The sequence below is a fragment of the Lepus europaeus genome, chromosome 4, assembly GCF_033115175.1.
Source record: "Lepus europaeus isolate LE1 chromosome 4, mLepTim1.pri, whole genome shotgun sequence".
Classification (NCBI taxonomy): Eukaryota; Metazoa; Chordata; class Mammalia; order Lagomorpha; family Leporidae; genus Lepus; species Lepus europaeus.
The window spans coordinates 161,765,846-161,894,294 of record NC_084830.1 but is presented as its reverse complement, the minus strand read 5'-3'; the positions used below and the strand labels follow the sequence as shown (position 1 = coordinate 161,894,294).

General features: G+C 49.0%; 3 protein-coding genes across 3 annotated transcripts; all 3 read right to left on the bottom strand.

Annotated features, from left to right (window-relative positions):
- Positions 1–22,803: 22,803 nt before the first annotated feature.
- Positions 22,804–72,252, bottom strand: PGGT1B (protein geranylgeranyltransferase type I subunit beta). The gene is made up of 9 exons (XM_062189301.1): positions 72,111–72,252; positions 61,468–61,586; positions 52,319–52,386; positions 51,310–51,461; positions 49,568–49,700; positions 41,530–41,575; positions 32,026–32,210; positions 27,889–27,997; positions 22,804–24,853 (listed from the first exon to the last, which is right to left on the bottom strand). Exons 1-9 carry the CDS (start codon positions 72,248–72,250, stop codon positions 24,672–24,674), a joined length of 1,134 nt encoding a protein of 377 aa, XP_062045285.1. The 5' UTR covers positions 72,251–72,252; the 3' UTR covers positions 22,804–24,671.
- A 4,093-nt stretch (positions 72,253–76,345) lies between these two features.
- Positions 76,346–102,558, bottom strand: CCDC112 (coiled-coil domain containing 112). The gene is made up of 10 exons (XM_062189824.1): positions 102,442–102,558; positions 96,232–96,353; positions 91,685–91,806; positions 88,473–88,562; positions 84,077–84,152; positions 83,369–83,759; positions 80,319–80,732; positions 78,295–78,390; positions 77,220–77,338; positions 76,346–77,037 (listed from the first exon to the last, which is right to left on the bottom strand). The coding sequence occupies exons 1-10, from the start codon at positions 102,556–102,558 to the stop codon at positions 77,007–77,009; spliced, it is 1,578 nt and encodes a 525-aa protein (XP_062045808.1). The 3' UTR covers positions 76,346–77,006.
- LOC133758620 (ADP-ribosylation factor 4-like) lies at positions 85,251–85,907 on the bottom strand. The gene has a single exon (XM_062189823.1). The coding sequence runs from the start codon at positions 85,770–85,772 to the stop codon at positions 85,263–85,265; it is 510 nt and encodes a 169-aa protein (XP_062045807.1). The 5' UTR covers positions 85,773–85,907; the 3' UTR covers positions 85,251–85,262.
- Positions 102,559–128,449: the final 25,891 nt, after the last annotated feature.

Genomic DNA, 128,449 nt, shown 5'->3' with positions numbered 1-128,449 from the left:
CCAGGCTCTGAGCAGAGAGCCGGATCAGAAAAGGGGCAGCTAAGACACAAACTGGCGCCCATATGGGATGCCGGCGCCGCAAGCGGAGGCTTAACCTGCTGCACCACAGTGGTGGCTCCCTATTGGTAGTTTTTAAAGAAATCTTGGTGCTGTTTTCCACAGTGGCTGAACTAATTTACATGTCCACCAACAGAGTGTTAGTGTCCCACTTCCTCCACATTCTCACCAGCACTTGTTACTCCCTGTGTTGGGATGTTTGCCATTCTGACAGGGGTGAGGGGATTTCTGATCACGGTTTAGATGTTCGTTTCCCTGATGGCAGTGATACTGAGCACTTTCTCATATATCTGTTGGCCATGTATATTTTGCTTTTGAGAAGTGTTGAAGTCCTGTGCCCATTTCTCAGTTGGTTTGGTTGTGTTTTGTTGCTGTTGAGCTTTTTAAGCTGCTGATTCATTTGATACATTAACCCTTTGTCAGATAGGTGGTTTGCAAATATTTTCCCAGCGTATTGCATGTCTCTTCACTCTATTGTTACTTTTGTTGTACAAAAGCTTCTTTTTTTAGAAAGCTTTTATTTAATAAGTACAAATTTCATAGGTACAACTTAAGGAATATAGAAGTTCTTCCCCCCGATACCCTCCCACCCTGACTCCCATCCCACCTCCTATTCCCTCTCCCATCCCATTCTTCATTAAGATTCATTTTTAATTATTTTTATATACAGAAGATCAACTCTACTAAGTAAATATTTCAACAGTTTTCACCCACACAGACACACAAAGTATAAAGTACTGTTTGAAGACTACTTTTGCTGTTAATTCTTGTAGTATAACTCATTAAGGACAGAGTTCCTAGATGGGGAGTAAGTGCACAGTGACTCCTGTTGTTGATTTAACAATTGACACCCTTACTTTTGATTTCAGTGATCACCCAAGGCTCATGTCACGAGCTGCCAAGGCTATGGAAGCCTTTTGTGACCACAGATTCCATCAGTATTTAGACAGGGCCATAAGCAAAGTGGAAGTTCTCTCCTCCCTTCAGAGAAAGGTACCTCCTTCATAGATAGTCCCTTTTTTCCATTGAGAACTCGGAGTTCTTTGATGTAGGCCAATTTTTGACACAGGCTTTCCATGCCCGAAATGCTCTCAGGGGCTTTTTAGCCAGATTTGAATGCCTTAAGGGCTGATTCTGAGGCCAGAGTGCTGTTAATGGCATTTGTCATTCTATGAGTCTGTTGTGTGTCCCATTTCCCATGTAGGATTGTTTTCTTCTTTTTAATGCTATCAATTATTATTAGCAGACACTTGGTCTTATGTGACCCCTTTAACACTTAATCCCATCTTTATGATTAGTTATGAACTAAACTGATCACTTTACTAAGATGGCATTGGTACCTGCCAACTTAATGGGATTGGAACCCCATGGAAAGTTTTTAGACTCACCCTCAGGGGTAAGATCGAGAGAACATGTGCCAAACTGTACATCTCCTCCTTCTCTTATTCCCACTCTTATTTTTAACAGGGATCAATTTTCACTTGGATTTAAACACCTAAGAGCAATTCTATGTTAAGTAAAGAGTTCAACCAATGGTATTAAGTAGAAAAAGAAAATACTAAAAAGAGTTAAAATATTAAGCTATTCCTTGACAGGACAAAGGCTGATCAAGTCATTGCTTCTCATAGTGTCAGTTTCACTTCTACAGGCCTCATTTTAGGTGCTGAGTTAGTTGTCACAGATCAGGGAGAACATATGATATTTGTCCCTTAGGGACTGGCTTATTTCACTCAGCATGATGTTTTCCAGATTTCTCCATTTTGGTGTATATGATCAGATTTCGTTTTTTTTTTTTTTTGCCCCTGTGTAGGATGCCATAGAGTACATATCCCATAATTTCTTTATCCAGTCTTCTGTTAATGGGCATTTAGGTTGATTCTATGTCTTGGCTATTGTGAACTGAGCTGCAATAAACATGGAGGTGCAGATAGCTCTTTTATTTGCCGATTTAATTTCCCTTGGATAAATTAAAAGGAGTGGGATGGCTGGGTCATAAGGCTATATTCAGATTTCTGAGGTATCTCCAAACTGTCTTCCATAGTGGCTTGACCTGATTGCATTCCCACCAACAGTGGATTAGGGTGCCTTTTTCCACACAACCTCGCCAGCATTTGTTGTTTGTTGATTTCTGTATGAAAGCCATTCTAACCAGGGTGAAGTAAAACCTCACTATGGTTTTGATTTGCATTTCCCTGACGGCTGTGATCCTGAACATTTTTTTAAAAAATGTTTATTTGAAAGTCAGAGTTAGACAGAGAGAGGAGAAGCAGAGGAGAGAGAAAGGTCTTTCATCTGCTGGTTCACTCCCCAGCTGGCCACAACAGCTGGAGCTGCGCTGATCCAGAGTCAGGAGCCAGGAGATTCTTCAAAGCCTCCCTCGCTTTGAAAATCCAGTGCTGTTATAACAACCTACTTAGTGCATTCTTGCAGTGGATGCCCTTGGGAGCTGCCTGCCTTCACTGCCTAGAGACTTCCAGAGGAGCTGCCAGGCTCCCTGACTTGCACAGGTGGGGTTACGTCAGACACAGACTGGCTTTGCCCCTAACTGGGACACGTTGACCCCCACCTCACACTTGACCAGAGAGCGCTCCCTGTTTCTCTTGTTTCGCATAGACTGAGCCATCAGCAGCTGCCTCCCCAAGTGCACGTTAGCAGCTAGTCGGACTGGAGAGTAGGACCAGTACTCGATACGGGATGGAGTGTCCCGAGTGGTGGTTCAGCTGTCACGCCAGATGCCCACTCCACACTCTGCTAGGAAACCTCTGATCTTGAAGAATTTAGAGATGCACACAGTTGCGGATACGCCGGGGAGGGGTCTCGTCCCAGCACCGGCTTTTCCATGAGGATGTCTCAGTGCAGCTTAGCACGTCAGTCAGTGAGGAAATCCCAGTGCACTCCAAGCTAGCTTGCTTGCTTGCTTGCTTGATTTATAAAGTGACTGGTTGACTTCCCAAATGCCTGCAGAGGCTGAGGGTGAAGCAGGAGCTGGGCACTCAGTCCAGGTCTCTGGGTGGGGAGCAGGAAGGTGGTCAGTTGAGCCCTCACCAGGCACCCTCGGAGCCTGTGTTAGCTGGAGCCGGGCAACGCACCCAGGCCTCTGAGGTCGGGTGCAGGTGTCTGAGCTGCTCCACTGAAAGTCTGCCCCCCCCCCCAGCAGCCTGCAGCTGGACTCTTAGTAACATTTTTGGACAGAACCTTTGGGAAGAGGTGAAAAGAGGCAAGAAGAGGAAGGGCCGGAAGGAACCGGATCCTGGAGCTGGAAGCGTGTGCCCAGCTGCAGTGTCCCTTCTGGCTGAGATGCCCAGCCCTGCGGCAGCCGCTGTGTGTGGGCCAAATGTGGAACCTGCACAGTGAGGTACGGCGTGAAGCCCTGGGGCCCTCCTCAGCACTGCAGCTCTGAGGTCCCCGCAGCTAGGCTGTTCTCCCTCCTCAGCCCCACGCAGGGCAAACGAGCGCACACTATGTTTTTTGGAAGCAGTCTGGTAAAAGCTGTCAAACTTAAACAAGTACGTACTCCTTGCCCAAGAAGTTCACTATATATATATTTAGCTTAGACAAATGGTAACAAATTTTCAAGGATCTTAAACATCTGTGATTGTGAAAAACAAAGACACTTATCTGATAATGATGAATTTATCCAACATGAACTATGCAACTACTAAGTCTGAATATTGAAAGATATCCATGAGTAGTAAAAAACTGTATAGAACATACAGTATCTCTGATCTGTAAACGTGCATTTGTTAAGTACGTACGCTTGTGGTATGGGGATGCGCCCTGCATAGACACGATGAAACAAGGTTGTTTAAAGAGTCATTTAGGGGCTGGTGCTGTGGTGCAGATTAAACCCCTGGCCTGCAGCGCTGGCATCCCATATGGGCACCAGTTTGAGTCCCGGCTGTTCCACTTCCCACCCAGCTTTTTGCTATAGCCTGGGAAAGCAGCAGAAGATGGCCCAAGTCCTTGGACCTCTGCACTCACATGGGAGACCAGGAAGAAGCTCCTGGCTTCAGATCCACCAAGTTCTGGCAATTGTGACCATTTGGGGAGTGAAACGGGGGATGAAGACCTCTCTCTGTCTCTATCTCTGTGACTCTTTCAAATAAATGAATTGTTTTTAAAAGATTAATTAAGTCAGAGTGAGAGAGGGAGAGACCCTCCATCTGATGGTTCAATCCCAAAATGCCTACAACAGTTCAGGCTGGGCCAGGCTAAAGCCAGCAGCCAGGAAGTGCATCCTGGTCTCCCACATGGGTGTCAGGGGCCCGAATATCAGGGCTGTTCGCTGCTGCCTTGGCAGGTGCCTTAGCAGAAGGCTGGATCAGAAGAGTAGCCACCACGGTAGCTGACTCTCCAGTATGGGTTGCCAGGGTCAAGCTTGGCAGCTTAACCTGCTGCACTGCAATGCCAGCGCCAAGAACATGCTATCTGGAGAGTATATATACGCACACACAGTGTGACTGACAAAAGACCTTACACACTTAAGCGACAGTGGTAGCTACCTCTGGGAAGGGGGGTGCTAAGGGTAGAAGATGATCCTGTTGCCCTTGTTTAAATTACAGAAGTGTCCCTTGTCAGCAGGTTCAAAGTCAAAGAAGCTGTGTATTCTCCAACGCGTGTAAATGCCTGGCCGATGAAGCACCAGTCGTTCCAGCCTTCTAACGTTCGTGCTTCTGCGTTAGTCCATTTTCTCACTGACGTGGGGCTGCTCATGTTGCGTTCCTGTATGGCCCTGGGTCTATTTCTGGAATCTCTTCTGTTCTCTCAGGCTGCCTATTTCCGTCAGTAACAAGCCTGCCATTCTTTGAGCCATATAGCCTGAGCACGCCACCAGCTGCAGGGTGTAGCATTACATGCACCTGTCACAGTCAGTGCAGTATTTGTCACAACGGCAACACGACTGGAAGATCCTGGGAGGGCGTCCTGCCTGTTGTCTGGGGCAGCTAAGTTTGCAGGCAGGGAGCTGCTGGAGCAGAAAGCATGTGCCGTGAGGTCCTGACAGCTTTCCCCACGGAGGCATCAGGATGATGTCCGATCCCTTCATATTCTCCTTCTTCATTTCTCACCATTATTTAATGATGTTCTCCCAAATGAAACCAAATATAACTTCTTCGGGTAGGCTTAAATTTATAAAATAACCTAGGGAGACAAATATTTTTATGTTGAGTCTACCATTTAAGTCTCTTCTGTCTTCCAAGATCTGCTTTTTTTAATTAATTAATTTGAACTTTTATTTAATAAATATAATTTATTTTTTAAATTTTTTTATAGGCAGAGTGGGCAGTGAGAGAGAGACAGAGAGAAAGGTCTTCCTTTGCCGTTGGTTCACCCTCCAATGGCCGCCGTGGCCGGCGCGCTACGGCCGGCGCACCGCGCTGATCCGATGGCAGGAGCCACGTGCTTATCCTGGTCTCCCATGAGGTGCAGGGCCCAAACACTTGCGCCATCCTCCACTGCACTCCCTGGCCACAGCAGAGAGCTGGCCTGGAAGAGGGGCAACCAGGAATAAATATAAATTTTGAAAGTACAATTTTTGGATTATAGTGGTTTTTCCCTCCATAACCACCCTCCCACCTGCAACCATCCCCTCTCCCACTCCCTCTCTCATCCCATTCACATCATGATTCATTTTCAAACAGAAGATCAATTTAGTATATACTAAGTAAAGATTTCAACAGTTTGCACCCACACAGACACAAAGTATAAAGTACTGTTTGAACACAAGGTTTACCGTTAATTCGCATAGTACAACACATTAACGGCAGAGGTCCTACATGGGGAACAGGTGCATAGTGACTCCTGTTGTTGATTTAACAATTGACACTCTTACTTATGATGTCGGTGATCACCCGAGGCTCTTGTCATGAGCTGCCAAGGCTATGGAAGTCCCTTGAGTTCGCCAACTCTGATCTTATTTAGACAAGACCATAGTCAAAGTGGAAGTTCTCTCCTCCCTTCAGAGAAAGGTACCACGGCCGGCGCCGCGGCTCAATAGGCTAATCCTCCGCCTAGCGGCGCCGGCACACCGGGTTCTAGTCCCAGTCGGGGCACCGGATTCTGTCCTGGTTGCCCCTCTTCCAGGCCAGCTCTCTGCTATGGCCCGGGAGTGCAGTGGAGGATGGCCCAAGTACTTGGGTCCTGCACCCCGTGGGAGACCAGGATAAGCACCTGGCTCCTGCCTACGGCCATTGGAGGGTGAACCAACGGCAAAGGAAGACCTTTCTCTCTGTCTCTCTCTCACTGTCCACTCTGCCTGTCAAAAAAAAAAAAAAAAGGTACCTCTTTGATGGCCCATTCTTTGCACTAGGATCTCACAGTTTCGTGCCTGAGAAACTCTCAGGGGCTTTTTAGCCAGATCAAAATGCCTTAAGGGCTGATTCTGAGGCCAGGGTGCTGTTTAGGGCATCTGCCATTCTATCAGTCTGCTGTGTATCCCGCTTCCCATGTTGGATCATTCTCTCCTTTCTAGTTCTGTCAGTTAGTATTAGCAGACACAGGCAAGATCTGCTTTTTAAAGAAGTCTTCCTTGTAAAGGTTTTGGATGTCTTACCAAGGTCACAAGTAATATTTTTGCTTTTAGTTTGGTCATCATAAAGAGGGTCTTCAAGTAAAGACTATCTTAAATCTCACCAGCTGGGATCTGTGTATATCTGAAGTCTTTGAAAATAAACTTTAATTTTTAATTGACTTAATGGATTCAGTGTGGGGTTGTAGATAGAATTCTAAGAACATGATACTTCCTTCCTCTGCCCCTCCCTCTCTCCCTGACACTCTACTTCCTTTCCCTTTCTTTAGTTTTCAAGATAACATTTTAAATTTACATGACAGTGAAAAGGCTAGTATTTCACCAAATAAGAAGTTTAACAAGTGAAAAGAAAAAGACTCTGGTTTATTGGGAATATAGGTGACGGCCATAAATAGTAACTGAATGGAAAAATGATCATTTTACAAATCTGCAGTAAATTTTACAGAAATCATCATAGTATAACATTATTAACCAACAGTTTGGCAAAGGGATAAAACAAAGTTTTACAAAACTTCATTTACACCAATTCTGGAACACACAGTTTTTTAATTTTTTTTTTTTTTAATTTTAGCTCCCACATAGAAAGGGAGAAAATATGGAGCTCGCTTATTTCACCCAACAGGTCTTCCAGCTACATCCATTTTGTTGCAAATGGTAGAATTTCATTAGATTCTTCTAGCTGAATACTATTCCACTGTGTATATATACCACATTTTCTTCATTCATCTGATGATGGATACCTTAATTGATTTCAAATTTTGGCTATTGTGAACAGTGCTGCTATAAATAAGGTGGTACAGTTACCTCTTTGATATGGTGTGTTCATGTCTTTGGATATATATCCAGAGGTAGGATTAATGGATCATATGGCACATTTGTTTCTGGTTTTTAAAGAAATCCACACATTGTTTTCCACAGTAGACACTCATTTGCATTCCCACCAACAGTATTTAAGTGTTCCCCTTTCTCCACATCCATGGCAGCATTTGTTACTGTTTCAGATTTTAGCCATTCTGACATGAGTCATGTGGTACCTTATTGAAGTTCGATTTGTATTTCGCTGACGGCTAGTGATGTCGAGCCATTTCTATTTGTTTTGAGGACTGTCGATTGAAGTGGTTTGCCCATTTCTCAATTTGATTGGTTGTTTTTTGGTTGTTGAATTTTTTAAGTTGCTTATACATTTGGGACAATAATCCTTTATCAGGTAGTTTGCAACTACTTTTTCCCATTTGGTTGGATTTTCTTCATTCTATTGATCATTTCTTTTGCTGTACTAAAGCTTCTGAGTTTGATGTAGTCCATTTGCTTAGCTTTTGTTTCCTGTGCTTTTGGGGTCTTGTCCAAGAAGTCGCCCCCATACCAGTGTCTTGGAGTGTTTCCTCTACGTTTTCTTCCAGCAACTTCATAGCCTTGGGTCTTAAATAGATCTGATCCACCTTAAGGTGACTTCTCTATAGGGAGGGAGGTGTGTATCTGGTTCCATTCATATGTGTGTGTGCATATATATCGGTTTTGTCAGCACCATTTGTTAAGGAGATTACCCTTACTCCATTGTATGGTCTGAGCACTTGCGTCATGTATCAGTTGACTATATGTATGCGGGTTAACTTCTGGGCTCTCAATTCTGTTCCGTTGCTCTGTGTATCAGTTTTTATGCCAATACTACACTGTTAATTCCTACAGCTTTGTAGTATGCTTAGAAGTCAGGTATTGTGATGCCTCTACCTTGATTTTTCCATTTCGGGATCACTTTGGCCATTCTGGGAATCCATGATTCCATATTAATTTTAGGACCCCTTTATCTAATTCTGCAAAGAATGTCATTGGTATTTTGATAGGGATTTCATTGGATCTGTAGATTGCTTTAGGTAGACAGTTAATGATAATGCTTATTCCAGTCCACGAGCAAGGAACACCTTTCCATTCTGAACGTGTGTGTCCTTGAGGATTTGTTCCATCAGTGTTTGAAATTTTCATTGTGGACTTTTTACTTCTTTGGTTAAATTTTTTGCAGACTCATTCTGTGAGGCTGCTACTGTCAGGATGGTGGGGTGACAGTGTTCTCTGACATGTTTTCAGTGAACATGTCCGTTTATTAACAATCAACCTCAAGTGTTTAAAGGGCAGGCAGAGGGGGCCTACCTAATTCAGGGCAACACTAATTCCACAGGATAAAGCCAATACTGGCGCCACTATGCTTCTCCAATCTGCTTGAAGGTCACGTAGCCTCCCAAGCAGTCTTTATGGGCCTGGGCCACTCCCAGGAGCTGTGTACCTGAATGGCAATTACAGGGCCCTTCAACAGGAAGCAGGGGTGGGGGACATGTGCCTGTGGCACCTGCCGCCTGCCAGCAGTCAGGTCACAGGGCCCTTCCCAGGAGGTACGGTGTGCCACGCCTCTTAACCTCCTGCATGGGCTAGGCAGGCAGACTCCCAGCCAGGCACAGGATCACCCACACCTACACCCATGCCCCTGTTTTAGGGTGGACTAGCTCTGTGGCCAAAATCTCAGCCAGTAGAGTAGCCTTTCCCTCGGTGGATGTGACCTGCTTAGTGCGACACAGAAAAAAACAGATCAATAAGCCACAACCCACAATGACTACTATTGGAATAATCAATGCGTAGGGATGGAACCAAATTTCACAAGTCCCCACCAGTCCCTGACCAGTCCCCAACCAGTTCCTGTGTAAATGTGGTAACAGCCAGGATAGAAATGCAGGTGGCATGGCATTAAGCTTTGGGTTAAATTGAGGAGCAAATGAGTAAACTCCCCTTCCCTAGGGCTCTGATACAGGCTGACAAGTTACGATGTCGAGTTACCCAGTCCAAGACAGGCACCTTGGTGACACAAACAGCTGTGAAGTGACCATCAGACTAAGGGCACATGGTTGGATGAGAGAGACTGTGGGCCGGTGCCACGGCTCACTAGGCTAATCCTCTGCCTGTGGCACCAGCACCCCGGGTTCTAGTCCCGGTCGGGGTGCCAGATTCTGTCCCAGTTGCCCCTCTTCCAGTCCAGCTCTCTGCTATGGCTCGGGAGTGCAGTTGAGGATGGCCCAAGTGCTTGGGCCCTGCACCCGCATGGGAGACCAGGAGAAGCACCTGGCTCCTGGCTTCAGATCAGTGCGGTGCGCTGGTCGCAGTGTGCTGGCTGCAGCAGCTGTTGGAGGGTCAACCAACGGCAAAAGGAAGACCTTTCTCTCTGTCTCTCTCACTGTTCACTCTGCCTGTCAAAAAAAAAAAAATGTGGCAACAGCTTTACCAGCTACCGTGGTGACCAGTCCAAGGGCCCTCTTAGTCCACTCTACCAGATGCCTGACCACGTCCTCGAGGGGCTGGTTCCAGGGTCCGGTCCAGTTACTGTGCACTTGGACAGGAAGTCCAATCGCCAGTGCTGTCCTGGTGTTGGGAGGGGGCAGGCCTCCTTCCTTCCCTGTGTCTCTTCATTGGTGGCTCGTTTGGGGAAAGGCGCTGAAGTCAGCTTCTCAGAGGGTCGGCTTTCAGACTGGGGTCTGGGGACTGACATTTCTGGCCGGCATCCACACAGGCTGTGGAGCAATCTCTGGAAAGACAGAAGCAAAACCTCTCCCCATTGTTAGGAGGGGATCGGGCCCCTCCTACTGGACGGTCGGGTCCCTCCATCGAAGGTAACTGGGTTGGGCCCGTGTGGGGTCTCCAGAGGGTGAGACTTGTAAGAAATTTAAGGTGAAAACGCACTTGTGGAGGGCACCATAGTCCCCCCTCTGTTCTTCAAGCATAGTCTTAAGGTCCTGATGTTTTGTTTCTATGCTGCCTTGGCCTGGAAGTTATAGGGTGTGCCTGTGATGTGACGAATGGCATACTTAACAGAGAAAGAGGCGAATGCTTTATTCCCTGCATAAGCAGGGCTGTTACGAGTTTCTAGGGGACGTGGGAGTCCCAAGACAAGGAAGCAGGACAGGAGGTGGGCTGTCGCCTTACAGGCGTTTTCACCTGCGGAAGGAATTACTGTTATAAACCCCAAATCTGTGTCCACCGTGACATGGAGGGAGTTCTGTTTGCCAAAGGAAGGGACATGGGTAATGTCCATTTGCCACAGAGCATTGGCCTTAAGGCCATGGGGATTAATCCCCATAGGTTGTAGCAGTCCCAAAGGCAAAAACGGGGCACACCTAGCGCATTGACGGACTGTGTGTGTGCACTCTTGGATGGGTAGGTCAGGGAACAAAGCAGCGAGGCAGCGGGCTGATTGATGAAACTGAGAGTGAGGATCTCTGGCAGTGCACTCAACGGTGAGTACGTTGGGGTGGGCCAGTGTATCAACCTGTAGATCAAGGGAGGATAAAGGACTGGGCAGACCAGCCTGTGCTCTGATATACTGAACAGAGAGTGGAGCCGTGCGGGCTTCCAGTATGTGTTGCAGGAGGCAAGCAAGGTGTCTAAAGGGAAGAGAGATCCAATTTACAGTAGGCACGGGGGAGCTGGGGCAGGAGTGAGCGCAATATATGCTGTCAGTAAAGAGGTTGCAGGGCTCAGGAGTCGGGTGTAGAGCATGATAGCAAGGAGTTCTAGGAACTGAGGATCCTGCAAGGTGGGGGTGGTCGAACTGAGTTGATCATTGGTTTGAGGTCAATTTGACAGTGGCAATGGTCCCAAAAACAACAGCGTCTCTAAACACAAGGGGGGCTTGAGGGATGGGTTTAGAGGAGGTAACGTTAGGGACAGAAGGGGGCAGCAAGTGCATCACTTGGAGAAGTTTGCTCAGGGCATGTGACTACCTGTCTGGCCAGTAGAGCCAGCCAAGGCAGTCATGAGGGAATCACCATTGAGGAGAGCGGTATCCAGCGACAACTTCGGAAGCAGGATAACCGGGCGATCTGGCTTGCAGCCAAACTGTCCAATGGAGGACAAATGTAATTTCCTAATAAGAGAGCATTTAAAGAGGAGACTGGATCTTTGCCATGGCTGTGGAGGACAGATGGACCCATTCCCCAAACACTGTCGGGAGGCTGCCGCAACATGCCTGTAGGTGGCCTCCAGAGCCCAGACTGATGGCCCAGAGTTCCTTTTGTGGATCCCTCTATGCAGCTGTGAGGAGGCAGGGGCTCAGGCCACTAGGGCAAGGGCACGTTCAGCTTCCTCGGGTCACTAGGGTGAGGGCACGCTCGGCTTCCTCGGGTCACTAGGGCGAGGGCACGCTCGGCTTCCTCGGGTCACTAGGGCGAGGGCACGCTCGGCTTCCTCGGGTCACTAGGGTGAGGGCACGCTCGGCTTCCTCGGTAAGCTCTCTAGGGGTGCTGGGATCAGGGTCCCCACGTAGACATGTAAAAAGGGAGGTAAGTTGGTGAGTAGCTAACTTCAGCCAAGGACAAATCCAATTTATATGTCCCAACTGGACCTGCAATTCGTTTAAGGTAATTTCCTTTGGGATAGAAATGCGGGGTGGAACAGGCTGAATGGTGTAGGGAAGGATCTCAGTGCCCAGGAAGTGAAAAGCAGGAGACTGTTGAGCTTCTTCAGGGACTACAACAAGGCCTATGGCCCGGAGGTTTTGTACAGCTTGAGTGAAAGCATCTTTAAGGATCACAGGGTCTTGGTGAGCCAGCAAAACCTCACCCATGGAGTGGATGACATTTAAGCCAGTAATGGCAAACAAAGGCATCAGAGCCTTAAAAGCATACATTTGACAAATGGCTATGCTATTTTTCATGCCTTGTGGCAAGACTGTCCCCTGAAACCTTTGTGCTGGGACTGTGTTGTGGGGCACAGGCACTGTGGAGGCAGAATGCTCCCCACGCCCAGGGTGAAGTGGATAGTAAAAACACAGTCCTTTATACCCAGAACGTGAGTGGCAGGACCAGCGGGAAGTGCAGCAGCTCTCACGAGTCCTGGTGGGGTGGTACCCATTTTTTTCACGTGGGTATTGACAGCCCTCAAATTGTGGCGCCAGAAGGAGGATGTGGATTTTTTGTGGATGACAAAAATAGTATTATAAGGGCTAATTGAGGGTTCTGTATGACCCAAGTCTGTTGTTGAACCAAAGTGGTTAGATGGCTTAGCTTGTGTCAAGGCAGAGGCCGCTGTTCTACCCACGGGGGTATCATCAGTCCATTGTAATTTGATGGGGAAAATAGCGCAAACAATGACCCCTAGAATTGGAGGGGTGCTTGTCAAATCTGGGGTACTCATGGCCTGTTTGTGGCAGGTCTTCTGGACAAAACTTACCAGTATTATCATAGCTCCCATGCTACCGAGCAGGTCACGCCCAATTACTACCCAAGCCTACAGCTATCAGCAGCACATGGCTCTTGTGTCCCTCTGAGTCTAAGCAGCAGGGTGTCTTAGCTGACGACTGGGAGAAAGTCCTCCCCGCCTCGTATCTCAGGGCCCTGGGGATTTCCCCACTCCAAGGAACTTCCTCCTCTCTCAATATGGTGACATGTGCCCCTGAGAGAGCTATGCCCTTGAAGACCTGACCATTAATCCAAACATGTATGCGAGGCTTGATCTCTGACTCCAGTCAGCCCCAGGGGGCATCTACTCCCATTTGATTGGATCGTCCAGCAGTGGGGCAGCGGACGGTCCCCTTGGGGTGATGGGGCTGCGGGCTGCCCTGATGCCCATTTAAAGGTTTGCCTTCTTTGTCATACTGGGACCTACAATCCCTAGCCCAGCAGTAGCCCTTTCTATAGCTGGGGTACACTGAGCGAGGAGAACAGGCTGTGGGGTGCGACTCAGAAACCACGGCAGTTACACCGCACATGGCCCAGTGCTCCACAGCCACAGCACGCTGGGGGCCCACCTGCTCCCACAGGGTCCCTAACCTGCGCCACAGCAGTCAGAGCCTGGGAAAGTGTCTCTGGGCACTAAGCAGCTGGGTGAGCTTCTCGGTTCGGGCAGAGTGCACCCCAGCATCCTGATGTGCTAGAATCCACTCGTCTGATGACTTCATACACACCGGGGCAGTCACAGCATGGTGCTCTTTGTCTAAGCCTTCCCATACCAGGTCACAGATCAGGGCCCTCTTGGTCCCCTCCTGAGCGACCTTGCCCTCTACAGCCTGCTCCACTCTAGTAAATTAGTCAGTAAATCCTCAGAGGGCTTGGGACGTAGCCCTTGGAGATGGACCGGACACCCTCCCACCCGCAGTTTACGCCAAGCTCAGAGGACGCAAAGCTTTACCTGTTCCAGGAACTGGGGGGAGAGGGCCTGCAGCCTGGGTGACGGGGTCTGCCCAGGGGTCTCCTCAAAGACTCTGAGCGACCTGGCAGGGGTCCCCAGCTCCAAATTGCGGGCCGCCTGCTGTTCCCACTCATTGTAATAAAAGGCTCTTCATTTTATAAAGTCTCCGGGCTCCAAAGAGGCCTGCACGAGGTCCTTCCAGTCCTGGGGGCAGCTAAGGCCAATGGGTATGGTCTCCAGTAGTTGCTCAGCATAGGGCGCACTAGGACTGCTTTGCACAAATCCTTAAGAGTGGAATGATGGTGGGGACACCACTGACTGGGGCGTCGAGGGGTTGGCAGAGTAGTGACGGGGGAGGTCTCAGGTGAACTGACCTGAGGGGGACGTTGCAGATCCCCAGGGTGGGGTGGGAGGGGCCGGTGGGCCAGAGTGGCCCACAGCGGGGATGCAGCAGAAGTGCCCCAGGAGGAAAGCAGCCCCATGGAACCTGAGCGGCAGGGGCACAACAGGAGTGTGGCGAGGAAGAGGCGGTGCTCTGGGCTGGCCTGGCTACATCTAAACTCCTTTATCCACGGGCAGAGGAGCCTGGAGGTGAGCTGGAGATAAGAAGGGAGGGGGCCATAGCAGGGGTCAAGGATGCGGGGAAGGGGAGGCTCGGGGGAGCAGAAGCCAAGGTCGCCCTCCTGTTCGGTCCCCCATCAGGCCTGTGGCCTCCGAGTTTTTAATCTCTGGTTTGGTGGGGAGGCTCTGAGTCAGGAGATGCGGAGCCCACAGATCAAACTCCGCGGACGTCTGCAGCATCTGAGGTGGAACACAGGGATCTGGCTGGCCGCATGATGTCAGGAAAATGGCAGAAACTATGAGCTAAAATGGGAGGGGAGCAGGTATGTTGGCGTCCACCTCCTGCTTCGGGAGGCTTGTAAAACCTTCTCCCACACAGATCATAAATGGCTACTGCCTCAAGCCACACGCCCACAGCGGTTTCCCAAAACTTTTTAGTTTCCTCTCGTTTTAGCTTAAGACCATGAGTTTCCAACAAAGACCTTAGGCCTGGGGTCCTTACTCAGAGTTACAAAAGCAAGCAACCAACCAGGACAGCGAAAGAGCGAGCTAGGAAGAGACAATCACAGACCAATTCAATGGGGCAGTTGCAGGGGAGCAAGAGAAAACCCACGTGACAACCCCAGCAGGGGTCCCCAGAACGGGCTGGAGATGTCCTCTCACCCAGCAGGGAGGGACTGGGGGCCCAACCAATGGGCGATGCCTCCTCACCTAGCAGGGACGGCCCCACCCTTGCCTACCTTACACATCCGGGTCCCTGTTAGGGCACCAGTTGTGGACTCAACCTGCGAGGCCCACACTGTCAGGATGGTGGGGTGACAGTGTTCTTTGACAAGTTTCAGTGAACATGTCCAGTTAGTAACAATCAACCTCAAGCTTTTAAAGGGCAGGCAGAGGGGGCCTAGCTAATTCAGAGCAACACTAATTCCACAGGATAAAGCCAATAGTGGTGCTGCTATGCTTCTCCAATCAGCTCGAAGATCACATAGCCTCCAAGTGGTCCTTATGGGTCTGGGCCTGGGCCCCACCCAGGAGCTGTGCACCTGAATGGCACTTACAGTGCCCTTCAACAGGAAGCAGGGGTGCGGGACATGTGCCTGGGGCACCTGCCGCCTACCAGCAGTCAGGTCACAGGGCCCTTCCCAGGAGGCACAGTGTGCCATGCCTCTTAACTTCCTGCACGGGCTAGGCAGGCAGACTCCCAGCCAGGCATAGGATCACCCACAATTTTTTCTAAGTATTTTGATGCCTTTGTGGCTGTTACAAATGAGATTTCTCTGAGTTCATCATTGGCATATAAAATAGCTATTTATTTTATAACCTGCAACATTACTGAATTGATTCTATTTAAAGATTTTATTTATTTGAGAGGTAGAGTTCAGATAGTGAGAGGGAGGGGTCTTCCAACTGCTGGTTCACTCCTCAAATGGCCGCAACAGCAGGAGCTGAGCCAGTTTGAAGCCAGGAGCTTCTTCCAGGTATCCCACACCGGTGCAGGGGCCCAAGCAGTTGGGCATTTTCTACTGCTTTATCCAGTCTATGGCAGAGAGCTGGATCAGAAGAGAAGCAGGCAGGGCTAGAACCGGCATCATATGGGATGCTGGCATCGCAGGCAGAAGACCTACTGCACCACAGCATCAGCCTTTCTAATAGCTTTTTGGTGGAGCGTTTAGGTTTTCCCATGTACATCATCAGGTCATCTGCAAACACAATTCTGACTGGAAAACTGCCAGTACTATACCAAGTAAGAGTGGCAAAAGTAGACATCCTTGCCCAGTTCCAGATCTGACGGGAAATGCTTTATTTTCCCACCATTCAGTATGATACTGGACGTTGGTGTGACATATATAGCCTTCCTAATTCTGAGGAATGTCCCTTCTCTACTTAACTTGTGGAGGATCTTCACCATGAAGTGGAGCCGAAGCTTAACTGCTTTCTCTTCACCTATTGTGATGACCGTATGGTTTTTGCACTTCATACTGCTGATTCTGTATTATGATACTTACTGGTTTGTGAATGTTGAACCACCCTTCCATGTCTGGGATAAATCCCACTGGAGTGTGATGTGTGATCTTTTTGATGTGGTTTTGGATTTGCTAGTATTGTTGAGAATCTTCATCTGTGTTAATTAAGGCTATAGGTCCGTAGTTTTCATGTCATGTCTTTGGTTTTTCTATCAATGTTGAGTTTGGCAGAGTTCCATCCTATTCAACATTTTGGAGGTGTTTGAAGATTACTGTGGAGTTACTTCCTCTCTGAATGTTTTGTAGAATTCAGTAGTAAAGCCATCAAGTCCCAGACTTTACCTTTATGGAAGACTTTTGATTACTGTTTCAATCTCATTGCTTGTGATGGGAATGTTTAAGCTGTCTATATCCTCTTGATCTAATCTTAGTAGCTGATGCTTGGTAGGTATGCAGGAACGTATTCATTTCCTCAAGGTTTTTCAGTTTATTAGGATAGAGTTCTTCATAAGTTTCTTACAATCCTTTGTATTTCAGTGGTATCAGCTATAATATCCACTTTTGATTCCATAAATTAATTTTTAGTCTGGTTAGCAGTTTCTCTATATTCCCCAAAAAACAAGGTTTTGTCTTGTTGACTTGTTGTATTTTCAGTTTCATTTATTTCTGCTCTGATCCTTAGATTTTTCTCACCTCCTGCTACCCTGCTGTGGATTTAGGGTTTGGTTTGTTCTTGTTTATTTCCTAATCTTCAAGATGTGTCATTAGATCATCGACACACCACTTAATGTAAGCACTCAGGTCCATTTACCCAACAGTATGTGTGAACTTTGGTGTAGCTTTGGGTGATCTATTTATGAGTAGGGCGTTGAAGTCGCTTACTGTTATCGTACTGGAGTCTCTCCCTTTAGGTCTAACAGTATTCTCTGTATATATCTGGGTGGTCTTGTGTTGGATGCATATGGTAAGTCTTTTTGCAGAACTGAAGCTCTTATCAAAACAGTATATCCTTTATCTCATTTTGTAGTTTTAATTTTAAGTCTGTTTTATCTGATATCAGGATGGCTGCACTATGCCTGCTTGCTTTTGGTTTCCATTTGCTTGGTGTATCTTTTCCCAGCCTTTCACTCTTAGTCTGTGTGTACTTTTGTGAAGTGAGTAATTTGTGTAGGCAGCGTATCATTGGGTCATGGTTTTGTATCCATCCAGCCAACTGAAGCCGTTTGGTTGGTGAATACCATCTACATTCAGTGTGAGTATTGATAAATGAGAAGTCATTTTGTTGACTCGGCAATAACTCTAACTGCTCTGTTAGTGAATTCAGTGTTATCAAGTGTTTGGATACTTTTTTAGAGACAGAAAGGTCTTCCCTCTGCTGGTTCACCCCCCAAATGGCTGCTACAGCCGGAGCTGCACCGATCTGAAGCCAGAAGCCAGGTGCTTCCTCCCGGTCTCCCATGCGGGTGCAGGGCCCAAGGACTTGGGCCATCCTCCACTGCCCTCCCGGGCCACAGCAGAGAGCTGGACTGGAAGAGGAGCAACTGGGACTAGAACCCAGTGCCCATACGGGATTCCGGCGTTGCAGGCAGAGGATTAACCAAGTGAGCCACGGTGCCAGCCCCTGGATACTTCTAGTGCAGGACCCCTTTCAGAATTTCTTGTAGGGTGGGTCTGGTGGTGTTGAATTTTCTGTTTTGCTTATCCAGAAGATACTTCATTTCTCCACTTTTACAGGGTAACTTTACTGGATATAATATTCTTGGAAGATACGTTTCTCTTAATACCTTGAATATATTACCCTACTCTGCCTGTAGGATTTCCATTGAGAAGTCTGATGTCAACGTAATTGGTTTCCTTTTATATCTAACTTGATGGTTTTCTCTTCCTATCTTGACAATTCTTTGTCTTCTGACAATCTGACTACAATTTGCCTTGGTGAAGACCTTTTTTGGTTGAGTCTGCTTGGGATCCTTTGAGTTAAAAATAACTTTTATCAGGGGCCAGCGCTGTGGCACAGTGGATTAATGTCCTGGCCTGGCTGCCGGTTTGAGACCTGGCTGCTCCACTTCCAATCCAGCTCTCTGCTATGGCCTGGGAAAGCAGTGGAAGATGGCCCAAGTCCTTGGGCCCCTGCAGCCACGTGGGAGACCTGGAAGAAGCTCCTGGCTTTGGATCAGCACAGCTCTGGCCGTTGCGGCCAACTGGGGAGTGAACCATCAGATGGAAGACCCCCCATGCCTCTCCTCTCTCTAACTCTTTCAAATAAATAAGTTATTTTTTAAAGATTTATTTATCTTTGAGCTTGTTCTGTCTAGATGCCCATATCTCTTTCCAAACCTGGGAAACCTTCAACTATTACTTCAGTTAGCAGGTTCTGAATCCTTCAGGAATACCTATAATACAAATATCTGGTCATTTAATGGTATCCCATATTTTGTATAGACTTTCTTCATTCCTTTTATCTCAAAATTCTTGTCCTAGAAGTCATTCCTCCACTTATTCTGCTGTTAAAGTTCTCCATCGTGTTATTTCACTGATTGAAGGTTTAATCTCCAAAGGTTCTATCTGGTTCTTCTTAATGGGTTCTCTTTTATAATATCTGCATTCATGTCATTCATTGATGCGCTTTCTTCTTTCCCTACACTGACGTCTGCCCATCTGGAGTAGGTGTTATTGGAAAAGCGTTGATGGTTTAGCTGGAATGCAGGGTATTACTTGGCTTTGTTGCTTTAGCTCTAAGTGAGCCCAGGAGTGTAGTGATGTCTTTTGTAGGAGTCAATGTCAGCTTTGTCAGTGAGTGATACAGTGGTTTAGTCTGCTGTACTTTGTAGGGAGAGAATTGTGGCTTTGAGATAAACAAGGGTTTCCTTGGTGTGGAACTGTGGTTCAGAGAGTTCAGTGTCAGTCTCCCTGGTTAACGTGATAGCCAATGTCTTGTTCCTGGTGCTGAGGGAAACAATGCTGGCTGCTCCCTTGTCCAGCTGGCAAGCCTGAGTGATGCTGCGGCTTTTGGCACCAACGTCTGTGGTTCTAGGACTGTGTGATATGGATGGACCCTTCTTCAGGTTCTGTTAGGCGAGTCCAACTGGTGCTGTGCCTTGTAACACCAACAGCCCTAGTCCTAGGACTAGGAGATATGAACTGGACCCTGCGTAGCCCTGCAGGGTGACTACAAAGCATACAGATTTTACTGAATGGTATGAGCAGAGAAGCAGAATACAGGTAGATTTTTCCCTATGTCCACTGGGTGGATTCCAGTGGCAAAGAGAAACTTAAAACACACTGTTGGCCGGCGCCGTGGCTTAACAGGCTAATCCTCTGCCTTGTGGCGCCGGCACACTGGGTTCTAGTCCCGGTTGGGGCGCCAGATTCTATCCTGGTTGCCCCTCTTCCAGGCCAGCTCTCTGCTGTGGCCAGGGAGTGCAGTGGAGGATGGCCCAAGTCCTTGGGCCCTGCACCCGCATGGGAGACCAGGAGAAGCACCTGGCTCCTGGCTTTGGATCAGCGTGATGCGCCAGCTGCAGCGGCCATTGGAGGGTGAACCAACGGCAAAAAGGAAGACCTTTCTCTCTGTCTCTCTCACTATCCACTATGCCTGTCCAAAAAAAAAAAAAAAAAAAAAAAAAACCCAAACAAAAAAACCACACACTCTGTTACAGTCCTGGTGTTACAGGGTATAGTGGGGTCATTACCCAGATCTCCTGGGATGGGAGTGAATTTGTTGCTTGTGGTGGTAGCCCCCAGAAACTAAATTGTATCCCCCTTGCTCACTTAAGAGTGAGCAGCACTCTGGGGCTAAAGCCCAAAAAACTCCAACAGGTGCAGGATGCAGGCACCTGTCCCTGGCCCCACATGTTGCCCTGACTGTACGATGCTGGTAGGAGCAGAACAGGCATGCTGCACAACTTTTCACTGCTGGGGCGGGGAGGGGGGACAGGGCTTGTGAGGTCCTTGCTCCAGGCCCCACAGTTGCTCAGACCCCATCAGCTCTCCAGTCTGAAGCAAAAAGGCAGGAGGCAGCTGCCTGCCCTCTGACCCCTCCATGGCCAACAGTGTGTCCTACCTGCCTGGGTGACTAAAATTCCCTCTCGGCTAAAACTGCAGGCAACGGGGTACACAGCAACTTCCTACCTCAGCGTGGTACGATGGCAGCTCAGGCAGCAGCTGGCCATGCCATACTGCATCGGTCCTCTTGTCCCACGGAGCCTGCACTGTTTGTCACTTACTCGCTGAACGTTTCCATCCAGTCGCTGGAAATGCAGTCTTGTCTTTGTTCACATTTAAGTTAGTGTGGCTATGCCTATTCAGCCATCTTACGTCTCTCTCTATTCCAATTTTTAAGATGTGGTGGTTTAATTTTCATCTACTCCATTTTTACTGATACAGGACTAAATGTGGGCTCACATTCAAGGAAGTTCAAGAAATGGAATAAAAGAGAATGTGATTTTCCTATGAACTTTTAAAAGCCCCTTGTACTATAAACTTCCTATCACAAAGTATTGTTTTTAAATTAATAATAGGTGTTCCTGCACTGTGGCCATGTCTGTCTCCTGGGCTTTCACTGCCAGTGGAGGTGCTATTTGAAAGAGTTACAGGGGCCGGGGAGGTGGGGGAGACAGAGAGCTGAGGGGATGGGAAGAGGAGAGATGCCTTCTATCCACTGCTTCACTCCCCAGGTGGCTGCAATGGCCAAGGCTGGGGAAAACTGTATCTGGGTCTCCCGTGAGGGTGACAGGGGCCCAAGTACTTGGGCCCATTTTCAGCTGCCTGTCGGCAAAGTCAGCCCCACTTACTCTTTTCTTATGCTAACTCTGAATGGGACTTGACTGTGATTTTATCCAGAAGCTCTTTTAAAAAAAAAAAAAAATTCAGCCGGCGCCGCAGCTCACTAGGCTAATCCTCTGCCTTTCAGCGCCGGCACCCCGGGTTCTAGTCCCGGTTGGGGCGCCAGATTCTGTCCCGGTTGCCCCTCTTCCAGGCCAGTTCTCTGCTGTGGCCCGGGAGTGCAGTGGAGGATGGCCCAAGTCCTTGGGCCCTGCACCCCATGGGAGACCAGGAGAAGCACCTGGCTCCTGGCTTCGGATAAGCGCAGTGCACCAGCCGCAGTGCGCTGGCCATTGGAGGGTGAACCAACGGCAAAAAGGAAGAACTTTCTCTCTCTCTCTCTCTCACTATCCACTCTGCCTGTCCAAAAAAAAAAAAAAAAATTCCTGTACTTTTTACAAGGAGAGGTATTCTATGATAGTTTTCATGGCCTCAATCTCCCTTTTCCTAGTTATTTAAAGGTCATGAGAATACTTCCTAAAGTTTTTTGGAAAATGGAATGAAAAGATTAATTTTCTACAAAAGCTTTGAAACCCTTGCACACTTTTTTTTTTTTTTTTCATGGATCTTGTAACAGCTGCCTCAAACACATGGATCTGAACACATCTGGTGCCAAAAAAATTTAACTTTGAATTCTACTTTCCATGAATCTTCTGGCTATACTGCCTTCCTGCCCAACACTGAGAACTCCCTTTCTTTTGTGCACCAGGTTGGTCCTGCTCCCTGGGGAGCCCAAGTAAATAGAGCAGGTTCTCCCAGGGCTGGGCTTTGCTTCAGTCATACAACTGTGCAGACCACACCCACCTGCAAATGGATTTGGCTGAACCCTTCTTCTCAGGTTCAGCTTCCATGGCTCACACTGGCCCAATGCACCCTGCAGTGACAAACCACGGGTGCTGTCACATTCTCTCATTTGGTAGAATCTTAGAAACCAGCTGCCTGCCTTCTGCTTCCTCTCCTGCCTGGGATGGTGGAGTTAGTGGAGATACCTGCTGTCTAGTTTTGTAGGTATATCTCTGGCTACATCATCCTTCCTGAGCTGAAACTGTGAAGCCTCTCTGTTTCAGTATTAGTGATGTGATGCATCTGACAGGCTCTGCATCTCGGAATCTGATATGTCAGGTACCAGGGGAAGGGCTATACATGTCTATCTCACTTAATCTTCAACACAAAGACAGGTTTCCATTTTCCTCATTTTATAAATGGGGAAATCAGGGTCCAAGATCATGCTATTGACCTGGTAGACCCAGAATTTAGACTTGATCGGAGTGAAGAGCACCCCCAAGCCCACCTCCACCACTGACTACCTCTCTAACATCACCAGGTGCATGCTGCATCACGACATGCCCGTCACAAGGGAGGGACCCCTGTGCTCCCAGGACAGAAGCCCTGTAGGAGTCCGTCGCCCAGGAACACTGCTGCCACCTGCAGGTGAGTGCACTCTGTGCCAGTCCCACGACCTCAGAGGCAGGGCTGTAGGTACCACTGTCAGCAAGACTTCTACTTAGACAAATTTATAAAGAAACATGCACACACAGGTCAAGTCTACACTGTATGGCTTAATTCACCCTGCATTTGTGTGCAGATGCTCACCACAAAGCTTTCCTACTATCTCCTAAAAACATATGGAGGCGGAGCAGATAGCAGTTACCTGCAATTGTGGGTTTCATTCTCCTTCTCATGTCACTACTGCTGGAGAACAAGGTGTAGATGTGAAAAATTGCTTTTATTAAGTATTTTTCTTACAAATAATTGATAACTCACATTGGTCCAATATTTTTGGTCAATATGCAAAGTGGAACATTCAGTAGTCCATAAGTTTCCTACAGATATATTAGACACATAATTTATAACCTGATTATTCAACAAATTAGAAAATATTCAATAGTTTGATTAGACACCTTTATATTGGAACTCCTCTATAGGTTTCATACAGGAAAACCATTACTGTTTCTACCTTTCTTTCTAAACACTGATGGGAATGCAAAGGCAACAATTAAGGCTTCTTCCACTGTTCTAAAATCATTATGTATGTTATTTGTTATTTTAACTCCCACTGTCCAAGAGATAAATTAGTTTAAGATATGGATGTCTTAATTTCCCAGGATTTAAACAGAACAAAGTGGAAAAAGAGGGAAAGATCACATTTGATGCTAAGCACATTTTTCCTTTATCACGATATAGACTTTATTTCTAATTTAAAAAATACCACTGAATCTGGCAAACTGAGATTTTAAAACAGTTTTAAAACAAAAAGTACTAATTAATGAACCCTTTCTCCAAGTAGTCACCAGATTTCACTTGGGAAGGATCACAATTTACTTTGGAAAATAAATCTAAAATATTACAGTCCCTGACCAGCAATACTCACAGTAATGCTTACAGAGCTGGATTTCAACATTGCTATCTCCGGGACACTAACTCGGCTCCTGCAGTGAGCTGTGTGCCTGGAGGTCATTGCACAAGTGATGGCACTGACTTACTAACACAGGTTACCAACGCAGACACTGTCTCCTGGACAAGCAGTTCTCAGAGTTAAGAAAACAATAAATACAAGCAACACCAGCGTTTTTACCTTTAAATGATTACAATTAACTCCCACTTACCTGAAAATACAAAAACATAAAAGATGACATGTGGGGTTGTGTCAATGAATTTACTTGTGTGGTTCTGTCTTTATACTTTTTTTTAGTTGAAAAAATTATTAGTTTGTAATTGGAGCAGTAAACTAAAAAATAACTCAGTTAAAAAAGCATAATCTACAACATCATGTAAGAAAAAATAAGCAAAACAATAAGTATCCTGCCTTTTGGATATGATTTTTTGTACTCCCTGGAGAGGAAAAAAAGACAGTTAATGACTGGAGATTAAAATGAAACAGACCTGGTATTTACCCCAACAACTTCCAAATGAGTCACAAAGCATAAAACTTTCTCATTCATGATCATACATAGATGACTTTGTCCTCAGCTCCATAATATTCTTCAAACACTTTCCTTTCCAAAACTATTAGTTAAGCTTGTTTATTTTAGTTTTACTATGAAGTTATTTATTTATATAGGCCACACGAGTTAATTGGCACACTTAAGGATAAGACATTCATTACCCAAAAAGGGGGGGAATCATGTTTCCAAATATAATCCCAGATAGTTAACGCATTAAAGCAGAATTTCTACCATCCATTGTCCAGCTTTTAAAATGATCACTGACTGTTCACCCGAAGATAGATTATCAATGCTGGGTAAAGTGTAAACTTATTTTGCAGATACAATGTATACTCAAGAGTTCTTACAAAGATAATCTACATACATACAGGTAATCTGCCTCAAAGAACGTCTTAGAAATACAGTATAAACATTTAAGAACCATGACGCAGTCCACAGTGGGTCAACCTTCAACAAGAACTTTCTTGAAACCTAGTACAAGGTTACTGGCTCAAGACCACATCCCAGAGTGACAGCAGTGTGGGCTTTGAATGTAGGACTCTACTTCTTAAAAAAAGCACACTTGGTTACATGGCTTTAACCTTGAGCTACAGTTAGGCTACAAACCCTGCCCTCCCAGTGGAGAGCGAGTCATGTGGAGAGGGGTGTGCTCTCTGAGCAGTGGTTGGAGTCCTGGCTTTTCCAGCTTTGATGGAGAGCCTGCAGGCGCTGAGAAGTCCGTGTGCTTACGTTCAGGGCAGGGTGGACCTTACAAATCCCACTCTCCTCCATGAGTGACAGGCCGCAGATCCCAAAGTAGGCATGCAAGGCATCTGCGAAACAAGCCAGCAAACGCTCACAGCAGGCATTCAGCCACCTACCTACCAGCCCATCACTACGCTAGGAAACCAGATGCTGTTACTCAAGAACCTATCACCAACAGAGCAAAGCTGCCACTGTGCCCTTTCTCGGAGACTGGAGGCCAGCGTGCAGCCTGCCTCACCTCCACAGGCTTCCCTGCCACTGACAAATATGGAAGTAAGTGGCTTGAACACTGCACCTCCAAAGGACAGTTTTCTTAAAAAGAAACCTCTGAAGCTAAGTAGCGATACCCCCATGCCCACATCTTAGCCTGACAGTTCCTAAAGCATATACTATCCTAATACTGTGTTCAGCTAATACAAAAAACAACCCATTCAGCAATGCTGTCCCCTATTTAATTCTGCTACCCAGGGTTCTCTGAGCTGACAACAAAAACCAGCTCACGCGGTTGGCGCCGGCACTGCCCCAAGGCTGCGGCCTGCTGCAAGCCCTAGACTGGCCAGGCGCTTGGCTCTCCAGCCTCGGGACACCGCCAGAGTGCTCGCAGGCAGTCAGGTGCTCCTGCTTTTTGAGCTGGCCAGCATTTCTGGCCTCAGAGCTGTTCAACTCCAAAGCCTCTTACCAAGTCAATTTTGTTAAAAGAGTTCAAGTTTACTATACATGAACATGGTTTACTGTTCAAAGCAGTCCTGACAAACAGCTGTTTCCATCTCCTGTGGCACTGTGGTTTCACAGATGCAGCCTACATTCCTCACCGTGGGACTCGGTGGGCAATGCCCCAGAGCCTTCTGTCTCAGGCCTCTATAATGTAGCACTGTCCCAGATGGCTATTCTAAAATCCCTAAGGGCACAAAACAACATGCAGCTTTTCCTTCTAGAAACCAGGGAAAAAATGCAACAGAAAAGGATATAATATAATCCAGGGTTAACAGAAACCAGAATCTGTAAAATTAAAATTTCTCCAGGTAAAGTAAAAATTAAGCATTTTTTCCTTCAAAAGCCAGTCAGACCAGAACTATTTCAAATAGTTTTTATAAAAATCTCTTTGTTTGGCTGGCGCCGTGGCTCATTCGGCTAATCCTCCACCTGCGGTGCCAGCACCCCAGGTTCTAGTCCTGGTTGCTCCTCTTCCAGTCCAGCTCTCTGCTGTGGCCCGGGAGTGCAGTGGAGGATGGCCCAGGTCCTTGGGCCCTGCACCCGCATGGGAGACCAGGAGGAAGTACCTGGCTCCTGGCTTTGGATCGGCACAGCACCAGCCGTAGCAGCCATTTGGGGAGTGAATCAGTGGAAGGAAGACCTTTCTCTGTCTGTCTCTCTCTGTCTAGCTCTGCCTGTCAAAAACAAAACAAAAAACTCCCCATTTGTAGGCAGTGATGTATTTCAGTACTTGAGATGCTAAAATAGATATATTTACTTAAAAATAAAACATTCTTTTCAGGTTTCTTCCACAAATATGTAAAAATCTCTGGGTCAATTCTGCTATGACGTTTACTAGGACCAAGAATATTCTCATTTTACAGGATCTTGTTAAAATGATGTTCTACAGGTTCTGGGAATAGGTCTCCCCACATAAATCCCACACATCATGCAAAGACTTCCGTTCCCTAGTAAGCAGGCTCTGGAGACATTGTAACAAGGCCATAAAGTCCATGTAACATCCAAACACCGGCACGTGTGTTACGGCTCATCTACGTAGAAAACAAGAACCTTCGTTTTAAAAAAGCTGTTGGAAACACTGCACGCGTTTCCAGTATGCTCATACGGACACACTCCCTGAAGCTGTCACTTCTGCCTTTTGACTCTGAAGGTACTGCACGTTTCTTCCTAAGGAAGCATGTCTTAGACCAAAATGCAGGCAGCTGTGGGTGTGGCGTACAAAAGTCAGATTCCAGGAGCCCCTGCCCACCGCAGCAGTGACACTGCAGGAGATGAGTTAGAGGTACTTTTTAGACTGATGAGCACTAACGTCGTCGTTCTAAGGCAGTGTGGTTTGGTTTTGTGTACACAGTTAATTCTGTGAAAAGCTTATCAGAAACATCAGTGTTCTGAACTATTTCAACAAGCTCTCAGCTTGACTTCTATGGGTGAAAATATGTGGGGTACAGAAGGCTAGAGGGTGATGCTGGCTACAGAGAGGAGCCCAGTACTGGGAGGCTGCGATGTCAGGCCACTCCTACCGTCGGAAGCCACCTGGGGTCTGGCTTTGAGAGTGAGAACGGTCAGTGTTCTGACAGCAAGGTATTCAGGTAGAAAATTTAGGTGAGAGGCTGGCACTGTGGCACTGCACCCCATATGGGCACCAGGTTGAGTCCCGGCTGCTCCTCTTCCAATCCAGCTCTCCGTTTAAAGCCTGGGAAAGCAGTGGAAGATGGCCCAAGTGCGTGGGCCCCTGCATCTGTGTGAGAGGCCCAGAGGAAGCTCCTAGCTCCCGGCTTCAGACTGGCTCGGTTCCAGCGGTTGTGGCCATTTGCGGAATGAACCAGCAGATCGAAGACCTCTGTGTGTGTGTGTGTCTGTCTCTCTGGCTGTAACTCTTATCTCTCAAATAAGTAAAATCTTTAAAAAACATTAGGTGAATCTGTCAATATTTACAGAATGAGAGTAAGGGTGGGTAAGGACACCAATATTCAGAATTTCAGATTTTCTACTTAAGGTCTTGCAAAGAGTAAGAATTGGCTTCCTTCAGGTTTCAGAGTTAATAATTCCACTTAAGTATAGTCAATAAGTTTGATTTTGGATGAGCCAATCATTCTGTTTTGGAAACAACTCAGTAAGATCCATCTGCCTTACTGCTACAAAGTACAACCTTGATGTAAAATATGTGGGGGAAACGCACAGCCTATCCGGACCTCCTGATACTCAGCCCCTTCCTGAATACCCTCCAACACCAGCTCTGCCTTAGACGTTAACAATCTACGTCCTACAGTGTGATTTAGTTAAATAATTTACAAGTAGGTACATTTCCTATCACACATCCTTTCTTACAAAGGTGCTAGAAAATGCACTCAAGAAAAAAAAGTTGTGGATTCACACAGAAAATAATTACCTGGATGACTGTCTGGCCACTTGGCAAATCCCCCTACGAGGCGATCTTGAGTGGATAAGATGTAATTCCTGTTTTTCTCAAAGTTGGTATACTGGAAAATCTTCAGAAGCTGAAAGCAAAGGACAATTTAGCGGCATGGAACACTGGTGTCGCTTCCTGGCTCAGACACAAACCCTCTAGATAGACGTTCCAGGGCTCAGAGCAAGTCTCTGGAATTGGAGCACTTCAATCCACCCACCATGTTCCATTTATCGTCTTTATCAAAGCTACTGTGCTCTTGTTAATACTTCTGTCTGAACAAGACCCAACTAAGCTTTCTGTATCACATTAAAGCCAGATTCAAAACACAATTTCTCCAATCGTCAAAATAATCAGTCACTGAAAAAATGTAATTTTAATCTACCTTATTTTAAGATAGGCTTTTGTCGGGCCTGACTATCGTGTAGTAGGTTAAGTCTCTGCCTGCAGCACTGGCATCCCATTCATATGGGCACCTGCTTCCACTTCCGGTCCAGCTCCCTGCCAATCACCTAGGAAAGCAGTGGAGGATGGCCCACATGCTTAGGCCCCCGCACCCACATGGGAGACCTGGAAGAAGTTCCTGACTTCGGATCAGCCCAGCTACAGCCACTGTGGCCATTTGGGGAGTAAAGCAGCAGATGGACAATCTCCGTGTCTCCCCTTTCGTAATTCTGCTTCTCAACTAAATAAATAAAACAAAAAGCTTTTGCACTATTACTTACAAACCAGTAGTAACTGTCACTAAAAATATTTCAGATAACAGCAAGAGAATTCTTCACAATGCACTAAAAGCAGTTTTGTGTAAGAACAGTAAGACACTGCAGCTCTTTAGTTAGGAAAGGTAAAGGGGAGATGGACACACTAACACACTGTGCTGCCACACAAGGTCTAAAGATCCCATCTTGAAAGAGTGAAGGAAAAAAAACACACAGAAAAGGGGGTTGGGAGGAGTAGGTGAGCGGTCCAGACATTTATGAAGGCACAGAGTGGCTAAGGTATGCTAAGGAATCAAAGAGTGATGGGTTAACAGTGACTGGTGGGGAGAATTGTTTCTCAAACACATAAGGAAGTTCTGAGACAAACTTACCGCTTATTTTAATTAACAGAATGTAGGGGAATCGACCCTCTGGAATCCTACACTAGGGACGTTTTTCCAGCAGGTGGCAGAAGGATCATAACACACAGAGAAGCTACAACCTTACTACTGGACGTTGCCCAGCACTAAACAATAGTTACACCATCACAGTAAGCATTAATTACTGGTTTTTAAACTTTAGACTCAAATTTCCAGCAAAGCATGAGAAATTTTATGAATGTTGAAAAGCAAAACATGAATGTTATAAAACCTGACATAAAATTTTGCAGCACTGGAAGATCAAAGAGTAGGAGAAATGTTCAGAATTAAAAACAATAAAACCAAGAACAATTTGCTGGGTAAAAAGGAGACTAAATCTGAATATTTCATTGTTAGAAATCAAAGATAATGCATTATTATTTAATGTTTAGAAGTGGCTGCCTTAAGAAAGATATCACACTGTTGAGCCTGTATCAAAAAGACCTTCCAGGGCCATGTAGAAGAGACTCCTTTCAGCAAAAGATGGGACAATTTGGTGATTAAACAAATATATAATGGACTACAACCTCTAAGATGTGAAAAGTCCAAGAGTTCAAAATGATACACACAAAAAAACCCTTAAAATCCAGTATTTCATTGGAAAACTTGAGACAAAGGAAACCAACTTACTGTGCCTGAACACTAATAAAATTAATAGAAAAAATTAGGTACACATCTGTGCTTTTCTGTGCAAAGCATGTCTCAGGGCAAAGGTAGAATTCTGTATAAAAGCATGCTAGTTAGTACCTTTAGAAGGAACGACAGAATACCATTGTTTTGCAGTGCCTTAGAATGACAGCAAGTTTAAGCTATGATCCTCAGGCTGCAAACACAGTTCCATAAAAAGCTGAGAGGGTTTATAGATAATAGCAACAATCAAAAAGGAAATTCAGAACGTAATTCCATTTAAGAGTAGAGAAAAGAGGCAAATATTTAAGAAGAAATAACCAAGGAGGCCGCAGACTTGTGCAAACTACGACACACAACTGAGAGAAACAGACTGCCCCCCTTAGAGAGGGAAAGACAACCCCTGCTCAGGGTAGGAAGATGTACCACTGTCGAGAGTCACGACTACCTAAAATTCCAACAGCCTTTTTCTCAGAAATGGTGAAATCGATGATCAAATTCCTGTGACATTTCAAGGAGATCCCCCAAAACCAAAACCATCTTTGAAAAGACCAAAACTGGAGCACTTACACTTCCCCACTTCAAAACTTCCAGGATGATAGTGGCACAAGGACACACACGGAACGAAGGAATGGACGAGAATGTCTGAAACAAGCCTCAACATCCACGACCCGATTCCCAACAAGGGGACCTTCCCTTACCAGAGAAGGGACAGTCTTCAACAAATGGTGCTGGGAAAACTGGATATCCACATCCAAAAGAAGGAGCCTGAGTCTCAGATTATTATAAAGATTAACTCAAAACTAATGTAAGACCTCAAAGCTATCAGAAGAAAACTGATGGGCTATGAAATTATTATAACGAGGCCGGCGCCGTGGCTCAATAGGCTAATCCTCCGCCTTGCGGCGCCGGCACACCGGGTTCTAGTCCCGGTCGGGGCACCGATCCTGTCCCGGTTGCCCCTCTTCCAGGCCAGCTCTCTGCTGTGGCCAGGGAGTGCAGTGGAGGATGGCCCAAGTCCTTGGGCCCTGCACCCCATGGGAGACCAGGAGAAGCACCTGGCTCCTGCCATCGGATCAGCGCGGTGCGCCGGCCGCAGCGCGCCAACCGCGGCGGCCATTGGAGGGTGAACCAACGGCAAAGGAAGACCTTTCTCTCTGTCTCTCTCTCACTGTCCACTCTGCCTGTCAAAAAAAAAAAAAAATTATTATAACGGGGAAAATATTTTTGACAGTGGATTGGCGGTAATTTCATGGGCATGACATCAAAAGCACAGGTAATTAAAGTAGCTTGAGCTAAATCAATACACTAAAGGACTATCAATGAAAAAAAGGCAACTCAAGGAATGGGAGAAAATATCTCAAAGTTCTGTAAGTAATAAAGGACTACCATCCTGCACATGAGGGTGAAAGTCCACGGCAAACAGAATTGAAAGATGGCTCCAGGGACAAGCACTCAGCTGAGCAGTGAGTTAAGTCCCACACCACAGTCAACGCCTGACTCCAGTTTCCTGATGGTGTGGCCCCTGGGAAGCAGCAGCTTCCTACTATGGTGTTCCCCCTCCTGTAAATGGCAGAGTGCACGGTCACCAGTCCTTGCCTCTGGCCTGGTCCAGCCCCAGCCATGACAGGGATTTGGGGAAGGAACAGCAGAGGAGAGGTGACTCTGTATTGCAAATCAGTAAATTTTAAAATGAAATAAATCTTTTTTCTGGGTGTGTTTCAACCACATGTACGAACCTCACGAGAAGAAACTAGGATATTTTATAGAAAATAAACAGATTCCTGTTAGATTTCAGAACATCAGAATGAGATGATAATTCTAAGGAGTAAAGAGCCGTTTTGAGGTGAGACAAAACTCGTGGGTGGCCACTTGATGACTAAACACTGTGGAACTGGGTATATTAAAATGTAGTAGAGATAAAGAAAGTGAGGAGAAAGCCAATCAGTGAGTTTTTAGGAGGTTTAGATAGAAATTAATAAACAGAAAACCTTAAATGGTTCTGAAAGAAATGGCCTGTGGTCTGCTCAGTCTAGTACCTTCACATAAAATCTCTGCTATGATCACTGACACAACATCACTTCTACAATCTTTACTAGTCAGTTTCAGCAACATGTTTTTTATAACCTTATACTCAAAAGAAAGCAGATATAGAATAAGCTGCACATAGGTTAAAAAAAAAAACAAATTCTGAATAATTTCAGATTCATAAGTACGGAAACGTTCAAGTAGCACAATAGATAACAATTCTGTGGAAAAACCACACAGAAACTAGCTTTGGTAGAGCGAGAGAAAACCGGGTGGCCCACATCTAACAGTACTTTTCCAGCAGTTCACGCGGACACGGAGCGTGGGCCCCCGGCGCTTTGTCTTACCTTCAGAGTTGCTCCCACCCAGAAAGAGTAGCAGGTGTCGACCGGTTTATTGGGTCTCCCGTGGTAGCCGTTCTGCTGTCTCATTATACACCACCTCTTGATTCTGCTCAATTCCTTCTCTGAGAAAACCTCTTCCAGCTTGCCCATCAGGCACAGCGATGCAATGCCACAAAAGGTGGAGCCTCCTGGGAAGACAGACCACACAATGCTTTAAACTTCACACAGGAAGGGCACGGAAACAGCAAACGTGGTTGGGAGAAAGTGGTTAAATAATTCTGGACAACAATGAAATAAAAATTAAGAGACAATTAGAGGGGCCGGCACTGTAGTACACTGGGCTAAGCCTCCGCCTAAGGCACCGCAATCTCATAATGGGCACCGGTTCGAGTCCCGGCTGCTCCTCTTCCAATCCAGCTCTCTGCTATGACCTGGGAAAACAGTGGGAGATGGCCCAAGTGCTTGGGCCCCTGCACCCACATGGGAGACCTGGAAGAAGCTCTGGCTCTTGGCTTCAGATCGGCCCAGCTCTGGTCGTTGCGACCATTTGGGAAGTGAACCAGCGGATGGAAGACTTCTCTGTCTGTATGTCTCTCTCTCTCTAACTCTACCTCTCAAATAAACAAAATCTTTAAAAATAAAAAAAGACAATTAGAACTTTACAATAACTACTAAGTACCTCACTGAAAGTACTAATACTGAAAGTCTTCAGTGTTAATTTGATGAAATGAGAGGATTTAAAATAAAGTTCTAAAGATATATTTTACTTAGAAAAAATGCTAACCTTGGAACAGGAGTAAAGAGCTTTCACAGGGCTAACGGCAGATCCAGAACTGAACTCTACACTGACTCGTCCCCTAAGCCTGCTTTTCTGGACTGGGGTTCCATCTGCCCAGTGAGAACCTGATGTGCAGTTACCATACCTGCTCAGCCTAAGAATTTTATGGGGGCCGGCACTGTGGCACAGGTTAATGCTCCGCCTGCAGTGCTGGCATCCCAAATGGGCGCTGGTTCATGTCCGGCTGCTCTTCTTCCGATCCAGCTCTCTCCGATGGCCTGGGAGAGCAGTGAAAGATGGCCCAAGCACCTAGGCCCTTGCACCTGCGCAGGACACTCTGAAGAAGCTCCTGGTTCCTGGCTTCGGATCAGATCAGCTCAGCTCTGGCCACTGCAGCCAACTGGGGAGTGAACCAGCAGATGGAAGACCTCTCTCTCTGCCTCTGACTCTCAAATAAATAAAATCTTAAAAAAATTTAATTTTATGGAAGAAAATCAAACATGAGGGTACTTGACAGCTTGTGACAAACTGGAATGGAAAGTTCATTTTGCTGCAGAAACATTTTTAAAAATACAGTACGTATTTCCCTAACTTTTTGAAGACTCCCAGTACGCATGGATTTCAAAATTTTTGCACCAAAACAAACTTTCAACTGTATTTCCCACGAGCCTCTGAAGTGCCCTCCTACAGAAACAGACGCACAGCTCAGCTTTGAGAAGCATCCCTACTCACTTTGTACTGGCACAATTTGGTGTCAAAACAACCTAACACATCTCCTCATGTTTTTTTTATTAATTTCAGCACCTAAAGTGAACCGTTCTTAACACTTCTCATTTCCTATCGTACTCTCTGGTGAAGGAAAGCTGGCCTCCCTCTCGCAAACTCAGGGCAGCTGTATCACAAGAAATGTGTTATCAGCAAAGGTATTTTTTTTCAAGATTTATTTATTTATTTGAAAGGCAGAGTTCCAGAGAAAGAGATCGATCGATCGATCGATCTTCCATCCACTGGGTCGCTCCCCAAACAGCCCCACTGGTAGGGGCCAGGCCAGGCCAAAGTCAGGAGCATGGAATTCCATCTATTTCACCCATGCAGGTAGCAGGGGCCCAAGCACCTGGGCCATCTGCTGCGGCTTTCCCAGGCACATCAGCAGGAAGCAAGACTGGAGGTGGAGCAGCCAGGACTTACACGGGATGTTGGCATCAGAGGGAGGGGTGCCACACCGTCCCCATAAATACCCAGTATCACATGGGAAAGGTAAACTAAAGTAAATTCAAGGGAGCTGAGTGCTTAAATGAAGTCGAAGTGACTTAACATGTCTCTTCTGTATTAAGTAGAGATACTTTGGGGCTAGTGCTATGGCACAGTAAGTTAAGCCTCTGGCTGCTGCGTTGGCATCCCATATGGGCACCAATTTGAGTCCTGGATGCTCCTTCTCTGGTCCATCTCTCTGCTTATGGCCCAGGAAGGAAGTGGAACATGGCCCAAGACCTATGTGAGAGACCTGGAAGAAGCTCCTGGCTTCAGATCGGCCCAGCTCTGGCTATTTGGGGAGTGAAACAGTGAATGGAAGACATCTCTCTCGTCTCTCTCTCTGCCTCTGTCCGTATCTAGCTGTGCCTCTCAAACAAACCAATCTTTTAAAAAAAGTAGAGACATTTCAGAATAATCATAGAACCAAATTAATTTTTAATCTGAATTTGATATTATGAATCCTGAAAGGAAATAGTTTTCTAAAGTCCCTTTCTTCTAAAACACACGAACATCTTATCCTGAAAGTCTTCGTCACCACAGAACCAGTGGGCTACAGAAATCCCCCTGTGGAAGTCCGCGGCCTGGAAGGCGACAACACACCACTCCATGTCCACGACAAATGAGCTCCAGGTTACGCAGCAGCTGAAGGAGAGCACTTGAATAAAAGAAACACACACACACCCGGAACCAAAAACCAAACAATGTGTTAAAAATATCTAGATTGGAGACTTAAAAGAACATAGATGAAGAAACTAGATTATCATCAAACTGCCGCAGAAGTCTCCAGGCGAGGATATCCAATCCATCCTACCCGTCATGGACAGCCGCGACAGGGAGGACCAGGTAACCAGAGGTAAGCACCCGAGTGACGATGAGAGCCACGTGTCAGGGGATGCTAGAAGGCAGAACCTGCTCAGAAGGCAAAAGTGGAGCCGGGCCCAGAAGACCGGGCCAAACGCCACAGCTAAGACAGGGAAGTGGAGAGAGGCGGTGAAGGGAAAGCAGTGCGGGTGAGAGAACATCCGCACAGTGCAGAGTGAGAGGGCAGCTGCTGACCTCTGGAGGGCGTTCTCCCTGCAGCCCAGAGCGTAGGGAAGGGTTCGCTCCTGGGTGCGTCCACAGAGCTCGGCTTAGCTTGGGTTTAGACTACGGACGTCACATGGGCAGGACGCTACTGCTGAGCAAGCACAGGCCTGCTTGTTTTTAAAAGGTGTTTATTTCAGCAACGTAAAAGGGGAGAGTGTGGGAGAGGAGAGGCGCAAACAGAGAAAGAAGGTATGGGGGAGAGATCACTTCCATCCACATTCACTCCCCAAATGCCACCAACAGCCAGGGCTGGGCCAGGCTGAAGCCATGAGCTCAGACCCACACGGGTGGCAGGTGCCCAGGCACAGCAGCCATCACCAGACGGCTCTCATGATGCATTAGCAGGAAGGTGGGCCTGACGCAGACTAACCAGGCCCTGAAGCAGGCACCCCAGTGTGGGACGCAGGTGCCCTAAGCACGGGTCACCGGGTGTTAAGTGACACGGCTTCCTGACACGGAGCCTATCAGATGAGAGACGATTTCTGTGAGCCACATGACGAGAACACTGTGTGGTTCTGTACTGCGCCAACCTGGCTACGCTAGAATTGTGTCCCAGAATTCCCTCCCCTGACGAGCCTGCAGTCAGAGCTGGGGAAACCCCATGAGATTCACGAGGGAGGCGTGAGAAGCTCTCACTGCCCTGGCTGCGGCTGCAGGAGCGCAGTGGCAAAGGCTGTGAGCCTCCGACTCCAGCTTACCCTTCTCCCCCAGGCACCCGGCCCCCCAGCTCGGATTGCGCCCTACCCCGTGCACCTCCCCGGCCCAGCCGCAGTGCGCGCTGCCTGTGCCCGGCTCTCAGCAAGGCCTGAACCGTGCCGGGCTGCAGGACGGTGTGTCCGCGACTTCCCTCACCTACAGTACCCCTCCAGGCTGTGCCTTCTCCACCTTCTTCCACAGGTGTATAAAACCACACTCCTGTAATGCATTCCTGATTCCCACAACATCTGAGTTCCAACTAACACAAAGATGCCCACCCCAGGAGGCTGGTGGAAAACTGAAAATGGACCATATATGAAGAATCAAATGCTAGGCAGCACACAGCAGATGCTCAGTAGAAATCTTCCTCTTACCCTTAGGTCAAGGATTATAAACCGGGGACTTGTGAGGGACACCAGTTTAACTGGCACGTAAGAAACAAGAACAAGGAGTGAGCATTTCGCCCTGTGGTCAGGACATGAGCATACAATGTGGGAGCACTCAGGGCAGACAGCAACCTCTGGCGCCTCACTCCAGCTTCCTGCCCAATGCAGGCACTGGACGGCAGCAGCCACGGGGTACGGCACCATGGAAAAACCTGGACTGCGCTGCTAGCTCTTGACCTGGCCCTGGCTGAGCCCCAGCTACCGTGAACAAAAATGGAACAGGAGAGTAAACACACAGAACTATGGACTGCTGAGTTCCCTGAAAATCTGCAGCCTGGCAGGCCCACATGGTGAAAACAAGCTTAAGGGGACAGAGAACAGTGGTTTGTAAACACGCCACTGCCTCAGTTCGAGTCCCAGCTGCTCCACTTCCGATCTAGCTCCTTACTGATACACCTGGGAAAGCAGTGGAGGATGGTCCAAGTACTTGGGCCCCTGTAACCACATAGGAGATAGGAGACTGAGAAGAAGCTCATGGCTCCGTGTCTGTCTCTCCTCCTCTCTCTCTCTCTCTCCCTCCCTCCCTCCCTCCCTCCCTCCCTCATTCTCCCCCACACCCTGTTTCTCCCCTTCTCTTTTTGTAACTATGCCTTTCAAATAAATACATCTTTAAAAAAACAGAAACCTGTGCCACTGGAGGTACTGCAGACCCCTGGAGGGAGAAGTGCAGCTTGGAGTCAACACTACAGACCAGGTCACCAACACCGAGCAGACTGAAAGAGAATCACTTGTCACTTCGCTCAAGCATCCTACAGGTATGCGACACTCCAGCAGATCAACAGGCAAAAACCTCTGTTCTCATGAGTTTTAAGTGAAGTGGGAAGAGGCAGATGATAAACATAAATATAAAATACACTTCACTTTAAAAATAGAAGTGATACAGAGAAAAACCCAGAGAGAAGTTAGGAAACGGAGTGTACATATGCTGTTGTTTAGGAATTCTAAACAGGGGGTGTGTGAACTTTTTTTTTTTTTTTTTTTGACAGGCAGAGTGGACAGTGAGAGAGAGAGAGAGAGAGAGAGAGGGAGAAAGGTCTTCCTTTGCCGTTGGTTCACCCCGCAATGGCCGCAGCGGCCAGCGCACCGCGCTGATCCGAAGCCAGGAACCAGGTGCTTCTCTTGGTCTCCCATGCGGGTGCAGAGCCCAAGCACTTGGGCCATCCTCCACTGCATTCCCGGGCCAAAGCAGAGAGCTGGACTGGAAGAGGAGCAACCAGGACAAAATCTGGCACCCCGACCAGGACTAGAACCTGGTGTGCCGGTGCCGCAGGCAGAGGATTAGCCTATTGAGCCGCGGCGCAGGCCTGAACTGTTTGCCATTAAAATTTTATTTATTTATTTATTTATTTATGTTACTCTACCTGAAAGAAAAAGCAACAGAAAGATCTTCCATCTGCTAGTTCATTCCCCAAATGCCAGCAACTGCCAAGGAGGGACCAGGCTAAAGACAGGGGCGGGGAACTCCAGCCAGGCCTCCCATGTGGGTGGCAGCGGTCCATGCACTTGAGCCACCATCTGCTGCCTCCCAGGATGCGTCAGAAGGAAGCTGGGTGGGAAGCAGAGCAGTCAGGAGTCAGACTGGCCCTCTACTATGGGGTGTGGACATCGGAGGTGGCAGCTCAATCCACTGTGCTACAACACCAGCCCCGTGTTTGCCATTTTAAACTCAAAACCAGCATTTGAACCAAGACTTGTAGGCTGTGAAGCAAATCCAGGTGCATGCCGGGGGGGAGGATTCTACACCCCAGGAACAGCAAGTACAACGTGCTGAGATGCAAGACAATGAAGGCTGCAAAGAGAAGAGCAAAGCAGGGCTGACCGCAGAAACGAGAGCAAGCAGCAGGTGCGGAAGGGGTCGGAAACAACGGTCAGGAAGCAGGACAGGCGGATCGGGTGTTTTCAACAGCAAACAAGGCAGGAGCAGGTGACAGCAGATTTCAAATGTAAAGCACAGACCGGAAGCTGGATCTTCAATGTGGGGATGGTGGGAGACCGTGGAGACGGGGCTTAGTGCGAGACAACAAGGTCACCGCGGAGCTGTCCGGGAAGGCGTGGTGCTGGTCTCCAGCAGCCGGGTGTCTGAGGTGTCCTAGCTGGATTGCCGCTGAGGAGCAGGTGCAGCCCCTCCCTGCTCTCCGGCTTCCCGTCTTGCCCTGGGCCCTCTCCTCCCATGGTGATGCCATCTCCCCAGCACAGCGCTGGGTTGATGCTGGTGGCACAACCTTGAATTTCTAAATTGAAGCAATGCATTCTAATTTTTACAAACTCCCCAGTTTACGGTAGTTTCTACAGCGAAGGGATCTAGACTCAAACAACTTTAAAGGAGGAAACTTCTGAAGTTGCTGAAGGCTTGCACAGACTCTGAAAGGAAAAGCTGTCTGTGAAGAAAGGCACACAGTGTATCTGGACCACTGCTCCACAGAGATTCACAACAGAAACAAGGAAAACGGAGAGCACAACCTGCTAGGCAGGATGGGCACACCTGCCGGGGACAGCAGGAGTGGGAAGGCAGGCCGCACCACAGTCCTCCGGCAGACTTCCCATCCGCCTGACCTGCCCACGCCAAGACAACAGTGCTCATCTACCTAAGGCACACTGTGGCATACTCGGGAGGGTGCTCCTGGCCAGAGGCAACCCCACGAGGGCTCCAGAGCCCCAGACCCTGCCTGGCTGCCCCAGTACATCAAGAACTGTGGCAGAGTTATTATGAAGTCCTCTAGGGCTTCAGACATCTAGTCTACCAAGCCGAATTTATAAACATGTAAGCTATTTCAGCACCAAGAAAGTTGTCAGAATCAAAATGGAGTCACTTCTGTCAAACCCTAAAAGCAATTTTTAAAATGATAACTAAAGCTGACAGAATCTCACATCTCGTAACAGGGACTACCGCAAATGATGCCACACTGCAAGCTTGCACAAAGGCCACTCTAACAGCCCAGAAAATACTTGTATGTCCAGCAATAGTCTGCTTAGCCCTGGACAGGTGTCTCCCTCGTAACTGATTCCTGATCACCTGTGGCAAAGGATCCCTGCACAGAAAGAACTGATGGTATCTTCCTCTTTGCTTTTAAAGCTTCCACTTGTCTCAGCCTCTGAATACATTTACCGATGCATGCACACGCCCACGGCAATGCTGACCCTAAATACACCTAGAAGACTCCAGAGACTGGCATTCACAGGCTGGTACCACGCGTCAGGCCTCTGGCCTTGTGGCTAACATGCTGGCTGGGAGGCCCACACGTCCTGACAGAGGGCCTGGGTTCCAGTCCTAGCTCCGTTCCTGATTCCAGCTTCCTGCTGGTGCACACCCCAGGGAGGCAGCAGGCCAGGCTTGGTGGGCGGGCTCCCTGCCACCCCGTGGGGGATCCAGACTGGGCCTCCTGGCCTGGCCCAGCCCTGACAGCTGTGGGCCTTTGAGGAGTGAACCACCAATGGGAGATCTCTGTCTGCTGTCTCCCCTCCCCTCTACAGCATGGGGCACAATCCTCCACAGACAGTCCTGACAAGGGGCCACCTCCTCGGGCCCCAGCACTCAGAACCATGGCATGTGGGACTGGGGAACACGTTTTCCTGACAGGACCCGCCGGGGAGACCGTGTGTGGGCAGCCCCGTCTCCTATCCCGGAGAACCCAGTCCCTGTCCCATGAGCCTCCTGTGTGGGGAGGCATCTCCCAGCCACAGTGCGGACACCACGCCCAGCAGGGGGCTCCAGACCCCTGCTGAGAGATGCTCACAGCTGCACGGTTCCTCTGCACACCTCCAGCCGTCTCAGTCCTGACCGTGGCGATGACCAGCAACACGGCTGTGGCCGCCAGTGCCCCTGCCCCCAGGCCCAGACAGACCCAGGCGTGGAGCAGCGTCTGCTGGCTGCCAGCGCCCCTGCCCTCAGGCCCAGACAGACCCAGGCGTGGAGCAGCGTCTGCTGGCTGCCAGCGCCCGCGCCCCCACTCAGACAGACGCAGGAGAGGGGCAGTGTCTGCTGGTTGCCAGTGCCCCTGCCCTCAGGACCAGACAGACCCGGGCGTGGAGCAGTGTCCGCTGGCTGCCAGCGCCCCCGCCCCTACCCAGACAGACCCGGGCGTGGAGCAGTGTTCGCTGGCTGCCAGCGCCCCCGCCCCCACCCAGACAGACGCGGGAGAGGAGCAGTGTCTGCTGGCTGCCAGCGCCCCTGCCCTCAGGCCCAGACAGACCCAGGCGTGGAGCGGTGTCCGCTGGCTGCCAGCGCCCCCGCCCCCACTCAGACCCAGGCGTGGAGCGGTGTCTGCTGGCTGCCAGCGCCCCCGCCCCCACTCAGACCCAGGCGTGGAGCGGTGTCTGCTGGCTGCCAGCGCCCCCGCCCCCACCCAGACAGACCCAGGCGTGCAGGGACTGTGGTGGAGCAGTCTCTGATGCTCCAGAGGAAAACCCACAACAGTCCTCCGCAAACTCCTCTGTGACCTACAGTCAGCGAATATCTAAATCCAAGCAGTGAAGATAAGAAAGAAGGCATTTTTTAAACACATTTTTAGTCTTACAAACCACTTCCCCTCACGTCTCTCCTAATCCTACTGGGCCGGTAAGGACACTCTTGCAGCCCCAGGGAAGGGCCAAGTCACACGGGCAGTGTCAGGACGGAACCCATCCCTCACCTGTCTCTCCTCTGTCTCCAGGGCCTGGCTCACTCTACAGAAGAGAATGGAAACTCAGTTACTTCTGGAGAGAAATCTCATTCCAAATGCGCTCTGACCATGAACGTGTGGACATGGGGACTATCAGCTCACAGTTCCGGTTCTGCCACCAGTGAGGCCACAGGGGAAAGGAGACGCCATGCTAACTGTGCTAACGTGCGCACTGAAGGCGTTTTAGGACGACGACTACGGAGAGTTACACTGACGAAGGTAAAATACAACCTCTCATCTCCTCAGGAATTTATCTTTAGTCTTTCAGTGTTCTGTCATGCAAGAAAAGCCATATTTCCTTCTAACAACAGATTAAGAAATAATCCCAAGATCCATGCATGCAGCTACCCCTGGAATAATTACTAGAGAATACGGCATGAACGTCTGGCCTGAGCAATTCCTGAATGATTACAAAACTAAGACACTTTAACCAGCCCAGCAGAGTCAGAGAGAAACAGGAAAATGATGAAGAAGCTCACTGGGCTGTACCAACTGTTGAGAACGACTTCCGTGGCCCGCCATGTGGAAGACACTATGATGATTAATGGGACAGAGGACACTGCATGTTCACACATGTAAGATGTCTTACCATGAGATTCAAGTCCAGCTCCCTGTGCCAGCCCATTGTCATAGGACTGCAAAAGAAAAACATCGTTCAGTTTAATAGGGAAAGAATTATAATAAATGAATAAATAAGTTGCCATTGTGCTAATTCTTTTGTCTTTTCTCCTGTATATCTCCAAAAATATGCACTTTTACCTACAGAGATGTAGAACCAGGCATTTGCAATACCTGATTTGTATCCTTAACCAAACCAAGTCACTGATGGATACACTCGGCACATTCTGAAAACAGACTGGTCAAAGATGGTACCTATTTCATTTCTATCTAATACTACCTCTGGCCTTTCTCTTCTACCCTTGGAAGTATTTAGGAGTTGAGGAAAATGTAAGGATTTTATACCCATAAAACATTATTAATATGAGCCAGATCTATGCTGAGGGAGCTTTAGGTCACTCAGGATAATGGTGCCTGCCTAAAGTTCAATCTGCCCACACATTTTCCCAACTCAACATAGAAAAAGAACCAAAAAATGCATAAAACTCAAACCTTAGCAAAGCCAGAAGGCATATTTGAGTTTGAGATTACTGACTTACAGAAAAGGAGACACGGAGGCCCACCAAGCCATCCCTTATCACCCTGGGCGAGCCACCATGGCAGGTCAAAGGTCATGAGGAAGAAGGGAGCAGGGTGAACGGTGGGTCTGAGACTGATCTAAAGTCACTGCCTAACACTGAAGTGCGGGCGTGCTCACTCCGCACAGCGGCAGTACGCACAAACACGCACATGATTTAGCCAGGTACAGAACATGCTTCCACGTCACTGAGGAGTGACTGCATCAGGTATGAAGTCTGCTGCTAGTTCTCCAGTCCACACGAATCATCACGGAAACAACAGACGTGATAAGGAATGAGTCACAGGAACGGCACATCACATCAGCGCGCACGAAGCCCACTGGCAGCTGTCCCTGACGTGCTCCTCACTCTCACACAGCGCAGGCGCAGCCGTGCAGCCTCCGTCTCTCTCAGCGAGGAACCCGCACGCCACTGTCACAGAGAACTCAAAAGGGCTGGCCACCAAAGACGAACATGCACTGACCCTGGGAGCAGAGCTGAAACCAACCCGAGTGCGAGTTCCAGGAAAATGCACTACAGCAGGAACACCGCCACACTGCTGCCTGACACACTCCACACACACAGTCCACGGGACGCAGTGAAGGCCGCGTGGCTGCAGCAGCGAGCGTGGGGGCGCAGCGAGGAGGGGAGGTGTTCCAGAGAGCACCTGCAGGCAAGCAGCTCCGCAGGTGAGGATTCTCAGGTACTGCACAGCACAAAGGACAAAATGTGGAAAACGAACCACTCACGCCGTATCAAACGTTCCGTCCTGAGAAGGTGGCAAAGCACTGGCCACCTGGGAAATGTTAATGCTCCAAATTTCTACTGCCTTACAGTGTACTAAACAAATAATGATTTTACTATTTTCACAGACTCTCTAGATTGTTAACACTGACAGTACAAGAGATGGCAAAAGAGTTAAAGGTCACAGAACAATCAAGCTTTTCCCCAGTGATAATTAAAATCACTCTATATCATTTCAGCTTACATCATCACCTATTCCGGCCTGCTTGCGCCAACACAGGTGACACGGTCATCACCCATCACTGCCTGTGCTGACACAGGTGACATAGTCATCACCCATCCCTGCCTGTACTGACACAGGTGACACGGTCATCACCATCCCTGCCTGTACTGACACAGGTGACACGGTCAACACCCATCCCTGCATGTACTGACACAGGTGACACGGTCAACACCCATCCCTGCCTGTGCTGACACAGGTGACATGGTCAACACCCATCCCTGCCTATACCGGCACAGGTGACACAGTCATCACCCATCCCTGCCTGTACTGACACAGGTGACACGGTCATCACCCATCCCTGCATGTACTGACACAGGTGACATGGTCATCACCCATCCCTGCCTATACCGGCACAGGTGACACGCTCATCACCCATCCCTGCCTGTACTGACACAGGTGACACGGTCATCACCCATCCCTGCCTGTGCTGACACAGGTGGCATGGTCATCACCCATCCCTGCCTGTACTGACAGGTGACACGGTCATCACCCATCCCTGCCTGTCTGCACTGACACAGGTGACACAGTCATCACCCATCCCTGCCTATACCGGCACAGGTGACACGCTCATCACCCATCCCTACCTGTACTGACACAGGTGACACAGTCATCACCCATCCCTGCCTGTGCTGACACAGGTGACACGCTCATCACCCATCCCTGCCTGTACTGACACAGGTGACACGCTCATCACCATCCCTGCCTGTACTGACACAGGTGACATGGTCAACACCCATCCCTGCATGTACTGACACAGGTGACACGGTCATCACCCATCCCTGCCTATACCGGCACAGGTGACACGCTCATCACCCATCCCTGCCTGTACTGACACAGGTGACACGCTCATCACCATCCCTGCCTGTACTGACACAGGAGACACGGTCATCACCCATCCCTGCCTGCCTGTGGTGACACAGGTGACACGGTCATCACCCATCCCTGCCTGCCTGTGGTGACACAGGTGACACGGTCATCACCCATCCCTGCCTGCCTGTGGTGACACAGGTGACACAGTCATCGCCCATCCCTGCCTGTGCCGACACAGGTGACACGGTCATCGCCCCTCCCTGCCTGTGCCGACACAGGTGACACGGTCATCGCCCATCCCTGCCTGTGCCGACACAGGTGACACGGTCATCGCCCCTCCCTGCCTGTGCCGACACAGGTGACACGGTCATCGCCCATCCCTGCCTGTGCCGACACAGGTGACACGGTCATCGCCCCTCCCTGCCTGTGCCGACACAGGTGACACGGTCATCGCCCCTCCCTGCCTGTGCCGACACAGGTGACACGGTCAACACCCATCCCTGCCTGTACTGACACAGGTGACACGGTCATCACCCATCCCTGCATGTACTGACACAGGTGACACATTCATCACCATCCCTGCCTGTACTGACACAGGTGACACGGTCAACACCCATCCCTGCATGTACTGACACAGGTGGCACGGTCATCACCCATCCCTGCCTGTACTGACACAGGTGACACGGTCATCACCATCCCTGCCTGTGCTGACACAGGTGGCACGGTCATCACCCATCCCTGCCTGTACTGACACAGGTGACACGGTCAACACCCATCCCTGCCTGTACTGACACAGGTGACACGGTCATCACCCATCCCTGCCTGTACTGACACAGGTGACATGGTCAACACCCATCCCTGCATGTACTGACACAGGTGACACGGTCATCACCCCTCCCTGCATGTGCTGACACAGGTGACATGGTCAACACCCATCCCTGCATGTACTGACACAGGTGACATGGTCATCACCATCCCTGCTTGTGCTGACACAGGTGGCACGGTCATCACCATCCCTGCCTGTACTGACACAGGTGACATGGTCAACACCCATCCCTGCCTGCTTGTACTGACACAGGTAGCACGGTCATCTCCCATCCCTGCTGCCTACACCTACACAGACAATACAGTTACCACTCATCCCTGCCCTGCTGGCGCTGCAAGGTCGGCTTGGGCCGACACAGATTGGTAAAACAAGAAAGGGACTTGAGAGTTAGGAGAAAGCAGCAACACTCTAAGGGTCTAACTTCTGGTGAAGAAAGGCAAAAGGGAAGGGAAAGAGTCCCTTTAAGGATCACGTGGAAAAAGAAAACGCACAAGAGCAACATTTATACGTCTGTAAAACAAACAAGAACTCCTCTTCTAGTCGAAAATCATAACATTACCCTTTCCCCAACAGTGAAAACAGCCACTCACTAAAAAAATAAATAAATAAACATGTTTTGTTGCAATGCAAAGAGAGCAGCATCTATAGGAATTCTCATCAGAAAAAAAAAAAATCCATGAACTTCGTACAAAAACAGACACATCTACCTGCCAAGTCAGTCTGAGATGAAAACACTGAGTGTATGAATATCCGCCCCACTCCCAGAAGCAGCCTTCGCAGAACAACACTACAAGAAAGCGTTCCACACCCAACTGCACAGCCAGACAGGCTTCTGGGAAGAGAAAAGAAATCAAAATTAAACACAGAAATGGATGACCAATGGAAAGAAAATGAGAGTTAAATGATTTCAGGAAAGGAACAAGAAAAAGGTAAAACAAGCAATAGAACAAAGACTAGATTACAGGATACCCAAGGAATGCCGGTTATAAACGCAAACAGGCTAAGACTGGGCCACGGAAGAAGCAGCCAAGAGTACAAAAATGAGACAAAGACACAAAAAAGGTTGAGAGAAAGTAGCTGAAATAAAACACAAGCAAAGTAGCCGCAACACTCAAAAGCAGAACACCTAAAAACTCCAAAGCGAACGAATGGGGCAGCAAATAAATGCGTACAGGCTAACTCTGGCCTGTGGGAAAGTTTTGTATAGCTCTTAACAATATGGTCAGTCTCAATCAGAGCAGAACACAAAGTAGAACTATACCAAGACACCATTTTCAGCCAGCAGAAACACGGGTAAAAATAAAAAACACGTAACACATCTCACTGCTGAGGCTGGATGGAAACAGGCACTAGGCACTCATAACACTGACGGGAATACACATCAGTCCATCCTTCCTAAGAGGACATGACACGGGCACTTCCCTACAGATCAAGCAATTCCACCACCAGGAATGTATCATGAATCAGAGCTCTACCAATACATAAATACACACGGAGATTACTAATTACAGTAAGGAATGCAAGTGGAAAATACATGCTTCAGACACACACGAGCTGGACAAACGGCAGCACTTCCACGTGGGGGAGGAACACACAAGTGTGAGAGAAAGAATGCGGAAAATGCCTACAGCTGTTAATGAGGAGTCATTTCCAAGGCATACTGCTACGTGAAAAAGGCAAAGCACAGAAAGCATCTAAGCTATAGTACTATCTTTTCAGTAACAAAGGGGAAGAAATGAAAAATACACACATCTACTCATCAAAAAAAAAATATAGGAAAGATAAGCAAAAACGGAGTGGGAATGGTTACACAGGAACGGGCTCAGAAGGGAGCCGCACTTCTGTGAATGTGTCTTGTCAAGGTTCTGACCGTTCAAAACTCAGCCAATGTTTCACGGTCAATGCAATCAGCAAAGTTGGACAAGGGTGGCCTACAGAGGGGGTACTCTGAACAGAAACAAACCTACCCTTCAAATACCACCACCAAAAGGGAAAATAACATAAGTAACCCAAGTATTTCTCAAGTGTAGTAACTACATGCCCTCAGACTTAAAACAAAAAGAACCAATGTATTCTGGGTAGAGTTTGTCCCTGTCAGAAGATGGACTCACTGTGGTGCTGGGCTGAAACTGGAGGTGTACGCATGAATGCAGTTTTTAACATTCAGCTAGATAAACATACGGAAATATAATGGCATTTCCAAAGGTTCGTGGGCAAATGGAGTAAAAAGCCAACTTTATTTTGGTGCAAAAAAAAAAAAAAAAAAAAAAAAAACAAACTGAAATCCACGCACAGTTTTTCCAGAACAGGCATTCTCCACGCACTTTCTGACGGCCCCTGGCACGGTGGAAAAACGAAGGGAGCACATCAGGGAACCACAGTCTGCCTAACGGACCGCAACTGGCCAAACGCGGGACGACCTGAGCACCAACAGCAACGATGACAGTACTGACCGAACTCACCAGACAAGAGCCTGGGGCCACCCTCTGACAAGGAAGCATCTAAACAGAGGCAGAGAACGCTCTCCTCCAGCCAGTGTCACTGTGACTCGGGAAGGATGCCGGACCTGGACCACCGGCACACTGACAACCCCGGGACAGAAGATGTACCTCGTGTCCAGGCTTCTTACATGAGACTGCACACCGACAAAGGGAAAAGTGCTGACGTGACACGGAAAACTCAGGCACACACCACCTTCACCAAACAACCAAAATGAGGCAAACCCACTCGCCATAGACACACTGACAGGACTTCTGTTGCACCGCTCATGGCAGAAGTGCGTTCATCACCTCCCTCCTGTCTAACATAAGCCTCTGATGTTACAGGCTTTTCCTTCCCTGTCCACAGGCTCTTAAAGCAGGCTATTGTTCAGTCTACAAAATCTGATGCAGCTACGCAGTTAAAAACAATCCCATTCCTCTAAAGCTTTACAATCATTTTGAAATATTGATTTCAGTAAAAGTAGAACTGGACCAAAACAGTCTAATCTGTAAGATAAAAAACTTTACATTTAGGAAATAATAAACCTGGAAAGCAGTATTTCTATTTCTCTAGTTTTGAGAGGCAAAACAGAGGAGCAAATGAAAATTTTGATTGCAACTAAGCTTTCCTTACTACCATCAATTAAAGATCAAACTATACTATGTTAAAGAATACAATTTCTATTTTACATTCTCCTTAAATTAAACCTTGTACGGGGCCGGCACTCTGTGGTGTAGTAGGTTAAGCTCTGTCTGCAGCACCAGCATCCCATATGGGTACTGGTCGGTATCCCTGCTGCTCCTCTTTCAATCCAACTCCCTGCTAATGGCCTGGGAAAGCAGTAGAAGACGGCCCAAGTGCTTGGGCCCCTGCATCCATGTGGGAGACCTGGAAGCAGCTCTTGGCTCCTGGCTTCGGACGAATCTAGCTTTGGCCATTGCAGCCATTTGGGGAGTGAACCAGTGGATGGAAGACCTCTCTGTCTCTACCTCTGTCTGAAACTCTGCCTCTCAAGTAAATAAACAAAACTTAAAAAAAAAAAAATTAAAACTTGTGGTCCAGTGTTTGGCCTAGAGGTTAAGACATCTGCATCCTATATCAGAGTGCCTGGGACTGAGTTCCAGCTCTGCTTCTGACCCCAACTGCCTCCAAATGCGCACCCTGGGGGGCGGCAGGTGCTGGTTCCAGTAGCTGGGTCCCTGCCACCCACACAGAAGACCTGGAATGAGCTCCCAGTTCCTTGCAGAGCAGCTGGGACTGGAGCTGGCGCCCATGTGGGATGCACTGCAGGCAGCAGTTTAACCCACTGCACCACAGCACCAGCCCCACCTCTGGGTCTTATTGATAAAAATGACTTAAGACACTCATCCTCAATGTAAGAATATTCTTGTGGCCCAGTGCGTTAAGTCCCTACGTGTGATGCTAGCATCCCACACTGGGTGCCTTCTCAAATCCCAGTTGCTCCGATTCTGATCCAGCTTCCTGCTACCGTGCCTAAGAAAGCAGCAGCAGATGGGTCAAGTAGCTGGGCCCCTGCCGGCCATTTGGGAGACTTACATGGAATCCCAGGCTCCTGCCTGCAGCCTGGCCCAGCTCTGACCACTGCAGTCATCTGGGGAGTGATAGGGATGGAACATCTCTATCTAACCCCCGACCTCTGTAATCTTGTCTTTCACATAAATAAAATCAAAACAAAGATTCTCATAAAGTATATCATAATCTTCCAGCTTGCTGGAACTAACTCCTGCTAGGTTGTGCTGTCAGCACTTGCTTTCTATTTTACTTCCTGGGAGCAGGCATTTAGCCTACTGGTCAAGACACTCATTGCACATCAGAATTACTGGGTTTGATTCCAGGGCCTGGCTCTGGACTCCAGCCTTCCACCCGTGCTGACACTGGGAGCTGTGGTGATGGCCCAAGGAACTGGGTTCTTGTCACCTGAATGGGAGACTGGACTGGGTTCCGGGCACCTGGCTCCAGCTCCAGCTGGACTCGGTTAGTAGATGGGAACTGTCTGTCTCTCAAATGTTTTAACAAGTATTTTATGTCTTCTTCTAAGGCTGACCAAACCCTTCTGTAAGGCATGGCTTCTTAAGATAAAAATCAGGTATTTAAATTTTAATGGCCAAGGAATCAATGTGTCCTTTAATATTACTGTTCTATGAGGTGCTCACACAGGGTAACCAAAAGGCAATCTTATTACCCTTACTTCAAGATCTCTTGTGGAAGAGATGAGGCATGTGTTATACGACAGTCCACACACACCGGCAATACAAAGCTAAACGATTCATTTATGCACATCACTTACCATACTTCTTCTAATATAGTTGATGGCCTTTTTCATATCCATGCCTGACCAGTTGTTGAGCATATAGCACACACAGGAAGCACAGTAGACGAATCGCATGTCATTCTCACTGCCTTCAGGTACTGCACAAAAGCTGAAAATAGTTAACAATAACATGATTTTCTACTAACACCAGATGATACATTCTTTGCAGGAGAGTTAGAAAAACCTACTTTGTCTTTACTTGCAGAAAAATCTATCACCGATTTAAAACTGTATCCTGCCTGTACTATATAACAGAACTATTATCTCGAACACTATGAAGCCACCTCTAGGTCAGTGCACTTACTCCCAAGTCCACACCAGTCTCTCACACTGCCTGTCATTCGGTTCCAGAACCAGGGACAGCGGTGGCACACTGCCTCGTGCATTTACGGCAGCCACTGCGCAGTAAGAAATTCCCAAGCCCGTTTCACTATATGAAATTTTATCCAAACAAATAATCAACTGATCTTTTAATGTCACATACTGAATTGGTTTTAGAGAGATAATAGCTCATGTTTCATATTTACGTCTTTATAAACAAGTGTAAGGCAGCAGTAATCAAAACTAAGAATGGAATACTGAGCTGTCAGTCTCATGTTCCCAGTGAGCGAAGTATCTACTCTTATAGTGTTATAGGTAACATCAATTTACTCTTATGTCTACACTAATCTGTCCCTCATCAAGAGCAATGAATGTTTAACAGCCCTGATACTACAAATATGCAAGGATCTAACAACATAGCCGGATTTTTTTCTCCTTAGATGTCATCATTACTGCTTTATTACTTCAGTTTAAAAAACTTTCTTAAAACTCTATGAAGATTCTTCTTTAGACACCACTCGAACCACCAAATGTTAATGAACATATTCACTCTTGTTCCTAGCCTTTAAAAATGTCACAGAAACTACCTTCACTGGAATTTAATATTCAGTGTTCACCCCTTTCTCCTCCAGTCAGGTTTTTTCTATTTTTTTTTTTGTTTTGTTTTGTTTTGTTTTTTGGCTGGTAGTAAGTACAAATTCATGGGGCAGAGGGTATGGGGTGATATTTTCATGCACGTGTGCACTGCAATGATGAAATCAGGACATTTAGCTTATCCGTCTACCATGTAAAGCATTTACCATCCTAGACACTTTCTTCCAGCTGTTCTGAAATACACAATGCAGTGTTGTTAGCTACCATCATCCTTCTGGGCAGCAGTAATGGAGACATGCGATATATGAAGCAGTGTTGTCAGTTTCTGTGTAGCAGTACCCGAGACATACTCCTACCTGGCTAAGACTCTGCACCTGCTAAGAGCTGCTCCCAACCCCCGCCCCAGCCCAGCCTCTGGTAACCACCACTCTCTTCTCTACTTTCAGCAGCTTTTCAAGATTCCCCATGTGGGTGAGAACATGCAGACTTGCCTTCTGTGCCTGGCTCCTTTCACTTATTCTCATGTCCCACAGGTTCATGTATGTTGCCACGGTGGGTTTTTGTCCTTTCATATTGCTGAATAGTATTTCATTACATATATAAAAGCCCATTTTCTTTACGCACGCATCACAGATGGACCCATCAGTATGTTTTAAGGAAGACAGGGTCAGACTAACTGTATGCTTACTTCAAAACAGTTTTTCATCTGAAAGTAAGCTGCAGCAGAGCCCAATCCTGACACTACTAAACCATTTATCTATGTCTGTTCTTCAAAACTGAAAAGGGAACGGAGTGGCCCATACCTGCCGTCTTCCAGCTGCAGGGCTCTCAGGCCTGCTAAGCAAGCTTCTTTATTTACTCGGCTCAAGTCGTCTCCGAGAATGACGAGGCAAGAGAGGCCGGTGTAGGTCATGGCTATGTGGCCACTGTCATAAGGGTGAGCTGTTCCAGGATTCTAAGGTCCAAATTAACATGTTAATTAACAAACTGAAATTAAAACTTATCTCATTTACTAATTTCACATGAGGTTTCAGTAAGCAGCGAACTTAAGTGCCGCTCACACTGATCTGCACACTCACTGAAACAAAGAAAACCTCCACTGACATGAGATGGGCCTTCCACATGCGCAAGTTCCACATTTACAGACTCAACAACTGCAAACTGAAAACATGCAGGAAGAACTCGGTATCTCTTTTTCTTAAAAAAAAAAAAAAAAAAGTATGCATTTATTTGAAAGAGTGGCAGGGTGTGGGGGGAGAGGGAGGGAGAGAAATCTTCCATCCGCTGGATCCCTCCGCAAAGGGCTCCAACAGCCCGGGGCCGGGGCACTCCTTCCTCGTCTCCCACAGGGGTGGCAAGGTCCCCGCCGTTGGGCCACCTTCTGCTGCCTTCCCAGTGCATTCGCAGGGAGGAGAACTGGGACTCAGCCAGCACCACGCTATGCAGTGCTGGTGTCACAGGCTACCGCTTAACCCCTGCACCACGATGCCAGCCCCAAACCCCTGCATCTGACTGGACACGCGCAGACCATTTCCCCCGTCATTATTCCCTAAGTAATGCAGCTAAGCACTGCTAGCATCATTCCCTAACTAACGCAGTTCCCTGCATAGTAAAGCTGCATAGCACTGGCACTGTATTTTAGAGACCGCATGAAGACCATGGAGAGTAATCTAGAGATGATTTAAAGTACGTGCAAAGACGTGCGCAGGTTACATGTAAGTATGATGCCATTTATATAAAGAAGGACTGGAGCCAATTCTCACTTCTATCGCCCGTAACCCTTCTCGTCTCTTTGACCCCAGAAGAACCAACCTTTGATGGATTGAATGGAATCCCCAGGTATGAAGAGCCTCGGAAACCACAGCGATTTAAATTTGATCCTAAAAAATAAAAATGTGTGCTTATTTAAAGTACACCTTATTTTTGTATGCAATCCGCACTGGATCTGAGCCAAAAGGCTGAGAAGCGACTGTACACAGTCCACACCAGTCCAACTACATAATCTTCACGAACCAGAGTCTTTCAGGACCAAACCTTTGTCACCGTCTTCATTTTCAGACTAGCTAATGTTGAGTGCTCACGACATGCCAGTCTGTGCTACATGCTTTAAGAGAATCCCCTTAATGATTTCCTACCATGAGCCTTTACAGCTCACCTCACTGCAAACAAAATGCATCCACACTTCTCCCATCCGACCTTTTTCACATGATCAACATATTCAGTCCCCTTTCTACAGAGCACAAAATAGAAGCCCACAGGTTGACAGTTCACACAACAGGTCTAAAACCCTCACTCCCTGTCCAGGGACTTTTTATTCTCCCTCAATGCCTCTTCACACGTGAGGGAAGTAAAGGTTATGTACTCTTCTACAGTCATGGAGAACAGGTACTTTGTATTTCAACATTCCAGACAATAATGCATTTGGCTCTGAAGTATAGAGACCATTTTAACATAGTACTTACTCAGTATTTGTTCAAAGTATATTTATCACATTTTTCTACCTACATTTTTCATTTTTCAAAATATCAGTGGAACATACTAGAACAATCACATCCACATGGCAACAGTTGTGATGGTTATCAGAAAACCAGCATGACAGATGCAGAACACAGTACTGGCAGAATGTAAATGCACTGCTAAGAAAATTCAAACTGGTTTACAAATAGGCTGACATAAAGAACTTCTTTTATAGCTCCTACGGCTGACACATGAGAAATTCACAGTAACTGACTTCTCACCAGGTACTGCATTTTGCTTTTTAATCACCTAAAATACAATAACAGCTGATGCATTAATTCCTTCAACAAATTAGGAACTACTAAATTTAAAACTCTCCATCAATCACACCCCTTTTTCCTTATTAATGAAAATATATCTTAAAAAGATAGTAATGGTAATACTAATTTTTTTAAAGATTTATTTATTTATTTGGAAGGCAGAGTTAGAGAGAGGCAGAGAGAGAGAGGCAGAGAGAGAGACAGAGAAGTCTTCCATCCGCTGGTTCACTCCCCAAATGGCTGCAATGGCTGGAGCTGATCCGATATGGAGCCAGGACTCGGGAGCTTCTTCCGGGTCTCCTATGCAGGTGCAGGGGCCCAAGAACTTGGGCCATCCTCTACTGCTGTCCCAGGCCATAGCAGAGAGCTGGATTGAAAGTAGATCAGCCAGATCTCAAACCAGAGCCCATATGGGATGCTGGCACTGCAGATGGCAGTTTTACCCGCTATGCCATAGCACCAGCCCATGGTAAAACTAATTTTAGTGTACATGGTTCTCTTATCCTCCCTAAAGACTATTAAATCGCTAAGTTATTTAAGACTTACCAATACATAAAGAGGCATCAAAAGACTGAGACCCTATGACCCAGTAGGTGTATCTGGAAACCGACTCCCACAACTTCAAATATGAGAGCCATCACGTGTACAGAAATGCTCACTGCAGTGTAACAATGGTGAACACTGGGAGGCAATATAAATACACATCAGGCTGCACATATCACGTTACACCCACTGAAAGGAACATTACACTGCTATTAATTAATTAGTGTAACTGTGCTAACATGGAGAAATGTGATAGGGTTAAGTGAATTAGCAGTATACAAAAACACACGAGCTCTGTGGTTTATAATTAAGAAGACCGTGCATACTGAAAAAGCCTGGAAGGGAATAAAAATAGAATTAATTATGTGGGACGACAGGAATAAGAGACCCAGACTGAGCTCCTGGCTCCCTGGCTCCGCCCTGGCCCAGCTCCAGCCGTCATACGCACTTGGGGAATGAAGGAGCAGCTGTGAGCTCTGTCTGGCTGTCCCTTGGAGCCTCTCAAATTAACAACTAAATAGGGCAGCACCGTGGTTCAACAGGCTAATTCTCCACCTTGGGGTGCCAGCACAATGGGTTCTAGTCCCCGTCGGGGCACCGGATCCTGTCCGTGCCAGCACAATGGGTTCTAGTCCCGGTCGGGGCACCAGATCCTGTCCCGGTTGCCCCTCTTCCAGTCCAGCTCTCTGCTGTGGCCCAGGAAGGCAGTGGAGGATGGCCCAGGTGCTTCGGCCCTGCACCCCCATGGGAGACCAGGATAAGCACCTGGCTCCTGCTATCGGATCAGCGCGGTGCGCCGGCCGCAGCATGCTGGCCACGGTGGCCATTGGAGGGTGAACCAACGGCAAAAGGAAGACCTTTCTCTCTGTCTCTCTCACTGTCCACTCTGCCTGTCAAAAAAAAAAAAAAAAAGCTAAATAACAACATTTTCAACATTCTTAATTAATTCACTAGGCTCTCTCTGGTTCCTATCAGGATTTGTCAACGATCATGCTTTCCTTTATAATAAGCTTACCTTTTTGTGATAATCATTAAAGTATAAACATGCAGTTCATTTGAAATTTGACTAGATGCGTACTTCCAGTGAAGTTCAAATGGCTCCATGTGTGACTAAACAGCGCCATCTAGGGGCTGCTGTTGTGGCACAGCAAGCTAAGCCACTTGGATGCTGGCACTGGGTCCCGGCTTCTATTCCAGCTCCGTGCTGGTGTGCCGGGAAGGCGGCAGAAAGCAGCCTAAGTGCTCAGGTCCCTGCTACCCACAGGGGAAACCCGCGTGACGTTCTGGGCCTCTAGGCCTACACCAGCCCTGCAAGTTGCAGCCATCTGCAAAGTGATCCAGCAGATAGATCTTTCTCTGTGTGTTTATCTCTCTGCTCACTCTGCCTGTCAAATAAATATACATATAAATAAATACATCTTTTTTTAAAAAACGGCACTATCTGGGCCAGCGCCGTGGCTCAACAGGCTAATCCTCCACCTAGCAGCGCCGGCACACCAGGTTCTAGTCCCGGTCGGGGCACCGGATCCTGTCCTGGTTGCTCCTCTTCCAGTCCAGCTCTCTGCTGTGGCCCGGGAGTGCAGTGGAGGATGGCCCGAGTCCTTGGGCCCTGCACCCCATGGGAGACCAGGAGAAGCACCTGGCTCCTGCCTTGGGATCAGCACGGTGCGCTGGCCGCACACTACGTCGTGCACGTGTTTACGTCTAAGTATGTGGAGAGAGATTACTAGAGACTATACTGTTCAGCCACCAACTGTAAGGAAAAGAAACCCCTCCATTGACTTGTCTGCACAAAAAAGACTGCCACTGACTGTTTTAAAACAGTGAAGTTCCAGAGACACACAGAGACGGAAGAGGAGAGAGAAAGGGAGATCTTCATCTTCAGTTCACTCCCCAAGTGGCCCCAAGGGCCAGGGCTGGGCCAGGCTGAAGCCAGGATCCAGGAATCCATCCAGATCTCCCGTATGGGTGGCAGGGGCCCAAGGTACCTGGGCCATCTTCTGAGGCTTCTCTAGAAGCATTAGGAGGGAGCTGGTTTGGAAGTGGAGCACCCAGGACGTGAGTCAGCGCCCACTTGGGGTGCCGGCACCACAAGTGGGTGGCTCCTTCAGCCAATTCTTGTTTGAAGAGTAGATTATATTGTCAAACTTTTGAGTTCTACTGTTAAGTTCCTAAGTATATGTCTAGTATTATATGATAATATTTTAAATATTCTTAACAAAGAAAATGGGGCCAGCGCCGTGGCTCACTAAGCTAATCCTCCACCTGCAGCGCCGGCACAACGGGTTCTAGTCCTGGTACGGCGCCGGATCCTGCCCCGGTTGCCCCTCTTCCAGTCCAGCTCTCTGCTATGGCCCGAGAGTGCAGTGGAGGATGGCCCAAGTGCTTGGGCCCTGCACCCGCATTGGAGACCAGGAGGAAGCACCTGGCTCCTGGCTTCGGATCAGTGCGGTGCGCCGGCCATAGCAGCCATTTGGGGGGTGAACCAACGGAAGGAAGACCTTTTTCTCTGTCTCTCTCTCACTGTCTAACTCTGCCTGTCAAGAAAATCTAACCAGTGCTTTTCATTAGTAGCATACTTCCCCCTTCAAGAAAGAAATTGCTTTTCATAGGAAAAAAGTTGGCTCTTTCAAGAGAAAGATAAAATAAAAGTTACACCGAAAATTTTATTTGGCGCTCCTGACAAGGGATAATCCTTAGGATAAAACATCACCAGACTTCTTAATGGTAATGCTGCTTAAATACAATCCAACATGTGATTGGACATGGCCTTAACTTTCTAATACCCATCTAAAAAGATTTTTGCACTAAGCAAACAAAACCCAAGCAAGGAATGTGGCAATATCTTACATACAGAAATAGACATTTATATTTATGAACATGGAAGTAATTCTTCATAAGCCTTAAAAAAGAATCAGGTTTCCTAGTAAGAGGGCATACCTTTCACAACTTCTTAAAGATGACAGGAAAGACCCCTCCCCCAGACAATGTAAATCAAAATTTTATAGCAAAAAAAGTGTTCTTTTCAATATCCATTTTCTACATTGCAGAGATTAGTTTTATAATTGAACTCAGACAATTAGGGAAGGCACGTGAAGTGTTCTTGCACTTGGTGGTTCAAGGAGAATTCAGAATCACACCTCGCCCGTGCAAGGGTCTGTGCAAGTCTCTAGCACGTGACAGGCAACAGGCGGGCTGTCTCTGCCCATCTCTAGACCTACAATGCCTCCACAACCAGTGCTTTGCAACTTTAAAAATGTGCCACATGAAACCACACTTAAACATGGCAGCCATCTGAAAAATCAACACCAACAAAAATGAAGTCATTAAATATTTTACCTTTCAACGACCAACAATTCTATCTACATTTCCCAACAATTCATCCTATCAATTTATGAGATCTATTAAGGAACAGACACTAAATTTAGTTTCCTTTACCACAAGATAGCCTCAGCGTTTTCATGGCCACATCAGTATCTCACAGAAAAACCCCATGATACACAAAGCACCTGCTGCACTCAGTCAGTAATCCACAATACCAATATCCCAGAATTAGAAAACAAAACTGCATTCTAATCTCACCTCCAGCACTAACTAGCTACATTACCCTGGACAAATTACTAGTCTCTCTGGGCTTCAAACTCTTCACTTGTAAAAGGAGGAACCAGAGATAGTCATCTGACATGGCAGTCCAGACGCCCCTTGGAGGCCAGCACAGTGGAACAGGGTGAGTTGCTATTGGCAACAGCGGCATCCCGTGTGGGAGTGCTGGCTACTGTGCACGGCTTCTGATCCAGATTCCTGCGACTAAGCCTAGGAAGGCAGTGGAGGATGGCCCAAATAAATGGCTGGCCACTACCATGCAGCTGGAAGACCAGCACGCAGTTCCTGGCTGCTGCTCTTGGCCTGGCCCTGTCCTGGAAGTTGAGGTCATTTGGGAGCAAGCCAGCAGATGAAGACCTTTGTCTCCATTACTCTGCCCTTCAAATAAATATATCTGTTAAAGTGAGCAAAAAAGTTGCTGTTTGGGACACCTGTAACCCCCAGTGTAGTGGCTGGGTTCACGTCCTGGCTCCACTTTGGATTCTAGCTTCCTGCTGATGAACACCACAGAGGCTTCCAGTCTTGGTCAAGTCCTGGGGTCCCTGCACCCATGGATGAAATCTGGACTTAGATCCTGGCCCAGCTCCGTCCTGGCCCAGCTCCAGCTGTTGCAAGTATTTGAGGAGGAAACCAGAGAATAGGAGAACTCTTACCTGCCCCCTGAATTTAAAAAATAAAACGATGAGCCATAATGTTCCCTGCTCTGTTCAAGATTAAAATTCTCTGGTTATGCCCTTGTGAACAGAAGGGAATACACAATCCCCAGCCTGTGTTTCCTGCATACTTCCTCCTGAGGCTAAGACGGGCCCCTCCTCACACACTTACTAATATGCCAGACCACGAGGGCTTTTACAGTCCTGCCGTGAGTGGAGGCCCAAGTTAAATGCGATCAAATACTCACAGGGTCCCTAACTGCCATAGTGACCGTCTCCCCTAGGGACCCATATACTTCAATGGTAAAGCAACACTGAGACCTGGAAGTAAAAAGCTCAGGATTTTAGTCCAATTCGTCTTAACTTTAGGCACGTCTCTTAATCACTTTGCTTCTAGCTTCTCTTCTGAGGCAAGTCAATGAGGTAAAGAGCAAATGTGACAACGTATTTGGATTCTAAAAAGGTATAGCATTACTACTGCCATTAGCAAAAGTGTCAGTTTTTGTTTATGAGTATATAGCTCTAATTTTCGATTTTTATTATTATTATTTTTTATTTAACAGAGTTAGCGAGAGAGAGACAGAGACAGAGAGAAAAGTCTTCCTTCCATTGGTTCACGCCCCCAAATGGCCACTACGGCCGACGCTGTGCTGATCTGAAGCCAGGAGCCAGGTGCTTCCTCCTGGTCTCCCAGGCGGGTGCAGGGCCCAAGCACTTTGGCCGTCCTCCACTGCCCTTCCAGGCCAGCAGAGAACTGGACTGGAAGAGGAGCAACTGGGACTAGAACCTGGTGCTCATATGGGATGCTGGCGCCATAGGCGGAGGATTATCCAAGTGAGCCCTGGCACCGGCCCCCTAATTTCCAATTTTAAATGTTTACTTTTGTTGTATTCTAATGAGAAGTTAAGGCTTGTTATAACTTAAAAGAACTTAAAATTGTAAACACAGAGACACGGTCAACATTCAGGCAGTGCAGTCACACTGAGCAGACAAGGCAGCTTGTGCCACCGCTGGCCACATCTGCTCCCAGTGGCTCCCTCGACGCAGATCTTCTCTGCTTCCTCTCCGAGTTCTCCCTGCACACCCATGGACTGTAACTGAAGAACAGCTGTTTTCTGAGGTTACTTGAAAAAGTTTGCGGAAAATGGAATTAAAACAAAAATATTTTTAAATCCATGCATACCTTTTAAATAATATCGCATGAACTTTCTGAACGCCCCTTGTATCAATGGACTTCAAAAATTATTACACTAAAGGGACTGGTGTTGTGACAGGCCAGGTAAAGCTGCCACATGCAACACCGGCATTCCACGTGGGCACTGGTTCATGTCGCAGCTGCTCTACTTCCAATCCAGCTCCCTGCTAATAGCCTGGGAGAAGCCATGGAAGATGGCCCACCAGCTTGGGCCCCTGCCACACATGCGGGAGACCTGGATGAAGCTCCTGGCTTCCACCTTGCTCAGCCCTGACCAATGAAGCCACTTGGAGAGTAAACCAGCAGATGGAAGACCTTTCTCTGTCTGTCTGTCTCTCTCTCAACCAAATAAATAAATCTAAAAAACAAAACAACAACAACAAAAAAAATACACTGAAAATCTTTTACTTTCATTTTCTACAAACTTTTTCAAGTGTCTCACAATGTGCCAGAATCTTCCACCTGCTGGCTCATCCTTCCAACGCCTACACCCAGGGCTGGGCCAGGCTGGAGCTGAGAGGATCCAAGTACTTGAGCCATCAGCTGTTGCCTCCCAGAGTGAGCATTAACAGGGAGCTGGGATGTAAGTGGAGGAGCCGTGACTGAAATCCCACACTCCCACAAGCCACGCAGGTGTCACAAGTAGTGGCTTAATCCTCTGCACCACAACAACCATCCCTAATCAATCACAGTTTTACAAAGGATTTGTCAACACAGGTTTTTTTTTTTTTTTTTTTTTTTTACAGGCAGAGTGGACAGTGAGGGAGAGACAGAGAGAAAGGTCTTCCTTTTTGCCGTTGGTTCACCCTCCAATGGCCGCTACGGCCAGCGCACCACATTGATCCGAAGCCAGGAGCCAGGTGCTTCTCCTGGTCTCCCATGCGGGTGCAGGGCCCAAGGACCTGGGCCATCCTCCACTGCCTTCCCGGGCCATAGCCGAGAGCTGGCCTGGAAGAGCGGCAACCGGGATAGAATCCAGCGCCCCAACCGGGAGTAGAACCCGGTGTGCCGGCGCCGCAAGGCGGAGGATTAGCCTGTTGAGCCACGGCGCCGGCCCAGTTTTTTAAAATTATATAAACACAAACATGAACTTCAAAAACAGACACCATAAACTATGCCTCAGAATTGATCATGTTAATAATTTTTTTCTACACAAAGCTTTAGCTTATTATTTCTCCAAAGTCTGAGTGAGATTTAGAAATGATTATTTCAACCAGTAAAGCATAGTATTACCCTAAAATGCTGATTCTTTTACACAAGTACGTGGTGATCACTGATTAAAACTTCATGATTTTCCAACAGTTTATTTGCTTGATCTTTTTTATTTAAAGGAAGTATATTTAAAACTTTTATTTATTTGAAAGGCAGATGATACACAGAGACTGGCTAAGATCTCCTCTGCACTGGTTCACTCCCTAAATGCTCACAACACCCAGCGCTGGGTCCAGGCCTCCCACGTGTGTGGCAGGGACAAGTACTGGAGCCACCACCTACTGCTTCCCAGGGTTTCCACTGGCAGGGAGCTGGACCGGAGTGGGGCCAGGCCCTGCAGTGACCTGGGATGTGGGGTCCCAGCAGTGTCTTAACTGCTGCACCAAATGCTCACCCCTGCTTGATCTCTTAAGGTTAGGACTTCTACATCCAAGTCAGGGAATTCACACGTACCAGAATGAACACTGAGCTTATGAACCCTGGGTGTATTTAGTTGGCCAGGTAATTTATGAACTCTGAGAACAATTCAGGGAGCTTTAGGAAACGACTGAACAGAGCGCTCTTGGAAACTGTTAAAGAAATGCGAGTGAAGCACCAGAGGGAGACCACAGGACAGTGAAGAGACAACAAGAACAGCTGAGGAATGAACAGAATGAACGCTACAGAATTAGTCACACACAAACATGAAATACACATAACCAGCACGCAGTCGTCAATACGGGAGCACACTACGGAGAGACATTACAACTGTGATGTACAACTGTACTCAATCCAAGACAACTGTAATTGTTCTCTCCAGAGACTGACAATTAGACTGAAGTGCTGTACGAGAACAAAAAGGGAATGCTGCGTTACAAAACAGGCATGAATGAAACATGTTAGCAGTGTGCTAGTACATACTAAGACTTGCTGGTTCAACACATGTAATGCCAGGCACAATGGGTCATGCTAAAAATAAAATGGTAAAAACTCACTCACTGTCTTCTGTGGGAAGGACCTGCAGGGAGTAAATCCACTCGATTATATCATCTTTGTTCACCACATCTAAGGAATCCAACATATCCAGCCCGGAGAGCGCAAAAAACGCGATTGTCAACCTAAAAAGACAAAAAGGTAAGATACCGCCATGACTATCAAACCACGGAACCCTTCCTAGCTCACGAAAGTAAGAAACATGGGCTACTTTTACAGTAACTTAAACAACCTTGCTAAATCCAAAAATACCAAGCATCCTTATGATGTAATAGTACCACACAACCTTTGTTTCAATTTTTTAAAAAGGCTCCCTTGAGATTAGGAAACCGATCCCCCACTGAAGCACACAGGACTCCAGCAGCAGTCGGAAGGGTCAAAGGAGATTATAAACAAGCGGTCCTCGCACCCCATCAGTACAAACAAGCACAAAAGGGGAAATAAGCAAAACGTCGCTTCCACTAATTCACCGAAAGCAATTAGCTTACAGCTGCGCTTAATTCTTGAGAGACGAGAATGAACTCATGTTTATTCAAATCTGTTTATAAATAGTATGGCTCCTTGAAAACAATCGACAATGAATTCTGGGAAACAGGAACACTTTAAAAACTAAACACAAATATATTTCAACTACATTTTCCCAGAGAGACACATTCTTCAATGGAATGAAACACTGAGGCAACACCCTGCCCCTGTAACACTGCCCTTCTGTAGCAATCAGAATCCAGTGGGTTGCTCTTAACATAAAAAAGAGATTCTTATATTTATATAACTCCCTTCACACTGACAAGCATCCGTAATGTGGCTTGAGCACTGCTACCTTCTTTCCACAGGCTAATAATCCCTAAGTCTAACAGTAATAAACTACTACTTCAGGGGCCAGCGCTGTTGCAGCAGGTTAATGCCCTGGGTGCAGCACCAGCACCCAAGCTGCTCCACTTCCGATACAGTTCTCTGCTATGGCCTGGGAAAGCAGTAGAAGATGGCCCAAGTCCTTGGGCCTCTGCCAACCACGTGGGAGACCTGGAAGAAGCTCCTGAATCCTGGCTTCAGATCGGCGCAGCTCTGGCCGGTGCAGCCAGTTGGGGAATGAACCAGCAGATGGAAGACACCCCCCCCCACCCCGCATAACTCCGACTTTCAAATAAAAAAATCTTTAAAAAAATTAAAATAAATTACTACTTCACAGTTACACAGAGAGGAGAGGCAGAGAGAGAGAGAGAGAGAGAGAGAGAGAGAGAGAGAGAGAGAGAGAGGTCTTCCATCTGCTGGTTAACTCCCCAACTGGCCGCAGCTGAGCCGATACGAAGCAGGATGTTTGTCCTGACCTGGAGGGACAAGAGTAGCAGCGATCTTAGGACCAAATCACATTCCGGAACAATGCAAGAGGACCAAACCACACTGTAGATACACCAGAGTAACAACCACCCCAGCACTAGCTGTGCTCCTGAACACTACACACCAAACAGGGACCTAAGGACCAGCCACACTGTAGATACACCAGAGTAACAATCACTCCAGCACTAGCTGTGCTCCTGAACACTATACACCTAACAGGGACCTAAGGACCAGCCACACTGTAGATACACCAGAGTAACAATCACCCAGCACTAGCTGTGCTCCTGAACACTACACACCTAACAGGGACCTTAGGACCAGCCACACTGTAGATACACCAGAGTAACAATCACCCAGCACTAGCTGTGCTCCTGAACACTACACACCTAACAGGGACCTTAGGACCCAGCCACACTGTAGATACACCAGAGTAACAATCACCCCCGCACTAGCTGTGCTCCTGAACACTACACACCTAACAGGGACCTTAGGACCAGCCACACTGTAGATACACCAGAGTAACAATCACCCCAGCACTAGCTGTGCTCCTGAACACTACACACCTAACAGGGACCTTAGGACCAGCCACGCTGTAGATACACTAGAGTAACAATCACCCAGTACTAGCTGTGCTCCTGAACACTACACACCTAACAGGGACCTTAGGACCAGCCACACTGTAGATACACTAGAGTAACAATCACCCAGTACTAGCTGTGCTCCTGAACACTACACACCTAACAGGGACCTTAGGACAGCCACACTGTAGATACACCAGAGTAACAATCACCCAGCACTAGCTGTGCTCCTGAACACTACACACCTAACAGGGACCTTAGGACCAGCCACACTGTAGATACACTAGAGTAACAATCACCCAGTACTAGCTGTGCTCCTGAACACTACACACCTAACAGGGACCTTAGGACCAGCCACACTGTAGATACACCAGAGTAACAATCACCCCAGCACTACCTGTGCTCCTGAACACTACACACCTAACAGGGACCTTAGGACAGCCACACTGTAGATACACCAGAGTAACAATCACCCCAGCACTAGCTGTGCTCCTGAACACTATACACCTAACAGGGACCTTAGGATAGCCACACTGTAGATACACCAGAGTAACAATCACCCCGGCACTAGCTGTGCTCCTGAACACTACACACCTAACAGGGACCTTAGGACCCAGCCACACTGTAGATACACTAGAGTAACAATCACCCCCGCACTAGCTGTGCTCCTGAACACTACACACCTAACAGGGACCTTAGGACCCAGCCACACTGTAGATACACCAGAGTAACAATCACCCCAGCACTAGCTGTGCTCCTGAACACTACACACCTCACAGGGACCTTAGGACAAGCCACACTGTAGATACACCAGAGTAACAATCACCCCCGCACTAGCTGTGCTCCTGAACACTACACACCAAACAGGGACCTAAGGACCAGCCACACTGTAGATACACCAGAGTAACAATCACTCCAGCACTAGCTGTGCTCCTGAACACTACACACCTAACAGGGACCTTAGGACCAGCCACACTGTAGATACACCAGAGTAACAATCACCCAGCACTAGCTGTGCTCCTGAACACTACACACCTAACAGGGACCTTAGGACAAGCCACACTGTAGATACACCAGAGTAACAATCACCCAGCACTAGCTGTGCTCCTGAACACTACAAACCTAACAGGGACCTTAGGACCCAGCTACACTGTAGATACACCAGAGTAACAATCACCCCAGCACTACCTGTGCTCCTGAACACTACACACCTAATAGGGACCTTAGGACCAGCCACACTGTAGATACACCAGAGTAACAATCACCCAGCACTACCTGTGCTCCTGAACACTATACACCTAACAGGGACCTTAGGACCAGCCACACTGTAGATACACCAGAGTAACAATCACCCCAGCACTAGCTGTGCTCCTGAACACTACACACCTAACAGGGACCTTAGGACCCAGCCACACTGTAGATACACTAGAGTAACAATCACCCCAGCACTAGCTGTGCTCCTGAACACTACACACCTCACAGGGACCTTGGGTCCCAGCCACACTGTAGATACACCAGAGTAACAATCACCCCAGCACTAGCTGTGCTCCTGAACACTACACACCTAACAGGGACCTTAGGACAAGCCACACTGTAGATACACCAGAGTAACAATCACCCCAGCACTAGCTGTGCTCCTGAACACTACACACCAAACAGGGACCTAAGGACCAGCCACACTGTAGATACACCAGAGTAACAATCACTCCAGCACTAGCTGTGCTCCTGAACACTACAAACCTAACAGGGACCTTAGGACCAGCCACACTGTAGATACACCAGAGTAACAATCACCCAGCACTAGCTGTGCTCCTGAACACTACACACCTAACAGGGACCTTAGGACAGCCACACTGTAGATACACCAGAGTAACAATCACCCCAGCACTAGCTGTGCTCCTGAACACTACACACCTAACAGGGACCTTAGGATAGCCACACTGTAGATACACCAGAGTAACAATCACCCCAGCACTAGCTGTGCTCCTGAACACTACACACCTAACAGGGACCTTAGGACCCAGCTACACTGTAGAGCACACGAGGAACAATCATTTTAGGAGCTAACCACACACCAGAACACTGAAGGAGCAGCGACGACCTCAGGACCCAACCACACTCTGAAATACTACAGGAGTAGTTTGACAATCAGTGCTCTGTGTAATACCTATGTCTCAAGGGAAGGGGTTTGCTTTGTCTGTGCTATGGACTCAAATAATTATCTGACTTGCAATAGTACATCCAACCCTCCTGGGGAACTGCAAGAGGGTTTTCAGTCTGGATGTAACCACATGGTGAATGATATACTTTAGCCAAATAAAATTAACATATATTAATTTAATCTACTTGTTTATTATTACAGAAACGGAAGTGGAGAAAACAAGGACTTGAGGTCAGACGGGGCGAACACAGAGGCCTTCCGCTCTGCAGCAGGGATGAGTCAATGCATGACCAAAGCGTCACGGCTTTAAGCTAGTTTCTCTTCTAAGACTGAGCAACCAGAAATGGTCGAGTCCACCTCTTTTTCTAGGTGAAGACAATGAACTGCAAAGAGCTCGAGTCATTTGCTTGAGATTTCAACTCTGGATAACCCTGCGTCCCAGGGCAGTGATCTCTCGAGAGGGCTTCTCACCCGCTGTGCACCTGGCTATCCCAACTGCAGGACCACGCCACCGGCATGCAGTGGGTAAAGGCCCTGTCCGCAGTTGTCCTTCCTTCTGGATATGGATACGTTTCATTTACAAGCAAGTATCAATTACAAACATCAGTCTTCTGTTGACTTAATTATCAAGAGGTCCTCAAGGTCCAGCACTTTCAACTCATGACTTAAGACCAGTGAGATTCTCACTACTACAGTGAACAGCTTATTTTACAGAGTCAAGTGGCTGGCAATGGCTGGAATGAGAAGTCACTTTGGAGCAATGCCTGGTCTCTCTCTAGGGCAGGCTGGGCAAGGATTTCATTCCTGATCAAAACAGAACTCTCAAGTAGTCCTAAGGCTCTGAGAGGGAGAGAATTAAAATAGGCATAAGAAACAGAATCTGGTGCCAGCGCTGTAGTGCCTTAGGTTAAATCCTCCGCCTACAGCGCCGGCATCCCCTATGGGGACTGGTTCTAGTCGCGGCTGCTCCTCTTCCCAACCAGCTCTCTGCTATGGCTGGGAAAGCAGTGGAGGATGGCCCAAGTGCTTGGGCCCCTGCACCCCATGGGAGACCAGAAGAAGCACCTGGCTCCTGGCTTCAGATCGGTGCAGCTCCAGCCGTTGCGGCTATTTGGGGAGTGAATCCACGGACGGAAGACCTTTCTCTCTGTATCTCCCTCTCACTGTCTGTAACTTTACCTCTCAGATAAATAAAAATCTTAAAAAAAAAAAAATACACAGTATCTTGAGCTGTGGGGCTCATGAGGGAAACGACGCAAGGTGTTATGGCATCGAGCTGCCTGCTGCGGGGGGGGCAAACCACTGGATCACCTGACTCAGCACCAGAGAGGTAACCTTGTCAACACACACCTAAAATCAGACCTTCATTTCTTTTTCAGGATATTTGTTCTCGTCCTTTCTTCTTTTCTCTGGAAGTGAGTCTCTGAGACTGTAGCCTGAAAAACTGAAAGCAGTCAGCCCACGGCCACTCTGGACGATGTATGTAAAAGGTGCACCTTACATGGACGGGGCACAGCACTTCCCTTCCAACTTCCTACCTGCTTCATCAGTGGATCAGTTCAGAGACGGCAAGATCTCTAATTGCCCAGGCTTAAGTGGCATGCATGCTCACACACACGGAATAAACAGCACTCACTCACCAACAACAATGCAAAAAAGGAATTAAAAATGGCCTGAGCAGTGGAAACAAGAACTCAGTCATACTGATATGACAGGAATGAGTGGTGAACACTGTCAGGCTAGAGCACGAGCGACGACTGGAAGCACTTAGACTTCAAACTTTTTTTGTTTTTGACAGGCAGGGTTAGTGAGAGAGACAGACAGAGAGAAAGGTCTTCCTTCCACTGGTTCACCCCCCAAATGGCCGCTATGGCCGGCGCCGCGCCAATCCGAAGCCAGGAGCCAGGTACCTCCTCTTGGTCTCAAACGGGCGCAGAGCCCAAGCACTTGGGCCATCCTCCACTGCACTCCTGGGCCACAGCAGAGAGCTGGACTGGAAGAGGGGCAACCGGGACATAACTGGAGCCCCAACCGGGACTAGAACCCGGTGTGCCGGCGCCGCAGGCGGGGGATTAGCCTAGTGAGCTGCAATGCCGGTCCAAACTTCTTTAAAAAAAAAAAAAAAAAAGATTTATTTTATTTACTTGAAAGGCAGAGTTACAGAGAGTCAAAGGCAGAGAGAGAGAGAGAGAGAGAGAAGTAGTCTTCCATCCACTGGTTCACTCCCCAGGTGGCCACAACGGCCAGAGCTGCACCAATCTGAAGCCAAGAGCCAGGAGCTTCTTCCAGGTCTCCCATGTTGGTGCAGGGGCACAAGGACTTGGGCCAGCTTCTACTGCTTTCCCAGGCCACAGCAGAGAGCTGGATCAGAAGTGGAGCAGCCTGGATACAAACTGGCGCCCACATGGGATGCCCGCACTGCAGGCAGTGGCTTTACCTGCTATGCCACAGCGCAGGCCCAGTAGATTCCAAACGTCTAACCCTGCATGTAGACAACCTCTTCCTTACTGACGCCCCAAGTGTCTTAAATAACAGACTGCATTCCCACCTAGACCTCAAGGCTAGGGCTCAACCATACTGGTAAATCTAAAATTACAAACAAGCAGCTACAAAAAGAAACAGGAACACAGACAAAGCTGACAACAGTGTCTGTGAAGAGAGCCTTGGTGGGCACATTAGAGTCCATAAAGAGGTATTTACTAGCATACAGATGCGGAGTAAGCATGTGGGAATGAAGGACAGGCCCCATCAGCTCTAGAATTTCAAGTGCTATTTTTCATTTATACCATTTTTCAACAGCTGACCCATCTGGTAAATATTTTTAAGTACAGTCACACATTTCTGGAATTATATTAACAGGCAAAAGAGGCTCCCCACTATCCAATTACTCATTAGAGACCAGATGACAAAACGAACAAAGCAATCCAGGACAGCGGCTACCCAACCTGCTCCCTCTGCCTCCTGCTCTGCTGTGCGGATGGCGGCCCAGTCCCAGCATCCTGGGGCGGCGCCTGCTCCACGGCCCCAGCGCCTCCGCCTGGCCTCCCTGGCTCTGGTTCTTCAATTCAAGAATCGCACTGAAACGCGTATCTAACCGTGAAGACCCACCACTTGGCAAGCTCCCATCACCTACGTAATACCAAATTCAAGTTACCTGGAGGACACACAAAGCCTTCCACGATCTGGCCCACGTCTGGCTCCTCAGACCCCATCGCACACACCCTCCTTGCACTGTGAAACACTACTGGAGAACGGATGGATGTGTTCTGCTCAATGTTAACACTACTGTTAATCTCCATTCACAAAATAAGAAATAAAGACCTCCGGAACACATTCTCGGGTGGAGTTTGGGGTTATTCTCCTAAGTGGCCTCCTCCGAGTCCTTTGCTCGCTTCAGGTTCGGCCACTCAGGTGCGCCCACGATGCCCTGTAAACAGCACCATCACTGTGGAAGCCGAGCGGGATCAGGATCAGCTGGGAGCCCACCAGAACCGCAGCCCCTGGGACCTGCGTGCACTCTGCACGTTAACAACGTGCCCAGAGACTGACGGGGAGCCTTGCAGTCACCTGTGTGCCTGTCCGTTTCTCCCCTCGGGCAGTCTCAAACCCTGGCCTGCACCAAAGCCACCTGGGACGTCTGTGGCGGTGCAGACTTCCAGGCCCGCAGAGCACGTCCAAACGAGTGGACCCAGGGAGGTCCCAGTAGGTGCATGTCTGAAAACACCCCACTGTCACTGATGAAGGCCCTCCTACCTCAACCTGTGAGACACGTGAGGCACAGCAGGGAAGAATAGGGCACACCGGGGGAAGAGGATGCTCATGAGAGGAGAAAACTTGTGAAACAGAAGTAACTGCCCAACCTCTTCTTCTGCAACACGTGGTTCGGGGATCGTGAAGACGGTGTGGGTGTGTTAGAAAGCGGACACAATTTGTTCCTCAACAGAGAACCTTCCTCTAATTCCCTTCCCCAAACACAAATGGCAACAATAACTTAGGACCAGGAAAACCTTCCTCAACTACTAAAAAGCCCATTAAGCGGACCAGCACTGTGGGTCGGCCGCCTGATTCACTGTACCCCATATGTACCCCAGCTGCTCCACACCAATCCAGCTCCCTGCTAAGGCGCCTGGGAAAGCAGCAGCAGACGGCCCAAGTCCTTGGGCCCCTACACCCCTGTAGGAGACCGGGAGGAAGCTCCTGGACGGCCCAAGTCCTTGGGCCCCTACACCCATGTAGGAGACCGGGAGGAAGCTCCTGGCTTCAGTCTGGCCCAGCCCTCACCATCTGTGGCCATTTGGGGAGTGAACCAGTATAGAAAAGACCTCTCTCTATGTGCAACTCTTCCTTTCAAATAAATAAAATTAATCTGTTAAAAAAAAAATCCTGTTCACTGACAAAGCTCACAATCCAAGATTTAACATGCATTTGAGGCAACTGGTAAAGCACCACCTTCTAAAAGTTAACATTAAAAAAAAAAAAAAGATGAAAAAGAAAATATACTTTTTATTTTCACAAAGCCACTGTCACTACAGAAGTAAAAAAAAAAAATTATTATTATTTGTCAGACTAAGTGAAACAGGGAAACAATAATTTTTGCCACAACAGTAGGTCATAAAATAGCTAAATATTCAGTCCAATACAAGGTCTTAGGAATCAGCCATTTCATATCTACTGCTAAAAAGAAAGGAACATAAGACCTAAACCAATGGCTTAACACTGAATCCCGGTACCCAGAGAGGAGGCATTCAGCAAATGCTGGTGGAGCTCAAGCGTAACACAGGAAACAACTGTGACTGAGCCAACACACTGCCGTATCTTAAACCCTAACATGGGGGCCGGCGCTGTGGCGTAGTAGGCTAAGCCTCCTCCTGCAGTGCCGGCATCCCATAGGGGCACCACTGGAGTCCCGGCCGTTCCTCTTCCCATCCAGCTGTCTGCTATGGTCTGGGATAGCAGAGGAAGATGGCCCAAGTCCTTGGGCCCCTACACCCACATGGGAGACCTGGAAGATGCTCCTGGCTTCGGATCAGCCCATTTGGGGAGATGACCTTTCTCTCTGTCTCCCCCTCTCTAACTCTGCCGCTAAATAAATAAAATAAAATCTTAAAAATAAAAACAAACACGCAAAAAAACCCTAGTATGGCAAGAAACTGGGTGGCCAGTCCTCTTCCCTGACAACGCTGAAGCTTTTTCACAACATCTTACTGTCCGCTGTGAACCACAACCAACACAAAAGGACCTATGTGAAAGGCAGCAAAGAACGAACTGTGTAGGAACGAGAGAACTGCCAAACAACAACAACAACAATCACTACAAAAGCTACCTTACTTGCAGATGTTACCCAAGCCACCAGAAAACCAAAGTGATTTAAAAAGAGTTCTACTCAGTGGCCAGCACCGGACACAAGAGGGATAAACTCGGCACCTCCTAACGCGCCCAGGTGCTATATACCCACGATCTGGAACACAACACCCAGTGTAGACCCCAGGACTGCACGTTGTTAAGTCAGACCACTCGTGTTGTTTTACTTCAGCACGGCCCGGCGCCAGTATCCATCAGGCTACGTGCTTTAGTCCAAGCTGGAACTAGGCAGCGCAGACCCAGGGCTATCTGGAAAGGCAACCACAGACTGCAGACGGCCGCGAGCCAAAGTCGGCCGTGCAGGTCACAAGGTCGCAGCAGGATGCAAGGATTTTCATCCAAGTGTTTTCAACGCACAGAACACCCCTCCGCGTAAGATACAAATAGGCTGCACCAGCGCATGTTCCAACAGGACGTGCGCTGCAGGCAAGCGACCGAGTCCTGCAAGTCTTAAATCCAGGCGCAGAGAAGGCTCAGTGGGGAGACCGCCGCCCACCGACGGGGAAAGCAAGGTAAGTCGCGCGCAAAGTCCGGCCCGCAGGACAGAGTCCACTGCGGCCGGCCCGAAGCGCTCTCTTTGGGGACCGGCGACCAAGCCGAGCGTCTCCTGCAGCCACCCTGGCTCGGCGCCCTCCGGGCCGTCCCCACCACCCCCGCCCGAGGACGCAGCAGTCAATTCCCGGAAACCGGCCGTGTCGCTCACCGCCAGGACACAGCTCTTGACCGCGTGTGCTCCCCAGAACCCCGCAGTCGTGAGCGGGTCAAGACGCAGCGGCGGCTCAGGGCTCAGAACGCGCGGGCCGAGAGGACGGCCAGGCACCGCGCCCGGCCGCACCTGCCCGCGGCGCTACCGGCGCGGAGCGACCCGGCGCCGCCCCTCCGCCCGCGGAGCGCCGCTCCCGGGAAGCGGTCTTGGCCGTGGACGGCGGGGCTCGCCGCGGCTCCCACGCAGCCCGGAGCGGGGCAGGCGCGGGGGTCGTCCCCCGACACGCCACCGCACGCCCTCCGTCCGCCACGCGGAGGTGACCGAGCCGGGCCACCCGCGGGCCCCTGCAGAGGGGACACGGCGAGCCCGGGGCCGACGGCAGCGGCGTCCGGGAAGCCCTCGCTCGCAGCCGTCCAGAGAGCCCCGCCGCAGCTCGGGGAGGCGCGGGTCCGGGCCGGGTGGGCGGCGGGAGGCGGCCCGGCCCCGCCGCGCCTCCCCGAGTTACCTGCTGGTCTCCAGCGAAGAATAGCGTTCCGGCAACACCTGCAGGCAGCGCTGGAAGAACCGGACGTGCGGGTCCCGCAGGAAATCCAGCCGCTCGCCCTCTCCGCTCCCCGACAGCGGCTCGTCCTCCGTGGCCGCCATGCTGCTCCGGAAGTGACGTCTGTCGCGACCCGGAAGCAATTGCGCGCGGCGCCAGCGACGGTGACCGGTGAGCCCCTGGGTCCTGCTCAGGAGTGGCCGGGCCCTGGCGCTCCGGCCCGCGGAATCGCAAGGCGCAGCCTCCTCGCACGCCGAACGCCAGGGCTGGGAGACGCCTGTGGGGCCTGGCGACAGACAGCGGGCGCCCCGACGGGCATCAGGCGGAAAGCCGGACCCCGGGGAGACTGAGGGCCGCCCATGAGGGCCGGTGGACAGGGAAGTAGACAGCTGGTCGGACTGGAGACCAGCGGACACCGCCGGAGAGCAGGGCCGTCCTCGCCGAGTAGGGGTCTCCGCGCCTTCGCTGCAGCCACGGCCGCTGCCCCCAGGACTGCCTAGCGCACTGCGCCCTGAATCCACTGGGATCCGCGCAGGCCTTCCGCGTGGGGAGCAGAGGAATTCTGCTGCTGGTGCAGTGAGGACCGCGCGCTCACACTCGTGTGCACAGTGCAGTGAGGACCGCGCGCTCACACTCGTGTGCACAGTGCAGTGAGGACCTGGCTCTCACACTCGTGTGCACAGTGCAGTAAGGACCTCGCTCTCACACTCGTGTGCACAGTGCAGTGAGGACCTGGCTCTCACACTCGTGTGCACAGTGCAGTAAGGACCTCGCTCTCACACTCGTGTGCACAGTGCAGTGAGGAACGCGTGCTCACACTCACGTGCGCACAGTGCAGTAAGGACCTCGCTCTCACTCATGTGTGCACAGTGCAGTAAGGACCTCGCTCTCACACACTCATGTGAACAGTGCAGTAAGGACCTCGCTCTCACACACTCATGTGAACAGTGCAGTAAGGACCTCGCTCTCACACTCATGTGCACAGTGCAGTAGGACCTTGCTCTCACACACTCGCGTGCACAGTGAAGTAAGGACCTTGCTCTCACGTGTGCACAGTACAGTAAGGACCTGGCTCTCCCACACTCGTGTGCCCAGTGCAGTAAGGACCTGGCTCTCCCACACTCGTGTGCACACTGCAGTAAGGACCTCGCTCTCTCTCCCACACTTGTGTGCACAGTACAGTAAGGACCGCGCTCTCACACACTCACGTGCACAGTGCAGTGAGGACCTGGCTCTCCCACACTCGTGTGCACAGTGCAGTAAGGACCTCGCTCTCTCTCACACTTGCGTGCACACTGCAGTAAGGACCTGGCTCTCACACTCACGTGCACAGTACAGTAAGGACCGCGCTCACACACTCACGTGAACAGTGCAGTAAGGACCTGGCTCTCCCACACTCGTGTGCACACTGCAGTAAGGACCTGGCTCTCCCACACTCGTGTGCACACTGCAGTAAGGACCTCGCTCTCTCACACACTTGCGTGCACAGTGCAGTAAGGACCTGGCTCTCCCACACTCGTGTGCACAGTGCAGTAAGGACCTCGCTCTCTCTCACACACTTGCGTGCACAGTACAGTAAGGACCTCGCTCTCCCACACTCGTGTGCCCAGTGCAGTAAGGACCTGGCTCTCCCACACTCGTGTGCACACTGCAGTAAGGACCTCGCTCTCTCACACACTCGTGTGCACAGTGCAGTAAGGACCTGGCTCTCCCACACTCGTGTGCACACCGCAGTAAGGACCTCGCTCTCTCTCACACACTTGCGTACACAGTGCAGTAAGGACCTGGCTCTCCCACACTCGCGTGCACAGTGCAGTAGGACCTCGCTCTCACACACTCGTGTGCACAGTGCAGGACCTCGCTCTCACACACTCGTGTGCACAGTGCAGTAAGGACCCGGCTCTCCCACACTCGTGTGCACAGTGCAGTAAGGACCTGGCTCTCCCACACTCACATGCATGGCACCTGGCTCTCCACTGTGTCCACGGCTTCCAAAGTCATGCGGACTTGGGAGAGACAAGGTCCTGGTGACCACTGCAGTCACATTGTCTGGCCTGCGCACAACAGACTCAAACCCCGATGCTTACAACAGCGGGGCTGAATCTAAGTGGAAGACAGGGACCCAAGTCCTGGGGCCATCACCTGCTGCCTCCCAGGGTGCCGACTACAAGAAGCTGGAATTAGAAGTGGAGCCAGGTCTAGAACTCAAGAGCTCCCATACGGGACGTGGGCCAAAGCAGCACCCCAAAACCGCTGACCCAAACACTCAACACCTAGGTGGGCCTCCCAGATTTTAAAGCCAGTATAAGAAACGTTTATTTCCTATCACTTTTATGAACCCATAACTAAAAAGACTATCAATTATTTACTTTTATATCCTTTATCTAAAGGACTCATAAATTTCTCACTTATCTCAGATTCAGAAAGATCGGCTTCTTCAGAGAAAACTTCTGTATTGCATTAGAAAATAAAACATAACAAAAAAGAGGGCCAGCATTGTGGCGGACGGTGAAGCCGCTGCTTGGGGTGCAGCTGGCATCCCGTATCACTGCCGGGTTCTAGCTCCCCACTATACACCTAGCAGGGCAGCGGAAGATGGCCCAAGCACTCGGACTCTTCCATGCACGTGGGAGACCAGGATGGAGCTCCCGGCTCCTGGCTTTGGCCTGGCCCAGCCCCGGCTGTTGCAGCCATCTAGCTAGCAGTAAGTCACAAAAGAGCACTCTTGCTCACTCTGTCACTGTGCCCTTCAAATAAACAAATCTTAAAAAAAGACAAGAAACAATACTAAATTCTGTCACCCAGATGCTCACCTTAGAGGTAGGAAGTTGAAAGGCGCATTTGAGTGCAACCAAAGGCAACATACAAAAAAGCAACAGGTAGGAAATACTTGTTCTTCCGTACCTTGTAGCTGTTCACTGGCTTTAAAACTGTCTTGTCCCTTCTATATTTTATTATAAATTGCTCCAAGTCATGGAGAACAAATAAAAAGGCACTCCTGAGCAAAGATCATTTATGTCCGTTTTCTCATTCTGCTCTACTAACTATCCAAAACTTGGAACTCACCACTTCAATATTAACTGGGAAATAAGCTTTTACTGCCACTCAGAAATAAATTTGTAGGCCGGCGCCACGGCTTACTAGGCTAATCCTCTGCCTATGGAGCTGGTGCTCCAGGTTCTAGTCCCGATTGGGGCACCAGATTCTGTCCCAGTTGCCCCTCTTCCAGGCCAGCTCTCTGTTGTGGCCCGCGAGTGCAGTGGAGGATGGCCCAGGTGCTTGGGCCCTGCACACGCATGGGAGACCAGGAGGAAGCACCTGGTTCCTGGCTTCAGATCGGCGCTGTGCGCCAGCCGCAGCAGCCATTTGTGGGGTGAACCAACGGAGGGAAGACCTTTCTCTCTCTCTCTCTCTCTCTCTCTCTCTCTAACTCTGCCTGTCAAAAAAAAAAAAGAAAAAAGTAAATTAGTAAATGGGTCATTTAACCCAAATGTATCAAATTACAACTGAAGATACTGTAAGAAACTGCCCTGTATTTTTACAAATACTGTACTTTTTGTATACAATATAAGAATTAATTACCGCTAAGGACTGAGATTTTGTGACTTGGAAAACTGAGTTCTATTAAGCTGTACTTTGATGTACAGAAGTTTGGACTTTTTTTTTTTTTTTGACAGGCAGAGTGGACAGTGAGAGAGAGAGACAGAGAGAAAGGTCTTCCTTTACCGTTGGTTCACCCTCCAATGGCCGCCGCAGCCAGCGCTGCGGCCAGCGCACCGCGCTGTTCCGATGGCAGGAGCCAGGTGCTTCTCCTGGTCTCCCATGGGGTGCAGGGCCCAAGCACTTGGGCCATCCTCCACTGCACTCCCGGGCCACAGCAGAGAGCTGGCCTGGAAGAGGGGCAACCGGGACAGAGTCCGGTGCCCCGACCGGGACTAGAACCCAGTGTGCCGGCGCCGCAAGGCGGAGGATTAGCCTAGTGAGCCGCGGCGCCGGCCAGAAGTTTGGACATTTTAAAGCTGACTCTTCTGAGCGAAGATATTAGCCGAGCCACTATCAGACACCTCAGATGACACCATAAGCAACCAGAGAACTCGAAAGCCTGCTTGTTTCAGGCTGTTTTTCAGAGCAAAGAATTTTCCTACTTTGAGGCAAACAGGAGCAGAAAAGAAAACTGCATTAGTCAGAAGGATGTCGACACAAAGATTTTATAAATATGTGAAGTCCAGAAAGGCCGAAGGGAAATCTGGAATCGCTGAATGAAATAAAAAAGATTGTATCAGAAATACAAGTAAAGCACACCAGAGATCTGAGGCATATTTTTAAAATAGTCTCATATAAAACAAGGCATGCTGGAAACAAATACAAAATATTTATTACCCCAAAGTTTAACAACTGAAAAATAAGTTTGTTTAGTTTGTCAAAGTATTGTTTAACTCGAAAAACAAAACCACTTGACATTTCTGTTACTCAAGCTAACTTGCTACAAGTTATAAAAGTTACAAAATTTTGACTTAAAAATGTCTGATTGCCCAAATTTACTTTGTTATGCTATGACAAAGAACACTAATTTTTAAACGTTTTGAGTATTAAATGGAATAATGTTGTTAACATGAATGTAAATAACTTTCCTATCACTAACAGGCCAACATATACATTAAATACCCCCTTGCAGAAACAGGGCATGCTCATGACAGCACTGTGTGGAACTTAACACGTCTCACTTCACACCTCTCACAGCACAGTAACAACCTGACTAGGACAGCGAGATTTCAAGAACATGTTAGTCACTCTCCACTGGCGTAACTGAATATGGCAACGTTCTCGTCAACTGACTCCTCATTTCCCTGTCTCCTCTCTCTACAATCCTTGTCTCCAGGTTGGAACGGCCCTGAGGAAAAAAGACAGAACAATTATAAATATATAGGTAAATTTTTAGGAAATCATATTGATTAATGTTAACTTTTAAAAATGTATACTGATTTGCCTCAGTTTTTTACGTTAAAGGACAACATACATGTAAAAACTGCACAAAGTGTAAACACGTGGCAGTAACTCCGTTCTCTTTTTCACCTGTGTGGGATGCGCAGCAGAGGCCCACAGCCAGCTGGGCCCGTCTTCTTCGTCCGTTCTTCCCAGCCTCTGGTAGGTTTGTAAAGCCTAGAGGGATCTCTGCCAACACGGTTTTCAACCTGAACTCACAAGTAAAATAGCACAGTTAACGCGTGGCAGCCAGGTTGGTATGGTAACAGAACAACTGTAAAACACACACTTGACGTGAACTCAACAGTAATAAAACTGTGAACAACCTCTTCAGTAGACTTCCAGTTGTGCTCCGTAGCTAAAATGAACACGGACGGCATCGATCTATTAATAAACTAGTACTGTTTATTTCTTCCTAGTTCAACTATTTTACTCTATTTCTCTCACTATCATCCTACTGTCTTCTATTATGAAAGAAACATAATCCAAGGGTGAAGTGCTGCAGCCAAACCATGAACGCACCACCACCACCAGTCAGTCCTCGGCTTCACCCGTTAGGTCACATCTTCCAAGCATTAGTGAGATTCAGCTATGCTCATAGCTGCAGTCAGTTGAAAACAGATTCATTTGAAAGAATGAAAAGGGTGATGAGTATACAGAAACAATTCAGGCCGGCACCGCAGCTCACTAGGCTAATCCTCCGCCTTGGCGCCGGCACACCGGGTTCTAGTCCCGGTTGGGTTGCTCCTCTTCCAGTCCAGCTCTCTGCTGTGGCCCGGGAGGGCAGTGGAGGATGGCCCAAGTGCTTGGGCCCTGCACCCCCACGGAGACCGGGAGGAAGTACCTGGCTTCTGGCTTCGGAATGGCGCAGCGCGCCAGCCGTAGCGGCCATTTTGGGGGTGAACCAGAGGAAGGAAGACCTTTCTCACTGTCTCACTCTATCTGTCAAAAAAAAAAAAAAAAAAAGAAAGAAAAAAAAAAGAAACAATTCAGAACGAAAGAAAAAGGTGATTAAAGTCTTGGAATTCAAACAACAGCTGCTTTAAAAATGGTTAAGCTTTCTAATATGCAAGTACATAAGTATGAAACATCAAGTAGATGATACAGAAATAAAGCAAGACATAAAGAAACAGATGTAGAACTGGGATGCTCTCTCACAGAATACCTTTTGTTTTAATTGTGCCAGTCGTCTTTGTTTTTCTGCCTTTTCATCTTCCTTTGCCTGTCTATCTAGAATTTTCAGTTCAAGTTTTTGTAAATCCTAAATGAAACCAACAAAAAGAGAATGTTAAGAAAGTAAAATTAACCAAAATTTGTTTCAAAGTTTAGCTGTTTACAAGTAAAATTAAAGTACCTTAACTGTCAGTACTCCTTCAATATTAACTGTTCCAACCAAGACTAAGCTCATCTTCTCTGAACAGCAGTGCCACTCCGGGTCTCCCCTTGGTTAGGGTGCTCTTGTCTGACTTGATGGTTCCATCTAAAACTCCTTTTACTCAGTGAATGGACTCCACTTTCCCTTACCAGTACAGTACAGGCAAGTCTGCTTTAGATCTCATTTCATATTTTGTTTTTTGGATTCTCTTTTCCCTCATTCTTTTATCCTACGACCCGCTTTCCTTTCTGGGAGGCAAGGCGGCCTCAGGAAGGTCTTCCTACGTGGATTAACAGGAAGGAAGTGCAGTCTCCACTCTCAGTTTCTGCATCTATATTTTTCCCTCTTATTTTTTGCCTCACAAATGTTGCCGCTATAGATTTTAATACATATTAACAATTCCTCATAGGTGTATCTCATTTTCAGGTTCCCTCCATTATCTTGTTTAATAACTGTTTGGATTGAATTTCACTTTGTTAGCGTTTAGAATTACCCGTAATCCTACCACCCAACAATAACCTTGATTCCTTTAAGTAAGTATCCAGTATGTACAATGCACCTGACCTCCTGAGTCTGGGGACACACAAAACACACAACACCCTCTGTCTCACGGAGCTCACGCCACGGAGGGGCTAGCAAGTCATCTATGGGCAAAGCCAGGGGGTCTGGCTGGGAAGACAGCACATAGGGCCTGTAGCTGCCTTTCCGGCCTCACCTCCTGCAGCTGCTGTCTGCTCCTTGAGGCCCCAAAGGTACTGAAGAGTTTACAGGCTCCCCACAGGCCACTGTTACACTCCCCCAGGGGCTACGTGTGCTGCTCCCCCTGCAAATCTCTGTCTCTCCTCTTCCTGTCACTTCAGTCCCCACATTCCTCGTCTCATCACAGGGACATCTGTGCACACCTATCCTTCCTGCTGGACCGCCAGCTGCTGGGAAGCAGGGGCCTGGCTGTCACACTCCGGCATCCTGACTGCTGCTGGGAAGCAGGGGCCTGGCTGCCACACTCCGGCATCCTGACTGCTGCTGGGAAGCAGGGGCCTGGCTGCCACACTCCGGCATCCTGACTGCTGCTGGGAAGCAGGGGCCTGGCTGCCACACTCCGGCATCCTGACTGCTGCTGGGAAGCAGGGGCCTGGCTGCCACACTCCGGCATCCTGACTGCTGCTGGGAAGCAGGGGCCTGGCTGCCACACTCCGGCATCCTGACTGCTGCTGGGAAGCAGGGGCCTGGCTGCCACACTCCGGCATCCTAACTGCTGCTGGGAAGCAGGGGCCTGGCTGCCACACTCCGGCATCCTAACTGCTGCTGGGAAGCAGGGGCCTGGCTGTCACACTCCGGCATCCTGACTGCTGCTGGGAAGCAGGGGCCTGGCTGCCACACTCCGGCATCCTGACTGCTGCTGGGAAGCAGGGGCCTGGCTGCCACACTCCGGCATCCTGACTGCTGCTGGGAAGCAGGGGCCTGGCTGCCACACTCCGGCATCCTGACTGCTGCTGGGAAGCAGGGGCCTGGCTGCCACACTCCGGCATCCTGACTGCTGCTGGGAAGCAGGGGCCTGGCTGCCACACTCCGGCATCCTGACTGCTGCTGGGAAGCAGGGGCCTGGCTGCCACACTCCGGCATCCTAACTGCTGCTGGGAAGCAGGGGCGTGGCTGCCACACTCCGGCATCCTAACGAGGTGCAGTTCTTACACCGCAGAGGCACTCAGTTTTTGCTGAAGTGAGCGTGGAAGTAATACCTCCACGTGTCGCATTTAGATATATTTACATATCATTTAGATATATTTACACGTCATGTAGATAGATTTACTCACTCTTTCTTGAAACCTGGAAATTTCATCAGCGGCAGTTTTCCTCTTTTCTGCTTTTTCTGCCTTTTCCCTCCTCTCCTTTTCCAGCCTCAAAAACTCCTCCTGTTCTTTCTTCTGCTGGGTGTAACTTTCTAGTAGCAATTTTAGCTTCAGCTGGCGGTGGCGCTCTTTCTGCTGCTTCTTCTCTTTCTCTTCCTCTTCTTTTAACTGGGAAGCATATTTCATGGACAATTCTATACTTTTCTGCTTTTTCCAAGCTTCAACTGCCAATTTCTGTTTCTTTCTTTTTTCCTCTTTCTGCTTCTGACCGTCTTCTTCTTCATCATGAAGAAGCACAGGCACGTTATCCGCCTTTTCCTTTAACTTGAAAATTCCCTCCTTTTTTTGCTGCTTTTTAGTTTTCCAATTCTGAATAGACTAAATGATTTTTAAAAAAAGATAGCAAAAGAAAAGTGTTTTTAAATAACCAAAATTATGTGAAAATACAACCCCAATTCCACCTTATCAGAAAGAATAGTATTTGCAGGAGGCCAGGTAATTAAGATTTTTTAAGTTTTGTTTTGAACAAATGCAATTTTTTCCTACTTCCACTTTTTAAAAAAATTGTTGTCCTTTTAAAAACTCCGAATTACAGACGTGTTGGCCTTCCTCTCCCTCTTAACGCCCAGGCTCCCGAGGACTGCGGCTCATACAGAGCCCTGCTGTCCACCTGCTTGTGTGTTTCCATGGGCAGTATCCCCGTCCTCTATCATCTCACTTCTTCCAAATTCTCCAGTTTATCTTTGTCTGATCAACTATCAGAAGAGAAAATAAAACCGGGATGCTCAGGGCTATGCATTCCCAGCTCCTGGCTCCATCTGGCTTCTGTGGACATCTGGGAGTGAACCAGCGGATGGGGGAGCTGGCGTGCGGGCTCTCTCCGCCTCTCAGACAATTTTTTTTTTTTAATGGAAACTTCCCTGTTCAAATTCTTAAGCTCAGCAAATTTAAAGCTGAATTCCTATGGCTTCCTCAGGCCTTCTCTTCCTCCAACATGTCCTACTTTAATAAACTGCATGTCCATTTTCATACCCCTTTCCATCTCACCCCTACACACAGTCAGCCATCAAACATCGTGCAGTAGAGCGGCTGGGAACAAGAAGAGTGGGCTGGAATCTGGGTGACTTCTTACAAGCAGCACTCTAACTTGCGTTTGCCCCTGGAGAAGCGGTTCTCAGACTTGAGCTTGTAGCACAGTAACCTCAAGGACTCGTTACAGCACTGACTGCTGGGCCCCCTCCACAATCTGATCCCATCTGCGGCTAGAGCCTGCTAAACCCTAACAAGTTCCCAGGCGATGCTGATTCTGCTGATGTAGGGACCAGTTTAAGAACCCTATGTTTTCAGGATCCTGAAAAAAGAAAGGCCCAAATAATTCTTAATAGCTTGGTATTAATTTTTTTGGCTTGGTTTTTGTTTTTAAAGATTTACTGACTTATTTATTTGAAAGCCAGAGTGACAGGACAGATCTTGCATGTGCCAGTTCACTTCCCAAATGGTTGCAACAGCCAGGTCTGGGCCAGGCTGACACCAGGAGCCTGGAACTCCATCCTGGTCTCCCTTGTGGGTGGCAGGCCCATGTATTGGCACCGCGTTTGGAGGAAGCTGGATGGCACATGAAACAGGTGAGACCTGGGGTGCTGGTGTCACAAGTGGAAGCCTCACCTGCTGCACCCCAACACCAGCCCCTGGTTGTTAAGTCTTAACCTCTTATTACACGGGGTGTTGAGTCATAAATTAGTGACATTTCAAAATTTTTCCTTAAAGCCCTGAAAGTCAGTCTCCCTAACTCAACCTCTTTCAGTGGAGAAGACAATGAACACAACAAAAACCCCAGCCGTGTCTTCTAAAACTACACTAAACATGGAACCAATGTTTCTTCAAGTGCTCCCTGGGTATGTCATCATGGATGGAAATTCTTCTCTTGTCAAAACAAGGAAGTTTAGGCCGGCGCCGTGGCTCAACAGGCTAATCCTCCGCCTTGCGGCGCCGGCACACCGGGTTCTAGTCCCGGTCGGGGCACCGATCCTGTCCCGGTTGCCCCTCTTCCAGGCCAGCTCTCTGCTGTGGCCAGGGAGTGCAGTGGAGGATGGCCCAAGTGTTTGGGCTCTGCACCCCATGGGAGACCAGGAGAAGCACCTGGCTCCTGCCATCGGAACAGCGCGGTGCGCCGGCCGCAGCGCGCTACCGCGGCGGCCATTGGAGGGTGAACCAACGGCAAAAGGAAGACCTTTCTCTCTGTCTCTCTCTCACTGTCCACTCTGCCTGTCAAAAAAAAAAAAAAAGATAAAAAATAAAAAAAAAAAATAAAAACAAGGAAGTTTAAGTTCATCATTAAAAAATCTATTCAAAATCTATTTAAAAATGGCTCTGACTTAGATGGCCTAAACCCACGGTTCTCACCTCTCACCAAGGGTGATTTTTGCTTTGCAGGGACATGTGGCAACGTTAAGAGACATTACTGATACATTTAAGAAGTTAGGAGCATCTAATGGCCAGAGGGCAAGGAAGCTAGCCATCCACAATGCACAGAACGGCCCTAAATATCAACATTGCCCAGGCTGAGAATTCTGATCTAATTCAAGCCAGAATCATATTTTTGTGAAAATGGAACTTAGGTATTTGCTACAATCAAGAGCAAATTTTGGCTACTTCCCCTGGAGTAGCCAAAATTTTGAGTCAATGAAGTAAACAATGCGGTTAAAGTTCAAAACTCTCCAGGAAACTTTTAAGAGTCAAGGCATTTTTCTACTGCTTCTCGACTTTCTATGCAACACGACGCAGCCTGTGCTGTATCACCCCGTTTCAAGTCTGGGTGGATCTGGGGACCGGACACAGGCTTTTGCCCATCATCTGCAGTTCCGACCCACGTGCTGCTTCTTGGGAGCCAACCGTAATTCTGTTATGTGCATGAAGTCACTCAGCCCCTGAGCCTCCACCGCACTTCTGTCTCACGTGGGAGGAGCCTCGCACAGACACGCATGGTGGACAACGACTACTTCAACTCCCCTTACCTCCTTTTTCCTCTCCTCCAGAGCCAGGAGTCTCTGGTACCATCTCTCGTGCTGCTGCACTTCCTCCTGCGTCCTTCCTGGCAGGTGTTCCAGAGCCTCTCCCACGAATGCCGGCCTCCCTCTGTGCTTGTTCCTCACCCTCACGAAGCTCTGGTGATCACAGTCATCCCAGCCACCCTGCCGGCCTCCTGTCTGTTGCAGGAATCTCTCGAACTCCACGACTTCTTCTGGAAGGGTGCCTGGTGTCGCCCGGTGCCCAGGAGCTCTGCTTGAGGGTGCTCGGCAAGTTTTCTCTGACTCTGGACTGCCCAAGGTCCATGTGTCAATTCTTCTTGATATGGCTGTCAACTCATTATTCGTTGTTTTCTCTTCTTTAATGAGCTCTTCATATCTAAAATTTAAAAGTATAAGAACATAACAAGTCCGTATTGGCCCTTCATTCGCCCTTAAATTGTTTCTGACTCTCCATATCACTTTCTCCACTAACATTATTAACAATCTTTCAATTTCTTATTCGGGTTTTATGGTTGCCAAATATGGATAAAAATTAATTTTAGCTTTACACATGAAAAGCCATCTACACCCTAAAACAAGAGAGATGTTATGTTGCTTTTGTGTAAGATTCATTAATTATGTAACAGCAAAATGCTCTGTATATGGCAACCTAGTCTAAGTCAAACATTTTTAAGTTGAAATTTTAAGACATACATCAACCTCTGCTCTTCTTTAAAGGTGTTAATCGCATTTTCAATTTCTTCCATCATTTCTCTCAGCTTTTCAACAACTGTAAAACAAGAATCCACAGAAAAGTTACTTTATATCATATTTGAGTAGGGCAAAGAGTTAATATATATGAAGGAAAAAAGTGAAATGTTCCTCTAATTTAAAAACATTTCTTAACCTAAGGAATAAGGAAACTATGTTCAAAAGTTAATGTTTATGATTGTAGTTGTTTTCTCATGACATTTTTTCCTATGCAACCCATCATTAAATATTCTTTTTTTATCTATTTTATCATTTTATTAGGAATAATTCCAAATGGGTTAAGAAGAAAACTTATTCATTGAGTCTGATGAATTTTCCAAAAACTCTTAATGAAACTATGTTCACCAATGAACAATAAAACATCAGCAGAACTATCATATACTGTGCAAAGAGTCAGGCTGATACCAAAAGCAACATGCAACATAAAAAAGATACAATAGAAAGGAAGACAATCTGCTGAGTATATAAAAAAAAAAACCATCTCACTATGAATTCTTTGCAACCAGCACAGAACTAATTAGCTATCAAATCCAAACCACGCCAAGGTAAGTTTGGCTAATGGAAGCCAGGAGTCAATAATGGGGAAAAATAAGTTCTTCAGTGCAAGAGAGCTGAATAGTGTTTTGGGAGCATTTCCCTGGATGGTACAAGCAGTATTAGAAAATCTTTTTGGCAAGGGACAGAAATAAATACAAACGGAATGCTACATTTTTAAATCAGCAGGCTGTCCCAGGAATGACAAAGGTATCAATAAAGTAACAAGGGGATAACTTTAAAACATTACTTGTTGTGAGCTCAAACATTCAAAATGGATTTATTTAAAGGTGTCACAATAGCTATGTCCAGGCATTTAGGCTTAAGGGAAGTAAAATTAAAAGAGGACACTTTTTTCCCCAAGGAGAATTTCTTTAAATCCAAGCATATTGCTCAATAGCAACATTATACTTGGTAAACAATAACTGGCAACAAAGTAAGTTTAAACGCTGGATTATTCTGCCCAAACCAGTCCCAGATCTGTTTAATAACCAAGATGCAAACTAATTGTGTTGTAACAAGCCTAGACCAATTCTATCAAACACCTCCGTGGTTAGAGTATCCAGTTTGTTATGGAAGCTCATTTGACAGCCAGTCAAGTCCCATACAGACCAGTTCCTTGTGTAGCACAAGTGGCCTGAACATACCATGTTCTGTTACGAAGAGTCTGAAGACCTAATTTATCTGTCATTTCACTGATGGCCATAGCATTTGGCAAATCCTGTCTGTTCGCAAAAAGCAGCAGTACTGCATCCTGAAGCTCGACTTCCCGAAGCATTTTCCGCAGCTCTTCTGCTCCTTCCTGAATTCTTTCACGGTCATTGCTATCTACCACAAAAATAAGACCCTGGGTATTCTGGAAGAAATGCCTCCAGAGAGGCCTAATTTTATCTTGACCACCAACATCCCATACTGTGAAACAAATGTTCTTATATTCTACTGTTTCCACGTTAAAACCAATGGTAGGCACGGTGGTGACTCTCTCCCCTAACTTCAGTTTACACAGCATGGCCGTCTTGCCCGCAGCATCCAATCCAACCATCAAGATGCACATCTGCTTCTTGGCGAAGAGGCGGGAGAAGAGAGAGGAGATAGTGAGGCCCATGGCAGTAGTGGCACTTGCTATGGGCAGAAACAGAGGGGTCTGGGGCGTCCCTGGGCCTTCTTTCACCCTCCTGGCAAACTGGACGAGAAAGAGCCGAGGAAGAAAGAGGGTGGCAGGGGTGGCTCGCCGGCTGGTGCGTCGGACGAAGCTCCGGGACAGACAGGCACTAGCGGGGCAAGGACCTGCTTGGCGACTGCCGCGACAGCTCAGGCTCTGGCTCTAAACCTCCGGCTGTGCCACGTCACGCGGCGGCCGCGGCGACTCTGGCAGCGGCCCGGCCCCTCCAACGCCCATCATTAAATATTCTAACAGCACTGAATATCCTTGCGTATGTATTTTAGAAGGCTCAAAGTATACTTAGAGGACAGGTAAGTCTTGCAGTGCTAAATCAAAAAGCACGCCCACCTCTCCATTTGCTGGATGCTGTCTTACTGTCCCTCCAAGAAGCCCCTTCCTGGGTACCACAGCCATTTCCAAAATGAGAGGCAGAAATCATCACTGATCTTCTCTTCAAAAAATGTGTTGATGTATTTGAAAGACAGAGTGACAGAGAGACAGGGAGAGGAAGAGACAAGGGATCTTCCATCAGCTGGTTCACACCCAAACGCCTCCAGTGGTGGGACCTGAGAAGGGGCCCCGGGAATTGGGGGGGGGGGGGGGGGCACGTGGGTGGGAGGGACTCACACACCTGAGCTGTCATCTGCCTCCCAGGGGCAGGAGAAGTGCTGAATTACCAGTGCAGTAGCCAGACTCTGGATGACGGGGTACAGGCAGCCCAAGTGGCAGCTTAGCCCTCTGCACCACGATGCCAGCCCCAACCATCACTGATTTAACGGACATATTATCATTAAGAAGCCGGAGTCGTTTGTTACACTGTACACATTCTAACCCTTGCCCATTTTTCTATTAGGTCATTTCCCTTTGTTGCTCTAATTTGCAGGCACTCTTTTTGGGTATCAGCTTTTCAAATTACAAATCTATTACTAATACTTTCTTAGTTCACCTTTCAACTTGGCCTATGGGTTTAAGTTTTTTTTTTTTGTTTGTTTTGTTTTGTTTTTTTGACAGGCAGAGTGGACAGTGAGAGAGAGAGACAGAGAGAAAGGTCTTCCTTTTGCCATTGGTTCACCCTCCAATGGCCGCCGCGGTAGGCGCACTGCGCTGATCCGATGACAGGAGCCAGGTGCTTCTCCTGGTCTCCCATGGGGTGCAGGGCCCAAGCACTTGGGCCATCCTCCACTGCACTCCCTGGCCACAGCAGAGAGCTGGCCTGGAAGAGGGGCAACTGGGACAGGATCGGTGCCCCGACCGGGACTAGAACCCATTGTGCCGGCGCCGCAAGGCGGAGGATTAGCCTAGTGAGCCGCGGCGCCGGCTGAGTTTTTTAGAAAAGTAAATACACGTGTCCACTTATTTATGATTTTTTATCTATCATTCTTATGGAACCTGATCCTATTATGAAAATATTAATTCATGTTCTACTTTGATCTTTTTTATTGATCTGATAACTGTAACTCATATCTGTCAGTTTTAATCCTCACTCTGTCCACACGCTTCATGTGCACTTCGCTTCACCTCCCCAGCAACCCTATGAGATGACCCTGTGATCATCTCCACCTCAGAGCCAAGGAATGACAGCTCAGAGAAATCAAGCGACAGCCCTCAAATTTCACAGAATACCCAGGGTTCGACCCGAGACCTGATTCCTTAGTCCTCACAGCTTGAGTGCTTTGCTTTACTGCTTTGATGTGTCAAGGATTAAGGTTGGTATAATCCAGCAGGTATTAATACAATTTTGTTTTCTTCCAAAAGCTAAGATTTGCTCCAATAAACCTTCCCCTATGTATGAGGGTGGTTTCAAAAATTCATGGGCAACATGATTCTAAGGTGTTTATTCTGGTGCACAACAATCTTGAATCCACACATACAAAAGGTCTTCAAGCCAGCATCCCATATCAGAGTGCCAGCCGGGAGTCCCAGCTGTCACCTTCCAATCCAGCCCCCTGCTAATGCACCTGGGAAGGCAGTGGAAGACGGCCCAAGTGCTTGGGCCCCTGCCATTAATGTGGGAGAGCTGGATGGAGTTCCTGGATCCTGGCCCCAAAGTGGCCCAGTCCTGGCTCTGTGGCCATTTGGGGAGTAAAACAGTAAAAAGAAGACTTCTCTCCCTTTCTCTCCCTCTGCCTTTCAAATAAAACAAAGTTCATAAAAAATGTGTATTTATGAAAAATTCATGCCTAGATTTCATAATTTTTTACACCAAAATTTTATGTTTTAATCCTATTTTCCACAAGCTTTCTGAAGTCCTCTCGTATCTGAGATGCCTCTGAAAGGTAATCGTTCCACAGGGAAGTGATGGGTACGGCACCAGGTCACACGTCAGGAAATCAGTCTTTCCCCATGAATTACCTGAATCTTAACTTTTTTGTACCATAGATTTTCCAGGCTATACATGACACTACTATCTACCCCACCTACCTCACAAATTTCTAAGGGTTTGTTGTACTTTAAAGAAAAAAAACTACATAAACACCAGATGTTACAGTTCTCCAATACATCCTTATTAACACCTACAAAAGGTTTAGCCATATTAACACCAAACCAGAAAGCAGACATATCTCATATTAGAGAAGTACAAGTTTTTCTAACGGGCAATAAAAATACTAGTACATAGGCAACACTACATTTAAATTTACTCACAATCAGGTGTAGGTTTCACATCTTTTAACTGATGCTGGAGCTTTTTTACATTGTTATGTATTTTGGCCAACTGCTGCTGGATTTTTGCTCCTAAAAGGAAGAAGTATGTATTTTAAAATAATGACAAATGTCACTACAACTCAAAATTCTATACAGAAGACTGGTCACAATCGCTCGGTGAAGATCGCCAAGAACAACTAAATAAACAAAACAGACTGAACAACTGAAGTACCCTTGACCTAAACAAAGCCCTCCCAGTCTCCCCCAGTCTCCCCAGTCTGTAAAAGAGCAGTGGGTTACATCTTCCCCTAAGAAGAGAAATGTCTTTTCCCTACGTGGACACTGAGCTACTGAACACTGTTGTACATCCATGCAGCAGCATTAAGCACAGCCATGTTTTGTTTTTTCTTTAGCAACGTCTATTTTAATTGTTGTAATTTATAGAAACAGAATTTGATCTTAGCTCTAGAGCAGAAATATTACAACTGCTTAACCAGTATTAATTCTATGAATCCTTGGGGCCGGCACTGTGGCATAGTGGGTAAAGCTGCCGCCTGCAGTGCCAGCATCCCATATGGGTGCAGGTTTAAGTCCTGGCTGCTCCATTTCCCACCCAGCTCTGTGCTATGGCCTGGGAAAGCAGTGGAGGATGGTCCAAGTCCTTGGGCCCCTGTACCCACGTGAGAGTCCTAGAAGAAACTCCAGGCTCCTGGCTTTGGATTGGCCCAGCTCTGGCCGCTGAAGCCATTTAGGGAGTGAATCAGTGGATGGAAGATTTTCTCTCTCTCTCTCTGCCTCTAAGTCTTCTCTTCAAATACATAAATAAATCTTTAAAAAAGAATTCTATGAATACTGACAAACCTAACACAGCCTCCAAGGCAGGGCTGGGGTATCAGCCAGTACCTCAGGTACCACTGAGGGCTATCAATGCCACAGGCTGTGCAGCTCAGCTAAAGCACAAGCCTCCCACATTCAAAGCAGAGAAACAGATGCGAGTCTTAAGGACATTTTCAGACGGTCTCTACCAGCAGCAGAAAGAATGAATTCTTCATTTATACTTTTTGAAGTAAAGATCTTTTAGTTATGTATTAAATTATTAGGCTAATGTCATAAGTATTCATTTATACATATATATGCAAATAACAGTGATAATATTTTATCATCATTGGATACTTCATGTACCCTCCTCTTCTTTTGTTTCTGTATCTTTTCTACAATGAGCAGGAAGTACCAAAGGCGCTGTCCAAAAATCCTTAACAGTAACTTGTTGATCAAGTTGACTCACCAGACTGGAGCCAATGCTAATATTCGGTCTAATGCCCTCCCAACTGAGCTATTTCATCTGGGCAGCCGATGCGAATATTCAAAACAACTCTTCCCACCCCCTAGTATATAATTCTGTATTTTTACTACAGTTGAGTAACTCCATAAAAGTAGAAACTTTGTGCAATTTATTTTAGAGGGTTTTGCTCACTGTTGGAACTATAGGTCAACAAACCTCTCCAGTAAAGCTAAGTAATCAGGGAAGTATGGCTGGTTTTTGCCACAGTTTGATTAGCTACAGAAATACTACTACACGGCAAATCATCTTTAAACTTATTTGTGTCGAAGTCACCTTCTGCACAGTACAGCATGACGTGAGAGCCAGCTAGGCCTATGGGAACTCTGAGGGAAGCGCGGTATTTACTGCTTCCGGGCCGTGATACATGGAGGGGAACTCCCCTATCGTTGCATTCGACAGTGCCTTCCTTTCTCCCCTGGATAAGACAACGTTACTAAAGAAACTAAACTACAAACTGAAGAGAAATAAAAAGGTAAAAATAAAGTTGCCTTATAAAAGGAAGTATCAAATAACCCAAAAAGGCACAAAACAGGACACTCTGCCTAACAGCATGACCAAGAAACAGAAAGATCTGCCTCCCAGCTGTCTGTAAAAGAACTGAGGTACACTGAAAACTGTTATATCCGCGATGTCTGCACTTCTCTCTGAGTCAAAGAGAAGAGAGAAGTGGAAATCCGGCATGCACAGCAGGTCCACTGTCACGCCACCTGCAGACAGAACGATGCTTGCCACCACTGACAAAAGGTGACGTCTAAAATGGGGTAATCTTGTATTCTGAAAGAAAAACATTATTACGGAACTTCCTTTATTTGAAATAAAAGAGTACCATTAGCAATCTAATCCCTATACAGAAAGTCCTAATATTTTATAAAGTTTACTTGCTATCTTTTTGCTTTAAGCAAAACTAAGTAGTTTTTAAGATTGTGCAGTATTGGGGCCAGCACTGTGGCATAGCGGGTAAAGCCGCCAGCTACAGTGCAAAGCCATCACCTGCAGCGCCAGCATCCCATATGGGTGCCAGTTCAAGACCTGCTCCACTTCCAATCCAGCTCTCTGCTGTGGCCTGGGAAAGCAGCAGAAGATGGCCCAAGTGCTTGGGTTCCTGCACCCTCATGGGAAGAGCTGGCTCCATATCAGCTCAGCTCCAGCCCTTGTGGCCATCTGGGGAGTGAACCAGTGGACAGAAGACCCCCCGTCTGTCTGTCTGTCTCTCTCTCTCTCTCTCTGCCTCTGCCTCTCTCTAAGTCTACCTTTCAAATAAATAAATAAATATTTAAAAAAAAAAATCGATTGTGCACCATACAGACTCTAACTCTGTAAAGGCTAGGATCTAGTACTCTGTTGACAATGATGGATACGCAGCGCTCTCCGAGGCAGTGTCTTATGGATCACCTCACTGGATGCACAAAGCACCCATCCTGGAACAGCAGGGGCAGGAACAGAGTATGGTCGGTGAAACCCAAGGGGAAGCAACTGTGCGACCTGGTCATTCCACAGGACTACTGAGCACAGGTTCAAGACCTGCTACTTCTCCGAGTCCAGGCCTCAGTCGATGTCAGAAGGTAAGATCACAAAGTCCAAGAACCAGTCAGCTTTCAAGAAATTTTAACAGCATTTATTGATTTGTCAACCAAAAAAGGCCCCTCTTTACTATTAAATCAGAAAATAATACAAGTATATATGGAAAGCAACCCAGTTAGAATGACCAAATAGTGACCCAAGGGAATGAAGACATGCCTAAAAAGACAAACCCAGAACCAACTGAAATACCCTGACAGTGAGCACGACAATCAATCAGAGGGAAAGGGCAGAGTGAAACTACAACTTAATATCACTCAACAGTTTTTAGTTCATCACGAACACAACTTACTTTCTGTTTTCCTGCTGTTAATCAATTTATTTTCCAATTCTTCCAGCATACTATGCTCAATTCTGAAGTCACTTTTTTGGTTGTAGAAATGATTGTGTTTATCTTTTTCTATGATAATAACTCTTTAGGAAAAGAAACAAATGGTATAAATATAATATTTTTCATTGTTTAAAATACGAAGACACTCATAATAATCAGTACTTTAGATTAATCCATCCAAAAAGTAACAATACACTTATAGATCAATAAGGCTAAGGAGTCAAAACAGCAGTCAAAATATTAGTAAGAAAACAAAAAAGTTCTACTAAAATCGACTGTCATTTGAACTGTTATTTGAAGCATAAAATATTAATTCCCTTAGCCAAGACATTGAACCCCTCCTGGTGTGAAGATCCTTCTAACTAAAATGTGAGTGATAACGGCTCTACCCCCTGAACGGGATGTGACTAACATCAACTGGATGTCCTGGGAGCGTCTCTGTACAACACAGATGCACACGGAAATGCAAGACTTATCACTGCCAACCACGAGGACAGGGAATTCAGACCATTCAGAAGATGTGGCATTCACTCACTCTACAGTTTCTTCACCTCACTTTGCTCCTTGGATCCAGTCTACTACCAATGAGGAATTCTAATTCCTAGCTTGAGCCTTCAGGTAAAACAAAGCAAAAAAAACAAAGAAACAAAAAACGGTGAAGGAAACTTTTCTGGTTGCGCAAAGAAATTAATTTCACCAACATCTGCTTTCTTTCTCCCAGAAGGTGGAAATTCATAGGAGTATTTCTGCTACCCTGGTGAACGAGCAGTGAAGCACCTCTGGCCACTGATTTAATTTCACACAACCCGAGAGGCACGGCCTAAGGCAGACTTCCTAACCTTTCCATTTTTCTACACCCAGAGAAAACTGACATTTATAAAGCACACTGAGGACGACAGCTGAGACTGCCCAGGGGCCGAGGGAAGGATCTTAGCTGTCTGTTCAGGAAGCCTGTGCTGTTTGACAAAGCAGGCAAGGAAGACAGGGAAGTCAGAGTTCAGTCCGCACAGCAACTACCGGGTGGACGGTGGCCGCTGAAGTCCTGTGTCCAAGACTGGGAAATCCAGGTGGGCCCCGGCTGGATGTGGGGCAAATTACTATCATCTAGTGGCAGTGTCCGCCAGGACACAGGACACGCTGTAACAGGTATGTGCTGATGTCCCTGGGTTAGGAACATCCACCTACAAAGACGTGAAACACGTAGTCATGGAGACAAGCTGCCCAACAAGTGAAGACACTCCGTCTCCCTCCTAACAGGAGAAATGGAAATGCAACAATACCACAGGAAGACCGTAGACCAACGGACTGCATGTTCTGTGGGTAACACCGGGGGAAGCATGCCCTCTCGTACGCTGCTGGTAGAACTGCAAACTGCCAACGGAGCACAATTCAGCAGTATTGACCTCATTCGCAAGTTTATCTCCCTTTGGTCCAGCACCTTCTTTCAGGAATTTATCCTGATGATACATTCTCACATGCAAAATAATGTGGATCTCGATGGATCCTGCAATTAAGTGCAGCACTGTCTGTGAGAACAAACTACTTCATCCAAACGTCTGTCAGTACGGGGCAGGTTAAATAATTAAGGCTATATTCATATACGGAAGTTCAGTGAGTACTACTGTGTTCTATGAGTTGTTAAGGAAAGATCTCCAGAATGACATGTTTTCCATGACAAAGACTTTGCATGAAAATACTAGCTACACGAAAAGCAGAGAACAGTAAGCTTACTTCCCGTATAGACTCTCAATATGATATGCATCTCATACTACTCTGATCCAACAATTGTATCTCTCATTTTACTTTTTCTCTGCTTAAGTAAATGCACTACATTATACGATTTTACTCCAACATACTTCCGTGTGCGCCTGTAGAGCTTATGGATATTTGACTTATATAACTACAACGCCATTATCATCCCTGACAAAGCCAGCAAGGCCTTAGTGTCCGAGATACACTAAATTTTTAAAAAGCAAAAACAAGATGAAGTGTATACAGTAAGTTATCTAAAAATGGAAAAATATGCATTTTGTATTTCTGTTTCCTCGTAAGCACATAAAGCGTCTGTGCAAGATGTACAAGAACCAATTCCAGCGGCTGAAGGCAGGCCCTGGGCAGCAGGGGTCAGGATGGAGCTGACACTTCCCACTGGGCACCCTCGCGGACCCACTCAACCAGGTCAGGTACTGTACTCTAAGCTGTTTCTCCTTTGTGTTCAATGAGAACTGCTGGAGAGAAATACTCTCTCAATGAGTTTTCCCTACACCTTCTAATGGATGAACAAAGCCTAATCCAAACTGTCAAACTGGTTGGTTAAATCTATGGCCTTGAGCCACTTAGAGGAGACAGAACACCACATACCAAAACCCCTAACCTAGAGTCCAGTACTATCTAGGCTGAAGTATTTTGGAAATTGTTTTGAAAATTATATTTTCTCAAGTTATGGATATTGAAGATATGAGTATCGGCAAACTTCAAGCATACATCATAGACTGAGTATCCTAACATGAAAAGCCAGAATGTTCCAAAATATGAACCACTGGAGCAATGACATGATGGAAAATTCCCCACCTGACCTCAAGTGACAAGCCATGGTCAGAAGCCAAGTGCACTAGAAATACAGTGTATGGAATTAGCATCAGGCTATGTGGCAAAGGCATAGAGGAAACATAAATGAATTCTGTGTTTAGGCTTGGGTCTCATCTCCAAGATACCTCATTATGTAACGTGCAAATATTCCAAAATCCAAAAAAAAAAAAAATTATGAAATCCAAAACACTTCTGGCCCCAAGCATTTTGGACAAGATAAACCTAACCTGTCCCATTAACTGCAGTCACCATGCTGTCCATTAGATCCCTGGACTTGTTAATCTACAACCACTGTGGCACAACAGGTTAAGCCACCACCTGCAACACTGTATCCAACATGAGTCTCAGCTGATCCACTTCCAATCCAGCTTCCTGCTGACACACCTGGGAGGCAGCAGGCGATGGCCCCCGGACGTAGGTCCCTGCCACCCACGGGGAAGACCTAGACAGAATTCCAGTTTGCCGGCTTCACTCTGGCCCTATCCTGGCCACTGCAGCCATTTGGGGAGTGAACCAGTGGAAAGAAGGTGGATCTCTCTCTCTCTCTCGTTCTCTCCTTCTCTCCCTCTAACTCTGCCTTTCAAATAAACACATCTTTAAAAAAAAAACAAAAACAAAAAAACCCTCCAACCTCTAACTCTCATCCCCAGCCCGCCGTCCCCGGCCCCCTAGCAGTCGCCCTTTCTCTGCCTCCACAAGCCCAGCTTCTCCAGAGCCCACGCTGACACGGCATCGTGGGCATCATGCAGCGCTGTCCTCCTCTGTCAGGCTCGTTTCACTTGGTGTAACGAAAATAATTTACAAGAAGAACAGATCTCAAGTACTCCCACCACACACACACACACATACACACGGCAACTATGTGAAGGGATGGGTATGGACATGGTGGTTAGCTTGTCAGTGTATGTCGGGCCAAAACATCACACTCTATACTGAAATACATGTAGTTTTTATTTGCCAATTGTAACTCAAAGCTTGGAGGAAAAGATCTAAGTATTTGTAAATGTAAAGAGTTCAATTGCCAAAAGGAACAATAAGACAAACCTTTTCAAATCTAACCAGTCTGGTTTTCACTGGCCAGTTCCTCCATGGAGAATGGCCACCAAGTCTGGCCCAGACACCATTCCTCACCACAGGGTCCTTGTCTCCTCTGCAAACTGACGCTCTGTGACTCAAAGCAGCGTTTTCACAAACTCTCAGACGTAGGGTGTGGGGTGCTCTGCTTTCTAATTCTGGTTACCATTCCTCACAATTTTTATCTTATCATGGGGCTACTGCCAACACTGAACGTTCCAGGAACATTTAACATAAACGGAAACTTCTCCACTCGTGCAGAGAGGGTCTGAGAGGGCCTGTCCTAGTGAGATCACACCCTGTACAAACAGGGTTACTGGAAGGTGCTGGTCACAAAGAGAAGCAGTGGTTCTCAGAGTGGCTGGAGCCGGTCCGGAGTCCCCGACACAGCCACCTGCTAACCATGTGACAGACGGACAGATAGACAGACAGACAGGGTCTCATCTACTCCTCACATCCTTTTTAAACATGGCACTCACTTCTATAAAGTACCTTCACATCTACCTGTTGTTCAATAGCCCAAACTTACTCAAGACACTGACTTAGTGCTTACCCACAGCTTTGAAATGAAAATGTCCTCAAATCTGTTACCTGATACACAAAACCTAAAGACCTGTTATGCTTCCCTTGACTGAAAATGGTAAAAATAAAACCGAAGTAACTACTTAAAATTAATTTTGTATTAAACTGCCTATTATCGCTGTCCATTTCACACCCCCACCTTCCTCCTGCTAGGTTTGACAGGCGAGTGGCCATCATTTTGCAACGTGATGTGGACTGGGAAGGGTGGGGTCAATTAATCTTACATTACCACTATAAAATGGCTAGGAGGCTCTCATACTCACTGATTTCTCAGTCTCTCTGCTGTGCGCATGAACTCTGCTTTCTGAGTCCGGATGACCTTCTGCTTCCAGTTCTGAAGCTGAAAAGGACGAATTCCGCCAGAAGAGCCAAAGCCACCCTCACTCTGCACAGAGAAAACAGTTTCCAACCAACAATGAGAGCGCTAAGACAGGAATGTGGAATTTTTCTGGAAATAAAATATCCATCATGGGGAGTTTCTCAGGTGATATGTTTAGGGCTAACTGCATTTAATGTTTAAAAAGTGCATTTTTATGGAAGGAGTATCTCTCTTAAAAAGCTAAGCCGAAACTCTGGAGCCAAGTGGGGTCTCCACCTGCAGAGAAGCCCTGCAGGTCCGATCTGCACTGTGCCCACTCAGCGGCAGTCCCACGGCCACGCCTGCGGAGAGGCACCGCGGAAGTCCCTGAGTATCCTAACATGAAAAGCCAGAATGTCCCAAAAGCGAGGGCACGCTGCGAGCTGAGTGTGTCACTCAACTCCGGGGTCCTGAGGGGCTCCCAGAGGAGCCCAGGGTGCCCCTGAGCTAGCAGACCTGGAGAGCAACCTGTGCACGGGGCAGCTGCGCCCCGGAGGGCTACTTCAAACAGGGTGCACAGTTCATCCAACCGCATTGCAGTGGGAAGACGGCAAAGATCGCTCACTGGCTTCCTTATGCCTCTGGGGAAACAGAAGGACTAGAAAAGAAAACACCTTCAGTTGGGGATTTCTCAGAAAACACTTTTGGGAACGCAAGAACACCACAAGTTCTTCGTTGAAGGCAGCAATGGAAGAGCTCTGGAAGTAGGGGAGTAATTACTAATACATTTCTTTTGCTTAGAAATGTGTCCCAATGTCTTCCCAAGGTGCTGCCCAGCCTAATGTTGGGAAGAGGTGATAAATGATGAAGACCGAGTGGGGACGAGACGGACTTCAGTGTTTCCGCTCTGTGGCGACAGCTCCAGAACAGTGTATAATACTGGTTTTTATATACTACCTGTTATAAGGAACAATTTCATTCTGAGAACACTAAACAGCACAGTGAAAGCCGATTTCGCACCTCACTACAAAACATAAAATGATCTGATAATTTCTTTTGACTTAAATTGCTTCATTTCTGTTCACATAGCCTTTCATCAGATGTGTTCCTGTACATAACTGTGAAAAACCAAACACAAGTTTAAAAGGCTCTTACAGACCGAACACCAAATGATAAAGAGTGCGGGAATTTTGTATAACCAGGGCTAACACAGAGGACTCAACTCTTTGTGTAATTAAGACTTAGTGGTTTTTCTTTTTATTTTTCTAATTTATTTATTTTAAAGAATTACAGAGAGAGATCTGCCATCCACTGGTTCACTCTCCAAATGGCCCCAATAGTCAGAGCGGAACCAGGCTGAAGCCAGGAGCCTGTAGCCCCATCTGAGTCTCCCAAGTGGGTGCAGGGGCCCAAGCAGGTGGGCCATCTTCCACTGCTTCCCCATGCACAGTAACAGGGAGGTGGATTGGAAGTGGAGCAACTGGGACTTGAACTGGTGCCCATATGCAATACCAATGTTGCAGGTGGCAGCTTTACCGAGCGTACCACAATGCTAGCCCCAAAGAGTTGCCAAAAATTTGTAAAATGCTTTTTATTCTTCAGTGTACATCCTATGAAAACTAATCATTTAAGAGAAGCTAGGAATGCTTTCATAATTGGAAAATACTTTTCCTTAAAAGGAAAAAGATGTTTCTCATTCAAAGTGAAAATCCCTTATATATGAAGTCTTCAAAAAAGCTGATGGAACATTCAGATTATGAAAAAACTAACATGGATTTAAAATTATTTTGCACCAGAACAAACTCAGTCTTTTCACTTCACTTTTTCATTAAAGTTTCGAGGTGCCCTCGTGTATTCATAGACTAGTACATACACACACATAAACGGGATCTGAATGATCGATCATCTGCCTTAGAACAATAGACAGAGTCTTAGAATGGATTCATGAGTTTCATGAGGTCTATTTTTTGTTTGGGCTATTTAACAGTAATTCAAATTACTCAATAACAAAAAAAAATTCTATCTAAAATAGACAAAAGGCTTGAACGGTCATTTCTCAGAAGCATACAAATGGCCAGAAGGTGTATGAAAACGCTGAACGTGGAAACAGAACTATCACATGATCTTGATCCCTGACTCTCACTCGCGGGCGTGTCCCCACAGGCAGTGCTGTCAGTGTATGGACGAAGAGCCTGCACCCCGGTGTTCACCGCAGCAGGCTTACGGCAGGTCGCCAAGGCACTGGACCCAACCTAAGAGTTCATCAAGGGATGTGTACAGAAAAGAAGTGTGGACTGCATGCTCCCTGGAATCCTACTTGGTCTCCTACAGCATGTGTGAACACAGAGGGCGTGGTAAACGAAGTAAGCTGGGCAGAGGGACAAACACAGGATCACACCAGAGTCTGAAGTCAGACTCCTAACAGAAACAAAGCAGTAGGTTGTGGTCCCCAGGGCCTGCAGATGGCGGGCAACAGGTACAAAGCTACACGGCAGTGGGTTCCGGTACTCCATGCCACAGTGAGGTGACTAGGATTTAACTGTTCTTATCATGAAGCTGATAAATATTTGAAGTGATGGATAGGTTAGTTATTCTGATCATCCCACAGTGTATACACGTATGTAACATTATATACTATATATATATATTTATAAACACACGGGTATGCATATATAAAATTGTCAATTAAAACTAAAACTAAAAAAATACCTAAGGAAATGTCATGATTGAATACAGAAATGCTCCTACTTAAGAACAGCCTTATTTATTATAATTAAACCGTTCAGCCTGGCAATGCCTAGTAAAGCTGCCTTTTTTGAGTTCCAAGACAAGGATTTCACAACCACCTGAATTCTTACGGAAGGAATGTTAATATAGGCTATAGTCACTTTACAAGAAAAATTTATCTCAGAATCTGTTTTATTACTTAATGCTTTTTAAAAAAAAAAAAGATTTTATTTATGTGAAACTCAGAATTACACAGAGAGAAGAAGAGGCATAGAGAGAGAGAGAGGTCTTCCATCTGCTGGTTCACTCCCCAATTGGCCTTAATGGCCAGAGCTGTGCTGATCCAAAGCCAGGAGCCAGGAGCTTCTTCTAGGTCTCCCATGCAGGTGCAGGAGCCCAAGGACTTGGGCCATCTTCTTCTGCTTTCCCAGGCCATAGCAGAGAGCTGGATTGGAAGTACAGCAGCCGGGACTCGAACCGGCGCCCATATGGGATGCCAGCACTGCAGGTGGCGGCTTTACCCACTACGCCACAGCACCAGCTCCTTAATGCTGTTTTATTTTGTTATAAAGATTTTTTTTCCTGTAGGCAAATACTTTGTTATTTGGTTATTTATGATCTAACTGTACTTTAAAATTATTTATGTATTTAATTTTAAAGCTTTACTTATTTGAAAGGCAGAGTTAACAGAGGATAGATAGATAGACAGACAGACAGACAGACAGAATCTTCCATCTACTGGTTCACTCTCGATGGCCACCACCATGGCTGAAGCCAGGAGCCTCAAACTCCATCGGGCTCTCCCACATGGACAGCAGGGACCCAAGCACTTGGGTCACCTTCTACTGCTTTCCCAGGTGTATTAGCATGGAAATGGATCAGAAGTGGAGAAGCCAGGACTCAAACCGGGCTCACATGGGATGCCAGCACAGCACAGTGGCTTAACACGTTGTGCCACAGAGCCGGCCCCAAACCCTTGTATCTGTACGGTACATGCACAGACATTTTGCCTTGGCTCATGTCCCCTACCCCACTTCATCCATTGTCCTGTTTTTGTCCAATGTCCTACACCCGTCCCGCGCTCTGTGACTACACTGGGTCTACTCTGACAACCGAGGAAAAGAGCCTTAATGTAACGACACCTGCAGTCCCACTTACCATGTAAGGCTACGTGTTCACGGTGCTGGGGATCAGGACACGTAGCCCATCCCCCTGAGTACACACAGCCCAACACACACGCGTAACACACTCTGAGCTGCCGTTCAAAGTCAGAAGTCGAGGCAGGAGCCTTTGGTGCTGTGTTTAAGATGCCCGTGGGACTCCCACACCCCGTATCAGAGGGCCTGGGTTTGAGCACCAGCTCTGACTGCAGCTCCCTGCTAACGCACACCAGGGATGCGGCGGTGATGGCTCAATACTGATGCCCCTGCCGCCCATGTGGGAGACCTCCGCTGATCTCCGGGCTCCTGGCCTTGGCCAGGGCCTGCCCTGGCTATTACACACATTTAAGAAACGAACCTGCAGATGGGGGCTCTAGGTCTGCCTTGCAAATAAACACAATAACAAAAGAAAAAGTGTTTAAAAGTCAGAAGGAGGGGCAGGCAGGTAAAGCCGCCACCTGCATATGGGCACCAGTTCGAGACCCAGCTGCTCCACTTCCAATCCAGCTCTCTGCCATGGCCTGGGAAAGCAGTAGAAGATGGCCCAAGTGTTCAGGCCCCTGCACCCGCGTGGGAGACCCAGAGGAAGCTCCTGGCTCCAGGCTTCGGATCAGCCTAGCTCCGGCTGTTGGGGCCAGTTAGGGAGTGAACTAAGGGATGGAAGATCTCTCTCTCTCTCCTTCTCTCTCTGAGTAACTCTTTCAAACAAATAAATAAATCTTAAAAATATATATTTAAAAAGATAAAAGTCAGGGGGCCAGCACCGTGGCTCACTTGGTTAATCCTCTGCCTGCATCCCATATGGACACCGGGTTCTAGTCCCGGTTGCTCCTCTTCCAGTCCAGTTCTCTGCTGTGGCCCGGGAAGGCAGTGGAGGATGGCCCAAGTGCTTGGGCCCCTGCACCCACATGGGAGACCAGGATGAAGCACCTGGCTCCTGGCTTCGGATCAGCACAGCACCGGCCGTAGTGGCCATCTGGGGGGTGAACCAACAGAAGGAAGACCTTTCTCTCTGTCTCTCTCTCTCTCACTGTCTATCTATCTGTCAAATAAAAAAATAAACAAATAAAAGTCAGAAGGACTGCAGAGACTATTAAAGGGGTACTCCAGGAGCCAACAGCAATAAATGCAAGCCACCACAGCAGAAAGCGCCATCCATCTGTTACCAGGCCAGGGCCAGCACCGCACTGTGCGATACTGCTGGAGACAATTCCTAAAACTCCTAACTCAGCAAGAACGGCCGGGAACACAGGGGAACGGCCGCTGAGAAGCGGGCGGAGATCTGCTGTCTTCAGTCTGAGAGGCAAAGCCGGGAGGGGTCGTGAACACAACACACAGAGGGAGGGGAGCATTTAGCCCAAAACCTGATCCCAGCCTCAGAGGGTCCGGGCTCAACTCCCAGCTCTGCCCCATGCCAGCTTCCAGCCTCCGCAGCCATCAGGACTGGGGTCCCCCACCCACAGGAGAGGGGACGGAGGGCCCAGCTCCGGACGCTGCGGGCACTAGGGGTGAACCGCAGGAGAGCGAAATAAATAACACAGCTGGGGCGCACCACTGCCTCCCGGAACAGGAAAACCCCAGACTCCAAACCCTGAGGCCATTAAGGGGGTCACAGTATTTGTGAAGACACAGGAACGATTATTACAAAATAATGTAAGGTTAACGTCGCAGGGCGACCTGGGCACGCGGAGACACGGCCCTGGGGAGGGGCCCAGGCCGCTCCCGGCGCCGGACCCCTCAGGACCGCCTTCGCGGGCGGCAGCACGAGGTCAGCAGGACCCGGTGCTCGGGCCCACGACAGGCGTGGGGCTGGGGGCCGGGCCGCAGGCTGCGGGGAGGGGACACGGCCGGCGGACCCACCCCTCCCGCCCGCACACCTGCGGCGCCGGGCCCGGGGCGGCTCGCCCGGCCGACCACCCCCCACGCACGCGCGTCCCCACCCGGCCCCCTCCCCCGCGGAGGCGCGGACCGCCCCGAGACCCCCGGGCCAGAGCGGGCCCGCCCGGGACGACCCCGGCGCCGGGCCTGGGGAGGGGAGACCCCGGCCCCCGCGCTCCCGCGGGCGCGCAAGGCGGGGACACAAGGGGACGCGGACGCGCACGACGCCCGTGCCGGCCCGCGCCGTGCGGGAACACAGCGCCGCCCGCCGCAGGCTCCGGCCCCGGCCGCGCCCTGCCCGGCGCTGCGAGCCCCAGGGCGCAGGGGCACGGCCGGGGCCGGCTCGGCTCCGCGGCCCGCACCGGGCCTCAGCCACGCCCGGCCGCCGCGCCCCCGGCCCTGCCCCTTACCTGTTGCGGCGCCGGCGCCGCTCCCACGCCGCTGCCGCCGGCCGCGCCCGCCCCCGCCACAGCCCCGGCCACCGCCGTGGCCGCCGCCGCCACCACCACCGTCGTCAGGGCCGCCATGTTGCGTCGGCGAGGCGCCCCTGCCGCCACGGCCCCCGGGCCTGGGGGCTCGCGCTCGGCGTGCTCCCGCCTCGACCGACGGCGCCGCGAGGGGCGGGGCCGGGGCGGGGCCGGGGCGGAGGCCGTGCCCGCATGGTGGGCGGGGCCGGGGCGGGGCCTTGGTAGCGGGGTGAGGGGAGCTGGGGCGGGGCCGCGTTAGCTTGGTGGGCAGCGTTGGGGCGGGGCCGGGGCGGATTCCGTGCTAGCGTGGTGGGCGGGGCCGGGGCGGGGCCGGGGCGGGGCCGTGGTAGCGGGATGGGGGAGCTGGGGCGGGGCCGCGTTAGCTTGGTGGGCAGGGTTGGGGCGGGGCCGGGGCGGAGGCCTGCCCGCATGGTGGGCGGGGCCGGGGCGGGGCCTTGGTAGCGGGGTGAGGGGAGCTGGGGCGGGGCCGCGTTAGCTTGGTGGGCAGGGTTGGGGCGGGGCCGGGGCGGAGGCCGTGGTAGCATGGTGGGCGGGGCCGGGGCGGGGCCGTGGTAGCGGGATGGGGGAGCTGGGGCGGGGCCGCGTTAGCTTGGTGGGCAGGGTTGGGGCGGGGCCGGGGCGGGGACGTGGTAGCGGGGTGGGGGGAGCTGGGGCGGGGCCGCGTTAGCTTGGTGGGCAGGGTTGGGGCGGGGCCGGGGCGGGGCCGTGGTAGCGGGGTGGGGAGAGCTGGGGCGGGGCCGCGTTAGCTTGGTGGGCAGGGTTGGGGCGGGGCCGGGGCGGGGCCGTGGTAGCGGGGTGGGCGGGGCCGGGGCGGAGGCCCTGGTACCGGGGTGGGGGGAGCTGGGGCGGGGCCGCGTTAGCTTGGTGGGCAGGGTTGGGGCGGGGCCGGGGCGGGGCCGTGGTAGCGGGGTGGGCGGGGCCGGGGCGGAGGCCCTGGTACCGGGGTGGGGGGAGCTGGGGCGGGGACGCGTTAGTTTGGTGGGCAGGGTTGGGGCGGGGCCTGGGCGGAGGCCGTGCCCGCATGGTGGGCGGGGCCGGGGCGGAGGCCGTGGTACCGGGGTGGGGGGAGCTGGGGCGGGGCCGCGTTAGCTTGGTGGGCAGGGTTGGGGCGGGGCCGGGGCGGGGCCGTGGTAGCGGGGTGGGCGGAGCTGGGGGTCGGGGCGGGGCCCCGGGCCCGGGATGCTCCCATTTGGCGTGCTCCCGCCTGGACAGATGGCGCCGCGAGGGGCGGGGCCGGACGGGGCCGGGGGCGGGGCCGGGGCGGTGTACCGGCAATGGAGGCGGGGCGCGGCTGCGGGGAGGAGCCATTGCTCGAGGAGGGGCGGGGCGCCGCCCTGCAGGTTCACAGGTTTGCAAAGGCTTATTCTGTACCCACGTCTACTTTGCTCTCCCAACCCCACGCTTGCCAAGAAAATCCATTGCCCTGCCTGTCTTCCTTCCCGTGTGCGAGTCACTTCCCACATAGACACTTGGCCTGGTACAAGTGCTTTCTAGTTTGCTGCTAAATCTGAGTCGACGTGAAAAGCATCCACGATGGGCTCTAACCAAAAAAAAAAAAAGCATTTTACATTTTCAAAGGAAAAAAGCAGCGCGTGCTGCAGAAGCAGTGTCAGAGGCAGGAATGCCCCCGGCGCCTGCCTAGCAGCTGCGCTGTGACGAGAGCGATGCAAAGACGGCAGTGTAGGAAGCTGGGAAAGCCGGACGCTGGCTCCAGCCAGGTCCGCGGTGGCAAATGAAGGGGCTTCCGTGGTTCTTACCTGGTCCCCCAAGGAGGAACCCACTCGCTGCTTCACTGCAGGCCCAGCTGCCCCTGGATGCAAGCACCGTCCTAGGCTGCGGGGACTGCGTGTTGAACTGGACGCACACACACGGGGCACTGTTCTAGGCTGTGGGGACTGCGTGTTGAACTGGACACACACACACATACAGGCACTGTTCTAGGCTGTGGGGACTGCCTGTTGACTGGACACACAAACACACATACAGGTACCGTTCTAGGCTGTGGGGACTGCGTGTTGAACTGGACACACACACACATGGGGCAGTGTTCTAGGCTGTGGGGACTGCGTGTTGAACTGGACGCACACACACATACAGGCACTGTTCTAGGCTGTGGGGACTGCGTGTTGATTGGACACACACACACATACAGGCACTGTTCTAGGCTGTGGGGACTGCGTGTTGAACTGGACACACACACACATATGGGGCACTGTTCTAGGCTGTGGGGACTGCGTGTTGAACTGGACACACACACACGGGGCACTGTTCTAGGCTGTGGGGACTGCGTGTTGAACTGGACACACACACACATACAGGCACTGTTCTAGGCTGTGGGGACTGCCTGTTGAACTGGACACACACACACACGGGAGCACTGTTCTAGGCTGTGGGGACTGCGTGTTGAACTGGACACACATACACATGGGGCACTGTTCTAGGCTGCGGGGACTGCCTGTTGATTGGACACACACACACGGGGCACTGTTCTAGGCTGTGGGGACTGCGTGTTGAACTGGACACACACACACATGGGGGCACCGTTCTAGGCTGTGGGGACTGCGTGTTGAACTGGACGCACACACACATGGGGCACTGTTCTAGGCTGTGGGGACTGCCTGTTGAACTGGACACACACACACATGGGGCACTGTTCTAGGCTGTGGGGACTGCGTGTTGAACTGGACACACACACACGGGGGCACCGTTCTAGGCTGTGGGGACTGCGTGTTGAACTGGACACACACACACACGGGGCACTGTTCTAGGCTGTGGGGACTGCCTGTTGAACTAGACACACAAACACACATACAGGTACCGTCCTAGGCTGTGGGGACTGCCTGTTGAACTGGACACACACACACATGGGGCACTATTCTAGGCTGTGAGGACTGCGTGTTGATTGGACACACACACATACAGGCACTGTTCTAGGCTGTGGGGACTGCGTGTTGAACTGGACACACACACACATACAGGCACTGTTCTAGGCTGTGAGGACTGCGTGTTGAACTGGACACACACACACATACAGGCACTGTTCTAGGCTGTGGGGACTGCCTATTGATTGGACACACACACACATGGGGCACTGTTCTAGGCTGTGGGGACTGCGTGTTGAACTGGACACACACACACGGGGCACTGTTCTAGGCTGTGGGGACTGCGTGTTGAACTGGACACACACACATACAGGCACTGTTCTAGGCTGTGGGGACTGCGTGTTGAACTGGACACACACACACGGGAGCACCGTTCTAGGCTGTGGGGACTGCGTGTTGAACTGGACACACACACAGATGCAGACACTATTCTAGGCTGTGGGGACTGCGTGTTGAACTGGATACACACACACATGGGGGCACCGTTCTAGGCTGTGGGGACGGCCTGTTGAACTGGACACACACACAGATGCAGACACTATTCTAGGCTATGGAGACTGCTTGTTGAACTGGACACACACACACATGGGGGCACCGTTCTAGGTTGTGGGGACTGCCTATTGAACTGGACACACACACATGGGGCAGTGTTCTAGGCTGTGGGGACTGTGTGTTGAACTGGATGCACACACACATGGGGCACTGTTCTAGGCTGTGGGGACTGCGTGTTGAACTGGACGCACACGCAGGTCGTTCTCTCCTGGCCTCTCGCAGGGAGCTCTCAGCAGAAGGCTGAGCTGTCACTACATGCTCTTTCCAATTCAGTCCTCACGACTCAGTGAGGCAGGGCCCACCGTCCTCTCTGTGTCATGGATAAAGGGGAGGCACAGAAGCCACAAGGTGGGGGGCGGGTGCACCCCTCGCCGGTCTGATCTGGAGGCCACCCTGGTAGACGCATTGAGTGACAGCTGGACACATGCTTCTGAGGAGCAGGACAGAGCCCCCAGCTCAAGACCCGAGTTTGGCTTTCATCTCCACACAGAGGCCGCCTCAAATAAGACCAACAACACCACGCAGGGGAATAAAGACGGAATGCTGACAATAAGTCTACGGCCCTGCAGTGCCAGGGGCCACAGACAGAGGAGGACTCACACAGAGCGAGCAGGATCAGAAGTGTCTGGAAGAAAGGGCTTCAAGAAGCAAACACGGCTGTGGGCTGCTGGCCAGGTGCCAAGTAAGACGAGGCAGACAGGAGGGTCGGATCTGGCATTGAGGTGGCCACGGCCACCTGGCCAGAGCCCAGCACAGGGGCTGAGGAAGCAGAGCTGGTGCCGCCTGACCATTGTTTGGGTGGGTTTTGGGGTACAGGCGATCAGAGAAATGGAGGTGTGCCATCCAAGTAACAGACAGCTGGACAGATTCTTTTTTTATTTTATTTATTTATTTGAGGCAGAGTTACAGAGAGAGAGACAGAGACAGAGAGAGGTCTTCCATCTGCTGGTTCACTCCCCAGATGGCTGCAATGGCTGGAGCTGGGCCGATCCAAAGCCAGGAGCTTCTTCCGGGTCTCCCACGTGGGTGCGGGGCCCAAGGACTTAGGCCATCTTCTACTGCCTTCCCAGGCCACAGCAGGGAGCTGGGTCAGAAGAGTGACATGAGCAGGCACCCATATGGGATGCCAGCACTGCAGGCGGAGGCTTAGCCTACTATGCCACAGTGCCGGCCCCAAAGCACAGATTCTTTTTTTTTTTTTTTTTTTAAGATTTATTTATTTATTTGAAAGTCAGAGTCACACACAGAGAGAAGGAGAGAGAGCGAGAGTGAGAGCAAGAGAGGTCTTCCGTCCGCTGGTTCACTCCCCAGATGGCTGCAAGAGTTGGAGCTGGGCCGATCCAAAGCCAGGAGCTTCTTCCAGGTCTCCCACGTAGGTGCAGGGGCCCAAGGAGTTGGGTCATCTTCTGCTTTCCCAGGCCATAGCCGAGAGCTGGATTGGAAGTGAAGCAGCAGGGACTCGAACCAGCGCCCACATGGGACGCCGGCACTGCAGGCGGTAGCTTTACCTGCTACACCACTGCACCAGCCCCAGGACAGATACTCAATGCAGGCAGGTAGAGAGGGACGAGGGCCCCAAGGACACCACACGAGGTTGCCTGACAGAAGGTGCCGACCACCATGGGCTGTTTCAGCACTCTATCAACTTCCCTATGCAAAATAGGTTACTGGGACTCTGACCCCTGAGTGGCCACAAAGAAGGCTTCTGTTTCACCTTGTTAGCATATCTATGCAAAACAGGTGATTCTGGCAGCCACTCACTGAGTGGCTCATAGGTTTTCACCTCATTAGCATATATAGCCAGCAATCAGGGAAAGCTCCCCACTTAAAAACATGTAACAACACTTAGACAGGAGCTCTTCTTCAGCATTCCCTTGTGGGACCCCTGCCCCCAGGGCTGCCAGGGGCTTCCTCTGTTTTTTTTTTTTTTTTAATGACAGGCAGAGTGGACAGTGAGAGAGAGAGACAGAGAGAAAGGTCTTCCTTTTTCTCCGTTGGTTCACCCCCCAGTGGCCGCTGTGGCCAACGTGCTATGGCTGGCGCACCGCACTGATCCGAAGCCAGGAGCCAGATGCTTCTCCTGGTCTCCCATGCAGGTGCAGGGCCCATCCTCCACTGCACTCTTGGGCCACAGCAGAGAGCTGTCCTGGAAGAGGGGCAACTGGAACAGAATCCAGAGCCCCGACCGGGACTAGAACCTGGGGTGCCAGCGCCACAGGCGGAGGATTAGCCTACTGAGCCGCGGCGCCTGCTTTTTGTTGTTGTTGTTGTTTTGACAGGCAGAGTGGACAGGGAGAGAGAGAGACAGAGAGAAAGGTCCTTTGTCTTTTAATGAACTTCTTTTTCCTTGCTCACCCTGCCTGGTCCCTGTGCCTAAGTCTAGGTTGTGAGAGAAGGGAGCCCGCGGAGAGAAAGAGCCGTCAGACGAAGGCGCTATAGCACCTCTAAAAATTCAGCAGAAAGAGGCCGGCGCCGTGGCTTAACAGGCTAATTCTCTGCCTTGCGGCGCCGGCACACCGGGTTCTAGTCCCAGTTGGGGTGCTGGATTCTATCCCGGTTGCCCCTCTTCCAGGCCAGCTCTCTGCTATGGCCCGGGAAGGCAGTGGAGGATGGCCCAAGTCCTTGGGCCCTGCACCTGCATGGGAGACCAGGAGAAGCACCTGGTTCCTGGCTTCAGATCAGCGAGATGCGCTGGCCGTATTGGCCATTGGAGGGTGAACCAATGGCAAAAAGGAAGACCTTTCTCTCTGTCTCTCTCCCTCTCACTATCCACTCTGCCTGTCAAAAAAAAAAAAAAAAAAAAAAAAAAATTCAGCAGAAAGAAAAATCTGCAACAGGAGGCTCCGTGTGGTGTTGCGCTTCACGGTGGGGACCGGAAAAGGGGAGCAAAAGTGCAATGTGCAGAGAGATGGCCAAGCTTCTTCAGGCAACACAGCTGGCGTCCCGGGTTCAAGCGGAAGGTCTGGACTTCCCTGGGGCCGGGTTCTTCCTGACAGAGCAGCCGCGGAGCAGCCGGAAGTCCTCTGCACAGGCAGGTGAAGGACAGGATGGAGGTGCTGCTCCCTGTCTCCAGTGAAGCAGGAGGCGTGGGGCAGAGCGGGGCCAGGGCTGCTCCTGCAGCACTGTGGGTCCCTGTCCTTGTTGGAGCAATCTTGCAGCCTCGTGGGAACATAAGTCACATAGCAACCTGAACAGCATGGTTTCTGGAAGGAACAAGCACTTTGTTGGGAAAATCCAACCAAGAAAACCCTCAGGAGCAGAAAACCCGAGCAGGTCTTTGTGACACGCAGATCAGAGGCGCCGGGGCGCCACTCTCAGCCCTTGCAGAGGTCAGAGCCGGGAAATCAGACGGCTTCATTTCCCACATTTTGTACCAATTCTAATCCAACACCACAGGCGTGCCTTGACCGCTGGTAAATCTGCATTTCTTGGCTCTTACACTGAAAGGTCTTTGAAAATCAACCTACTTACTTACTTACTTACTTACTCTCTCGATCTTGCACCCATTATACCATTTAAAATTATAACGCTAACATTACCATGGACAGTAAACCTACTGAGAGAAGTTTCAGATTATCCTGAGGTCTTTTTCTCACCGGAAGATACTTGCACAGAATAGAAGTTTCCTGAGGCACCGGCCACGCCAGCCAGTCTGCTGGTTCTTGGCGAGGTCTTCGATACGAGAATATTTCTCCTCTGATTCAGCCTACTTCTGACTAAGTTACTATTTGAACAAGGTGTTTTTTTAATAGTCACCTGTACTCTACATCATTGGTCCTTACACAGTTTTTAAAATTCTTAAATTCTTGATCTATCATGAATCTATCATCTATCATTCTATCAATGAATCTGTCATCTATCTAACATGCTACCTGTGTTCTCTTTATGTTCGTGGATCCCCACTCCTGCTGCTTCTGTTGATGCTGTGCTGTTTTGTGTATAAATTTATTTATCTTTCATTTTGAAAGGCAGAGTCAGAGAGACAGAGATCTTCTAGCCCTCCAGTTCATACCCCAAATGCCCGCATGAACCAGGCTGGGCCACGCCAAAACCCAAAGCCCGGAGCTGGGACCCCAGTCCTGCTTCTGAGCCATTGCGCGGTGCGTACCAGGGTGTGTGTGGGCAGGACGCTGGATTGGAAGCAGAGCTGGGACGAACGCCAGGAGCTCCGACAGGGGATGCGAGAGCCACAAGCCGCGTCTTAACCGCTGCACCAAACACTGGCTCTTGGCATTGATTCTACAGTAAAGTCAGAGCTCCCTAACCAGATAGCCCCTAACAGACTATGGCTCCCCAAGGATGGGCCAAAAAAAACGTATTATTTAACAACTACAACAGGTACTGCAATGATGGTTAGGTTTCACCTCAAGTGCAGCCGTCAAAGCAACTTGATGGTAGGTTTAAATAAAAGGAAAAAATGAAAAATGCAAATTTTGAAAAAAAAACCCTACTTTTGTGTGCAAAACAGCTTAGTTTTATAAAAGTTTTTTTTTTTAATTTATTTAAAAGGCAGAGAGACACAGAACTCGCATCTGGTTTACTCCCCAGATGCTTCCACAGCCAGAGCTGGTACGGGGGAAGCCGGGAACTGGGAACACAATCCAGGTCTCCCACGTGGGTGTCAGGAACCCAGTTACTTTGATCACCACTGCTGCCTCCCAGGGTGGGCACTAGCAGGAAGCTGCAGCCAGGAGCCAGCGCTTTCTCCCAGAGAGGGTGCAGACAGCTTAATGAGCCTCCCACTGCTGGGCCAGCCAACCCCCAGCATTCTCACTAACATTTGTAACTTTCCTTTGGGGCACACAAATAAATTTCTGAAGGTAATACAGCAAGGATACACTGAAGCTGACTTCATAGTTAACTTATTTTCCTCAACCACAAAAAAACTCCCAGCCTATATTTCTTCCTTTGAAAAATAAGTATTTCTTGGAGGCCGGTAGAAAGCAATCAATTGAACTTGAATGGATGCTGGTCAGTCCTTTGCTGGTAGTACCAGGTCCACACTCCTGCGACCGGCCTCTGGGGAAGCGGAAACCATTCAGTGAGGAGGATGGTTTTACGGCTCCACCTCTTATTCTCAACAGCACTTTTCAGAGATTCCAATCCATACGGTGAACATGAACCTACCATTTAAAATCAACTCCAGAAAAGCTACCGAGCTCATTTATCTACAGTGAGGCAGGAAATTAAATCCATCTATCACCTATACATTCCCTTGGATACGCAGGAAATTTCTCAGAACCTCTGGCTAACAGCGACAAGATAGCTTTTCAATTAAGTCTTTGCTCTTGTTTGAAAACTCTACATCAATACCAGACCCTCAAATGCAAAGGAAGGAATAAATCACACATCAAGAAAGTGACAAAGCATCCATGAGTGGTTGGAAGTGCAGTAACGTTGGCAAGGTCTCAATTATCACACAGTATGAGCAGCTGCACGGGTTACCAGTGAGCTTCCCTTTCATCTGCTGTTTTCTTAAAAACCACTGCTTTTGGGCCGGCGCCGTGGCTTAACAGGCTAATCCTCCGCCTTGCGGCGCCGGCACACTGGGTTCTAGTCCCGGTTGGGGCGCTGGATTCTATCCCGGTTGCTCCTCTTCCAGGCCAGCTCTCTGCTATGGCCCGGGAAGGCAATGGAGGATGGCCCAAGTCCTTGGGCCCTGCCCCCCATGGGAGACCAGGAGAAGCACCTGGCTCCTGGCTTCGGATCAGCGAGATGCGCCGGCCGCAGCGGCCATTGGAGGGTGAACCAACGGCAAAAAGGAAGACCTTTCTCTCTGTCTCTCTCTCTCTCACTATCCACTCTGCCTGTCAAAAATAAAAAAAATAATAAATAAATAGAAAAAAAACCCACTGCTTTTGGTGTTTTGTTTCACACTGAGGAGACACTCCTAACGGATACTGCCAGTTTAACATCACCAGGTGCCCATAAAATTCAACAAGAAGTGCCTAGTGATGGGCAGAACCAAGAGCACAGGAATGTTATGGCTTGCACACACCTGAAGGAAAATCAGGAAGTGTTAGGGCCACTGCCCAGCGACTGCAGGTCCCAGGAGAGAAGTGTCAGGAAGTGGACATGCCCGGAGTCCTGACTTCAAACAGAGGACGTGCTCCCAGGGGCCGCTCAGGGCCTTAGGGTCAGCCGGAGGAAGCACCTGGCGCAATCCTCGGCAGCACCAGAAGAGAAAGAAGAAGAAAACAGGAAGTTTGGGTTTTATGTTAAATCCATGAACCCATGGCAGCCGGCGCCGCGGCTCAATAGGCTAATCCTCCGCCTTGCGGCGCCGGCGCACCGGGTTCTAGTCCCGGTCGGGGCACCAATTCTGTCCCGGTTGCCCCTCTTCCAGGCCAGCTCTCTGCTGTGGCCCGGGAGTGCAGTGGAGGATGGCCCAAGGGCTTGGGCTCTGCACCCCATGGGAGACCAGGAGAAGCACCTGGCTCCTGCCATCGGATCAGCGCAGTGCGCCGGCTGCAGCGGCCATTGGAGGGTGAACCAACGGCAAAGGAAGACCTTTCTCTCTGTCTCTCTCTCACTGTCCACTCTGCCTGTCAAAAAAAAAAAAAAAAAAATCCATGAACCCAGTGTGCGTTTGACCTGGCGACCGTCAGCGTGTGAGTGAGAGCTAAGGACGGGTGCTTGCTGGTTTGCTGTCCCTCCCTGGGTTAGCATTTCTGCAAGGACTGGTTTTCAGCATGGCAGGCAGGGGTGGTCACTCCCTTGGCAGACTTGGAACTGTCGCTGTGGGATGCCTACGGGGGAATGGCTCTGCTGGGAGACTGCCTGGAGATGGGCATCAGGCAGGGCCGTTTTCAACCAGAGCCGCATAAACGCTGTGCAGGCTGAAGGTCCCCTGGAAAACCCAGAAACCAAGACGCTCCGAAATACAAACCTTCTTGAACCTCATGTCAGTGTTCAACAAGTTTTAGACTTCAGAACATGTTGGATTTGGGGTTTTTGGGTTAGAGGTGTTCAGCTGGCAAGTAGGCAAATATTCCAAAATCCAACAATCTTAATAAATGATAAAAAGCAGAAATCACTCTGATATCATTCTGTGATCAAAAGTCAAATCATGAAAGGACAAAATTACCCCAGTTCCTGGACGTAAGGAAAACTTTTAAAACTCTAGAGTTGAACGTATATCAAAATTAAAACCACAGTTTAATTAGAAAATGCCTATAATGCTACACACTTGTATACACGGAATATGCTAAAACAATCCTCAGAAGAGATCTGGTTCCCAATAAGTATATCAATGAGTACCCAAAATTAGTGAATTAATTACTTAGGTCAAAAATATAGGGAAAAAATCAACAAAAAGGGAATAAGGAAAAATGATTCAGAAAATATGAAAGAAAAATTTAAAAAATCAAAACCAGGAAAAATAATGAGCCAATGAATGAATTTATCAAATTAAAACAGACTAACTTACCAGGTAGCTTGATCAAGATTCGAAATTAAGGGCCGGCGCTGTGGCGCAGTGGGTTAACGCCCTGGCCTGAAGCGCCGGCATCCCTATGGGCGCTGGTTCTAGTCCCGCTGCTCCACTTCTGATCCAGCTCTCTGCTATGGCCAGAAAGCAGCAGAAGATGGCCCAAGTGCTTGGGGCCCCTGCACCCGCCAGCCAGTTGGGGAGTGAGCCATTGGATGGAAGACCTCTCTCTCTCTCTCTGCTTCTTCTCTCTGTGTAACTCTGACTATCAAATAAATAAATAAATCTTTAAAAAAAGAATTAAAATTAAGAGAGCAAGCACACCGCCTTGCGGCGCCGGCACACCGGGTTCTAGTCCCGGTCGGGGCACCGATCCTGTCCCGGTTGCCCCTCTTCCAGGCCAGCCCTCTGCTGTGGCCAGGGAGTGCAGTGGAGGATGGCCCAAGTGCTTGGGCCCTGCACCCCATGGGAGACCAGGATAAGCACCTGGCTCCTGCCATTGGAGCAGCGCGGTGCGCCGGCCGCAGCGCGCTACCGCGGCGGCCATTGGAGGGTGAACTAACAGCAAAAGGAAGACCTTTCTCTCTGTCTCTCTCTCACTGTCCACTCTGCCTGTCAAAAAAAAAAAAAAAAAAAGAGCAAGCACAAATAGGAGCAAATGTTTAGTCTAGTGGTTAAAATGTACCCGTCAACCCCATAGCAGAGTGCCCGGGTTCGGTTCCTGGCTCTGCCAATACAGACTCTGAGAGGCAGCAGTGATGAGCTTCCTGCCGTCCACCTGGGAGACGTGGACTGGGCTCCCAGCTCCTGGCTTCTGCCTGGCCCAGCCCCAGCCACTGTGGGCATTTGGAGAGTGAACCACTGGATGGGAGTTCTATCTGTCTGTTTTTCTCTCTCTCCCTCTTTCTCTATCTCTCTCTCTCTCTCCCTCTATCCCTCTCTCCTTCTCTCCTTCCCTCTCTCCCTCTCTGAATCTGTCTTTTTTTTTAAAGATAGACATACATAATAAAACAAAGGAAAATGAAAGAATCATAGGAAACTATTGTACTCAATTGTCTATGAATTTGAAAATCCAGATAAAATGAATAAGTTTTTCTAAGAAAAAAAAAAAAAAAACACTAAAACCAACACATTGAAATTTAAATGTTAACTATTAAAAACCTAAGAAAAAGGAAAAACTTGTCTGAGAGGCTGGCTCCAGGAGCGGGGCATCTGGCTCTGCAGTTAAGATGCCGCTTGGGAGGCCTACGTTTCGCAGTGCAGTGCCTGGGTTTCAGTCCCCACTCTGCTTCTGACCCAGCTTCCCGCTCATGGAGACCCTGGGAGGCAGCAGGGGAAGGCTCAGGTCCTTGGAGCCCCTCCTCCCACGTGGCAGACCTGTACTGAGCTCTGTGCTCCTGGCTTTGGCCTGGCCCAGCCCCAGCTGTTGCAGGCCTCTGGGGGATGAACTGGTGGATGGAAGATCTCTCAGTCTATGTCTTTCTCTTTCCTGCAGTCTCTAAAGTAAACAGAATTAGGAAAGATCCTGCTTATTCCATAATGGTATTGTGTGTTTGATTGAAACTCATTACAGTGTATATATTTTAAAAAACAGAGAGAGAGATTGACTCCCAAAGAGGGCGGGGCCTGGAGGCCCTCAGAAGCGAATCTTACAGGGTTTTTACACAGTGAAGAGGCTGTAATGCTTTTCAAGCTGTGCCAGGGCAGAAACAAAAGAGGGAAGCTTTCAGATGCCAGTCAAGAAAGTAGCACGCACTTCTTAACACGAAACCAACAGCAAACGCACAGAAAACTGATAAAAACCACTTATGAACACTGAAACAAAAAAAATTTTTTCCCAAAGTTTTATCAAACTGAATCTAGCAGGACCTCAAAAAAACAAAGAGAAAAACATCGCCTTCTCCTAGGACATCAGGAATGAAGCCGAGTTCTCCATCACATGGGCCACTGGTTGGGCACAGACGAGGCCCACCCAGCGTCAGTCCCAGTCTCGGTGCAGCTTGGCGTCCTCCCTGGAGAGCCTGGAGCACTCGGGATCCTTGTTTTCCCAGCTCCCCTGCAGCTGGGCTCCTCCATGGGAACCATGTTTGCCGGGCCAAGAGGTCTACTGGTGTGGAACTTGGTTCAGAACCCACGACGGAGGGTAGGACACGGCACCAGAGCGCGCCTTTGCTGGGGTAGCTTGGAGCACATATGGTGAGGCTGTGCAGGCGACAGCCCTTGTGTTGGACTCCAGGTTCAGAGGTGACAAGAAGCTGTGTTCCCCAAGCAAAGCCCTGGGCTGGCAGGTTCTCATCCCAAACCCAGGCGGCATGCCCAGGAGCGCAGCACGGCCTCCCGCTGGGACAGGGGAGCAGGCCCCCATGGCCGTCTTTGGTGTGGTTCTGTGAGTTCTCCGACAGCTCCTCTACCTCTCCACTGCGTTCCAAGCAGCTGGTTCCCTGTGTTAAGCCCCTTTCTGTTTTCTGCAACTGAACTCAGCCTAATAAGACTGAGAAAAAAGAGAAAAAAATTAAATATACTTTTAATTAAATGCTGAGATGGCATTTGGTCAACTTCAACATCCATATTTGATTTTTAAAATATCTTAAAGTAAGAGAGGTGAATATTTTCCAAAAACCAGACTTTCGCTCAAAGAGGAAACATTAAAATCATGAAACACTAAAATAGACAACAAGACAATGATGTGTCCAGACTTCACTGTTATTTAGAATAGTTCTGGAAATTTAATCATCACAATGAGCCATGAGAAAGAACTAAGAAGCTTTGGAAGAGAAGCTCAATGATCATTAGTTATGAACAACTGTATACCCGGAAAACCTAAGAAGCTCACTTACAAATCTCTTCCAAGCAACATAAGAGCTGGCCGCAGTGCGCCGGCCGCGGCAGCCATTGGAGGGTGAACCAACGGCAAAAAGGAAGACCTTTCTCTCTGTCTCTCTCTCTCACTATCCACTCTGCCTGTCAAAAAAACAAAAAACAAACAAAAAAACCAAGCAACATAAGAACTTGTGTGTTCATGAATACTAAAGTAGTGTGCAAAACCAATGGCCTCAAAAAGTTTGGGGAAAACATAATTAAAAGAAAAGTTCATTTTGGTGCAAAAATTTTTGAAGCCCACGCATAGTTCTTTCATAAAGAACATTCTCCATAAATTTTGAAGTCCCTGGCGCACAAACAACAATCGGTGAGAAAACACAATGGTAATAAAGACTCAAGTTGACACAGCAAAAACAAACACAAAACCAGAACTACACTGAAACATACGCTCCTGCATAGCAACCTTGTCCGCTGGGTCACTATTTTACTTTTTGAAGACGTGAAAGCATACAACAAAAATAGAAATCAAAACTTTAAGTAAATGAGCTGATCCATTTGGCTTATAAGAAAAAAATGAACAAAAATACTCAGAAAATTTCAAGAAAAAAATCACAATATGAATGGCAGGGGTCATGTGCCAGCAAGTAGTCACTGTAACACACACAGAAACGAGGACCAAGGCAACATTGTATGGTCTTTTTACTCTTATTTTCACTTTACTGAGAGACAGATGTGGGGGTCACTCAGGGCAGCTGGCTGGCAGGAAAGGCCCTGCCTAATGGCACTAAGGGCACCCCAGCTCCACCCAGAAAGGCAAATTACCTAACTGGGAAAACCTACCGACAGCAAGAGAACAAATTCACCCTGGCGAGGAGGGTGCTGCTACACACACATCCACTGCCGCAGGCAGCCGCTGGTGTCCTGCCCGTGCTCCCGTGCAGCGTGTTCAACAAATCTAACTCTACTCCACTTCCTGTCGGGCTGGGGAATTCTGTCACCACCAGCGATACCAGCCTCAACTGGTCACTCCCTGCAACAGTAGAAAGACGGACAGAGAGGGACAGTACTCCACCCATCGGGTGACTCCCCAGCTGCCTGCCCGGGTTGGTCCACGTCAAAGCCAGGAGTAGGAACTCAAGCCGAGTCTCGCACACAGGTGGCAAGGCTACTAGTACTTGAATCACCATCTGCTGCCTCCCAGGGTTGCACCCGGTAGGAAGCTGGAGCTGGGGAGAGGAGCCAGGACCGGACCCCGAGCTCTCTGGTAGGAAACGCAGGTGTCCCAAGTGGCATCTGCCGCATGGCGCCATCGCCCGCCCCAGGGCTGCGCTTGCAGTGGGTGACTCCTGCAGAGAGGACTCCGCAAGGCTGATGTCCACACCCATGCGCGCCTGCCGGGGCTCTGGTGGCGCTCACGTGCCGGATGTCCACACCCACGGGTGCCTGCCAGCGCTCTGGTGCCCTCACACCCCGAGTGTCCACACCCACACGTGTCTGCCGGCGCTCCGGTGCCCTCACACCCCGAGTGTCCAACCCACGCGGGCCCGCCGGCGCTCTGGTGCCCTCACACCCCGCGTGTCCACACCCACGCGGGCCCGCCGGCGCTCTGGTGCCCTCACACCCCGCGTGTCCACACCCACGCGGGCCCGCCGGCGCTCTGGTGCCCTCACACCCCGCGTGTCCACACCCACGCGGGCCCGCCGGCGCTCTGGTGCCCTCACACCTCGAGTGTCCACACCCACGCGTGTCTGCTGGCGCTCTGGTGCCCTCACACCCGGAGGAGAGTGGTAGACAGAAAAGTCCTCTGCGAACACTATAGGGACTTTTTTTCTGTGTTTCCCACCCAGTGTGGCCTCTGAGCAGTCTGACATGAATCTGATTGACATCTGCAATTAATCTTTAGTTTAGAAGACAAAACAAAATCAAAGCCACCTGTTCCTACAGTCAGACTCCACTCTACCGAGCCGTCTGGAGCGCGGGGCGAGCTCTCCACCAGCTCTCAGGCCACCGTGCTGCCTAGCCGGGGGCACACAGAGCCAGAGAAGAAGCAGTTGGTCTCTGACCCGGCTCCAGCTCTCCCAAGAGTTCCTTCCAGTGGAATTCAAGGCTCGCCCACTCCAGCTGTATAACACTGCCTTGCAGTTTTTATCCACCAGATGTCACTTGAGAAACAGGTATGGCGTCCATGTGAATCATTGCAAGAAGGAAAAAACACACATCTTCTTCAGGGGGCACGGGGATCGGCCTGCACTTGTCATGGCCCATGACAGGGGAGCAGGGAGGGAGAGCAGGTGCAGGCCTGGCAGGTGAACAGAAACACACAGTCTCTCTCATGTCACACCCACACAGTCGGCTGACACCCATCTCTCATAGGTTCAGCTTCAGACACATCGTGCTACAGCCAACAGCTCTTTCTGGTGCACACTGCTAGAATAACTTTTAGTCCTTATCCATTTCTGGATGACACAAACAGATGTAGAACAAGCACATTTCTCAGTTACGCACACCAGCACGCCAAACAAAAACGTCAACAACTTTGAAGTCCTTCAGTCGACTTTTACCGACAACCTCATTCCGTCTTCTGTGGCCAATGACTCCCGAATGAGCCGCAAAGCCGGGCCACCGCCCTGCTTCCTCTCCTCGCTTCCAGGCCCGCCTGCTGCCCCGGGCTTCAGCGGCTCCCGGAAGGTGCCAGCATCTCTGTGCAGAACCGGCTTTCACTGTCCTTTGTCGGTCACCAGCCTGGGTGCAGTCCCAGAGAACCCGTCCCTGGTCACCTGCCCCCTCCCCGCCGAGACTGGGCGCTCTCTCATCTGCGCTTCCTCCCTGACAACTGTCATCACCTGTCCCACCCACGTGTGTGACAATTTGATAAATGCCCTTTGCCCTCTCGAGAGTCAGCGGTGGACAGCCGGGTCTCCACCACCTTCGGCGAGGGAAGCCATTACTGAACACAGGCGACACTGTCCCCACCCTGCCCTGTCTGTGCCAGCTCCATGGATGGTGTCTGCTTTGCTCAGTGCAGAATCCCCGTGCCCCAAACAGGCCCATCACAGGCACCAACACCCACTCGTCAGATGGGTCTGTGAATTCATGAATGAGCATATGCTTCCAAACTCCAAATTAGCACATATCTGACCCAGTATTTGAAATGCAAACAGACATCGACATCCATGACAGAGAACTGACAAATATGGGAATAGTTAAGTATTTTTGCTGAACCACTGATTTTGTCCAGTAGTGAGGTTGCATGGCGATGACAAAAACTGGCCACCTGCAAGGCAAACCCTGGGTGACATAAACATTTTTAGTAGCAGTTTAGTTTCTGACCCTCCGCAGCGCTTGCTCAGGATCCAGCCAACCAAAATGAGTCACGGAACCCCTTCCTAGGGGTCCTTCCCTCCCAGGGGAGTGACAGGATTGTCAGCTGGGTCGGCACAGTACAGCCAGTGACCGGAACTGACCGCCGGGTGGGAACACGGGTAGCAGCGCTGCCCCCCAGGGAAGGGCTTAGCTGGGAGGTTCTTTTTGTTTTTTAAGATTTATTTGTTTATTTGAAAGGCAGAGTTAGAGAGAGAGAGAGAAAGAGAGATCTTCTATCCACTGGTTCACTCCCGAAATGGCCACAACAGCCAGAGCCGGGTCAGACCAAAGCCAAGACCCAGGAGCTTCTTCTGGGTCTCCCGTGTGGGTGCAGGGGCCCAAGCACTTGGACCATCTTCCACTGCTTTCCCCAGGCCATAGCAGAGAGCTGGATCGGAAGTGGAGCAGCCAGGACTTGAACACCAGTCCAAGCCCTCATGGGATGCCAGCATTGCAGGCGGTGACTTTGCCCACCATGCCACAACGCCAGCCAGGTAGGGGATTCTTAATCTAACTCAGGTAACTGACAGGAATGATTTTGTCAGTCACCTGACCAATATTACTCACCCATTCCACAGCTTTTCATTGAGTGATCATCATGTGCCCATTCCTGGACGAGGCCTGGCCTGGTCCTCTAGAAGCTTACTGTCAAGTTAGGGAAGAAGGCCCACAGATACACAGCTGGAGTATGGCGTGGCCCACGACCATGTGACGCACAGGGCACTGTGGGAGTAGGCAGAATACACAGCTCGGGTAAGCTAGGGCGTGGGGGCTGCTCAGGGGGCTTCCCTACATGGAGACCCCAAGCTTAGTTTCCAAGGCCAGAAGCAGGAACTGTGTTATAGGGGAAAAGACAAAGGACTCTGAGACAGAACACAGAGCCACAAGGCACAGCAGCTGGCCGGGGGCAGCTAGAAGAAATGCAGGAGCCAGCGAATCCCCACGCGCCCTCCCCCTGCCAGCCCAGTCTCTGCACGGAGGCAGAAAGAAAGGAGACAGTAGGACAGGAAGGCTTCCGCTTGACTGACAGCTGTGGCTAACGCTTGCTTACAAGTGAGCGTGCTCTTCCATGAGCAGTCTTCTAGGGAGCACAGCTAGAGCGGCCCCAGGGTGAGACTCTCTCGCACCTGCAGAGGCATCTGCGGCCTAGGTTCCCCTGGAGCCCAGAGGTGATGCAAAGAGCGCTCGGGATGCCATTTTTGGGTGAGATGCAATCCCAGGGAAGCAGGAGTGAGGGGAAAGCAAACAAGGCCGAGGCAAAGGGGAGGAGTCCTGATCCAGACTCCTGCTGCCGCCAACGCAGGTCACGCCGGTCTCATGGGGTGAGCTCAGCAAGGCTGCACCTCCAGCCAGCCCAAGAGGAGCGAGGCAGGGAACAGAGTCTGCCTGCCAGCTCCCTTCCTCCCAAGCCCCCCAGGCGAGGAGTCTGTCTGGGGATCTTAACTCCCCTGCGAGGGTGTGACCGGGCACCTGGGGGAGCTGAGGCTGCACAGCTTTGCCGAAGTGGACAGCTGTCGTGTTTTCCAGTCGCCCATGACCTTGGAGCTTGTTTTATATTTGCAGAATGCCCTAATTTCTGAGACTTTGCCCTCCAGGGAAAACACCGGAAACTGGCTTTAACAGCTTAGATTCTGAGCATCCATGGCACAGGCACTGCCGGGAGACCCACGGAATGGAGCCCCATGCGGAAGTGTGTGGGACACCCCGTAGGACGCATGGTGGCAGGTGCGGGGACAGACAGAGGTTGCAGCAGTAGCTCTGGTGACCACCACTGAGGGTGAGGGCTCAGCTGTCTGCACCCAGGACGGCAGCACAGGGTGTCCCCAGCAGCCACCCTGCTGGGCACGTGACTGGGACTCCTGGTCTCTGGACATGCTGGCTGGTCTCTGGCCCTCACTGGGCTTCTGATTAATACCCTGAGCGCTGGTGCAGTTCTCTGCTTTACCTAGCTAGCGTGGGCTTGAGTGTCTCAAACCAAGGCCCTGAAGCACTCTCGGAGCCTAAAAGGAGATTTTAGGTCACCTTCAAGTCATGGCCTCCTTCCGACCCGAGATCGGGCCCTCCGGGGAGCGGAACTCACTCATTGCTACCCCCATCCAGCGCCTCAGAATTCTGGACTTGCAGACACAGGAGCAAGCTGGAGCCCATGTTGCCGTACCATCCACTTTTCAGCAAATTCCCACACCACAGCCACCGGAGGGCCCACGTTTCTCCTGAAACCGAAAGAAAGTTTCTAGCAGCACCGTGCCAGTCATTCAACAAGCAGGCCTAAAAGGACACTCCTGGGAAATCTTATTTATGGGAGAGAGAGGTGAAGAGCCTGCAGGCTGAAACCTAATTTAGTCAGACGTTTCTGGTGCGGGAAACAGCGACCTATAAACCAGGACTCTCCTGCACTTTCTGGTGAAACCAGGTCACCATTTCCGCACGGGGTTCTCGGGCCCTCGGCGCTGAGCCGTGCCACGCACTTCCCTACAGTGAGGTTGATTAGCACATTTGTGGGGAAAGGCAGAAGTGCAAACCAGAGGAACCTTCGGAGAGCATCACTCCAGAAAGTGGCCACTCAGTCCCTGGTGGCCACCGCTGTGTGACACCAGGGTCACACATGACTAGAATGCTTTGGAAATTGTTCTTCTCTCTAACACATTCAGAAAGCTCCGGTGAAACTTCCCTTTGATCTAGCCTGATGTCCCGAGTGGTCACAGTGGCTCCCAGGACTCCCAGCTTGACCTTTGGTTTAGAACCACTGAGTCACCAAGGATGGCTGTGTGAGTGAGTCAAAGACTGGGGCTGGGGCTGGGGCCAGAAGCCCCCAAGCACGGGTCCCCACTGTCCTTCCCCAGGGTTCTCACGCTGCTCCCCAGGTTAGATGGTGAGGGACCAGGGCTCTGCGCGGGATGGGGTTGGGGGGCACGAGCAGGCTTCATGGCACACAGGGTGAACACCGCTTGGGATGTGTGCATTTCGCCTCGGGGAGCCCGATCTGAATCCCCACCATGCTGCTGTGGACCCAGCTTCCTGCCAATGCAGTGCTGATGGCTCAGGGACTTGGGTCTCTGTTGCCCACAGGGGACACCTGGATGAAGTTCCAGGCCTGGCACACCCCTAGTGAGCAGACAGTTTCTCTCACTCACTCTCACTCTCTGAGGCTCTGCCTTTTTTTTTTTTTTTCAAAGATTTATTTATTTATTTGAAAGGCAGAGCTACAGAGAGGCAGGGGCAGAGAGAGAGAGAGAAAGGTCTTCCATCCACTGGTTCCCTCTCCAAATGGCCGCAATGGCTGGAGCTGGGCCAATCCAAAGCCAGGAGCCAGGCGTTTCCTCCCAGTCCTCCATGTGGGTGCAGGGACCTAAGGACTTGGACTATCTTCTGCTGCTTTCCCAGGCACATCAGCAGCCAACTGGATCAGCTGGGACTCGAACTGGCACCCACATAGGACGGGGCTTTTACCCACCATGTCACAGCACTGGCCCCAAGGCTATGCCTTTCCAATAAAACTAAACTAAATAAAAAGAAACTTTTCAAAGCAAAATGCATCAGCTGGTAAGGCTGCCATACATAGGCAGAGAACTCTGCTCCAAACAGAACACATAGAAATGGATGATTTTAAAATAATCCCTCCTGGTCACAGCAAGGGAACACAAGGCAATCCTACTGCCTAGGTGTTTCCTAGTTTCATAAAAGTGACACGGGCATCCCATACGGGCGCCGTTTCAAGTCCTGGCTGCTCCACTTCGATCCATCTCCCTGCTACTGAGGTTGGGAAAACAGCAGAACACGGCCCATGTGCTCGGGCCTCTGCAGTTCCAGGCTCCTGGCTTTGGCCTGGTCCAGGCCTGGTCATTGCAGCCAAATAGGGAGTGACCCAGCAGATGGAAAGTCAATCCCCCCCCCCCCGTCACTCTACCTTTCAAATAAACAAATACATCTTTAAAAACAAGCCGACTTTCCACAGCTGCTCATTGTGATGGCTTCCTGTTTAATGTAACAGAGACAAGACCGTCTCCACAGCGCTCCACGGGGACCCAGACCGTTTTTCTCCTCTTTTCATTAGAGAACAGAAAGCACGGAGCCATAAGAGTCTTCCAGTAGAGCAGAAAATACGAGCTCTTGCTGGGTTGGCTCAAAAGCAAGCTCAAAAAACCACAAAAGAAGTTGATTTTTGTCCTTTCCTTTTCTTTACATTTTCATGTAGGTAGATAAAAATATCAACTCACAGCAGCAGCTTTTTTTGACAATCACTCACAAAGTGCCTAGGGTAAGGAAGCATTCTGTCTCTAAAGAGCCAACAGAAATGGGGACATGGGCTGACACAGCCGCAGGGCTGCCGAGGAAAGCGGCCCTCGCCAGCTGTGACAATCTGGACTCCACCCACAAGAGCTTGCTGGGGACTCGGCGTGGCCAGGCACCGTGGTGGGTGCTGTGGGCAGCTGGGAGTTTAACAACTCAGCATTAGAAGTGAATGGCATCCACGTAGTTCCTGTCCGGCTGGGAGGCGCGTGGATGGGACAGGAACACCCTGGAGAATGGCACATGTCTGAGCATGATGGCTGCACTCCGTCACGCTGGGCGGAGGGGCTGGCGATAGGACACCAGGTTAAGCCACCACTGCATTGCTGGCATCCCGTATTGGAGTACCAGTTCCAGTCCCGACTGCTCCGCTTCTCATCCAGCCCCCTGCAAATGCGCCTGAGAATGCAAGGGAAGATGTCCCGAGTACTTGGATCCCCACCACTAACAGGGGAGACCAGGGTGGATTTCCTGGTTCTTGGCTTGGCCCAGCCCTGCCTGCTGTGGCCATTTATGAACCAGTGGATGAAGGTCTCTCTGTCACTCTGCCTTTTGGATGGATGGATAGATGGATAGATAGATACATAGATAGATAGGTGGATGGATATTGAAGTAACACCTTGAAAGTAGGGACTCCATTTTGGAGCACTTGAGACTCCATTCTGGGAAGGTGCCCCCCCCACCCCCCGCAACACACACTGTGAGACTCTGGTCTGAAACCATGATCTAAAACGGTTGAACAATAGCAGTCCACTACATCACACTTGGCAGAGCATAGAAACCCCCAGCATGATCGCTCAAGCTTGGAAGTGGATAGGCTACACCTGGGTTAATGATAAAAATGTAATTTTTCTATGTCCTACATATGATTAAAACCAATACCTGGATTAATGTCAAGATTATAATTAGAATTGTTAAGATTGTAACTGGCATTGTCAAGATTATAATTGATACTAGTTTTGCATAGGTTTTAGGTCAGCTTGACCCTGGTAACCATGTATTCCCCCTGTTCCTAGCAACCATGAATTCCCCTCCCGATTTTGTGGTTTTTGCCTTTATAAACCCTGTTGCTTTGGGCTTCAGGGTCGAGAGTTCTTTAGGGCATGAGCCCACTCTCCATCACCGACAATAAAGGACCATCAAATTTTATCAATGTGTGGAGCTCCTTTGTTTGCACTCGCTCAGGTACAACAATATATACACAGATAGATAGATACATAGATAGATGGAAAATAGATGGATATATATACAGATAGATGGATAGCTACATGGATGGATATACATAGATACATAGATGGAAGATAAATGGATAGATAGATGGATGGATATATAGATACATAGATAGAAGATAAATGGATAGATAGATGGATGGATAGATACATAGGCGGATGGATGGATATATAGATAGATGGAAGATAGATGGATAGATGGATGGATATATAGATAGATACATAGAAGATAAATGGATAGATAGATGGATGGATAGATATATAGACGGATGGATGGATATATAGATAGATGGAAGATAGATGGATAGATGGATGGATATATAGATAGATACATAGATAGATGGAAGATAAATGGATAGATGGATATATACATAGATAGAGACATAGGTAGGTAGATAGATAGATGGATGGATAGATAGATAAAGTCTTCAGACACAGGGCAGAGGGCTTTGCACACATCAGTCCCTCAATCCCCACCACCACCCTGTGGGGTCGCTGTCAGCTCTCCCCTTTAGCGACCTGAGGTTTGGAGCATTAGCTAAGACTCGATGTGTCATTCGCAACAGCCTGATCTCCCGTGCTCACTGAACAACTGTCTCTCACCTGCCCAGGGCTGGACCAGGCAGTGCCCTCTACAGAGGCACAGCTCAGACAGAGGCAGCTACAGGAGGCACCCTCTGGCGGGTGAGGCCTGAGCCAGGAACAGGCGGCCGCCCCTGTGTACGAAACTCATCTGAGCTCCGGGAAACAGGAGCTAGAACCCAGATCTTCCCCCTTCCAGAGAACTTTATCTCATTCCCCACTGTTGTCCACCTTTGCTTTGGCCACAAAATGCCTTTTTCAAACATTTTACGCTGTGGGAGAAAGAAGGAACTGATTTGATTAAGGAAAAAGTCAGAAGGGTCAGCCCCGCCTGTTCCCACGCGGGATCTCTTCTCTGAACCTAAGAGGCACAAAGCCATTCTCCACAGTGGGATCAGAGTCCACTGAGAGGGTGGGAGCGGCGCCCAGGTAGCAGAGGAAGGGGCTGCAAGGGGCCCACTCTCCTGCTGCTCCCTGCTCCCACCCCAGGATTCCACAGCTCAGCATCATGACACGACGCAGGCTGTTTGGGAAGGAGTGAAACCATGTGCACCTAAGTATGAGTAAAGAATCTGACAATTTTTAACAGCTGGGAGAACAAAGAGACAGTTTGCCCAAACTAGTCAACCAGATGGCTAAAGAGCGTGGCTTCACAACACCGCTGAGAGCCAGCCAGAGAGGCCTTCCGCCTGCTCCAAGCAGAGCAACCCACGTCACGGCAGAGGCAGCTCTGGGCACAAGCCAGATGGACACAGCGCTTGGGTGAACTCGTACCGGGCTTTAAAGAGGAAACACAACAGGCAGCTCCAGACGCGGGAACGTGATACGGAACAGGAGGTCATCCAGCCCCTCGGGAAGACAGGCACATCTTTAAAGCCAATCTCATTGCTCCCAGGCTCGTCCTGTATTTCTGGAGACCTTCTTTCCTACTGGGCACCCTGTGGTTTCTTTGGTTTCGCAGGTTCAAAGAAGATGAAAGGTATATTCAGCATTTTAAAAAGCAAACCCGAAGTTATCCATTTTCAGGAGACGAAACTTTCAGCCTTGCCTTTCTGATGAGTCTTTGATTCTCTACTGGGACTTGGCTATCAAGCTGTTAACCCATGAGGGGTGACGTGAAATCTGTGTCCCCCGCCCTGATTCCCAGCTGGAGGTGTGCGACGGATAAAGTCCCATTTCGGATGACACGTCCCAGGGCCCAGGGGCAGGGTGCAGGGCCAGAGATCCCCAAACGAGAGAACTTTGTCAGGGAATTTCTCTGTAAAGGTTCCTAGGCAGCTCTCACTCTGGCCTCAGAATTCTGAGTTCCCAACTCCACTTTCAGAGCAGAAAGATGGAAACAAGAGGCCAGTTGGGGCACACACGCCCACCTCTCCAAGTCCTTCCCATGAACAGGACACACACATTTTTATAAAGTACAGCCATGCTGGAGAATAGGACAACCGCCATGAAAAGACTGGACCTTTCTAGAAACTGCCTGTGAGACGGAAGGAGGGCGGGACTGGGCTGATGGGCAGGGCAGCCCCGCCAGCCGGGAGGCCCCCTGCAGGTGAGAGCCCAGAGCTGCTGCATCCAGACGTGGGGAGATGAGATGCACAGAGCCCAGGAGTTGGGGGTTTCCTAGGGACAATGCATCCAAAGTATGACTGTGCCCACTCTTCAGTAAGCGATTGTTTCTAGGTCTTTTTCCTAGAAAAGCAGATATACACAGGCACAAAGAGTATGCACAAGATATTCATTGTTAAGAGTGGTTGAGTTTTGATATAATGTGTGATCGTTACAAGAGTGAAAAAACCTGTACTGACATGTAAATGTCATACATGAAGATCATCATGGTATTGTACTAAATTAAAACAGATTTTCAAAGATTTGAAGAGAAGAATGATAGATACATAGAAGGACAGTTAGATAGGGAGAAGGAGAAGGAGAGAGAGAAGGGGAGGAATAGCAGAGTGAGAGAGAGATCTTCAATCCACGGGTTTACTCCCCAGATGCCTACAACGGCCAGGGCAGTGCCAGGCTGAAGCCAGGAGCCTGGAACTCCACTCAGGTCTCCCACATGGGTGGCAGGAGTCCAAGCACTTGGGCCATCTTCTGCTTCCCCAGGCACATTAGCAGGGAGCTAGAGAAGCCAGGGCTTCAAGTAGCGCCCATGTGGGATGCCGACGCTGCAGGTGGCAGCTTTACCCACTACGCCACAGCACCAGCCCCTTGCTGAGTTCCTTGACCAGCATCCATTCTGTGCTGGAGCCTTGTCAAAGATTGGAAATGCATATGTAGGTTTAGAAACCATGACCCTAGTTTTCAGGATTTGGCTTAAGTTTATCTTAAAAGCTCAATGTAATGGTTAGATCTCATTTTTCAAAAAACACGTTTTTCTACTTATTCTACTTACCCAAAACCTAGACCATTTTTGTACCAGATTAGTCATTACATATATTATTGTCTGCCTTCTACTTGCTCTGGGCTTATTTGCTCTTCCATTTCTATATTATTTTTAAATGTTTTTATTTATTTTCATTTGTTTATAAGGTAGAGCTACAGAGGAGGGAGGGAAAAAGAGTGTGTGAGGGAGAGAGAGGGAGGGAGAGAGAGAGAGAGAGAGAGAGAGAGAGAGAGGATATCTTCCATCTACCAGTTCCAGTTCCAAAATGCTTACAACAGCCAGTTTGGGCCACGCTGAAGCCAGGAGTCTGTAATTCCAGTCTGGTCTCCCACATGGGTTGCAGGGACTCAAGCACTTGGGTTGCTTTTACTGCCTCTCAGGTGCATTATCAGGGAGC

What these genes read in the sequence shown, in the direction of transcription:
- PGGT1B (XM_062189301.1), bottom strand. Translation starts at nt 72,250, where the DNA reads ATGGCGGCCACGGAGGACGAGCCGCTGTCGGGGAGCGGAGAGGGCGAG. An exon ending in GGTCCTTCCCACAGAAGACA is followed by an intron (nt 52,387 to 61,467) that starts GTGAGTGAGTTT and finishes TTTATTTTTTAG; the next exon opens with GATCAAATTTAAATCGCTGT. An exon ending in CTGCAGCTGGAAGACGGCAG is followed by an intron (nt 49,701 to 51,309) that starts GTATGGGCCACT and finishes AACTATTTTCAG; the next exon opens with CTTTTGTGCAGTACCTGAAG.
- LOC133758620 (XM_062189823.1), bottom strand. Translation starts at nt 85,772, where the DNA reads ATGGGCCTCACTATCTCCTCTCTCTTCTCCCGCCTCTTCGCCAAGAAG.
- CCDC112 (XM_062189824.1), bottom strand. Translation starts at nt 102,558, where the DNA reads ATGGCGGCCCTGACGACGGTGGTGGTGGCGGCGGCGGCCACGGCGGTG. An exon ending in TGTGAAACCTACACCTGATT is followed by an intron (nt 84,153 to 88,472) that starts GTGAGTAAATTT and finishes CTTGTTTTACAG; the next exon opens with TTGTTGAAAAGCTGAGAGAA. An exon ending in TGGAGGAGAGGAAAAAGGAG is followed by an intron (nt 80,733 to 83,368) that starts GTAAGGGGAGTT and finishes AAAATCATTTAG; the next exon opens with TCTATTCAGAATTGGAAAAC.